The sequence below is a fragment of the Hippoglossus stenolepis genome, chromosome 19 (assembly GCF_022539355.2).
Source record: "Hippoglossus stenolepis isolate QCI-W04-F060 chromosome 19, HSTE1.2, whole genome shotgun sequence".
Lineage (NCBI taxonomy): Eukaryota > Metazoa > Chordata > Actinopteri > Pleuronectiformes > Pleuronectidae > Hippoglossus > Hippoglossus stenolepis.
This window is the reverse complement of record NC_061501.1, coordinates 13,894,169-14,010,565: the sequence shown is the minus strand read 5'-3', so window position 1 is coordinate 14,010,565 and position 116,397 is coordinate 13,894,169. Positions and strand designations below refer to the sequence as shown.

At 42.1% G+C, this 116,397-nt stretch overlaps 7 protein-coding genes and 3 long non-coding RNA genes across 22 annotated transcripts; 7 read left to right on the top strand and 3 right to left on the bottom strand.

Moving 5' to 3' along the window:
- Window positions 1-238: 238 nt before the first annotated feature.
- esyt2b (extended synaptotagmin-like protein 2b) lies at window positions 239-29,963 on the bottom strand. 9 transcript variants are annotated; one of them, XM_035142098.2, is made up of 23 exons: window positions 29,328-29,960; window positions 24,422-24,463; window positions 23,726-23,860; window positions 23,329-23,405; window positions 22,436-22,508; window positions 19,698-19,787; window positions 16,788-16,843; window positions 11,904-12,024; window positions 10,776-10,952; window positions 10,580-10,662; window positions 10,120-10,168; window positions 9,314-9,403; window positions 9,087-9,182; window positions 8,262-8,363; window positions 4,571-4,648; window positions 4,175-4,261; window positions 3,918-4,067; window positions 3,043-3,416; window positions 2,635-2,733; window positions 2,238-2,369; window positions 1,474-1,579; window positions 1,322-1,371; window positions 239-1,212 (listed from the first exon to the last, which is right to left on the bottom strand). In XM_035142098.2, exons 1-23 carry the CDS (start codon window positions 29,724-29,726, stop codon window positions 1,140-1,142), a joined length of 2,739 nt encoding a protein of 912 aa, XP_034997989.2. In that variant the 5' UTR covers window positions 29,727-29,960; the 3' UTR covers window positions 239-1,139. The 9 variants fall into 9 exon arrangements, 8 of the variants coding, with proteins under 8 accessions (XP_034997989.2, XP_034997991.2, XP_034997992.2 ...); XM_035142100.2 differs by lacking the exon at window positions 8,262-8,363 and adding an exon at window positions 7,504-7,566; XM_035142101.2 differs by lacking the exon at window positions 8,262-8,363 and adding an exon at window positions 7,504-7,566 and having other exon boundaries at window positions 4,571-4,645.
- A 211-nt stretch (window positions 29,964-30,174) lies between these two features.
- On the top strand, window positions 30,175-38,252 carry dync2i1 (dynein 2 intermediate chain 1). Of its 5 annotated transcripts, XM_035142092.2 has the most exons (24): window positions 30,175-30,613; window positions 30,778-30,831; window positions 30,926-31,619; window positions 31,704-31,771; window positions 31,857-32,102; window positions 32,207-32,263; window positions 32,701-32,751; window positions 32,913-32,918; window positions 33,021-33,255; window positions 33,438-33,540; window positions 33,706-33,835; window positions 33,913-34,024; window positions 34,108-34,202; window positions 34,312-34,441; window positions 34,618-34,790; window positions 35,069-35,231; window positions 35,641-35,754; window positions 35,890-35,951; window positions 36,251-36,302; window positions 36,408-36,468; window positions 36,796-36,895; window positions 37,003-37,134; window positions 37,353-37,576; window positions 37,741-38,252. In XM_035142092.2, exons 1-24 carry the CDS (start codon window positions 30,599-30,601, stop codon window positions 37,910-37,912), a joined length of 3,249 nt encoding a protein of 1,082 aa, XP_034997983.2. In that variant the 5' UTR covers window positions 30,175-30,598; the 3' UTR covers window positions 37,913-38,252. The 5 variants fall into 5 exon arrangements, with proteins under 5 accessions (XP_034997983.2, XP_034997985.2, XP_034997986.2 ...); XM_035142094.2 differs by lacking the exon at window positions 30,778-30,831; XM_035142095.2 differs by lacking the exon at window positions 32,207-32,263.
- A 529-nt stretch (window positions 38,253-38,781) lies between these two features.
- On the top strand, window positions 38,782-42,650 carry wdr97 (WD repeat domain 97). Its single transcript, XM_035143062.2, has 10 exons — window positions 38,782-38,897; window positions 39,714-40,258; window positions 40,341-40,428; window positions 40,512-40,670; window positions 40,937-41,080; window positions 41,236-41,331; window positions 41,412-41,633; window positions 41,726-41,920; window positions 41,993-42,114; window positions 42,452-42,650. The coding sequence occupies exons 2-10, from the start codon at window positions 40,071-40,073 to the stop codon at window positions 42,648-42,650; spliced, it is 1,413 nt and encodes a 470-aa protein (XP_034998953.2). The 5' UTR covers window positions 38,782-38,897; window positions 39,714-40,070.
- A 267-nt stretch (window positions 42,651-42,917) lies between these two features.
- LOC124851162 lies at window positions 42,918-43,518 on the top strand. The gene is made up of 3 exons (XR_007032253.1): window positions 42,918-43,056; window positions 43,139-43,203; window positions 43,286-43,518. It is a non-coding gene; the product is annotated as an uncharacterized LOC124851162 (long non-coding RNA).
- A 53-nt stretch (window positions 43,519-43,571) lies between these two features.
- Window positions 43,572-47,803, bottom strand: si:ch73-174h16.4 (leucine-rich repeat-containing protein 14). Its single transcript, XM_035143064.2, has 3 exons — window positions 47,163-47,803; window positions 45,497-46,330; window positions 43,572-44,866 (listed from the first exon to the last, which is right to left on the bottom strand). The coding sequence occupies exons 1-3, from the start codon at window positions 47,438-47,440 to the stop codon at window positions 44,299-44,301; spliced, it is 1,680 nt and encodes a 559-aa protein (XP_034998955.1). The 5' UTR covers window positions 47,441-47,803; the 3' UTR covers window positions 43,572-44,298.
- A 5,894-nt stretch (window positions 47,804-53,697) lies between these two features.
- malrd1 (MAM and LDL receptor class A domain containing 1) lies at window positions 53,698-93,945 on the top strand. Its single transcript, XM_047337908.1, has 33 exons — window positions 53,698-53,875; window positions 54,766-54,894; window positions 54,988-55,076; window positions 55,153-55,317; window positions 56,826-56,922; window positions 59,149-59,280; window positions 60,053-60,205; window positions 61,601-61,706; window positions 62,261-62,628; window positions 62,798-63,243; window positions 64,917-65,004; window positions 65,101-65,280; window positions 65,369-65,525; window positions 66,532-66,688; window positions 66,786-66,896; window positions 67,850-68,063; window positions 68,164-68,408; window positions 69,253-69,541; window positions 73,294-73,539; window positions 74,521-74,678; window positions 80,065-80,245; window positions 82,448-82,576; window positions 82,708-82,869; window positions 84,767-84,924; window positions 85,854-86,055; window positions 86,575-86,853; window positions 87,578-87,706; window positions 88,634-88,700; window positions 91,258-91,349; window positions 91,481-91,577; window positions 92,007-92,067; window positions 92,412-92,519; window positions 92,617-93,945. Exons 1-33 carry the CDS (start codon window positions 53,698-53,700, stop codon window positions 92,716-92,718), a joined length of 5,475 nt encoding a protein of 1,824 aa, XP_047193864.1. The 3' UTR covers window positions 92,719-93,945.
- Window positions 84,047-95,323, bottom strand: LOC124851160. Its single transcript, XR_007032249.1, has 4 exons — window positions 94,775-95,323; window positions 91,386-91,549; window positions 85,824-86,826; window positions 84,047-85,183 (listed from the first exon to the last, which is right to left on the bottom strand). It is a non-coding gene; the product is annotated as an uncharacterized LOC124851160 (long non-coding RNA).
- A 10,591-nt stretch (window positions 95,324-105,914) lies between these two features.
- LOC124851166 (MAM and LDL-receptor class A domain-containing protein 1-like) lies at window positions 105,915-108,586 on the top strand. The gene is made up of 2 exons (XM_047337933.1): window positions 105,915-106,038; window positions 108,186-108,586. The coding sequence occupies exons 1-2, from the start codon at window positions 105,915-105,917 to the stop codon at window positions 108,503-108,505; spliced, it is 444 nt and encodes a 147-aa protein (XP_047193889.1). The 3' UTR covers window positions 108,506-108,586.
- Window positions 108,587-109,622: 1,036 nt separating this feature from the next.
- Window positions 109,623-113,407, top strand: LOC124851165 (MAM and LDL-receptor class A domain-containing protein 1-like). Its single transcript, XM_047337932.1, has 5 exons — window positions 109,623-109,641; window positions 109,741-109,869; window positions 110,799-110,865; window positions 113,240-113,322; window positions 113,400-113,407. The coding sequence occupies exons 1-5, from the start codon at window positions 109,623-109,625 to the stop codon at window positions 113,405-113,407; spliced, it is 306 nt and encodes a 101-aa protein (XP_047193888.1).
- Window positions 113,408-115,048: 1,641 nt separating this feature from the next.
- Window positions 115,049-116,121, top strand: LOC124851156. The gene is made up of 3 exons (XR_007032240.1): window positions 115,049-115,133; window positions 115,225-115,332; window positions 115,430-116,121. It is a non-coding gene; the product is annotated as an uncharacterized LOC124851156 (long non-coding RNA).
- The last annotated feature ends 276 nt before the right edge of the window (window positions 116,122-116,397 follow it).

Below are 116,397 nucleotides of genomic sequence, written 5' to 3'. Positions count from 1 at the left end.
AGCGTACAGTTTATTAAATTCTGTTTTTAAGTTAAATTAGTAAAAAAATAACATTGAATTAACATCTGTTAGGTTTATCTGTTCACTGTTTATCTGTTTACTTCTTTTCACTCTCAAAAATCAATAAAATAGGTTATTTCACCAGAGGGACCCAAACTTCATTAAAGATCTAAAATGTTATTAACATCTCATGTGGAAATATTTCATTACACAACACACGTAAAAACAGGGGAGACGGTTTTCAGAAGAGAAACGGTTTATTCTTTAAAAGCCACGAGGCATCAGTCATTCAGAATATTGAAATTAAGAAGGCCAAAAAATTACATAGTGGGTTTTTAAGGCACAGGATAGATAACAAGAAAAGATTGAAAAGCTCCAACAAACAGTTACAACTGCGTGGCCAAACATTTACATCAGGCAGCCCTGCTCCGAAAAGGAAAATCGTTGCCTCAGTTTGCTCATTTGGTTTGAACAACAATCAAAGTATTATTCAAGTATCCTTCATTTATATTATACAGCACTTGTTCATAGCCCTAAGATGCCCCCAGCTCCTCAGTATCTCAAACAACCAGTATTGCACAAAGTCCTCTTAAAATACACAGAGCAATCTTTTTTTTTTTTTATTCTTTGCATATCTGCATTCCATGTTTGTCATCAAGCATAAAGACGGAGAAGAGTTAAACAATCAAATAACACTTCATGACAAAAAATATAGATATAAAAGTCAAAACTGCTACTTTTGTGATTGAGTCTGTTCCTTTGGAAAGAGTTTTCTCACACGACAAGTTTGTCCCATTTAAATAAAACTACGGACAAAAAGCCAAAAACAGTTTTGACGGATTTCCACATCATTTCCTTCAAGGAAACATAACGTTATGAAAACCCCCCCGCGAGTCCCGGTAAATGAATTAGCAACTTCATATTTACATAAAACACTGACAACAGAGACGTGTCAGTTCGTGAGTTTCAATACAATGTGTGAAAATATCTTCAAATCATCACTAATGAAATATTAATAATATGACAGGAAATGTTCATTAACAAACATGCTGAAATACTTCCTGTAAATGATATGAAAAATAAACATGGGAATAATGTGACCTTGGATTAACAAGGTCACTATATTACAGCAGATGGTTTCACAATGTGAGGAGCGAGTCTTGAATGCTTGTTAGACCTTGAGATGACGATCCATCTTCACTTAAACTATACCTGCAAGAGAAAACAAGAAAAACAAATATCTAAGTGATAGAACAGGCTGATTATTGGCTGAAGAAATTACTCAATAATATACAGGAGAAAGGATAAAATGCAAGTTTACCATTGCGTCCATCCTCTTGCTATATCCTCGCCACTTAAATCTACCAACACCTGCAATGTTTGATAAAAGGTAAGAGATAAATGAAGTTACTAGAGAAGTTGGGTCCGGCTCTGTTGCTAGAGAAGTTGTTTGGAAACAGAAGAAGAAGTTACCTTTCCTAAGAGCCCTTTGTGTTTGGACAGGATGCTTCCTCCGTTCTTCACCGCGACATCCAGAGTTCTCCTGTGCAGCTCCACCATAGATACACTAAACTCAAACCTGTAACAACACAAACATTTTATATGACACCATACTTACTCAAATTAAAATAGTTGATAAACATCAAACATAAATCGTAGGAGCTTTATTACTCATCTGCAAACCCATAACAAAACAAATTCTAATCACCCCTGAGTCAGAGTGAATGTTTGTGCCAGATGCAATGAAATCTCCGATGAGTGTCCCGGATAGAACGCGTTCAGGTTTTAAATTGAGGTCACCGTGACCAAATCTGCAGAATATCCTTTCAAGTGTTTCGGAAATAGGAGCTGGAATCCAATCTGCCTGCTTCTGATCCGAATGTATCTTTGCTCAAAGGGGCCGAAGCTTTGCTGCAAACATTTAACGCTGCGATCAAATATTTATTACTGAGAAAACAGTTGTCATACTAGAAAATATCCCATGACTGCAACTTCTAAGTGCTTGTAGTGTTAGTTTAGCTTGTGTTGGTGATGACTTAGGTCTTACATCCTTAAGATACCAAATTAGCTCCAAAGGTTTATTAAAACAGAGTTAGCTGTCGAATTTACTACTAAAACTAAAAATTCATAAAAATGCAGTATAAACCCAACAACCACACTCATCAAACCACTAATTCTTAAATTACAAATATGCAACTGACAGGATTTATTCAGGTAGTGTTAGTCTCTAAACCCACGTTTGATCGTAAACAGGGTTAAGGGTCCTCTTCATCGTGCTGGTCTTCCTCCTCCCCGTCCGGCTCTTGTCAGGCAGCAGATAGAGCCGGATGAAGGGATCGGAGCCGTCTTTGGTGAAGGCTATCAAGTTACTGAGGACACACAGGACAAAAATGTTTCACTCACATGTTGCCAGGCACTTGTTGCTCAGGTTAATGTTGTGTACTTGTTCTTAACTGTGCTGCATATTTCCACACTGAAGCAAGATGGTCGGCATATTGAAGAATCTGTACCCACAAATCAAAATGACTTGAGACTTGGGCCAAAAACCAAGGACAAAAATGAAAGAGTCCTCTGGCGACTTCACAGCAAAACACAATTTTACATTCAGTGGACGATGGCAGCTGTGGACCTCACCGGCAGGCGTGCACCACCACAATCAGCTTGTTCCTCTGGGAGCTGTGTCGAACGGTCAGCTGGACCTCACCCAGCGGGTGCTGGCCAACGGCCGAGCCGCTGCAACCACATCAGAGACAGTCAGGATCAAGTCAAGACACTGCAACTGAATTTATACAGCACACGTGCACGTCATTGGATGCAGAGATAGACAGATTGCTTGAAAGGTAGAAAAAGGATGAATACAGACACATATTTAAAGGAATCAAGGTGAAATTCTCTGAAAGGAAACTGCAAGATTTAAATAAATAATAAATATAAGTAATAATAAAGTTCTCTGAAATGTGGTCAGTAAAATACCAGAGAAATAAAAGAAGAAAGTTGGAGAACACGTGGGAAACCGATATAAAAATATTTTTTGCCATTTACTTCTGCAGCTGACGAAGCCGTTGCTGCAGCTCCAACGTGGCGAAGGGCAGAGAGATATCCGAGGCCAGGCTCGGCGTGGACTCCTTGTGAGGCAGGTGTTTCTGGGAACTGGACATGCAGGTGCTCAGGTTGGAGACGCTGCGACGAGGGCTGGCGGCGTACGGCTCGCCGTCCCTGTGCTGCAGGGTGAGGGTGGAGGCGTTGATAGGGGGTGGGGGAGGGGTGGGCGGAGGCAGCGGGGAGTCTGAGGCCGAGCGTCTTTTGATGGGGGCTGTGGTCGGCTGGGGCTGTGGCTGTGGCTGTGGCGCGCTGGATTTCCTCACCTGGACGAAGGAAGGCTGGTCGGAGGAAACCTGTTTCTCAAGGGACAAGATCTAATGGATGGCAAAAATGTTCAATGAGAACTAAAGCTGCAGAGTATTGGAATAACATGCTGCGTATGTTTTGTAATAATGTGATCATTTATAATAGTCATTTAATTTCCTGTCAAATGCTGAAGTTATCACCGATTATTCAGATAATTATCTATAGGTCTTGATCTGCTGAGTCGACAATCCAACCACCTCATTCAATACGATGTTGTAAAAGTGAGTATAAATGTTTTTCTCTTCTAACATCCAAAGTGAAGATGTACTGAGAGAAACTATGAACAAGAAAGTAATGTTAAAGTCAGGGTTCTTTTAGAATTAAAGATCTGATCTGAGATATTTGAATAATTGATTAATTATTATTTTCTTGATGAACATAAAATGATTCCCCACGTACTGCATAACTTGAATCAACAGAACTTGTGTCCTGGCGTCGTCCGTCTGAAATAACACTTCTCATCACTAACACACACAGAACCAGGTAGAAGGGAGACAGAGCATTTTTACCCTCAGAGCCATTTTCAGTTTGATGGTGGAGCTGGGCCCCGAGTTCTTGAGAGAAAAGCACTGAGTCAGCGTCATGTCCTCCTCCAGCAAGAGGCTGCTCAAAGGCACCGTCAAGTTACCCAGCGTGCATTTGTGCTTGTCATCCTTAACCTGTGAGTTGAGGAAGAAGAAAGATCAGCCCGTCAGCTCTTCCCACCCTTTCGGAAGCTTGTGCTTATGAAAAATACACGTTGTCATGAGTGGTTCTGCAGGATTACCTCCACCTCCAGCTCCTGCCTCCTGGGATTGTGGACGAGGAATGAGAAACAATCTTCCCAAAGAGGCTCCTTGGTCTTGTAGCGGATCTTTATGGACAGAGAGGTTTGTTAGCGGTTAATTAAAAGACACTTGGAGCAACTCATTAAAAAACACTATTCTGGAGAAATTGATCAATGGAGCTGTCGGTCATTAGAAAGAGCTGTATTGTCCGGCTGCGTTCATGTTCATGGTTTGGTCGTCCAAGTACTTTCTACAACTTAAAAGCATCCCCAAGACAAGTTCACTTTTTCTCCTTCTCTCATAACCTCAAATCACAGACTGATAAATCATTTCTGGAGCACAAAGCCAGGACGAAATTGCCCAATGTAATAACACTAATGGACTCTGTGACTCACCTTACTCTCCAGAGACTTGTGTCCGACGGTGAACTGGACGTACGGGCTGGGCTCGGCGCTGCTCTTCTTCCCAGACTGCTGGAGAAAACAGAGACATGGAGCTGACTCCCCTCAGTGTGACACACGATGTAGAAGCCATCAGCGACACGCAACATAATTACACCCAACCTCAAACATGAGCTTGCTGTGAGTCTTTATCAAGCACTCAGTGGTGAACACTCGACTACCCTCATGACAGGCAGGGCTGCAGGCGGAGAGGCTAACATGCCAAGTTGTGTCTCCTCTGCAGTCTAATTTTAGTGTGCCGAGCTCTGACAGCTAAGTATTATTCAGTATTCCTTGCAGAATAATAATACCCTACATATCTACAAGCCAGGGGCTGTGGGTCTTTACTTACTCGACAACCCATCCTTTCACTGGTGGATGGTGCTTAAATTTGTCATCTATGTCTCAACCAACCTTAGAATTAAGCTGCACGTTGTAGACGTGGGCTGCTAAATAGAACCCAACTATTTGATCTGCCGCAACTTGAAGTGCAGCACGTTGAATAGCATAAAAAATCTAAATGTACAGATTTTCACATTCATTTTCAAGGTCTGTATTTCTGCTACTGATGCAGGTTGCTGTTATCTGAGCACCTACTTTTATCTGAGTTGTTTGTTCACTTTATTAATTTAAATTTCTTATAAATTGCTATATTTACACTGGTAGGTACCTCAGACCATATTTGTACTGGAAAATGCCTCTTGATTTAATCTGAGTTGTTTGCTTTTATATTTCTGCTCTTTTATTTGATGTATCATCTTCCTTACTAGGAAGCACTTTGTAACTGTGTTTTGAAAAGTGCTACATAAATCAAATGTATTATTTTTTATTATTATACATGATTTTAATGTTCTTATATTCCATTAATGATAGATTTATTTATTATTGCGCTATGCGGGGCGGTTGTGTCTCAGTTAGAGAGCGTCATCCACTATTCAAAAGGTCGATGGTTCGATCCCTGGCATCTCAGTCTGCATTCCAATGTGTCCTCGGGCAAGATACTGGCCTATAAAATTGCCTCTGGCTGTGCTGACAGTGTGTGAACGGTGAGTGATACAAGAAGTGCTGCATTGATGCACTGTAGAAATGTATGAGCGAATGAGTGAAGGGATTCGAGCGGTCGATATGACTGGAAACCGCTGTATAAATACATTTATCTGTACATTTACCATGTTTTATTGTAAGTCTTCTTTCTTTTTTTTGCTATTTTACAGTCCTGCAGGAGTAATACTGCGTTCTGTGGCTGACGGAACATGGTGACGTCAATAGGAAAAGATCTTTGTAGTTAGGGGGCGGGTTCAGTTTTAGAGAAGCCAATTACATTTTTTCTCTAGAGGAAAAAAATTACTCATGACAGTTTGCGTAGCCCTGCAGGGGAAGGGCCACAGGTCAAATGCTGCCAATGCTTAATCTAGGGATGAACATGGAGGCTAATTAGACTCAAAGCTTTGAATGGGTTTCCCGGCAGCTTCTTACATACATAGATCAATTTGTATGGAGCCTGATCCCAAGTGTGTATCTATGTAATCAATTCAAATGTACAAAGGTTTTAACTGATTGTTCCTTAAGATTTATCTTTTCATCGTTGGGGTGAAGACTTTGATTGTGCACTGAAGCTCACCCTGGTGTGCACCTCATTGTGAATTCACTCTTAATGATAAGAGACGTGTTCATCCAGAATATTTGCCAATGTTCTCTGGGTCTCTGTTCTGATGTCAGGCCCGCAAGGAGACTTTGTCACATTTATGCAGCATTTTAGATTTCCGAACATGTCCTCGGCACAGACAGACTGAGGGGAAGGAAAGTGTTTGCACTTCATTTGCCCTATAACGCCAAATAAAACTGACACGCGATGCCGCGGCGGGTTTCACCCATTGCTGCACAGAGGGAGTGTCACCGAGTGTGTGACAATGGGATGCTGGACACTTCCTGGAAATGTTAACGGCAAGAAACGACTCACGCTACCTGGAACAATGCAGCAGTTAATTTCTGAGTAATGGTTTGTGTAACCTGAGGCTGTGCTTGGTTAAGAACAGCTGCATATTAGCCAGTAATGTTGTCACTAAACTAAACTAAACTAAACAAGGAAATCATGGTTGAAAAACCCACAGTGAGGCACATTTTTATTACTATGATTCTCGCCTCTGGCACAGCCTCCCTGAAACCTGAGGGCAACAGAGAATCTGGAAGTTTTTAAAAGGACAAACTCAAAGCCTACATTTTCATGGAGTTTTTAAATTGGATTATACTTATTTATCTGTCAAGTGTTGACAGTTTCACAGATGTATCATTGTATTCTATTTTATTTATTTATTAAATTATTTACTTACTTTTCTCACCCTGCTTTTTATCTCTGACATTACTTCCTCCTATTGCTTACTCTTCTATAATGCTACTATTATTTTTATATTTTATCTCTCTATCTTTCTTTGCTGTTTCCTCATTTGAAATTCATGAGATATACAGCAGCGCTTATTCAGTCCTAGTTAACATTGTTTTTCTCGGCGGTATTCTTTTTATCGATCTTATTCTGTAAAGCAACTGTGATAATGTTGTACTGTGGTAACGCAGCATGTGTTGTTCTCTATGTGTGAATGCTAAAGAATTGACAGTTACAAGCAACCATAAAAAGAATAAAGAGTGAAAACTGCCCTTTGTGTACAGTAATACTTGAGTGCAACATTAAACTCTCGCATGCACATCCACATGAAGCAAGAAAGAGGTGTACAGCACAAACAAGACACACACGACAGACGGTGCAACCATCCACCTTCATGCACGTAAGACAATCGGCTCTGCTTGTGTGACGTCAGATGGTGCTTGAGGGCCAACACAGGAGCGACACCGGGTGTACAATGTGCACATGCCGTCCAATTTTCCCACATTACCTTCAGGGCCTTAAAGACTGACACTTGCTTCAACCCGTCATAGGTGAAATCTGACAGGTTGCTCTTTAAGCCACAAGGAGATTTGGGGGAGAAAATCACACCCACAGTTAGTAGGACGGGACTGATTTGGCATGGTTGAGAAGAGGCATGAGACAGACCCAGATAATAACATGAGTTGAAACATGTATGATGTGGGTACAAAATAAAAAGAAGAGTGAGGGATGGTGTTGTAGCTGCTGCAGGGGGCCAACAATGAAAACACAGGTCTGAATAAAAAGAGTATGTCCAAACAACTAAATTTAGCAGTGTGATAATAACTACATACAATGACAGAGAGAAGCTTTCTGTAAAAATCTATTTGACTATTTAGTTTGGTCCCAACCACTTACATGGAGGAGGCGGAGTTTATGACATGTACTGCAAACATCCACCAGAGGGCGATCAAGATTATTTGGCTTCACTTTTGGGCAGCTGGCATGTCGTCCATCTTGATAAACAGTCTATGCCACTGTGCAACTTTTTTTAATGACAGAGATCATTATGAACTCTGTCACTTGGCTGAGTCTTCGGTTCTATTTTCTGCTCCTTGTTAATAGTTATTGGAAACTACGAGAAACTTTCATTAGACGTTTACAGTCGTGCAGCTAACACATGCTCCAAGATACACGTTTTAAAAAACACCTGTTACTGTTCAATCCACATCATTGCACACTGCTAATGCTAACACCGGCACGATGCAAACGCTCCGGCGGACTCACGAATATTGTTCTATACGCCGAAGTATTGCTCTCGCAAAAGACGAGGCCAGATGCTCTCCTCTCACTCAAGTTCCCACAGCCTAAGCTGCCTGTGAAGACACTCTTGGGTGAAGAGGCAAAGAGAATAAAGAGTTATGAGGACTGAGATTGGCAACAAGTGTCATATTGAAATTAGATATTAAACCGAAGGACTCCAGACACTTTATGACCTTCAATGCAATGACAGCATTTTAAACCTTACTGGAAGAACATAATAATCCTGAAAGATTCAGGTTATAAAGATTCACGGTTCTCATATTATTTTATACGAGACAAAATCTTTAAGAAGTAATGACTTGATCATTTAACTAAAGAGCCATGTGGTACAACAGGCTACAACCACAATGCACTTGTTCTTTTCTGACTAGGTTTGCTGTAGTTAGGATAGTGAAGATAACAATGTAAAAAATCAAGCCTGGTTGTGTGTTAAACTGTGAAAAACAAATATCAAAGAACATAAAAAGCAAATGCGATGAAGTGTCACAAAGCATGAAACAGTATGGTGACAGGAGAGTGGGGCATTGCTGCACATTGACAAATAATCCTTATTTAAACAAGAGTGCTACAACGGAATATCTTACTAAAATGGCTCAGGGTGGTGCTGAATGTGGTGTGTGTGTGTGTGTGTGTGTGTGTGTGTGTGTGTGTGTGTGTGTGTGTGTGTGTGTGTGTGTGTGTGATTTGGGAGGAGAATAAATATATTTCAGTGCTAGAAGAAGTGCATGAAGCTACAGTATCGGGACAATAGCATTGCCAATGTCAAAAATAAAGATTGCAGTCTCTTACTGGCAGGTTCTTTGCTGAGTCCAGATAGACCACCAGCAGTGCTGATGACAGCCCGTCATTGGCCAGGCTTCTGTCTGCCCGCACACTCCGCAACACCTGATTGGAGGAGAAGGACAGGACAGGCAGTAAGATAACCATGACTGACATGTATCAAATGCACAAGCGATGACACATGTCTTCTACTGTTCTGTTAAAGCAGGAGTCATCATAAAAAGTTATTATTTTACCTGGTCCAGCTTCTCAGTAGTGGAGAGCAGAGACAGCCACTCTAGTTTTAAGTGGAGCTTCCCCGTGGGAGCTTCTTCCAGGTCAAACCACTGGAATAATGTCAGAAAACATGAAGTCATTGACGGAATCAAACTATTCCATTTGTGGCTTGAAAAGTGTTTCAACAACCCGGAGGAGATTTTCTTAAAGGGAGAGTTCAACCTTTTGGGAAATTCATGCATTTGCTTTCATTTGAGTTTGTTGAGAAGATTGAGTGCTCGCTGACATTAAATAAACCTAAAGACTCTAGAAACAGGACTAGAAACTAGATGATTATATCCTGATTCTTTCATCCGTGGAAGAAAACTAACATGATTATTGAGCTGATGTTTTAGACATCAGTGATTAACTGACTCGTTGGGAATTGTCTGGACAATTTACCAGGGGGTGGTAGAAAAAGTTCTAAAAAAGTCCGGAACTGAATCGGACATTTGCATTCTCACATACAGCCCCCTTGGAAAATGTCAGGAAAAGATCTAGACTTCAGTGTATGTCTGGAAGCAGCTTGAGAGCAGCTGGTGGGCTGAGTTTGTTACCTGTGGACAGAGCCAGGATGTGTTTCACCCTTTCAGTCTTTATGCTAAGCTAAGGTAACTGGCTGTAGCTTTAGATTTATTTACATACGCACAAAAGGGAATCAATCTTCTCATACAACTCTGGGCAAGAAAGGTGAATAAGCATATTTCTACTTATTTCAAAGACTCTTTGTAATGTGTGAACTCTCAACAAATTCTAATCAAATGGACAATAAAAAAAAGTGTCTCACCTCATCAACCTTCTGTTCTTTGTGCAGCTCAGTCATATCGATCATGAGGCTGTGAATAACGGCACATTATTACTTAAATTTGAATGGCAAACATCCAAAAGACAAATGACACCTATTAATCCAAACAGAGTGAGTCCAGTTATTGATCGACTGCCTCGTGTGGCCGGAGCGGGGCGTAGTGTTACAGCCTTGGGGCAAAATAATCGGTTTTGCCCTTCAGCCTGCGGAACAACATCACTACTTCATTTTAATTGATGTAGGCAGAGATACCTTGGACACCTCGTCTCAAGGTTTCAACATTGATGTTAGTATTAAAGGTAACGGGACACCAGAGCCTTAGCTGGTAGACAACAAAGAAAGCTTGTTCGTCCTCATCAAATCACTGAGGAGCAACAGACCATGTTTCTTCTGATTTATGTGCGACAGGATCAGAGCAGAGCGTGAGATGAGAGAGACTCACCTTCCCAGGAAGTCGTCTTTGTCTGGATCTTCATCAAACAGCTCGATCTCAAGATGCTGACCCGAGTGCTCGTACACCAGTGCCTAATGAACACAACATTAAATAATCAAGCAATAGACGGATTATATATGTTAAATAAAGAATTAAAAGAACTTTTATTAGAACTACAATGTTGTTAATGTCTCATACTCGTCACCTCGTAAACTTCATTCCACTTGGGATGGAGGCACTCCTTGACCGTTTTGCTCTGGAACAGCTGGTTGCCAATCTGCACGACGCCGTACGGGTCCGACTTGCCCTTGATCAGCCCTCCCAGAAATTTATCCTTCCCTTCCAGATCCTGGGCCTCCAAGAAGTGGATCCTCAGGACTCCCTGCGGACACGTGCCGAGAGCACAGCGTTAACGGGGAGCGACTCTGAAATAGCAGCATGTGACACTTGGAGGCCACAGTGGAGTCAGAGTCGATAATATGTGACATTACCGACAGTGCTCGGAATGACTGTGTGAGGCAGAGTGGGAGGAAAAACTGTGGCTTGTTTCCAGAGTGAGATGTTTGTGATTAAAGTTAGATCAGCATCTAATTACATTACACTGTAACTTTCACGAAAAGCTAGACTGTGTGTGTGTACATGTACAAACATCGGACTAGGGCTGTTATAATAAATCATTTCAATTGTTAATAGATCTGTTAAACCATTTACTTCATTAAACAATTAAATGTTTAGTCTATAAAAACACGGTTTGTTTCGTTTTATGAACAGTCTGAAACTCACAGAAACATTACATTCAAATTCAATAAACTTCTATATGAAAACATGATATATAATAGAGAAGAAAAGCAAATGCTCATATTTTCGGTTTATATTGAACACTGTATATTATTTCCTTGCGTTCATCCTGTACATTTACCTATTTATTTAGACATTTTTCTATTGTTGCTTCAGAAAAAATTAATGTTTACAATTATTCCTCTTGGTGGCGGTCAAAGCAGCAGATATCTCGAGTAGAAATAGTTTAACCCCAATGAGGACACATGCTAATGTCTGTATCCTGTTGCCATGGATACAGACAGCAGCACTAAAGCCTTGACATGCTTTTTGTTGTTTGGGTTTCGTTCTGTTTTAAGGCTCAGAGGTACTTCAAATCTCTGAAAACAACTTTATGATTAAAAAGGAAAGACAGACAGAACCAATCAAGGCTTTGAGCCACTAACCATGAATTCCCTGGACGTTTTTACAGCTGAGTGTATGAACGTGGACCGTTAGAAGAGCCATTATAAACATACTGGATTTAATTGGAGGGATTTCAAAACTGCATTAGTACCTTTGGCATAGGGAAGCGCAGCTTGGCCAGTTCCACATCCCCGACCAGAGGGATGGTGACACGGTTGGGTAAAACTAAATAACTGTAGATTATATCTTGAATGAGACTGTCAGAGAGGCCACTGTGAAGAAAGAGGTGGAGGGTGGAGAGAAGTGGGGAAAGAGAGATAAACAGAATAAAGCAATTAATTATTTAAAAGACGGTAAGGGTGCCCTTGGGTTATAAATATTCTCCTTTAATCTCAGTTTAGTGCAGTACATTTCTGCTTTGCATGTGAGAAGATAGTCGGAAAACTGGAGGCGGTTCAAGCATGTTGCTGCTGCTCACCAAGAAACCCCTGAAAGTCTAAGTGATCCTCTAATGATTCAACACTGAGCGACAACAATGACAGTGAGGTCAGAGCAGGGTGTCCATTTATTCACCGGGCTGCCACGGCACCGCTGGAGAAGTAGAATAAACTGGATGTTGTGTTTACAGAACAACTCCTTCATTTATCTGTATCTGGATATCCTGATCTAAAGAGTTCACAAACTGCCCGGGACACCGACTGGAAGATTGAGATTGTCTTTAGAGTGATCACAGCTACTCCACCTCACACAGGCTAAATAAACACAAGGAGCTGCAGGAAACACATCAGTGCTGACACATGAAGTACAACAACATGCTCAGTTGACAAGTGGCCTAATAAATCAGACGTTTACGTACACAGAGCACCTGATGTACCAATCCCCTTTGCTTTCCAGCTTTACACCTGCGCAGAAACATAGAGTAGCTACGTGACGGCCTGTGTGTAATCGGTGTTAATAATTCAACTCCTGTCTGAGGTTTCTTATTGAATTAGGATTAAGGATTCTTTCAGACAGAGCTCATGTGTTCCAGTGAGGCTCTCCAAGCCAAGAACATCCACCTACAGTGGTTCAACTGGCAGCGCAGTTGTAGAAAATCAAAACACAGTTAAATATGTATTTGGCCAAAGCTGAGTTAAACCCATCTTAAATATTTAACTTAAAATAAAATGATTATGCTATAGAAATGGGTGGAAAAAAAACAACCAGAACTGGAAAATAGAAGTAAAAATAAACATAATGCTGAAACAGATTTCTGGCTACTTAAATCTAGCATATGGAATATTAACTAATACTACTTTTCTTGCAACGGAAACATATTTTTGATGTTCCGATCTTTTGTTACATCATATATCTTTATTGATTTTTAAAACTTTAAGAATGGATTGTTTGCATCTTTCAAGTCAAATCAATTAATCAATCCAAACATCTTCCCCCTCACACCATAGGTAAAAACAATAATGATCATTGACAAAGTGAAGAGAATAAATTAGTGTTACACATATTCCTGCATTCACAAATCCATCATCAATTCATCGGTTGATGTTAGAAATGTCAATTATTCGTTTCCAACAGTCCAAATGTAATGACACAGTGTTCCTATCTCTGATCTACATATTAGAACTTACATGCATGTTCTTACTTGATAACAGACCTTTTCCTGATTCTCCTCTGTACAATCTAGTATGAGGTTTCTAGACACATCATTTTCCTTGAGAGGTTTCCTTTAACAAAAGGGACTTATGTTTCTAGTTTGCCGATGGTGATTAAAGCAGGGAACTGATACGACTTAATCCTCCAGCGAATGAAAGCCCTTACTTAAAAATGGACTTGAAGGATCCTACGTTTTTTCAAAGTCTTCTCTAATCCCATCTGAGCCCAGAGCCTGAAACCATGATCTGATTTACCAGGTGTAAACAATGTGCTGCCTCAAATGGGAGATAAGGCTAAAGGCTACCTGGCGTAGTTTAGCAGAGTATAGTTGTAGAAGCCGCTCTGCCGCCTCAACCTCCAGTGGAATTCAAACGACTTCATGTGGTTAAACTACCTTTGAACCACACACATCAATTACTTGATTCTAAACTCATTTATTAACGTGATTAAAAAGGAAGTTGAAGAAGATGGATATTGTGGGGTTTGATTTTGTATTTATTGCCCTCAGCTCTGCAGCAGTGCATAAATATCCCTGTGATTACAAGGATCACAACCACTCCCCAACTCCCATTCATTTCCTCTTCGCTGTCAGTCAATTCATCACACACATCAGCAAACACAGGCTAAAGGGCAAAACTGACCAGTCAGACTGAAAATCCAAAGTCCACCAGCAAACACAGGGTTTCATTATGTAAAACATTCTGCTTACACAAGTAACACTGGAAACGCTAAAATGAGATTGATGAGATTTAAATGTCAAACCACCCGGATCGCCAGCGGGGGGATAATTTGACAGCAGCCGGGCCACAGTCAAGATTGTGAACGAGTTCCAGGATTTATGATTTATTTATGTATTTAATAGAAGTTCCAGCAGTCAATTTCAATCCTGGAATTGATTACTGTAATAAAGGTAAGGGGATTGTTTTTATCATAAATTGGTGAGAATACGGATAAGTTTCTGTGGCTCCTTCAGGACAAAACCAAACAAGCATTCCTCTAAAAACCGAAGCTTCCTTCAGCCTCTCTACGACGCGACACTGATACCATCTTCCCTCACAAACACTCCAATGAAACAAACTCAATTTAGCTGCCAGTGTTTGTCTGGAGTCAGGAGAAACATTCATTTGATCAATCATCAGCTTATCCTCCGATGAAACGCCGGGCTATGGCTCCTGTCTGTGAGCCGATTAGAGACACTATGACTAATCAGAGCCAAGGATTTTCTCCTGTCGAGAGCCGAAAGGTGTAAACCTGCTGCATCAGCTCTGGCTGCACCCCCGGTGTAAACATTGCAATAACAAAAGACAAATGTCTATCATCTTTTGACAGGCAATAACATTTTAGCTATCCTGGCGGCACAGCCCTGTGGATGGCGATGTCTGTGTGCTGGTCCACCTGACTTGAATATCTCCACAACTCTGAGGTGGAGGACCGGATAGCGAGGGTTCATTTTAGATTACTTTTGTGGTCTGCTAACTTTTCCTCTAGCGCCACCATCCATCACCGAAATTTTTTTTTAAATGAAATGTCAAGGCAAATATTGGATAAACTGCTGTGACACTTAGTATAAACGTCCATCTCCCCCTGAGGATAAATTGTGATCACTTTGGCAATCCCCAGAGTTTTCCTCTAGTGCTGTCATCGGATCAAATTTTTAATTATGGCCAATATTTTGTTCCATGACTAATAAACTGAACAATTAATGACATTATCATCAGCTCCAGATTCAGCCGTACAGATTTGTAGTGTGTAGATTGTACATAAAAATAGGTGCAGACTCCGGGTCCAGAAAGTGAAGCCAATGTGGAAGTGCCTGAAACTTGTATTCTCTCAAATGACCAGCAGAGCGCCCTCCACTGGTTTTAAAAGAAGTCAGTTTCTATATAAGTCGATGAGAAAATGACTTTACTACTTCTCACTTGGTTTATAAATACAGGAAACATTTTCCGAAGGAGTTTATCGTCTCAATCGCTAGTGGCGAGTCTTCTTCAATACAGCATTAAGCTCTTCCAAATATGGTTACATCTGGTTTCAAAAAACCAAGATGGCTCTTGAGAAAATGCCAAACACAAGGCTTCAAAAACTGCAGCTCACAAACCAGTGAGTGACATCACAGTGAGCAAGCTAACATGCTTACCTAAGATGGTGAGCAATATACGTGCTAAAACACTCAGTGTCACAGAGCTGCTAGCATGGTTGCAGACTCTTAATCTTGTTTTGATTTTTCATTCTAAACCCAACTCAGCAGCAATGTAAACACACTCTAACATGCAAATAAACAAGTGAGACATGTTGCGTAATGAAAACAGGGTTTAAGAAAGATACAGGGGGGCCAGACAGCAGCTGATGTTGTCTGTCAGCAGCCGGAAAACCTCCACAACCAACACGGCCACGCACACAAGCACATGTGTACACACAAACAGTCACATGCTGGATTGCACCAGCGCCGTGGATCCATTACACCCCCACGGAGCCCTGAAACAGAAGGGCTGAGGGGAGGCCGGTCACTGAGCCGTGCCTGTGTCAACGTGTCTGTCCTCACCAGCAGGGTATAAGACACACAGCCTTAGTCTCAGAAAAGCAGCACTGGCGCATGAGTCACATTATTCGGGGCCGTGAATGATGTATGAACCACTTGAGACAGCAGCGAGTAATTGTGTTGTGCTGTTGGCATCTCTTAATCAACTCTCATTTAATCGCCGCTCGCACAATACAACAACCCGCTGGGGGAGGACACTGAACACAAGCAAGACAAAGTAAACCGGTTATAACAACAACACATTTCTTGATCGGACCTGTTTTCGACCAATTAGATCGTGAAGCCATAATCTTAATGTGGTTATTTTGAGTAAAATAAATATATAAGTCACACATGTATAAAATAGATCGTGTTTTTGCAAAGAGCTTGACAGAAAAAACAGGTTTACCTAAATCAGCAGTCTGGTCAAGCTCTGAGACCAGGAACTGAGGCATCCATCACATCAGGAAACCCCACACCCCAAAAAACTATTTAGCAATTGGTGGAATTTATCTTCTCTGGTAACGGGCCAGCCAGTCTCAAGGGAAAACACACACTTCACTTTTTTAAAAGAGGTTAGAATAAGTGATTCCATCTATCCTACACCCTATACCTAAACCAAAATAGGCTTAAGGTATAATTCTTTGAAAGGTACAATGTGTTCAGAAAGACTTAAAAATCCACAGTACATGATCATGATTACACAACAATGCAAAAGTGATTAATGGCTTGAAAGAGAAGTAGGCATGAGTCCAGGTTCCTGAAACCAAACGCGACAAACCTCATACCAACACAAATCTTTTCCCCTTTAACAGACACAAAGGCACTTTGTTAGATAGCAGGAAAAGCCAGTTTTAATTTACTTACTTGAGCCCTGGAATATCCAGTAGATTACTGAGGCCGGTCCAGTTTATGTCCAGAAGCTAAAAGAGAACAAGAGTTTTTTTGTTTTTTTAATCATTGATATTAAGATCTCTTTTCCAACCTGAGACCTGACAACAAGACGCCACAGTTTCAATACAACGAGATGAGAACACACCGTTCGAAGGTGTGAATGATGTGAATGACAAAAATATATCCCAGCACTTACTCTTATTGTTTCCTGTGCTACGTTTATCACTTGGCTATTTGTTATCTGGCCAACAAACTCCACTGATTACCAGCAGAGTTCTACACAAGTTGCAGCAAAACAATACAAATCAACACAAACTTTGCGGGAAACTTTAACTCTACTTAAATGTATTGTTGCCGTGTTAATAATTTAAAAGGGAAAAGGTGCAACTTATTCTGGCTGGTTTGGCAGAAAAACAACAGTTTTCTGACTTCACATATTTAACAGGAGAGAAAGCACAAGATCCTCGAAGGGAAATGAACACAGAAGCACCTGCTTACTAAAATATTTATAAAAGCAGGTGCAGCCTGGTGGAGTCTCGGACTTTTCTATAATATCAGTGCTGATTTATTTTCGTCTTTTTTATTCAGGGGTGACAAATTGAAGAAATTGAACTTTGATTCACTTGTCGAATCTGGTGAAGAGAAGAGGTGTGTGAGACACTGGAATACACACACAGATCCTGCCTCTCTCTCAGGAAAGCTTTGATGTGCTCCTGCATGCTCCGAGCTGTAGGAGCAGTATTTTCTTAATGAGCCTCTCCCATCCTACTTTTCTGCCCACGTTGCTTCCACTGCAGCAGATGCACCGAGCGCTGCAGGGAAGAGGGCAGCACTGCAGCGCTGTGAGTGATGTCGGAGGAGGGGCGGCTGTGTGTGGGGGAATGCTGTAGAATGACACACCCTTGATTTGCCTTGTTGTATTTGGGTTATTGTGGTTACTAGTAACTCCCAAATATAGACCTAGTGGTAAATGAGTCAGGGAACCAAATAGTTGACCGGAACAATTTTTTAATTTAGATCCTCAAAAGTGACTCAATGTAACAGCTTCTCAATTTTGAGGACTTCCTGTTTTTTTCTGGTTGATATTATTATAAATGTAAAACCTTTGGGTGTACGTTGATATGATTGGTATCAAACTTCTCATTTCCCGTCAAGAGAGTGAATAAACAATGTAGAACAGTTCATTTAAAACCCAAATTTGATGTGATATCCAACAGAGAAAAGCAGGAAATCCTGAACTTTGAGAAACAAATATTGCAAATTTGGGTTTTTATTTTTTTAATTTTCTAAATGATTTCTCCACAAAATGTTTTGTCACAACAGAATTCCACTCTCCACTCTGCTTCATGAGTCATCACATAAAGTGTTTGTTCAACTGTGCTGGAGCGATACAATCTCTCTCTCGCCGTGTGTGTTACGTCTTTTTATTTACACTGCACTGAGTCGCATTAGTGCAACCCCTCAGGCAGACGAGGCTGAGACCTCTCATGGTCTGGAAATGTTTCCCTTGGCACTCAGGATCCGACCTTTTAAGGCCCCCTGAGGAAAGGACGCTGAGTTATTGGGGTTCCTCAGAACAGTGTTGCTATTTTTTCATTCAGTTTAATATTCCTCAACTGGAAGCAGGAGGAAGATTTAGATGCATTAGTGTGTGCGTGTGTACAGTATACATGTGGGACTGCACTGGCATTTATTAACTGCTGTTTTCACCCTGCAGCTTCCTACAGTTACATCTTCACCGCGAGCGTTAGCACTGTGCAGAGAAATCTGCCAAAGTAGGGCTGTGTTCATCTGCAGCTATTTAAAGCTCTGCCATAGTTCCACTGGGTCCTCCCATTTGGATTATCCTGGTCAAACATTTTGTAGCTGTGCAGCAGTGGCTCTGCACAGGGGTTTCCACAGGAATATTGATGGCATTCACACTGACAAATAGTGGATATGCAAGCAGCTGGTAATGGTAAAAACCAACTGGCAGTCGGGACTGTGAAATGTTAAAAAGTACATCCTACTGTGATTCAGCTGTGATTTGAATAATGAAATGATCATTCTGGGTCCAGTGTATGTTCATTATTCAGAGAAGCATAGTAGGAAACCAGCCAGCAATTAGTTTTATGAGGTGCAATAAAACACTAATGGGATAAAAGACATCCAGGACATTTTGGGATATTCACAGGAAAATGTTGAGTAAGCTCTTCTTTGCAAACATGTCAGATAAGATAATAACAAAGAATGGGTGTTACACTGCTGCACCATTTCATCTGCTGGAAAATATTCAAATACCTGGGTTTGTATTTTAATATCCAAATAATATTCAAATCTCAGTTTAATAGATTTCACTCAGGAGGTAGAGAGGGTCATCCACTAATGCCTGCTGCACACCACAGGATTTTCAAATGTTCTAAACACAAGTACGCAGCATCTGGTTGGTGACGTTTGCCGTTCAAGCTCGCTCTCATTGGCTGTTGTGGGTTTCTACTCATTCCCCCCATACACTGGTCTTTTCATATTAAACTAGCCTCCCTATGTCTGACCGTCGTGAGAACTGGATCAGATTCATAATCTGCCCGATTATCCTCTAGTGTGCAGCAGGTTGTTGATTTGATCCCCGGCTCCTCCACTGCGCACTGAAGAGTCCTTAGGCAAGAAGCTGAACCATATGTTTGCAGCTTTTCTGTCCGAGTGTGAATGTGTGAAAGAAAAACACAGGATATAGTCAGTGTGTGTGAATGGCTGGTGAGTGTGTCTCGAGTGCAAAGTGCTTTGAACGGCTGCTAAGACCAGGAAAGCGCTACATAAATCCATTTATTCTAATCATACTGCATTTCTTCAGGTGTCACTCTCACTGTGAACTGCAGTTTCCCAACCATGGACGTCTGTACTTACTGGCTTCTTGAGGAAGAACAGAGACAGAGCCCCGACGAGGGGCATGTCACCCAGCAACGGCTCCATCACCACTCTCAACACGCCGTGGATCTATGGAAACGAGAGGAACACACATGCACACACATATTTACAACGACAGATCTTAAAGGGGACCGACACCATCCTGGCCCCTTGACATTCCTCGGCGGTGGAGCCGTTAGCTGCGGCGCGTGACAGGTTGGAAACCCGATCGCAGCCTGTCTTCACACCTGCCCCGTGTCATCCTCCACCTTCTCCATAACATATTATGACAATTACAAGGATTACAGTGTTGGATGCGCTGGATGTGTTATGTGGACGCCGCACAGCTGCTCTAATCCTCAGCGGGGAACAAGAGGATCTTTGAATTCTGAATTTGAAAGATCATTGTTTAAAACCTGGATAACTCATCTGGCAATTTGTCAACTGTAAAATGGAAGAAAATCCCAAATCAGCAAAAATTCAAGGTGACCTCACCTTGAACTGAGACATAAACCTCACCTGGGTGTGAGAATTCACGCACTAATCTGAGATTTTAGTTTCCTCTTTATGCAGCAATGTCACATTTTACATCCCAGTGATACTTCGACGTTATGCTCGCTTCTAGCTTCAGGAAACGCTGGTATAAGTGTTTATTTATCATTGTATTGACAAAACTGTCTTAAGGAATAATGGCGTCTTTAAGTCAGGGTTATCTACACAAGCAATGGACCAGCAGGGAATCACAGAAGCAGATGGGTCTTCTATTTTTTTTTTCTATTTGGCCTTTATATTCCTTTCGGAACATAGGCCATTGATGAATCGTTTCCACCCTCGCCTGTCTTGAGCCATCCTCTCCAGCTGTTTCCACGTCAGCCCCTTCTTCTTGAATTCCTGCTCTGTGCTCCTTCTCCAGGTGTTTTTGGGTCGTCCTCTACCCCGTTTGCCTTGTGGGTTCCATGTCAGTGCCTGTTTTGTTATTGCTGTTGTGTTTCTTCGTAGTGTGTGTCCAATCCAGCTCCATTTTCTCCTTAACAGCTGTATATCTACTGTTTCTTGTTTTGTGCATTCCCACAGGTTGATGTTGCTAATTGTGTTTGGCCAGAAGACTCCAAGGATGCGTCTTAGGCAGTGGTTTATGACGGTTTGCAGTTTGTTCGTGATGTTAGTGGTGGTTCTCCAGGTTTCGGAGCCATTAGGCTAAATAAATAATTAAATATCCAACACCAGCCAGTGTTTGACCCCACTCTAATGTAAGCATTGTGAGCTCTGTGTAACGTAGACCTGCTCGATGGAGACCGATGCATCAGTGTTTGATAATGAGCTGCAGAGAAATGTAGGTCTCCCTGAGTAACATAATGAGGCCAGTGCGCAACAAATGTCTCCCAGGGACGAGACCTAAGAAGGAGACACCCTGATTGTTTTTTTCCTTACCGCTGAGTTTCACCGCATCAGAAACACACAAAAGAACAGGTTTTTAATGAGAGCTGAATTATCTGCTGAGTTCTCTTCCTAATGACAAACGAACCGGGTGAGTGAGACCAGTAAAAACACAGATAAAAGCATAAAAATCTGTGTTTCTCAGACGCTGCTCAGTCATTAGATTGTCGGGATTGCACTTCTTTACATTTAAGCATCTAATTGCTGAGTTTGAATGTTCTTATATTGCTCGATTTCATCTATTTTATAACCTCCCTCAAGGGATTATGTTCTAATCAGCGTTTGTTTCTCTGTTAGTTCGCAGCATTACACAATTACTATTACACATCTTTCCACAAAACTTGGTGGAAGGATGCAGTATGCATGGGTCTGGACCCAGGATTTAGTTTTCCACTTTTAACATTTTGAGATGGATGGATCTAGATGAAAGCATATTTATGGCACTGATATACGACTGTGTGCAACTTGGTGAAGCATGATTTGATTTAAGGGGACTGTTGGGCCGTTGCGGAGGTATGAGTGCTACTCCAGTTCCAATCTCTTTTTTTTTACCTGTAGTTATTCTCTACTTGGGCTGCTGCAATAACAAGGATCATTTTATCTTGTGATACGTGAAAATCCAGAATATGACGCCACTGAAATGAAACAGACCTTCACCTCGATTAAACCAACAGATTTCTCTCTGGTTTAAAAACTGCCGGAAACATCTGAGATTAAGTACACAACTCGACAAATTATAAGTCTAATGAATTTTACACAAGTGACACAGAAATGTTAAATTGAATCAATATGAGCAAAGAAAATCTAATTTTGAACTGCTCACAGCATTGAGACTCTAACAAAACAAGGAGACACTGTTTTCTATCATAAGGGATCAAGGCTAAATATTGTTAGGAACCAGAGCTGTAGAACATTTCATAACAGCTGTCCACAGACGCACTGCCTGATTATTTGTCTCCTTGAAGTTATTAGCTTTATTATTACATAACTGGCGAGAGCCTCATTAGTATGAATACACACATTCCTCCACCTGTGGGGGTCCAGAGTTGAATTTACTCTTTCAGACCAGAGAATGATTAAATAATACAATTAAACACTTACTAATTTTATAAAAGAATATTTAACGAAAAGGAAAAAAAGCTCCTGTCCAAATGAATTGAGCATCCTGTTATTACCTGCTGTAGGGAAGGACAGGCCTTTACCTGGAGTCACTTTTTGTACATTCAGCGCTTCTTGTTGTTTTAGGGAAATGAACCTGTGTGAGGATGTGAAACAAGTCAGACAAAAGCAAATGTCCTCACCTGGATGCTCTTGATTCCGGCTTTGCAGTAGTAACGTTTGACGTCCACATCAATCTCTGTGTTGCCAACAAAGCTGAGTGACGAAAACAAACAGAAAAATACCTCTAGTGACACTTTAGACATCATGGTGAGTTTATGTTTTATTCATTATCTTTATGGAGTTGTTCGAAAAGCTCCGGCTGAACAAACACTAGCATGCATCACAGCGTTTTCCTCCAGAGGCTCATTCAGTCACTGGCTTTTCTCACATCTTCATGCAAACAGTTGGGATATAAATGCTCAAAGCTGCCTCGAACAAGGCTTTAATCCTTTTCACCGTTTTTTTTAATTGCCTGTTACTGTTTGTACATTTGTGCAGGGAAGGATGAAAAATACATTTAATTGTCTTCTTTGTTTAAGTTTATTTGGCTGCTCTGTAAACGTTAGGTCTTCTGCTGAATTTCTGGTGAAGTAGCTGCTCAAGGAGTGTTTGCTAGAAACTGTGCAGTAGCCAGGATATTTTAAATTTATTAAAAATAGATTTAGGGATTTTCATTCTTTTGAATTAGCAATTCCCTTCTACTATCTGTAGAAGACAACACTTTTAAACCAGAATCAGAAAGATGCTACAGACAGCAAACTAGAAACCATCTTAAAATGGGATCACACCAGCCACAACGACACAAATGACAGATCAACACCTGCCAGTGTACCTCTGTGGCAGTTCTCAGAACAGTAGGTGTCTCCAGGACAACAGTTTGCATTATGACACACACACACACACACACACACACACACACACACACACACACACACACACACACACACACACACACACACACACACACACACACACACACACACACACACACACACACACACCAGAGATTTAAACATGGATCTGATTCGCTCACCTTATCTGTAGATCCATGATGATCTGTCGCTTATCCACATTCTCTGTGTAAACCTTGACCCCGTTGACCCTCACTGGCTACACCGCAACAGAAAGAAACCATTATGGCCACCGCAGTCCTCCAATCCATCAACACCACACCAATAACACCCCCCACCCCTCCATAACGCCCACGTGTTCAGCACAAGGTCGACCCCTCTCCTGACCCCACATGGAAACTATTTATGAAACAAGCACACGTGCCAGCATGTACGTATGTCCACATTCGGGCTCCCACACTCCCTCGCCAGCTGTCCCAACGGCACCTGCTGCTGGTAGTCTGTTTTTGCCACTGGGACAACATGTGATCAGTGGCAGTGCCCGCGAGCGCCGTGCAGGAAACGCTGAGGGGTGCTCACTTTTTCTCCCATGTCGATTTTGCTGAAGCAGAAGGTGCTGAGGTGGGCGTTGGACTCCTTCACCGCCGGCTCGATCGTCTCGCGGAACAGCTTCTCCACGAACTGGCAGATGTAGGGCCACATCTGTTTCACTGTCTGAGGGGAAGCAGGAAGAGACTCAACTTCAAAGATAAATTACTGTAGAGTTTTGATGTTGACAGACTAAAAGCAGGTCCTCTTTGCATAATGGAACTAAAAGGGCATGTACACGTATGTGCACTTTATAACATTGTGTGATGCTTTACGGCATATGAACATCACAACATCAACTTCACCCTCCTTAGGCTATTTCCATCACGTCATCTCTCACACCGTGAATGATATAGATACTTTCAAATATTAAGGGTACAAGCATTTACTCAAACGTGTCAAGCAGGGACAATAACTAATTCAATTTTGATGCCTGCACAGTGCGCACTCACGAGAGCTTTAAAATGAACATCCAGGTTGTTGCCATGGGGATTCGCAAGGGTTAATGCACTTTACGGTGCCGTAGAAATGGAGCTGCATGTTAAGTCGGATGTGCAGCGCTCGGTGTAGCAACACTCACAGCCCCAGTGGGAAGAGGAGAGAGAGCAGGAGGGCAGCAGACATCCCATTTTCCTCCAGGTTTCATTCAAGCAAACAAATGAAAGAGACAGCCGCTCAATTCTTTACCTTGTTCAGCCACTCCACTCGCTCCACGTCTGGGAAGTGCACCTGCGACGGAGAAACAGAGCAGATGTGTTGCTTTCAATAAGTCTGATAATGCAGCATTTTTCAAGGCAATTATCAGACATATAATCTATAATCTATCTATATTTATTAACCTGCATTGAAATGGGTGAAATTCTTTTTTTTCTTCCATTTTCAGTGAGGACAATTACCACTTCATATAAAATCATTGCCCTTAGATGCCAAGGTGCAGAACCGTCCTGCTGAAAACAAGAAGGTCGATATGCTATTAACTGTTTGCACTGGACTGACTGTGTAGTGTGTTCTTCTCTTTTGTCCCATTCTGTTTCAAATTGCTCTTGAATTACCCAAAGTGCAAAATCGTTCTTGTATTTTTGAATACATTTTAAAGCTGCTACTCGTGTTTGAATATGTAATATTTGGCGTTGGCATTCAAATTACCTTTCCAAATATGACATGATGTATTGTTACCTTGAGACAAGTCCTACAGATGAAGATAAATTGCAGCCACACCAGCAGCACTCTGAGGCTGTAATTTCACACACTGGTGCTTTGAGCTAATGCCAACATGCTTGCAGTGACAAGGCTAACATGTTAGTGCACCAACATGTTGCTAATGAGCACTGAACCCAAAGTATAGCTAAATAGAACATCATCAGTTATTAGTAAGTCATAAATCAAAGTATGTGTGGGACTGAGGTATTAAAGGTTCATCCAAAATTTTATAGCATCAAATAACTAATTACACTTAGAATTACCTAGAATGACAGAAACCATCCTTGAGAAAAATTGTATTTGCACTCTGACTTTTTAGTTTGGTCCATGTCTCATGGCCCAAGAAGGCCCAGCAGAGGATGTTCTTCCTGCGGCAACTGAAGAAATTCAACATGCCGCAGAAAGTGATGGTCGAGTTCTACACGGCCATCATTGAGTCCATCCTCACTGCATCAATCACCGTCTGGTTCGCTGCCTCCACTGCCAAGGACAAGGGCAGACTGCAGCGGATCATTCGGTCAGCTGAGAAGGTCATCGGCTGTGACATGCCGGCTCTCCTACACCTGTTCCACTCCAGGACCAGGAAGAGAGCAGGCAAGATCATTGCTGATCCTTCCCATCCCGGCCACCACCTATTCCAGAGACTCCCATCTGGAAAAAGGTTCCGGGCCATCAAGACCAAAACCTCGCGCCACCTGAACAGTTTTTTCCCCATGGCAGTGGGGCTCACAAACCCCCTAGCCCCCTGCATCACACTGACTCTGCCCCCGCACATAACTTATAACTTATATATTGTTGGCACTATCCGGAACCAATCACTGCACCTTAGCACCGTACGTGCCTATTGTTTTTTCTGTATATATTGTTGTTTTATGTCCGATTTGTTGTTATGTCCAAAGGCACCAACCACACCAAGGCAATTTCCTGTATATGTAAATATACTTGGCAATAAAAAGAATTCTGATTCTGATTCTGATTCTGATTCATCCACTAACACGGAGGAGGCAGTGTTTCTGACCTTTACTGCAGCCAGACACCAGGCACCACTTTTGTGGATCCATCAATACAAGAATTGTTCAAAGAGAAGAATACATTGATTATATGAGCTTTCTTTTACCATCTTTTTGTGTTAACTGATGTAAGATAACTGACACCAGATGAGTAAAAAGCTAAGAATTGAATTTATCTCCTCACATTGAGTGTGAACAAGGTGCACTCGTGTTATTTGTGTTATTAGGCCGACAATATTGGGCTGAAGGGGATTTTATTGAGTTGCACTTTGCCGAATCACTCTGAATGGCCAAAGTAAATCAGCCATTGATTTAACATGAGCAAAGGGAAATGCCCGGAATTAAGTCGATAACAAGCACAAAGGTGTCCAACCACGTACAAGCCCCCTTAATAAATAACAGATAAACAAAGCTGCCCCTCCGCCACAACGAAATTGGAGGCGTTTATTTCTTCATCTCAGCTGCAGGATGAAGTGATGCAGCCCGCTGGAGTGCTGGTGAGATATGACACTTGGTGCGACAGCTACACAGGACAGCACTACTCCTCATGGAGCAGCCCGCTAAAGTGCTTATCCAGCGTTTACGTCAAAGTGTGGATGAAGCACTGACGGGAGCAAGGAGAAAGGGGAACACAAAGTTCAAGATAATATGACAGAATCAGGCCCATGGTTCAGTTCTGAGGTGGAAATGATGCAGCTCACTGGACGAGACACTGGCAGGGCTTCTTTATCACACCTGACAAATTGACCCAATTCAGAAAATGTGGGTGAAGCGATGGAGGGTTTATCCAGCAGCACACGTGTTTTGTGTTAAGTGCTGCCAGAGAAAAGCTGTGAAGCAAAAAAGTGTGAGCGAAGCATCTTTCTTATTCAGCCATTGTTACTGTGTCGGTGTGACACGAGTTCAAACTCCCTATAATCAGCACAAAGAGTGTAGAAACAAATATTTAAATACTTAATTATGCTCCCTGAACAAATGGAGCAGAGACAGTTTGATTTAGCTGACATGGACACTAGTATCTCTTTTTAAGACACACAATGCTTACCTCTAAAACTTCTGCCTACATCTCATAAGTCACTCTGACAGAGGTGCATTGAGAGGCCGACTGCAATTCAGACAATCTGACTCCTCCAGACTAAATCAGCTTTCACTTAACTGAAATCCAGCCGAGGTTGAACAACAGCATATCGGCTTCCTTCTTAACCACTGTGCCACTAATGACACAGAAATAAAAAGTTCTATGGACAATTTAATTTTGTTTTTACTTTTTCAAATAAGTACGGTTTTAATTGAATATCTGAAAAGTACAAGAAGGCATCGCCGGCATCCAGGATATTACAATCTTACTCAAGATAATAATCTTGATCTTTTGATCGACTCTGTCAGAAGTGGACTGTATTAGTTTATCAGGAAGTTTTCTGGTGTCAGGCTCTTGCAGAAGTGCTGAACTGGACTGCATCATATTGTTGTTTCTCAGGTTTTTCCACCTCATTAACAAGGAGGCAGAATATTTCATTTCAGTGTTGTGTAGGTCAATGTAGCACCAGTAACCCCTGCCTCAGTATTAAACATATACTTGATTTAACATCTCTATGGCCATCGTCATCCTCATAGTATCTGTGGCACTACAATGTATTGGGAGTGTCAAATACAATGGCCATGGGAGTGCACTGTATATAGAACTGTTTTAATGATTGGTAAAGGTCAAGCAGACCACAGTGTTGTAAATGAAATGAAACAGCAGCTTGTGAGACTATGTGCATTGTTTTCATTTTTATTCCCATGTGACATTAAACTAAAACACAGGAAATTATTTAGTGTAAGTATCTGCTCCAGCAGGCGGCCAGAGACTCATTCTGTGTGAATACCGCTGAGGATTTGGCAGCAGACGTTCGGGGAAAGGGTCCAGGGCACTAAAAAAGGTTTCGTGAAAGCAATGCCATCTCTGTCGAGATTCATTTGCCTAGTGGGGAGAAACTTGCCTGAGCCAAGATTGAGGAGTTATGACTCTAACTGGTAAAAATCTCCCCCCGCGATGACAGGACTGGTACGTGCTCAGCTTGTCAGTCTGAAGCAAACTGATCCATCACTGCGACGCCCCCCTGGATGTTGTCATGTAATTTCCTGTGATGTGATGGATGCCCAGCTACAAACAGTATATGATATGTGATATGTAAAGTAGTGCTTGACTTATTTCTCTTATTAACCACAGACTCAGAGCAGGGGGTGGACTGAGGTCCCTGTAATGATGCCTCTTTCCTTTAAGTGGGATACATTTGTCCCCCCCCATCGAACTCCACCACTCCCCCATTTAATAGTCTCAATGCATCCTGCACGACCATGTGTCAGCAGAATAAGCTTTTAGCAGTTCTCAAAACATGAGACAGCACTCAGCATCCCACCCCAGTCGAGCTGTGACTCTGGGATGAGTCGGATATAAAAAAAAAAGTCTTGTATTTACAGTTTGATAAGTTGAGCAACTGAGACTTGGAGCTCGTTGAAATTTGCAGTTGTCAAGCTGTATTTTGCCCTTGGATGCTGTTCGATCAACTTCAGTCTTAACAAACTGGACCCCTGAGACGATATAACAAGGTTTTAGGAAGAATAAATCTTTCCATTTCACTCCGATCCCCCCCCCCCAAGGAAATACATTGCACTGGAAAATAAAATAGAGCACAGTCAGTTCATCGTTGACTTTTACACTTCAAGTATACTGAGGATGGATCGATTCATATAAAATTACTATTTTATAAATCATTGTTTAAACTCTCTTCGGGGGACTAGATGCATTTATTAATATATAACTATAATACAATTGTCTGGCTCTGCTCTAAAACACTGTATAGTTTCTGTTTGGGTACCACCTCATTAAATGCGACCTATGTTATCGCATTCATTTATATACAGGGGCTGCTGAGGGCCCAGGAGTGGGTCCAAGGCTAAATCCTAACCACTAAACTATTAACCCTGACAAGGAAAAGTCAAGAGCCCCAGTGTTATCCAACACTTTCTGCCAGGATGGTGTTGCAGTAATAATAATAGAGTGAGTGCACTACAAGGGAGATAGCAGTCTGCATCCCAAAATAACAGGGACCCTGTGGGCATGTTTCCTTTCCAGCGTGGTGTCTGGTTCACCATTGTACCCTGCTGTATTTAGACTGGGGCTCAGTGTAATGTCACTGCTGGGAGGCACAGCTGCTCCATCGTGGCTTTACAGCTCATCCCTGCTCCTCCTGCTCCTGACAGCTGATTGTTTTTTTTATTATTCCTGGACACTTAAAAAGTCTTGTTCAGAAAAACACTCAGAGATCAGCTCAGGTATAAGGTGTGTGTGTCCGTGTCTGTGTGTGTGGAGGTGATTTCCTGAGCTGTGCTCCACTCACCCATGGTGGTAAATCAGAGGTCGTCAGGCTCGGCTTGACACCTCTCTCCTCCTGATCGAAGAAAGCCAGAGCCCGGTTGAGTCGGCTGAGTTTCCCCCCCGTGTTCCTCCTCCACCAGAAAAACACAACAAGTCCAATCAGCAGCCAGCTGAAGCTAAACTCAAAATAGCCCAGGGCGTAAATGGGGAAGATCAGGACGAACGTCTTGGCGAAGTGGACCCAGGTCTGGGTCAGCTCGCCGGCGGAGGACAGCGGGGCGTCCTCGGGTGCGCTCCCCGCCGAGGGATGGGGAAAGTTGGCGCTGGGCTGCGCGGGGCTCGGCGCCGTGTGTCCGTTCTGTTTCGGCGAGACACCGGGTGAGTTGGCTCCTCGCACCGCGGTCATGCTGGCCCTTGGCATGCTTCGGTGTCCCGGAGTTCAAACTGTGAAAATGTAAAAAATGGGGGCACGGTCTTGCGACTCGGTTCCCATGTGCGGTCGCACCGGAGCTGGGGGGGCTGTTCTCACGTCAGCTCACCTGCACACCAGCCCATCGCATTCGGAGGAATCCCCCCGGTTTCGGTTAAAATCCAAGAGCCGCATTCCGTTAAAAGAATCAACTGGTCCGGTCCACAGTCTCCCTGCCTCCACACGGGGAATGAATGACCAGGCTCCCGCTGCTGTGTGAGCTCCCAGAGGTGCCTGCGTGTAGCCTAGCTTACAAACAGGAAAACACCGCCACCTGGTGTCCAGTGGCGGGAGCCGCTGTACAAACCAACACACTGGCAACGTCAGCGTGAATTAAACACTGCCATTCTTAAAACACACATAGGAAAATAAACATGCGTACATGTTAAACACGTGTTGATTAGCAGCTTGCTAGCTCCGGTTAGCTCGCTTTCAAATAACGTTACATTAGAAATGACGAGCACAGATAAATCGCTCGAAAGAGGTTTTTCGCATATTTACCACTTAAATTCACCTTAAAAACATCTGGCAGTAACAGACACGCGAACCTGATGTTACAGTCGATAGAAGAACACATTTTTAAAAGCTGTGGAAGATTAAATGGCTTAAAAAGTCACCGTGGAAACTGGGTGTTGATTCCATCGACTGCTCTGCTCTCCATTAACAAGCCTGTTGTCAGGCTGAAGTGACGCGGTCTCCTTGGTTTCCGAGCAGCTGCGCATGCGCGGTAGAGATCTCCCCATCATGGCGGCGTCGCTACAAACATATGAGCTAATTTCACGGTGGTTTTAAAAGCTCCAGCAATAAAAAACCCGGATGAGAACATGCACAGTGACAAGGTGAGTACTCTGTGTTTGTTAGGCTACAACCAGGAAGTGTGTTTGTCTGGTAGAAAGTGTCGTGTCCGCCGTGGTAACCTACTGACACTGTTATCTTACGTTGTCTCGCAGTTTCTGTTGTTGTTAATGAAATCCAGTCAATGCAAGATGATGTGTTTATTTAGAAACTGAGCAAGGAAGACACATGGAGACCAGAAGACCTGAGAAAATATGTCAGGGTAAGTGTGTGAGTGTTAAAAAGCCCTGCAGGAGGGATGAATGAGTTTCTAACACAGAGAAATATTAAAAAGTTAAATATTTTTCCTTTTCCAGGAGGGTGGACAAGGCGATGACCGAGTCAGGAGGCGAGACGACAGCGAGAGGAAGCACCGTGCTGGGGAATCCACAGAGAGACGCCACAGAGACCCAGAGAAGGAGTCCAGACGAGAGAGAGACAAACACAAGGAGAGGGAGAGTACGAGGGAGAGGGGAGAGGAAGACAGAAAAGACAGAAACGTTGAGCAAAGGAAAGAGGGCTCACGAGACAGGAGAGGTGATAAGGAAAGGGAGAGAAGAGATGAGAGGGACAACGAGAAGGAGAGAGGGAAGGAAAGAGACAGACTGGTGGATGGGAAAAGGCACAGTGATGATTATGGAGGGAATAAGGACAGGAAGAGGGATAGAGAGGACAAGCATGATCGGGAGAGAGACCAGGAAAGGCATAGAAACAAGGAGAAAGACAGGGTGAGGGATGGAGAGAGACGGAACAGGGGGGCCGGGGACAAAGGGAGGGAAGAGAGGGAAAAGGAAAGGAGGAGGGAGGAACGAGACAGAGAGCACAGGACTGAAAGAGAGAGGAGGAGACAAGAGGAAAGTGGAGACCCAGGAAGAGATCGGATAGAAAAGAACGACAGGGAAAAGAGAGAGCGACTCAAAGATGAACATGAGGAAAAAAGGACTGACAAAGAAAGGCGAGAAAGACATGGAGACAGGAAGCATTCAGAGCAGAAAGAGGAACGAGGCAAAGGTACAACTGCGTGTAAATTTTTTTCTCATCCTATTTAAATAGGATTTCGATAGGAGGTCATTATATCTGTCTTTCTGATTTTAGAGTACAAAGAAGAACCCAGACGGCATAAAGAGGAGAGAGAAAGAAGACACAAAGAAGGAGGACATGATGTAAGCATCTGTATTCATAATGATTGTCCATCAGTATTTTGCATTTTAACAAAAGGTAAACAAATCACAGAATGTTGCTCTCTAGGATCCAAAGCGGAAGCACGACAGTGAATCTAGCGAGGCGAAGAGGTCAGGTGAGGAGGAGAGGCATCGTCGTGGTGACAGAGAGCGAGGAGACAGGGACAAACAGAAAGAGAGGAGACACCGAGAGGATAAAGATCCAGAGAGACAGCACAGAGACAAAACGCACAGAGAAGAAGAAGAGAACCCAGAGAGAAACCACAGAGACAATAAATCAGTCTCTGACAAGACTAATACAGTGAAAACAGCGGTAAGTAGAACCATCAATTGCCTTTATAGCCTTCATAACATCAATCTATCACAGTGGATTCCCTGATGGCTTCTATGGCTTTCTTCTCCCACTTGTCCAATCAGGAAGTTGAGCACTGGACAACTAGTGATGTGAAAGATGTAGGAGACACAGAAGAGCCTGTAAGACTCTCAGCTTTGTTGCCCTGCTCACAACCTTCAAGGACAAAAAAATCCACTCTTGCATCTATGGGGACTAATTTTTAGTTTGGTGGCTTGTTTATTTATTTATTTCAACCATAGTCACTATAATTGAATGCCCAGTACAATTTAATTCAATCACCCAGCTATGCTTTGCTTTGCTCGCACGAGAACAAACCTTGCTTTAGCTCATACTGCAGCGTCTTGTACCAATTTAGGAGCTCTAATATAAAAACATCCTTCTTTCTGGTTGGGGAGTATTTGGTCTGTGAGCCACCTACTGTCCGGACTCATTACTGCAGTGTGCTCTTTCTTCTACTTCCAGCTTCATTAGAGTGAAACATCATCCTGAGGTGTATCTGCACGCTTTACTGCAGTATTTAAAATATCTCCTTCATGTACTTATATCACATCCACAGGTTGTTGATGCTGAAGATTTGGTTGACCAGGAATATGAAGATGATTTTGAGGTAAAAAGAAAAAATATATATGTTTATGAAATATGTTACATACTTTTAAATTATACAGTTTTGTTCTGGATCCTTCTCTTTGAGTTTTATTGTTGTTTTGTAACATTTATTTACTTATTTTTGTGTTACTTTTGCATGCTGTAATCGATTTACATTCTAAGAAAGTGGTGAGTATTGAGAGCTTTCACAAGTATATGTATTTTTATTCTCATAGCATCTTGGTTAGTTCTTCAAATTTTTCCTTACACATGTTTTTTCTCTGTTCGAAGGATTATGAGGAGGATTTTGAGGAGTTGGATCCGAGTGAAAATGAAGGCGAGGATGAGAAGGAGTCAGAGGAGCTTCAGCCAGTGGGGGAAGAAAGAGAGGAAGTTACAGATCAAAAGAGAAAAGAGATTGAAGCGATTCAGAGAGCAATGAATGAAGAGAACGAGAGAGTTGGAACAGATCATTCCACACAAAGTACGAGTAGAGAGGAGGAAGACGGAGCTAAGTTGTCCAGAGGTACGGTTCTACTTTATGTTTTATCTTCCTGAGAGACATTGTTTAACACTTGCACTTGGTGTTATCACATGTTAATGTCCATCCATATTTTTTCCTCATGTCTGATCAGAAGACACTTAATCCTGGGGAATTTTGTGCAAAATTACTTGAGATATGATGTTTTCTCACTGCTCTCTTAATAGGACATGAAAAGAACCACAGTCGAGCTTCTCAACGCGGGAAGTTTATCGACTTTGTGGCAGCAAAACAGCGAGAAGTCAGCAAGAAGGTTGCCACAAAACAGAAGTAAGTTCACTTAAGAACTCTTGTTCGTATTAAATGGGAAATGGATCATTGTAATGTGGCTGTATACCTCTGGAGGAATATCAATATCGTGCACATTTTTGTGCAGGATCGGTGGACTTGTTCTTTTACCTTCGATTTAAGTGTTTGGTTTTTTTCTGTTTCCAGGAAACGCAGCACAGAGCTGCTCAAATTAATTGATCTGGATTTCTCAATGACAGTTTCCCTTTTGGATCTCCCGCCTGTAAATGAATACGACATGTACATTAGAACCTTTGGAACCGCAAATACCAAACAGGTCAGTATTTACTCTTTATAGAAGAAAAGAAAAAAAGTTCATTTCTGAATAATACATGGTGTCTTCTTCCTTCGCAGGCTTATGTTCAGTGTAACGAGGATAACGCAGATCGAGACATTCAGACAGAGGAGATAGAAGTGTGTGAGAAGTGGACACAGCATCCTCCAGAGCACAGTGGAGCCTGTGGAGGTGAGGAAACACCAAGATAATTCTCTCATCAACTCACTGTTTGCACGTAGAGTTCAATAACCGTGTTTATTATGCTTTTACAGATTCAAACTTCTCTCAGGAAGCTCAAGGAAGAAACATGTACGAAATGAACTTTGATTCCCAGCGTCTGTCAGCGTTTCTGCGCTCAGCCTCCCAGGTGATCCTCTTACACTTACACACGCTACATAGTTCCTTACTCCCTACATGAAGACTTTCTGTTTCTGCTGCACTTCATAACTCCTGTTGGGTGTTGTGACTGAATCAAGGTCCTGGTCGTCCTGTTGGAAGAGAATCAAGCTGAGAGAAAATCCCTGAGCAAGTTGAGGACTCAAAAAGACACACTGTCGTTCAGCGATGGAAGTTTACAGCTCAACACCAAGTTGCCTTTTCTTTACGGTACATACCACAACCAGAGAAATCACGAAGCACTGTATCCATGACTCTATTTTATTAATTGTGACATGTTAATCATACCTCGTGGTTTTGTTTGGATGATAACAGTTGTTTAGAATACACGGTATAAGCCTGCACATGCACGCGAACCAGGTTGTCCTTACTGTTGTCAATCGCAGGTCGCCACATCAGCCTGGTGCACTTCTCTCAAGTCCAGAGGCACACCATGATGTCCGTCCACGCACCTACAACCAAACCCAGTGCTGTGCGCCTTGACAGCTGCACCCTCATCTGCATCTGGAACATCTGGGAACCATCCAGGCCTCAGAAGATCCTTGTGTATGAATCTGAGGTGATATTTTCTGCTTCTCTTTTCAGTTATAGCAACATTTGCTGTAGTAAATGCTAAAATTTTAAGTCACAATACAATTAAAAACCTACTTTTAGGGCAGCATATATAGATTCTAACACTTACTTGCTTATCACCTGTAAATTGTATTGACAGGATCTACATTTTGTTGTGTTACAAGAAAGTGCCCTGATGTTGCCTTCAAAATATAACAGATACAATCAAAGTAGTCTTACATGCACTGAAACCAATGTATCCCTGTTTTAACTTCACTGTTCCAGGTGCAGTGTTGCTGTTTCAGCCCTGGAAAGGCCATATTGGTGTTTGCAGGCACATCAGTTGGCTCTGTGGTATTGTGGGACCTGAGGGAGCAGACCAGTAACCACTACCGCCTGAAGATAGGGGAGGAGGAGTGGACCTTCAGACAGCCTACGTTCTCCACTAGTATGTCTCCAGTGGTAGTTGTTTATTTTCAGAGCAAGAATATGGACACTAATGATTGATAAAATAATAGAAAATGTACGTGTTCGTCTATGTTCCTCTATATTACAAATAGTGCCATTATATAAAGATGGAGCTGAAATTATAGCACACCATTGGCCATGCCAATTTCTGCAACTACCAACTTTTAAAAACATTCTCTCTGCCCTAATCTTTCTCTTAGTCATCTTTGTTGTTGCCACTGCAGTTCCAGCAAACTAAATGTCAGCAGGCAATATGAAGCAAACATCAGGACAGTCGCTCGGGACTGTATAAGCCCTTTCTCCAACTAAAGGTTCAGAGGCTGTTTTCTTATGTAACATTTGTGATGATTCACTGTGCGCTGATGTGCTCTCTTGCCTTGTCAACGCAGGCGCAGTGATGGCCGCCTCTGCCCATTTATCGTCTGTGTCGTCTGTAGAAGTTGTCCCCTCCACCGCAGCAGGGGGCCTGAGGCCGGAGGTCCCCCTGCTGGCATCTGAGGAAGGTATGGAATGTTATAGGAAAGGTTAACACATTAATTTCAGCTCTTGAGTATCATTTTCTATACATGCCATATGTTTTTGCCATTCACAGTTGGCTTTATATTTCATTGAGTGTTATTCTGTTTCTTGTAATCCAGAGTCTTCAGGATTGTCTTTCCAGTTGGCTTCTCTGGATGAAAGCGGGGTTTTGAATTTCTGGGTACGTTGAGCAACAAAGTGGATTCCAGGGTGAGACACATGTGACCAACATACAAGCAGGCAGAGATGAAAGGGAACTGGTGCAAAAACACAAGAAAGTGAATTATTGTAGTTTGGCCCCACACCAATTCTCTTAATGTGAACACACAGACTTCATTCCATCACACATCAAAAATCCCCTTAAAACCACAGAAATATCCTTATTATCACAGTAATATACGTTCTTACACAGATAGATCTACTTTAACAGAAAAGATGTGCCACGATGGACTGGCATGATGTTCTATCTCTGTCCTGCAGGTGGTGGTGGAGCTTCCAAAAGCCAACGAGGCCGGCTCTCCAACAGATCTAGGTAACACATGTAGTATTTTCTTTTTTCCATCGACATACTCATCTTTCTCTCTCCCGCACACACACATGTGGCGCCAGCTTCAACTTTGCTCTTTGTCTCCTGCAGGGCTCAGACCTGGGGGCAAAGTGAAGTTGCTTCACAGCTCCTCCCTGCTCACTGCTGAGAGGTGAGATTGATAAATAGCCGGCGATGCATCCGTCACTGCCAGGCACCGGGCTGAAAATACCCCACAATGTCTTTGCGCGGTGCAACACAGCTGCTCTGCCGTGGTCATGGGATCTTGTTTGTTATGTCCGGCGGGCTGTTGTTTTTGTCACCTCCACATTCGATAGGGACATGCTGTATGAGTGCTCATATAGGTGCAATGTGAATGTGATGCATGAGGTGTCATATTCCAGTGTTGCCCAGTTTGTTTTTGGCTGGGAACGTTTTGACCCTTGACCTCTGGTTTTGTCATTTATTTTCTCCCTCTCTCGCTCCGTCTGGCTTTCAGGGTGTCACCGAGAGACGCAGTGAAAACAGGCCCATTACAGACTCTTCATCTAAAGTTTCTCCCATCTGACTCCAATCATTTCTTTATTGGCACCAATATGGTGAGCATAACATTTTCAGCCAAAGAATTATGTATTTTCTAAATTAATTACCTAAAAATATTCAGTGGATCATGTTTAGCAATGTGACAATGTCCTTTCTGTCCAAGGGTCTTGTCAATCATGGAACCAGTCACAGTTTGAAGGCTACTCCAAAGTTTTACAGGTTTCAGGAGGCCGGAGTCCAACCGGTTGATGTCAACTCAATCCACTTTTCTCCCTTCAGGCAAAACATGTTCTTGGTGAGAGTGCAGTTTTTTCTAAATTAAAAGGAAAGTTTGATATTTTGGGAAAAAGGAATTTAAATCTAGCATATTTTATAACAGATAAGGCCAGAAGCCGGCCAGCTCAGTTTAGCATAAAAACTGGAAACGGGGGGAAAACAGCTGGCACCTCTAAAGCTTTAATTCAAACTCAAGTCTGAAAACTATATATATATTCTATTTGCTTTGACCTCCAGGTGGGTTGTGGGGACGGCAGCATCCGGCTGCACACAGTCAGCCACGAGCAGCCTGTGGCAGAGTGGAGGAGCAGTACAGCGGGTGAACCGGTGGTCTCGCTGCAGTGGGCCCACACCAGGCCGACGGTCTTCTGTGTGCTCGATGCAGCTTCTCACCTCCATGTATGGGACCTGCTGAAAAGCGACACAGAGCCTGTGCTCACAGAGAGGATTTCTGCGGACAGGTAGCACCACACACAGCACGCACGCACACACGCACACACGCACGCACGCACGCACGCACACACGCACACACACACGCACACACACACACACACACACACACACGATGAGTTTTATATTTGTCATATGATGTGTTGATAACAGATGTGTGCTTTCTGTTTTTCAGGGTGACAGCCATGGCCGTGTTCGGAGACTCAGGAAAACAAAACACATATTCAGGAGTAGCCCTGGTGCACGAATCAGGGAAAATCGAAATGCAGTATTTCACAAGAGATTTTACTGTGAGCGTCCCTGCAGAGGAGGAGAAGCTGGAGACAATGATGACCGAAGCCTTCTGAAGTGGCTGCGTTTAGATGATTATTACTTTTTCAAAATTTTGAAGAGCATAAAGATCAAATTATGAGTCTATTTTTGTCACTGTCACTTTTCATAGCACGTCACAATTCAATTTGATGTGTGTTGAATTTTCCTTAGAAACCGATGTCACATGGCTTCAAATTTGTACATAAACAGCAATGAGAGGAATGTGGCTAAATACCAAAGATCCTCCGGAATTCAATTCATATCCTCCATAAAAACCATAGTAGTAAATATATAATGTAGATGTTTGTTGATGTACATATTTATATTTTCTAACTAAAATTTGTAAGGTGGAATCATTTTTGTACAATAAACTGAGTATATATGTCGTTGTGTTGTTTAATGTTGAGATACATTTTTGTGCCGCGTAATTCTAATCACCCAGCTAATCCACGTTTAAAATGTTTAACTCGGGGCTAGAGCCAGGATTCTAAAAATACTAAAATCCTTAATACACTTCCTGCCTCAGAGATCTGACACAAAAACTATTATTTTAAAACAGATTTTTTTTACTTTTAAGAATAAGAGTCCTGATTTTTTGTAACAGTATATTATTCCAGATAATCTAATCGGCTGAGTCCAGTTGTTTTTGTCATAGTCATTATAAATGACATAAAATCAATAATAACAAAACATTCCTAAAAGTAAAAAACGAACTGATTTTAATTCTGGACACTGTTTTTTAACTGAATTTAGTGGCAGTGACATGATGAATCTGTGTTGTTTTTTTGTTAGTATTATTTATTTATAAGAGGAACTACTTTTTCTCCGAAGTCAAAGTTGGGACCTGCAGCCGTGAGTGTAACCTAGCGACTCGTTGCCTAGCAACAAACTCGGGGAGCTGAGAGAGGAAACGTAACTTTTATCGTGTTGTTTAATTCATCGTTTACAGATCAATTAGCATTAAACTATACAGATCACCTTCTACAGCTGCTTCCAGGATAAACGACCAGTTCATGGAAGGTAAACACAAACTAAGCTAACTAAGCTAATCCCGTTAATAACGTTGTAAATCTTCATCTTTTAGGAACCAACATTAATGTGAAAATGTAAGAATCAGGCTGAATATGTATTTAAAGAGAAGTGAGTGTTGTTTGTCTGTTCTGAGGTTGTTTTATAATGCGAAGTTAAATCAATGTGAAACTAACCATTGTTTTGCATATATTGAGATTTATTTTCTTACAGTTAGTCGATTAGTCGTAATTTTCTGAGGTCAGGGTGTTTTCAGACATTTTGTTTGGTCTAAAATCTAAAGATCCAGTTTACATTCATGGAGGAAACAGAAAACCAGCAGAAATGCAACCTTGTCCATCGTTTTCTGTCATTTATCTATGTGATTAAATGGCAAATTAATCTTGCTGTGCTAAATGCTAAAACCATGTTGTTTTCCTCATGTTAAATTATCTCAGAACACACAACTTGTTTTCAAGATACTTTATTGTTTGAGCTACAGTTCAGATTTTAAAGTAGCTCATAGAATGGATAAAATGGAATAAGATCAAATTGGCCTTTAAAACTAAACAGACAGATTGGTGCAGTTAAGTATTTCTCTAGCTTAACAAAGTAGAAACTCCAATTTGATGCTTATAGGTATAGACAGGATGTTTCCACTGGATAATAATCTGAGGAATCATGTTTTATATTACAGCTGATTCTTAATAAAGTGGTAATTGCAGGTGCTGAGATCATTGGGATTTTGTTTGAATACATTTAAAGACAATTTTAAAGCAGGCAAAAAAAATAACAATAAAACCCCATCATGCATTCATGTAATTTCAGCAGCAAAAGGAGAAATTACATGTCCAAAAGTCCTGTGTAGAAACTGGTGGAGATTGTCGCTCCAGGAGAGAGGAGCAGTACAACAACAACAACAACAACAACTCTTCCCCTGTCCCACCCTGAGGCTGCTGTCTCCAGAGAGTGAGACATCATGACACTTGGAAAGCAGAGTTTATTCAAGCAGAATGTGAAGCAAGCTACTGGCGAGGTAGTCTGTGTCTGTGACAGGTGGCTGATCTGCTGTGTAGACTTTTAGATGCTTCGTACACCGTGTTGATTTTCTGTCTCTTTAGTGCACTAAGTGAAAGCGGCACATGTTTACTCCGACAACATTTCTCCTGTGACATCCCACACTTCATGATGCATTCAGAGGCTTCTGCAGCATCCATTAGCCTCCTTCCAGACAACACAGCCTCCCTTTATAAACCTGACAGCCACAAGCAGACCTCCTCTGTACGCTGCCATTTCCCGGGCCTCACAGAAAGAGCGGACATGACACCAAAGTGTGGACACACTGAGGATAAAGAAAACTTCATCAAAAGAAAGTAAGAATTATTTATATTGTATAATAAAAAATAATCCAGACTCAATGACCTAATGAGTTTTGGACAATACTCATGTGAACAGGACGACTCGCACAGGGGACAACGTGGAGGAGGAATCAACAGCAGTTGCCAGCAATCAATTATTGACTGAAGGCATGTGGAGACAGAAGGTACGTGTGTGTGTGTGTGTTGGAGCAGAGACGATGTCGATAGCGCACTGAAGAAGTGTCTCAACAATTTATTCTTGTTCCAGGAGCACGAGAACTTATTGACCTCAAACATGGACCTAACTGCTCTCCTGCAAGGCAGAGTGAAGTGCAGCAAGGGGAAGCCTCCCAGTACCAAGCAAACCAGGAAAGAAGCTTTTGATCGCTACATGAATATAATATACGGCCTTCCTCCCAATTCTGAGGTTTATTCATCTCCTGAACTCACTTATTTTACCTTCTTATTCAGTACTTTTCTGGAGTATGCTGACGCCAATAAGAAAAAAACGTAACTTAAAGGTGTTACAGGACACTCATTTCACATCATAAGCAACAAAATTGTTTGTCAAAACCTCAGCATATTTCTTTAAGGTGATCTGCAAAACATATTTGTGTAATATGAATGTTTTGTTCATTTTTACTTGATACAGAGAACTCCTGTATATCATTAATGGTTCTGTGCTGTGTTCAGTTTGATTTTGAAGACACCCTTGATCCAGATACATTTTCATTTCATCATGAGCCAAATAACAACACGTCCTGTGACCCTCCTGCCCGACAAGAAGACGTCCACCCTGAATCTAGAATCATTCCTGTGACTGTGGAGGAGAACAAGGTATAAACTGTCATGCACTGCTGCTCACTGTAGTTTAATTGATATGAAGGAGTTAGGATTTTACAGAATCTACAGTTGTTATTTGCTTCCCCTCGTATATGTACATTCTTGTGTTATCCATAGTCAGGGAGCAAACTTTTGGTCTCCCTATGCAGGTACAGCAGAAAAAGCCTCCAGCCCAAAGCTTTAAACCAAGGACCCAGATGAAATTCAAGCCACTGCCTGAACGAGTCGTACCCAAGAAAGAAGAGGTAAAACCACTGCACAGGCGACAGAAGAATGCATGACTCAAGAAGGATCACTCTCATTTCTGTGTAACTTGTCCCTGCAGCCTCCAGAGATAATTTCTCCAATAGAACAACCCAAACCCCAAACTCCTCCTCCACCTTCTCCTCGTCCAAGGACCCCTCGTCCCCTAACCCCTTGTCTCCTAACCCCTCGTCCAAGGACCCCAACACCGCTCCCGCCTCGAGAACCCACTCCGGAGGTGCCGACGTTCCTCAAACAGTTTGCAGATACTAGCTGGTTCAGAGACGTATTCCCTGATAAAATGGTACAATGAGTATTACAGTGATATCTGTGATGCACAATGTTGATTTGGTCCAAGTTCCTGTCTTGATTGATTGAGTGTATGTCTGTGTGCAGAGTATCCCAAGCACCCTATCTCCAGAGGACTTCTCCTTGCAACTGCTGGGCTCCCTGACCACCTGCAGCACTCCATCCAAAATGAAGATTGTTGTAGCACTGCAGAGCCTCCACAGCCAGGGCCTCCTGCAGAACACCGACAAGCTTTACCAAGGCCTCGTGGACTTACTGCCTGCATTTGCCAAACCACATATGGTACCGCATGTCCAGGATCTACACCATCACTGCTTTTAAGGAGGTTGTGACCAAATCTTTTGTCCATTTCAGTCACACTTGGAACGGACTGTGCTGGAGGAAGTGTTGAATCTGTTGGTGCATCTGAAACCTGCCACTTGTGACCTTGTGAAAAAGCTCCTCACTCTTCTGGCCTTTAAAAGACTGGTTCTAGGGTGAGTCCAGGGATATTTAAATAATCAGTCTGTCATTTAAACTTTCTGCAATTATTTATTATGGGACATTTGTAGTCCAGACATCTGTATCCCCTTAAATGTCAGCTGGACTGAAGAGATGAAAAAAATGAATAGAATATAACAGAAAAAGTAACATAATATAATATAATAATATAAATGTAAAAGCAGGAAAACACAAAAATCTGCAGGGTCTCAATAATTCAATTCCTGTATCTGTATCCAGATGGATAAAACATAAACTAAGCCTTTTTTCAGAGAGTTAGGTCATTTAGGGTGGAGCCTGACATTCTGCTGTATCCTCTTGTTGTGTCAATAGGGAAACAGTGGTGCGCGTGCTGACGGCATTAGGCGTAGACGAGGCTACGTGGCTGTGGCCTGAGTTGGAGAGCTGGGACTTGGAGCTGCGGGACCAGTCCAACGTCTGGAAAAGCCTCCATGACAGAGCCGACTGGTGGCTGCAGTCATGGACCTCCAAATTCAAAGTAATAAAGACATGTTTTATACAGTTCCCCTGATCATTATCACCATCCATTAGAGTATTTTTGAGCGTGAAAGAAAGGAAAGAACAGGTGTTTGAAAACTGAGAAGCTCTCCCTCGGTGAAGCGGCTCTCCACTTGCTTCCTGTCCTTTACCGTGACCTCAACCCCTCTAAATAGGAATGCATGAGAGCTCGTCTCCGTGTTGTTGACTTGCACGCTGCTTTAAGTGATTAACTGCTTTCCCGTTCTCTTTCCACGCCGCCAGGAACACGACAGGTATCTAAACTTCAAGGGTTCGGCAAAGCAGCAGCCGTCATCCTTCAGCGTGGTGGATGTGCTGAACTATTTCTGCTCCATCCAAAAAGAGGAGGAGTACAGAAAGGCTCTATGCGTTGCACCTGCTGGTCACAACAACACTGTACTTCTGCCCTTACATGACTGGTAGGTCACGTGCTGTGTCGTAGTTTCCTGTTTGTTATTTTTCTGCACTTTTCTTTAACTTTTTCCGTGTCTGCTTGTGTAGCGGTTCTTCACCCATCTTTCGTCTGGGAGAGACTTACAGTATGTCCAGGATACGCAGGCCACCAGGTAACATTTCACAGACAACAATAACACAGTACGACGGTTCAAAATGAGTATTTTTAACACCCAATGGATTCTTGTCCCACAGGAGTTCCTCTGCCTCCGCTGCGAAACCGTCCCTTCCTCACGCACTTTCCCCATTTCATCTCTTTGCCGTTCTCTCGAGTCACTCTGCGCCCCTTTCACGTCTACTCAGACGCGGACTGGCTGAAGGCCTCCCCTCACCGCTACTTCATTCAACAGCAGTCCTTCGTGGAGTACTACAGATGATGCTTCATAGTCTGTAACGTCCCCATTAACTCATCACACATTATAGCAAATATTATTTTTGAAATGTGTCGTTCATTTTTTAATATTTAACTGACTCTTGAAAGTTTGCTTTGACTGATTTATTCAGTAACTAACAGCATGTAAATCCATTCATGTGGTACAAGGTCAATTAGGTACATTCACTCCCTGATAGAAGTGACGCTGTTTGACTCAATATACAAGTGAAACTATTACAAAAAGCACCGAACGTTTTTAAACAGATATTGAAGAAATTGTAGCACGGAATATATCGAACAGCACAAAATGAAAGAGTACACGACTTAGTGAATAAAGCAGATAAAAAGAATAAAATGTAAAATAATCCCAAATATCTTGTAGTTACATTAATTTACCATTTAAAGAAAATTATTTATACACACAATAATGTTGGCCACTTATGTAAAAGGCACAAGGGCAGATAACCTTTGACCAGGCAGGCAAGTTAAACTTATCATCCAAAATGATCACGGTAACCTGATCATAAATTAATTATTAGTTTTTTTTTTACACAACTGCATTGACTCATGTGAAACGTTCTGTTACCATCTCCATCTTTAAATCTGTCCGGTCCTCAATCCAAGAGGAAACAAACTTCAACTCTGCCACCAGGCCAATATTTACATTTTAAATAGTTGTCATCTATGGATCCATGTGATGATCACGACGCGAACAAGAACAAACCTGTTGATTTGGAGATTATTGGGCCTTGGAAAAGTTATGGAAATCTTGTCATTGTTATCTTATGTAAATTGCTCATGTATGTTGGTGAGTGAGCGTCCCCTGACTTCTGCTCTAGTCCACCAAGTCTTTATCATAATTGAGCAGGTCACAGGTCAGAGAGAGGTCAGTGCGTCCACTGTCTTTGACCACCCTATTGAGATGGCTGCTGGTCATACTGATGTCTGTCGTTTCATCCAGTGGCCAGTCTAAGAGCTGAGCACTGGAGGGCAGGTCGGGGAGGCCCGGCTGGTAGTCCTCCAGGGGGTTAGGGTACAGTAGCTGACGGAGGGACGGCATTCGCACAGCCATCCTCACCAGGTCCGTGAGACCAGATACGGAGAGCGGGTTCAGGGCCAAAGCTAAGCTCTTGAGGGCCCTGCAGCCTCCCAGTGAGGGCAGTAGGAGCCCCAGCAGGCCGTCAGTCAGGCCACAGCCGCTTAAAGAAAGGTGCTGCAGGCTGCCAGAGGTCTGAGAGAGGAGGCGGCGAATAGAGGGCAGGGTGGTCTCATCCAGACGGTTCTCACTCAGATCCAGCTGCTGCAGTGTGGCGGCATGGTGGCTGCAGGACAGATAGGCCAGGTCAGATGGGGTCAGGCTCAAATAGGGAAGCTCCAGGATCGTCAGAGGCTGAGGCAGCGAGCTGTAACGAAAGAAAAATATTTAGTATAGTAGTACAGGGGGAGAGATTATGGGGAAAGTGAAAAACAAAACCAATTTGGTTTTTGACTAGGAAAACATATGCATTGTAACCCACACAGCTTTAGAAAAGGTATTTTTTATTTCAAGGACTAGAATATAAATATGAAATATGTTTAGTTTTTGTTGTTATCATTGGTTATTTTCTTGATTCACTGATTAACTGTTTAGACTGTAAAATGTCAGAAATCGCTTGTGTTGTTTGGACCAACAGTCCAAATGTTCAGTTTACTGTCACATAGGACAAATAAAAGTTGCGAATGCTCACCTGCGATATCTTGGCTTTTCTGTTCCAGAATAACATCAGTGACTAATCACTGACCCATTAATTACTCATTGTGTTATAGCTCCAGCTCCATTTTGAGATAATTATGTTGCATTTTAATTTCCTGTATCTAAGGCTGAACAGAAGATACTGTATAATAACATTAGTCTAAGAATCTGTCAAATCTTATCAGACACTATAATCTGATATGTCTATAAAACTTTGACAATGTGACATTAGGTTGGGCCAAGATGTAGATACAAAAGGTAATAAAGCAGTGTTCATGTTAAACAGAATTCAATTCCAAACCTGAGCAGCACACGAAGTTGTCCTGGCAGGCGCAGTGCTGTGAGGCTGAGGCGCCGCAGCTCTTGCAGTTGTGCCAAACCCCGCGACAAGTCCCTCAGGGCCTCGTCTTGGCCAGGGTGGTCCCGACGAAAGTCCAAGTTGCAGTAGTGCAGCCGAAGGGAGTGCAGCGCTGGGAAGGTGGAGAGCAGAGGCAGGAGCTCAGCCAAACCAGCCACGCCGAGGCTGCTGTAGCGAACATCCACACCCAGGAGACCCTGGTGAGGCAGGAGGTCGAGCAGAGTCCTGATACTTGACACAGTGATTTCCTCCACGCGAAGGTAGCGGCACTGGAGCTTCAGGGGTCCTGATGAGTTGAGGGCCCCGCGAACACGCTCCCACGATCGTGCATTGACAAAGAGATCAGCTCTCACATGCACCAACACGTTACTTCCCAGTTCTTTTTCCTCATTTTCCTTTCTGCTGTCTCCTAACCCTGCCAATGGGCCGTCTCTTTGCCTCTCTAGCTCCATCCTCCTCCTGACTCCCTTAATCTCCTCATCACCTACACTTCCCGACAATGTCATCCTCTCTGTGTCACTGCTTTCCTCATCTCCATCAGGTTCTTGCTCCTTCTTATACTGTCCCCTCTCTCTTTTTATATCCTCTTCTCTCTCCAGGGCTGAGAACCGTTTTCTCTCCCGTTCTCCTTCTCTCCTCTTTTGCTTCCGCGCTCCAGCTCTGGCCTGAACGACCATGGTGCAGAGAGCCACAGTCAGGGACCAGCCCCCCATCGGGTCTCCCATCCCTCCTTCATCTCCTTGGAGCCCACAGAGGTCCAGTATCTGCATAGCACATCTAGGAAGCAGGAAGAAGACTGATGTATTATTGATTAATCTAGAGACAATATTGATAAGTACTGAAGTCTTAGAGGAGCTAAATCAGTGCATGCATTTAAAAAGCATTAAAAAAAAGTAAAATGAGTCAATATCAATCATAAACATGATAATTCTCACATCATTGCTTCCTACAAGTTTAAAGACATTTGTTTTGCTCCTGAAAGTCAAGAAATCAGAAACTCTTTAACAGCGAAACAACAAATCTGAGGTTGAACATTTAAAATAACTGGACATGTTCACAATGCTTCAATCAAACACTACATCTCTTTAACTTTTGTTATATTGCAATTGAAGGAAATTATTATTATTATCGTATTATCTCCCAGCTCTACTTTCTCTGCAACTCTAAAAGAACACGATGCAAATTTTGCTTTTTCCTTGGCCAGAACAACTGCGATTTTGGAGATAAATGCCGATTTCTAATGACTTCTAAATGTTTTTTAACTGATCTACAGAACAGCAATACTCTTAAAACTGTCTGTGCCGTATTCTGGCAGAAATTGTACCCACTCGCCTAAAGTTACACAGAGAGAAAACAGGTGTTCAGGGTGAGAAGTGGGAGTGAAAGCAGCCCAGTTCTCTCCATCTCAATTCAGTGAACCATCAAAATCATTGGGTAGCTGGTATTTTAAGGTTAAACAAAACTTATTTCTAATCGTCATAGATAATGCATTTAATGTCAATCTTCTTGTTTCCATTGTTTTGAACTGTTCCATGAAAATAAGCTGCTGGTTACAGATTGCTCCAGGAGGGGAGATCCAGATCCAGACCCTGTGGAGAGTGGAACCCACCTTCGGTCCGAGAGTCCTCTGACAACCGCGAGCAGCAGCGCCTGGATGCAGAGTCGGTTGGGGCCGGCCTGCCCTTGTCTCCTGCGCCCGCCGACCCGCAGGCTCCTCTCGGGCCACCTCTGCACCAGCTCCCCCACGGCCAGCGGTCTGCAGCTGGAGAAGGCGGCCTCCAGCAGCGGCGCGAACAGCTCGCTGGGCACCCACCGCAACCAGCCGGGCGACGAGCTGTGGTCGCTCACCACCTCCCGGGCACAGAGGCGCACCAGGGTGAGAACCATGTCGGCAGCAGCGGAGCGGGACGAGCTTTCAAAAACACGAAGAACCCAGAACACCGCAGAGACTCATCCCCTGGAGATGAGGCGACTCGCTGCCACTAGCCTCCGCGCTAAGATTAGCTTTATGACAGCAATTCGACGCGGGCTCGTGAAGTCCCCAAAAAAAGATTTAATAAGATCACCCGATAGCTTCTGAAACTAAAAACTGTAATAAACTGTGCAGCGACGTCTGGAAAGTGTTTACGAGTGAAATATGCGGCGTTAGCACTTCCTGTTAGCTAACGAGACAAAGTAGAAGTGAGGAAGCTGCAGCTGGAGCGACTGTGTTTACAGTCTGGACTGACGCACGCCTATGACGCAGCACGTAACGGTGAAACGTCATGACGCGGAGGCTCGTGGAGTTTGAACCACGAGTTGCTGTTTGTGCACTTTTTTATTTATATTTCTGCTTTTTAATCTTAATTTCGTGCAGAATTTTGCATATCTTTGTAAATCAATACTCAATATATATGGTTTGATTATATTAAACACCAGGCTCTATATCTGTGTCTGGAGATGATACTGGGGAATGTTTTGGACTCATGTAATGTAATGTATGCTTTACTGGGACCATCAATCAGGCTGACAAAAGTGCTGCCAAGTTTAGCCCCTGACCTTTCCCCCTCATGTGTGCTTCAGAGTTCCTGCTCGATCAGCAGAAAATCAGACGCTGCATTGACATCTGTATTACCTCCTCCTGAACATCTGGTTTGGGGGAACGACCTCACATCGGATTGACCAGCTTTTATAATCCATATTCATCTGAAGTGTATTACTCTAAAGCATTGCCTCATATAATTAAATCATATATGAGATTTTAAACAATTTTATATTTTGTTGTTGCACACACATACGTTACATTTTCCACACCTGTTAAACATTTATTTAAAAGTGCTTTATTAAAAAGAAGATATTCTGTTCATCTAAAAAAAATATGGCATTAATCAACATTATCATTTTGAAGCCCGCAAATTGTTCACGCACTGAGGGAGGGGCCCTTTCCTGTGTCACATACATCCGCATTGGATCAAACAAACTTGATGATCCTTACTTGTGGCCCAATCATCCGTGTGAGGAATGTACCTTAAACATGACTTATACCAATAATACTCTCTAGTGAGATCGTCTAATGGTGAACCACTAGATGGAGATAAAGGATCATGCAGTCAGAATAAGTATCTGAGCATGAACATTCCCCATCCATCCTTGTATTTTTATTTTTTTTAAACTAACAGACAGCATAGAGCTTTGTCATTACATAATAGGAGTTAGGTTTTACAGTTCTCTGTTGTTTTTATGGGCGGCTGTGGCTCAGGGGTTAGAGCGGTTGTCCTCTAACAGGAAGGTTCAATCCCAGTCTTCCACTTGTACTGTAAAGTGCTTTGAGTCTTCACCAGGACTAGAAAAGTGCTATATAAATACAGACCATTAAAAAATGTTCTGGTCCAGATGTTGAAACTCATGTTATAAAAGAATGTCTTTCCTCTTAAAAGTTTCTACCTTCATCTGGTTTGACGTTATGTAAATCATTTGCAATTTGTCTGTTTATTACAGCATCCCTCATGTCTTCGGCTGTAGCTGATATTAATACACTTATGTTATTCATTTATTTTACGCACCTGTTCGTTGGCAACAAATTGTGACATGGTCATATTTCATCCTTGATCGCAGTCGAAATGAGAAGAGCTGTTGTTTGAGACTGTGGAATATGATTATGACGATGGTGATAAATAATATGGTAATAAGTGGATTCGTATCACAGGAGGAACTCAGGCTTTAAATTTATGTCTCGGCTATAATTGATACTTTGTTTGTATCAGTTTTTCTAAAGGTGAAGGACACACACACACACACATACACACACACACACTATAATTTACTGCTGCAGTCCTTTCAGGTGACCTACAGGGATCAAACAGGAACAGAGAATCCTCCTGTTTTAATTATGTCAGGGTTTAAATCACTGGTCGAACTGAAAATGAATTCATGTGTATGCTAACAATGTATAGATGTATTTCTATGTGATTAATGGATTGTTGTGTGTTGTTGTCGGATGTTTCTTCTGCACAGTGCAATCGCTCACATCTATCTATCATTGAGTTTAGCAATTTATGTATAGTCTTGTTTGTGAGTCACTGTCCAAACACCGAGAATTAAACCTAAGGAGATATTTGGATCCATTATCGTAGGCAGTGTTTTCCTTATAGCTGTGACAGCCCGGCAGCGTGCACAACACCAAGACCCTGAAACTAATCCCTCCCATGAAAAAAATCTATTTAGATTTATTCTATGTCCATTGCTGTGTGTTCATTCCCTAGATTCCTTTGTACAGTTTATTCCTTTCCATTTAAAATACATTATGTGCATATGTCTCTTTATTTTCCAATGTGTGGACTGTTTACTGGGCAGCTTATTAAACAAGATGAGCTTATGGTATTGCTTTTCCCTTCATTTTCGGGGCGGATCTGTCAGAATTTGATACGTCTTGAATCGAGACCAAACCGATTTGTTCTACTAGAATTGGTGAAATAAACACCATATGCTCGACAGACGGGCTGAATGGAAGCCTCGGGGCAGTTGTACAATAAAGGAGTGAAGAGAGAAACACCTCTGTTTTTCTTTTTTTTTGTCATTTTTACATTGTTTCACACAGGGGGGGAAAAAAGAACAATTGTCTTGTTTGCTGTCCAAAAATCACTCACAGAAACTTTCAAATACACTGAAATAGACTAAAAACACTCCATGCATGGTATCTCACTGCAATAACTATTCAGTTGTATGTTCCTCCAGACAGAGTTTGTATTTCACCTTATTCATATTCTTTTATGAGGATGACTGAACATATTTTGAGCCTCGCAGCTTTGGTCACTAATCTTCTTTAATTGAATTTGACACCCAGCTCTCCTCCTGCAGTCTTCAAGTCCTCAAATGGAAATATCCACACACACGCAGGGATCCAGTATCTTCCTGATTTCCCCACCAGTCAGTCAGACACAGAATTATACATTCCCCATTATTGCTCAGAGATAATTACGGCGCCTGGGCCACTGATTAATTCATGCAAAAATTCAATTTCATAGACGTGCTGTGCCGCCGCCGCTCTCATGACATTCTGCCTGTCACATGAAGTGTCATTTTAAGCCTGTCTCCCTGTGCATTCAGCGGTTTCATTTGCATTTGACAAGAATGCTTCACCGCCGGACCATTGGACCGTAACCTACCCAACCCCCTACACTTCCATCACACATATACCCTACAGCATATATGATGTTTGTGTCACATATGAAGTGGGACATACAAGATATCACCTTTATGTTAAGTCTCCCTGCCTTGACACAGAGCACTTGACCAAACCGATATCCACTACATCCTGTGCATGTACAGTTCTCTTCTGCAGCTGCTGATCAGTTGTAGTGCTGGAGCTGCTGTTCTGCTTGCCCCAAATGACTTTTTGCTGTCGAAGCCCAATTTCCCATCTGCTCACCTTTTGTTTTCTGGTTTTATCTATGAAATATTTCACTGACAGTCCAGGAACAATGCCAGACATTTTCCATTTTGTCCCTCCCCCGAAATAACACAGCTAATGGTGCTGGGAAGCAAACATTTAACCTTTCAGTTTCTAAACATAATTAATGCATCGTAAAAAAAACTGTAAGGTTTTTATGTGGTGTATGAATTCCTTTAATTCAACATGAATGGATGACGGCTAATTTATGATGGATTACATATTACACATCAAATTATCCTCATTTGGCTGTAATGAAATGTCAAATCACATATCTCACAGAAAGCAGCACCAATGTCACCTTCTTTACCTTCTGCTTCTTAGTTTGTTCTTATAAGCCCAGAAAATGACACACACTGAAATAACATCTTCCAAGTTTTATTTCTAATCTCTTGCAGCCACTTAGACTGTTACAAGAATACAAAAAAAATGTTTCTGCCATTTTGCACAGGCTTAAGTACGGCACTGAATAGGAGTGCTAAATTATGGCCTATTGCATATAGTGGCTGTAGATATCACAGTAAATGTCATCATCTCAACCAGTAATGGGCTCCCTGCTTCCAAGTTCCATTGATTTTCTTCTATAATTGTGAAGGGAAAAGAATAAAGGGGAAACAGAAGAATCACTAACAGTATATTTATCTCAAAAGGAACTGAGACTAAAGAAAGGGGGAGTGGTCATGGTGAAACTGATCCTTTCTTTGCATTTACCATTTATTAGTCAGTGTCAGTATTTGGGTTTTGCTTGTCAGTGATAAACAATATGATGCATAGTCCGGCCATGACGGGATCACGTGGAAGTGAAGCATGTGTTTCTGTCGCTGTTTGGTTTGCAAGGTTTGCCCAAAATCAAGTCTCGCAATGTAAAATGAACAATCCTCCAACCTCATGTTAGAAAAGTCAATTTGTTTCAGCTTGTTGAGCACTGCCCTTGAGATGAGTAAGAAAGCAAAGTGATATATTGGTTTTGACAAGTTAGAAGCAGCTTCCCCTGGTTGGGCACAGTGAGGCTATTCTTTAGAGGACAAACTGTCTCTGTCAGAATCTGTCGGAAACCGCTTGAACTTGTCCTAGTGAACATAAAACGCAACAGGAAATCAAAAGCCCTGCTCTTTGTCCACTTCAGAGTTTTCCCCTGCTTACCCCCAATCTATTGAAGCGAAGTTCATCTTCTACTGATGCCACATTTTCTCTGTGGTTACAGCGGTAAAAACATAACTTATTAGATATTCAGCTGTAGTAAGAAAAACGCTGTAAACTTTAGATGAACTGCTTTTATAAAGCATATAAATGTAAAGTGCAGGAAATTACAAGAACACAATTATAGTAGCAGGCCTGCTTACAAAGCTGACTGTTGATTCCGTGAATTCTGTAACAGCAAACAATATGGACCAATATTGGACTCTAATTCACCAAGACTAGCAAAAATTTGCACCATGTTTCCAACTGCATTTCATTGTTTTCCTCATTGGATGAAATTTACTCTGTGATGTGTGTGCAACAAGCTCTGAGAAACAACTTTTCAACACAAAGAGTAAAGAATTGAAGGGTCAAGAATCTCCCCTCATACTGGTACTTCAGGCCAGGTCAGGGCATTATCCTGCTAATCTGTGTGAGACTGTTGAGAAGTGATTAAAAAAAAATGAGGCCCAATGCCACCCATGAATGGACATACTTAACTTGAGCTGAAGAGCAGTTTGCTATTAACCTGAACCACAGGCACGGTTCAATGCTTTATATGTCTGTAGCTGTTGCCATTAAACGAAATAGCTTGTGTTGAGCTGGATACAACTGTCTGTGTGCTGATCCATAAATGTTTATAACTACACAGACTCCCAGCCTCTTCGACGTGATGAGTGAATTAAATGCCCTGATGACAGCCGATAATTCATACACACACACACACACACACACACACACACACACACACACACACACACACACACACAAACACAAGCCTTACGGTAACCATAACTTAATCCTAGCCTAAAACGTCTTCACCCTCAAAAAACCCTTTGAATGTGTGTCAGAATGAGAGCAACAGGTACAATGTCCTCACTACATAAGGTTTAATAGTCAAACTGGTCCTCACAAAGACAGCAGTACACAGACACACACACACAGGGCTGTCATGGTCAAGGTTTCGGCAGATATCTCCTCATGATTCATTCGTCGCAGCACTTGAATATCAAAAGGTTAGAACAGTCATATTCATATTTATTACTCAGAAACGTACTCAAGTGCTGTATCATCGGTCCAATATTTTGTGAAGTCTGTTTAAAGCTGAAATTTACTGTGAAGGAAACACCTGTTAATTCAGGTCAGATTTTCATCTTTGGGATCATTTTGGATCATCATTATAAAACCTGTCGTCTCCTCCTGCCTAATGAACTACTCCTGTCTTAGTCATTAATCAAGCTGTAATTATTCAGGTGATTTACCCTCAGATTTGCACCATTGTTCCATGGTAAATACAAGAACACACAACAAGCAAAGTGACCTTATTGTGCAACGGCCATAAAAGACCTTTATTACCCTTTACAACGTGCCACCGGCATGAACACGCAGACAGGATCATATCAAGATCCAAGAAAACTGTACACGACGGAGTAACACTGGGCCTCGACAGGACATTTTCCCCATGCCGTGACAAAATGATTTTTCTGGAGGTGGAAATAAAGTGTTCTTAGTGAAAGGACACACAACTAGCAGGCTGATGTCGTCGCTGCCGGGCTCGGTGTGGCCGCTGTTGGCCTTCTGTCTGGTGTTTATCCCTGGGTGTGTCCGAGGCTGTTCTAAGCAGGAGTTTGCCTGCACTCTGGGGTCGTGTGTGCCTGAGGATCGTGTGTGTGACTTCACGGACAACTGTGGAGATGGCAGCGATGAGGAAAACTGTGAGTAAAGTAATATAAGAAAATACCCACAACTGTAATTTCAAAGAAACCATGCAATGCCTGTAGCTGTGACTGGGTAATGGAGGCCTGTTGTAAAGACGTCTGTTTTGTGTTATTAGCTTTTAACGATTAGGAAATTAGGTCATTTAGTCTTTCTTATCCCACTTTTATATTTAATGCCTTCGTAGGAATGGTGTTATAACATGTGACTGAGAATAACAGTTGAAATAATACAGTATTTTAGCTTCCTGTTTATTCATTCAAGGTAAAAGTATTGAACATTATTTCAACACAAATTGCTTCCAAATAAACTAAATTAATTAGATACAACGTATTAATAATTCATTGATATTGTTTGATTGACTCACACTTGGGCCCCTACAAGTACCCCTGGTATGATACTATACTTCTCTTTCAAAGTCCCCATAGGAACTTTGTAGCTTTGAAGGTGCACTGCTCTATATTACAAGTTGCTTTCTACTTTAATTTAAAAATATGAATGTATCCTCATCTTACCCATACAGGAATGCACATCTTTTAAAACAGGGACTTCCTCTTAATAATTGTTACGTTTGAAGCTATAAGCCAGTGGTAGAGGATGTGTAATATATGTAACATATGTAAATCTGATTCCTGACTCGCATATCTCTGAAAATATGTGTTGTATATATTGTGTGTTGTATGTTTTACATACCCTTGTTGCACATTTAGCTATTAAATCAACAGGAATCCTTTTTTGGTTTCTAAGCTCTGCTGAATGAATCTTTACTGTGCAAGGAATCCAAAGCACAAATAATGGTGAAATACTGTAAATTTGAAACACAGTGAAAGCAGCTGTACAGTTCTGAGTTCTAACCCTAACTACAGTTCTAACCCTAACCCTATTGAAGGTTCCACATATAAGAGGTATAACTTTGAGAAGGGGTTCTGTGACCTGAATCAAAGCTCAGAGACTTTTTCTGAATGGGCGAGAACAACTGAAGCCTCCGGACTCAAACACGACCACAGCAACACATCAGGTTAGAGCGTCTCACATTTGCCACATGGGACATTTTGAATGCACAAGCTCCAGCTTATTGGCTTTATTCATCGTCTCTCGTTTACTCCTGCAGCATATTTCCTGTCCTTGTCGCCCGATGGAGCAAACAGAACCACAGCAGATCTGATCAGTCCGGTTTTCAGACCCACTCAGACTTGTCAGGTAACTTTAGCATTAAGACAAAGCCATGATACACATAATATCAGCCGATGAGCCTCTGTTCACTCTTATCCATCAGATGAGTTTCTACTATTATGTCGGGGCGAAACATGGAGATCTTCAGGTCCTGGTCCAGACTCATCCTCTGGGTCAGAGCACAGTGACGTGGAAGAACTCAGTGCAACAGCAGATGGGAACATGGCTGCAGACAGTGATTCAGTTCTCCAGTAATTACAGTTTTCAGGTCTGTAATATTCAGAATTTACCATTATGACGTTTTATATTGTTTTGTATGGTGGTGCAGTGGTTAGTGGCCTCACAGCAAGAAGGGATTTGAACCTGGGCTTGCATGTTATCCTGGTGCCTGCCTTATCTCTGGGTAACTTCCTCCCACAATCCACAGACATACAGCTTAATTTAGATAGAGACGCTAAATTGCCCTCAGGGCCGAATGTGAATGGTTGTTTGTTGACGCTGGCGACCTGTCCAGGATGTAGCCCACCTCTCGCTCAGTGTTGGGTGGGATTGGCTCCAGTCCCCCTTGACTCTCAAAGGAAAGTCAGTACATATAATAGATGGGTGGACATTTTATATTGCTGTTTCTTAGTTTAGATTAGATTACAGTAATTAAAATGATGGATTACAAGATATTGAATATGATAATTAAATAAAAGGCAGGCCAACAGTGGGCAAAAGCACCAGAAACAAGGACCAATAAATGAAGTGATTAATACAAAATTTATTTATTGGCAAAAAATACTAAGACAGATTGGTTGACATGGTAAATCGTGATTTTATACAGTATTTATTATATTTCATACATTTCCTTAGAAATAAAGTCATCACAGCAGAAAATTGGCTGAACACCAGGAGCCGTTTATGTGTAGTGAGGGGGTACTGACCCAGTCGGACCCTTCAGACGCCATCTGGAGTTCGATGACACCTTCTGTTTGTGTCCTTCTCACATCCTCAGTGTCGGCATCAACCTTCACCATCAGCGTTCATCCACTTCCTGTTTCAAAGACATTTTAACTAAGTGGATTTATTCACCGCTGTGAGTTTGGATGAGTTTAATTTCAGTCGTTTAACATAATGATCTGCAGTTTTTTCACCTATTAACTTTAAGATTTTCTTTATAACTTTGAACATCTTTATTAAGATTAATGGAAATAAAAAATAAGATGCATTTTATTAACACAAAAACAGAAAATGTAATCTATGTAGCGCTGTTAATTTCTAAATGACTCCAGCTTTGTCTCTGAAGGCAACAGTGACTGGATCAGATAGAGAAACATGCTAGTTTAGCTAAAGTCCTAAATAAACACTGATGTAATGTACACTCATGTGCACATTATTGATTGTGTTACATTTATGGCCTCAAAGTCCAGTTTTGGGTGGAAAAAGAAATACTAGCTGAGTCCATTTTTCCATCACACATGATGACATAGATCAGTCATAAATGACGGATTGTAAAACTCCACTTGTACAGATAAAGCTGTTGTGTGGACTTTGATATTATATTTATTTATCTTTTGTGTTATCTTAAGTACTAGTTTCTATATTTTGAACTGTATTCCTGCATTTTAGTTTGTATTGTTTGTTTTGTGGAAAAACACTTAGTTGTCAGAACTGCTGTACAAGAAAACTTTTCAAATATAGAAAAACAAAATTGTGTAGACAAATTGTGTAGAAAAATAATAAAAAGGTGACTGACTGAATGATATGATGAAGGTTGTCTCTGCACCCATACAGGTGGTTATTCGAGGGGAACTTTCAGCTGAAGGCGAAGCCTCCGAGGTCCTCGCCATCGACGACTTATCCTTCAGTCCCGGCTGCCTGACTGCGCCCGGTACTGCCACCATTAATAACATCTCACTACACAGACGGGGCGAGTTCAGCCCTTGACATTTTGAAATATCGCCACACATAAACAGACTGCCACACACTTGTTTTGAATACTGATAACAGAGGGGCGACACTAAAGCACCCAGGACGGGATTCATAACAGAATAACTGAATCATTAAAATAGTGCTTACCACTCTGAATATGGAGCCGCGATCTATGGGTTTATTTATGTGCACTGTAGTGCGCTGCCTGCAGCTCAGAGATGAATATGATCTACTTGAGCATATTGGCTGGGAGTGTTTGATAAAGCACAGTCCACTTGGCATTTTGAACAGAGTTTCAACATGTTGCCTTGGTGATATATAGCTTTTTTACCTGCAGGCACAAACTATAGCATCTTTGCAACTGCTTTTATTCATCTGGTAAAGGACCATGTGCCTGTTCTCTCATACAGGTGATGAAGCCTCTTCATGGATTGGCTCATTTGGGATACAGTCTGTTGACATTAGCTTATTTTAGGTCTCTTTTCCAGATGGGGCGTCAAAGTTACTCTGATTGCAGATCGGCTCCAGAGGCAGAACGAACGTCAGTGGAATCAGTTCGATGTCAATAGTTGGAACCGAAGCATCAAAGTTTGTTATGGATTTTTGCTGAATGATGAGCTTGAACTCCAAAGTCTTTTTTAGTGAATATATAGTTTTGAATATTCAAATAGTTCCCACACGCTCATTTGTTTATGAATGACAATGGAAGGGCTGCAGGGAGAGCTCGCTAACAATGAGGTATTATGTCAAAGTTCCTGCCCAGCACCAAAAAGGATACAGACAAAGTTAGCGGCTAACTGTTAAATACAGTGGGGCCTTTAGGAGATAGATATTTCCCTCTGGAGGTGGTGGAGACCAAAACAGAGCTAAAAGAAGATAGACAAATTGGACTGGTGATGTTGTATTTGTATTTTTCCATTTTTGTGATAAGAGCTCTCAGGTGTAAAGTAGGTAAAATGAGAACACTGTGATATGTGAAGCAGGCTTAGTCTATCATGTCTATGTGGACGTCACAGGTCAGGACGACACTTTGTCCCTTCGCCTCCATCTGTCTTTTGCTCCCCAGAAATATCCCTGGCCTGTTAGAAAATCTGGTCAATCATATCGAAAACATTAAACCCAAAAACTGAACAAAGGTTTATGGGAGTCTTTCCGCCGGCAGCTCCATATGACTACATCATCTTTTATTGTCAAACGCCAATCCTGGAGAATTCACCAATGGGTTCCACATTAAAATACCAATAACGCTTTACTGCACAGGGCCGGGTTTAATACGTATGGCACATCGATACAGCCCAGCCTGTACCTGTGGAGGGAGACACTGATAGTGCTTGATATGTGGCCCACATCTAATATTGCTAACTACATGCCATAATGGTCACTTACAGAGAATTCTTTATGTCCTTTATTGTTCACCCCATCACCCACATGGCACATAAATTTGTTGAACTGAAATATTGGGTTCACAGCATCGATGAATGTAGACTTAATTGCACTGTCGCAGATAATGACAATGTAAAAATGAAATACTGAACTATAATTAAATGGATGCAGGGTAAAAATAAGTCAACGACATGTTATTGTAAATTATATTTCCAGCCAAAGTTTTACGCCTCTTCGACACCTTTCATCATAATTCACACTCTTTGCATGTGTGAGTTTCTCCGAGGGTGTTTGCATGTCTGCGTATGGGCGTTCTTTTATGTGCCTGACTTATATTCCCAGTGGACTCTGCCAGGCCAGGTCTTGTCTGATTCATTTCTCACTAATGGATTGAATATCTGTAAATAATGTGAAATACTGCTTTCATTTCTGTTTTCAGTCTTATATTCGACGCAACTTCAATCTGATCAGACGTCTCCACAGACATTTTTACTGAAAATACCTCTTTTGGTTGTGTTTGATGCTTGTTTCACTGTCATTGGAAAACGTATTTTCAATTGGCCGATAGAAAGCCATTTAAAATCCATTTCTCCATGTAAGCAAAATGAAATTGAGTTTGTTTAAGAGTCTTAGATGCACTATTGATCAAACTATCTGAACTCGTAATGACAAAAACTTTCAGGAGTCATTGTTTGAACACTGTAAGGTTTCTATCTGTTGGATCTACATTTGATTTAATATCTATCATTTCATCTGAATACTGAATACTGTAAGACCAATACTCTTTATTTTTCATTGATAGAGAGCAGTGTGGCCCCACCGCCGGTCTGCCCCCTCTCGTGGTTTGACTGTGGTGGTGGGACGTGCATCATGGGAAGCAAAGTGTGTGATTTCACCCCAGATTGTCCCCACGGAGAGGATGAAGCCAGCTGCCGTAAGACAGAAACCTCGTTGCCAAGTAACACATTCAAATAATCCACATTCCATTAGTGCTCTTGGCTGTGAGCAGTGTGGTGACTTATAATCATCTGTCTGGAGGTCGACAACGGTTGAAGACACATGCAGAGATTTTTATTACCAGTATGAACCCAGAGTTCAGAGAAATTTAAAAGGAGAATGTGAAAACTTTATCTAAATGGTAGATACAACTTTCCACTCAAGGTCTTGTGTTTAATTTCCACCTAATATATTTCTTTATATCGCATCCTCATTAATATTCATCATAGAGACATAGAAACGCTTCCAGATATTGTGACAATCATTTAGTTTTTATGTTATGACCCCCAATTTAAATTATTTAAATTTAGTTTTTTGTCTGTTTGGCATAGTAGAAAGGCCCAAATGCTACAATACCCATGAGCATTGGCCTCCATTATTGAAAAGTGTTTTGTCACTGGATTTGTAAACTAAACAGTGCCATAGCTGCAAATATTAATGCAATATTGACCCTGAATTCACAACACTGCTTCTGCCTGAGGTTGGCAGAATATGTGACATATTTTTTGATATTGTGATTGGAACTTTTATGCCTTAAAAGTCAAAATTAGTAATACTAATCAGAAATAATAACCTAATCTGCTGAAGTGGATAATGACGTGATTGAAATCTCCACAACAACCACTTTTAAACACTGTTGTGTGGTTGTAGATCTAACTGCTGCTTCAAAGGTCACAAATGAAACTGGTTTCTTTCCTCTACCCTTTCAGCCTCTGAGTGTGACTTTGAGGACGGGCCTGGCGGCTGGTACGAGCTCACCCTCGGCGACGGCTTTGACTGGGTCAGGGGCTCCTCTGAGGAGGTGCCCACCGAGGACCACGGCCACCCACCACCTCTGGACCACTCCACAAACAGCACCAAGGGTGAGGAAGCCACACACGTAGAGGGAGCGACGCCAAAATGTGCCGCATGACGTTTATCTGTCAGTGGAATAATAAGAACGAAATGTGATGAGCCGATAAAAAGGATTTGCGTCCAGGGTGTTTGGTCCGAAATAACTGACAAAATATTATCTGCAGATTAAATCAAGGTTTAGTGGAAGGAAAGAAAATCCCTTTTTCTGTGTGTTTTCTGAGATAAGCCGTTGATGGGGGGAAATGCTTTCCCAGCGTTCTGCACAATGGAAAAGGATTCAACATATACTGTACCCGGTCTGCTTATAAAACCATTCACTGAAATATATTCAATATACTCAATCTGAAACACCATTATTCTTTTCTAGATTTATGCACCACAGCATGTTACTGTATTTTATGCCTCATGACATCTCGATACTTTCCCTCCAGAATAGTCTTAACTCTTCCATGCTTGGGTTTTAACAGGAATTCTGTTGCAGGCGGACTCGGTGCAATCGTTTCAGCGGCACCACCATCTGTTGTTTTTGTTCTGTATGTTATATGAACATACTGTGAGACGATGCTCTGTTAGGTTCAGATCTGGAGAGCATCCCAGGCAGTAAAAAAAAGAAGTGAATTTTTTACTGCTCTCCTTTGGGTTCTGGGAGCATCGTGATGTGCTTCAAGCTTTGTGAAATGACACATATCCTGGAGGGAGGATTGTGTTTGGAGATTTAGAAAATCTTACTGCGACCAGCCAAGGACTTATCTGCTCTGCCTCCGTGCGCAGGTATGTGCTGGTGATCAAACAGGGCTCATTTGGCAGATATGCACCGGATATCAGCCAAGGAAATATTCAAACTCTTTCACACCATTACCTCATACTGTGCAGCTTTGGGCAGAATGGATCCATGCTGTTTTCACCCTGCCTGCCATAAAACCAGGTGTCATCTTTTTTCTTTATAAAAAAAGTTTTAATGAGTTCTGATGAAGGCATGCTGCAAAGCCAAAAATACAGTAACTGTGCTTCTTCTTGTGGTTTGACGTGTTGTGTGGAATGAAAGCTTTTGACACCTTTGCAGTTAATAAACAAGCCTTGCCCCTGTCCTCTCACACGTCTCATTGCCATGGCGACCACAGACAACTGGATATGTTTTCTTTGTCCCACAATTCTTAATACACATTACATGTTGTAAAGTATAAAAAGTCCCAGAGGGTGAGAGGTTTCTGAGTAGATGAATTTGAACCATGTGGCAACAACAGTGCACAGAGGCATTTAGCTGAATAGTAAATGAACCTGCCGACTGTCAGCTTCCATAACAGTCCTGATGTTTTTTTTAAAAGGTGACTCTCTGGCTGTCTCAGATTTGCGTCAGACCTTGAATATGGTTTAAATATTTATTCTCGTCTTACTCACTGCAGGCCACTTCATGTTCATACTGAAGAACAGCAGCAGCCTGCATCCGAGAGCTGTTCTCAGAGGACCCTTGTTCCAGCAATCCGCCTCTGGATGCACCATGACCTTCTGGTGAGAGTCACTCTGCAGCCGGGCCTCTTCCCCCAACGTTTTGTAAAAAAAAGTTCTTCGACATGACTCCTCGTCTTATCCAGAATCATCCTATCCATAGATCACCCTGCAATTTTAGACCTTTTTCCATTTGCAGACTCTCCGCTTCAATGTTTTTCTTGATCTTTCTCCGGCTCTTTCACACATAACTTCACCTGTCTCAGCTCTGCTCCCTCAGCAGCTCTCTTACCTCGCACTCACACACGATCAGAAGATATGTATCCGAATCCATCACGTTTTGACAGTTTAATGGCCTCTAAAGTTTATGTCAAATGACAGATTAAATCCCCCCCCGGGTGTTTGCAGGGGTAACTCCTGGCAGAAAAGTGCCAGAGGTTTATAAATTTCCAGAAAGCATATGCATTATCCCAAGAGCAATATGTCTTTGATTTACAGTTTCTGATCTAAGGAAGACCTCTCAGAAGCATAATTCCACAAAATGCTCACGTCGCTATGCTGGAATATTATTGTCAGTGAATTTGTTTTGCTTCCATTCTCTCCCTCATCTCCTTCAGGCATTACAACTCAGGCATTTCTGTGGGGGCCGCCGACATGTACCTTCGAATCAACGGAAGCCACGACAACACAGTTATATGGAGATCCCTGTACGACCAGGGAACCCAATGGAACCAGGTGACGGTGCAGCTGGGACGCATCACCCAGCCCTTCCAGATCTCTCTGGCGAAGATCAGCCTCGGCGGGTTCGATGGCGTCACCGCCTTGGACGATATCACCTTCAAAAACTGTTCGATGCCCCAGGCGGTGGCGGAGTGTCCCCCGCACACACATTTCCACTGCGTGCGCACTGAAGTGTGTGTGGAGCACCTGCAGCTGTGTGACCTCGTGGATGACTGTGGGGATGGATCAGATGAGGAGGGATGTTGTGAGTGTCTCGTTTATTCCACTGAGAGTTATGATATACCACAAACTGAAAAAAATATGAGTAATAATACTTATTACATTCAAATTTTGTATGAAACTTGAGTAAATCAGTTACTTTCTTCCACACTTCTCTGATTCTAGTAAAATTCCTTTTCTGTCATGTCTCCCAGCCCCAAAGCTTCAGTGTAACTTTGAGCACGGCCTGTGCAGCTGGAAGCAGGAGCAGAATGGAGGGGATGTGTTTGACTGGACTCACACCCAAGGCCCCACACCGTCCTTCAACACGGGGCCCTGGAAGGACCACACGCTGGGCACCAGCGACGGCCACTACCTCTACATCGAGTCATCCGCCCCCCAGGAGTTCAAGGACACGGCGGTGTTGCTGAGTCAGGTCTTCCAACCCATCCTCCAGCGCGACAAGGACCCCTCCAAGTCCCGCCACCACTGCGTTTTTCGTTTTCATTACCACATGTATGGATCCCACGTGCTCTGCCTGGGAGTGTACATGAGGACCACCTCCACAGGCCGAGGTCACATGCTGTGGGTACGATATGGAGACCAAGGAAACCTGTGGCACAGGAAGTCTCTCTACCTCAACAGTGCTCGGCCTTTCCAGGTAACTAATCCCAGGATAAATGTGATGCTCCAGGAACTGATGCAAAAGAGGAAATTTTATCTTTTTTAGTGTGTGTTTAGGCCTCCGATTTTTTTAACAGAACAATTTTATATACTTCCACATTGTGTTCTGTTTTGAGTCTTATCCTGGTCTTGTTCAAACATTGACATGGATAGAGATACCTCTTTTTTTCATGTGCCCGTTAATATGATACTGATATTAATATTTTGTACTGACCATCATCCAGTCCTATTTTAAAAGCTGACCATGCTTTGAAACTACTAGAATTGTATCTGTTAAAATAATGCAGTTGATTCTGAAACGCAATGGAATGTAATGCAGGCAAAAATATGTAATCTTTACTTTTGACACTACAATATTATTTGTAGTCATATGACACCCCTCTGAAGGATTTCCATGAAGTCACCTTGAATGTAGACAGACATGGAGACATGAGCTTCAGATAAACATAGTTTCCTGCCGGGCAACAATAATAAGAATCTGTATTTTACTCCAGCAATGTGTGATGAAGCTCCGTTTAATAGCTTCACTGCTCAAAACCGATGCCTCGAGATATATGTTCTGTCATCACTCATAAGTGAGTGTGGCTTGACAAGCAGTTAAAGACTTTTCCTCCATTGTGGCTTTTGAAGACAAGAGCTCGATTTGTCAAAAATAATTGACTGCAGAAGTGCTAATAGTGAAGGAGTTGAATTAAATACAGTCTCAGGCTGATCCATTTGCTTGCACACTGGAAATGACACAGCAGAGTGATTTAACATCAAGATCGTCAGTTGCACCAACATACTCCCTTTGAATTTGCACTGAGATTTAATGGAACCACAACTAAGCATGTTCAGAGCCACTAAAGAATCAAAAGGCAACAATAAGCTGCAAAGCATTAGAGTTAATTCAATTCCTTCCAAGACGGTAACGGTTGATTAATGGCACAGTATTCAAAACCCTGTCTGCTTTGTTCTGCAGTCTACATGTGCAGCAGACTTCTCTGCAGTAGCAATATCAGCAGAAAACATTATCTCACACCACTTTGAAGGATTTTTCTTGGAAGCTAATATCAGACTTTATTCGTTCAATATCTCCAAATAACGTCCTCCTTGGCAATGACGCAGAGCAAACAAGCCAAGTGACTGCTGACACAACTCATCCGATGCAATAGCCTTTTAGTCAATGATGTGTTGCTTTGGAAAGCTGTTATCAAACTTAAAATTCAGGAACCGTACCGATGCTTACTGGCAAAGCAGTGAGAACATATTGTGATATTTTTAAGGTGATTAATGCGATGTATAGAAAATCCATTCAGACACCCAGGGGACTTTGTGAGGAGGATATAATCGTGTATTGTGGCATTTGAGAAACCTTAATATCAAACTTAATGATGTTATAAAAAAAAAAAAAGATTAAATTGTCAGTTGGCTTAATATTTTATCCCGGAATCCAAATACAAGATCACAATGTATTCTAGTGAAATGACAGAGGTTCTATAGATGTTTAGAGACCAATCAGTTTGAAGAAATGAAGCTTGCCCCCGTACACATTGGAGATTATTGTAATTATGTGAAATCGAATTTAAAACAACAAATAATCGGTGGACTTTAATCTTGCTCAGTCTAAATTTACGTCACCGTGTTCCTTTTCACTTTCCTTGTCGTCAGATTTTGATTGAAGGTACAGTTGGGGATGATTTCACTGGAGACATTGCTATCGATGACCTTTCCTTCCTGGACTGTGACGTGTATGAAGGTAAACGGGAGAAGAAAAATGGACAAGATTAGGACTTTAGGACAATTTTCACACCACTGTTTGTGTTTCCACCTCCACTGTTGATTTGTGTTTTAGGGGAGCTCCCCATGCAGAATACCACAACCCCCGCAGTGACCACTCCGGCCCCCACAGTCCGGCCCCACAGCTGCCCCGATGGAGAGTTTGTGTGCGGGGCTGATGGGGAGTGTGTTCCCCAGAGCAAAGAGTGCGACTTCAGGCCCGACTGCTCCGACAGCTCCGATGAATTAAACTGCGGTAAAATGCCTTTTTCTGTACTTTTTCAAACCATAATAATTCAGTGGGTTTTGGTCGTATCTACTGATTTATCTCTATCTTACTCCAGTGAAGGAACTGTGCGATTTTGAAGGAGGTGACACGTGTGGTTGGACGATTGTCGACCCCCCCCTGGTCCCAGTCCATGCATTTCGCTGGTCACCTGATCAAGGGGAGAGCATTCATGACGGAGAGCAGTACGATCGTCCCATCATTGATCACACCCTGTGAGCACCAACAAAACTGATGATGGTGATATGGAGCTGAATCAAAGGGTCAATTAATCAAGTGGCTGATTGAGAAAAAACTAAATTGCACTTACTTTCACTTTTCACACAAGAATGCCAAATATTTGCAGGTTCCAGCTTCTCAGAAAATGTTAAATTGATGCAAGTAAACTGAATGTCTTAGGGTTTGACTCTAAAATACAATGTTAGTGTTCCAGATATCGTAAAGGCAAAGTGATTCATGTGATGTGTAGGAAGTAAGAAAGAAAGAAAGAAAGAAAGAAAGAAAGAAAGAGAGAAAGAAAGAAGTGTCCACAGTCTAGACGATTGGGTCGTTCATAAATTCAAATTGGATAATCTTAAAACATAGCACGTATTCCTCTTTCCCTAAATTGATCACAAATAAAGAAGCTAAATAACAGCTAAGGAGAAAGAGTAGAAAGTAGAAAAATGTGCATTATCTCTTTTTCATTTCACTAAAAGCAAAGACATTTTCAAAAACTTGAACTGTGAGGCTAAAAGAGAGTAAGGCCCATTTATATAGACGGACAGTGATCTGATTGTCCTTATCTATGTTTTATTGACTGGACAGTGAGAGCAGAAGACGGCGGTGAACTTTGACCACTGCGTTTCACTCATCCCCCCCCCCCAGCATGAATTGCAGACGCTATCTTCTTTCATAACCTGGCTGCAACTCCTCCTTCCTCAATCCTTCCGCCCACCCTTGATTGGCTCGCAATCGATAAGCCCATGGGTGAAAAGGCAGGGGGGGGGGCTGTGTCTTATTTAACCCAAGCAGCGCTAGACCTGTGAATTTAATAAAGTGACCTAAAAAAGGGGTTGAGGCAGACATACTATATACATTTAAAAAAAAAACAATCAACCTGACCTGTTTTGACAAAGCTGTACAACACACTACAATCTAAATCTAAAATCCCCTGCCGCACTCACAGTTTGAGGACATAATCAAGATATGGTCCTTTATTTCCTGTCGTTCCTGTGATAGAGGCACCCCTGATGGTTGGTATATGTATGCAGACAGTTCAAACGGCTGCTATGGCCAAACCACTGACCTTCTGACCCCCGTCATCTCCTCCACCGGGCCTTACTGCACCCTCGTCTTCTGGTACCACATGAGCGGATTCACTGTGGGGTCACTGCAGGTGAGCAGGGCACTCGTTTCAGGTGTCGAGCATCGGGGTCAGAATTGAATTGCAGACATGTACATATTCATTTCTATTGTTCTCACAATATCTGCAGGTGCTGCTGAAATACAAAAACGTCAGTCATGAGGTCTGGTCTCAGACAGGTAACCAAAGCAACAGATGGAAACGAGGAGAAGTGTTTTTGGGCTTATCTAACAACTTTCAGGTCTGTAAATCCTTTGTGTTGCTTCGAATTAATCACAGGAGGTTTAATGATCTTGTTCACACTATGATTTCCTCAATCAGTGATATTGTATAAAATATCTTTATCTTGGTTGTTCAGTATGAGTTCATTAGAGGACATAAGGTGTCACCGTTAATAACTCCAGAAAAGATTGACCACCATTTACACAAAAGAATATTTTGTAAAATATAATTTCTATTGTCTAAAATCTCAAAAATTGTGATAATGAAATTACTCAGGATGTTCAAGTCAAGAAGAAAAATGTAAAAGAATGATGATGGTGGGTCATGGAAACCAAATTCATGCTTTTTCTGGCAGAAGACTCACTCAGAAATATATGAGTGTTAAATTAAAAAAGGAAGGGGCAGCTTGATTAACATCAAATACTCATTATGGAGGCTGGGAAATAATATCTATCCATCGGACAGTAGCAGACTTTGATTAGACCCTCTTTACCTCATGAACGGCCTCATTACTCATCTGTTGGACCTTTTTCAGCGTATTTATTTCATCCCAACATACAGAGATTAACACATTATAGGGCCGGACTTTATATATAATGTGAAAAGCGTCTTTGTCACACTACGTATTCCAAGGGCAGTTTCTTAGACGACTGTGTACATCAGTGTAATTGGCTTAATTTCAATCACGCCAGGCTAAATTGGACAGGCAGACTTGATGATCAATGATGAATTGATTGAGTCTAATTCAGTCTAATGAGTCTTAACTTGTGTGTGACAGTAATCAGATTTGCGATCCCCTCACGGTGTCGGTCTGCCGAGGTTACTCCAGGTCGCTGTGACCACACACACTCAGAGGCTCTTGTTTCAGTGTCGTGTCTGATCGCATTAATCCTCGACTCTGGAGTCAAAAAAAATGTGATTATGCTCACGTGACTGACAGGAGTTGAACTTGGGTTTGTTGTCCTTTGCCAGGTGGTGTTCAGGGCCCAGCGAGGGATCAGCTACATGGGCGATGTGGTGATAGACGATGTCGGCTTCCTGAACTGCTCCCCTCCGCTTCCTCCAAATCAACCGTGTGCACCCGAGCAGTTCGCCTGTGCCAACGGCTTCTGCATCCCTCAGGACAACCTGTGTGACTTCATCAACCACTGCGGAGACAGCTCTGACGAGAACCCCTACATCTGCAGTGAGGCCTCCTCTAATGGCCGACTGACGATACAGCAGAAAGATTAAATTCCAGATAACTAGACTGAATTGATTGTTTTTTTCATCGCTGTCTTTTTTAGAGGTCTTCAGTGGACGCTGCAGTTTTGAGTTTGACCTCTGCTCCTGGCGCCGGTGCCGACAGGGTGACTTTGATTGGCTCATCAAAGCGGGCAGACGTCCGACGATTGGCACCGGGCCGTCCAGCGACCACACCATGAGGGACCCCTCGGGACACTACCTCTACCTCGAGAGCTCCTTCCTCTCAGTTGGAGATGTCGCTGTTATATCAGGACCTCTGCTCAGCCGCAGGAGCTCAGAGTGCAAGGTGAGATCAAGGTCAAAGGGCAGAAGGCAGGGGTAGATATGAATTAGAGATTGGGAAGTGAAAGGATTCGATCAGTGCATCGAGATTCAGTGTTCAAACACTATTTGACTTCTGAGCAAGGTTGTAAATCATCAGCAAATGTTCACAGGGGTGTGTTCAACACAGGCAGTAAATTATACCTACTAGAAGTCAAGTAGGTCTTTGAAAAGACAAATTTATGTTGGAATATTTATCCATACACGTATTTCAATGGTTTGAACCTGTGTGTTGTACTAGAAGGTATTTTCAAATTTCACTTATGGCCAATTTAGTGTGTGTGTGTGTGTGTGTGTGTGTGTGTGTGTGTGTGTGTGTGTGTGTGTGTGTGTGTGTGTGTGTGTGTGTGTGTGTGCGCGCGCCCGTGTGTGTCCTCCATGCCTGTCAGCCTGATGCTCCACTGGGAAAGATCTCTTGATTGACTGCCCGCTTTGCTCTGCGCCTCATATCTGTCTAATCCCACTCCCGACCTGTCAATCATTCATGCAGTCGGCAAAAGGCTCCAATTAAAGTGGAGGAAGATCTGAGGGGTGGGGGTGGGGGAGGGGGAAGGACTGGCTGTCTCCACGCTGAGATGAAGGGGGTCGTCGGGCTGTTGTAGCTCATGAACACGCTTCTATTTGAAGAGGAAACCTACAAGAGATAACGCTGCCAGACCAAAAACATTTCTCAAAGTCAGGGGCAGAGGGGAAAAGTGCATCAATCAAGTCACACGATTAACACTGAGTCGATGAATCTCGGTATTCTTCATTACAGCAGAGGTAAAAAAGGGGTATTTTTTTCAGGTACTTCTCATTTTGTGTCCCAGATGCGTTTCTACGTCCACATGTCGGGGGACGGCATCGGGACCCTCAGCCTGTTCAGGAAAAGCGAAGGAAAGCTTCATCCTCTGCTCAACCTGACGGGAGACCAGGGCAACTACTGGCAGATGAGGGAGATCCTGCTGAACCACACCAAAGACTTCCAGGTCGTGTTCGAGGGGAAAGTGGGCCGGAGCTGGAAGGGCGACATCTGCCTGGATGACATCACTTTCTCTCCGGGGTGTCTGCTCACCTCCTCAGATCGATTAGAGGACAACCCTCCTGCGCCTCCTGCAGGTATAAACTCAACTGCTGTATTTAATTCAAGCTGAGCCCATGAAGGTGTTTTTGTGTTTTTTGTTTACTCTGCTTCATTTGTGCTCCTCTAACTATCCACACATTACCCAAAATGGATTTGCTTTAATCTTAGTGTCATCAGGTCAAAATGTTAATTTGTCCACTTTGTGATACGTCCCCATTCATCCAAGTAGGAGAGCAAACTTTTCTTTCTTTTTGCCTCTCCCAATTTTTACTTGATTTCTTTTCACAGCAGTTTCTCCTTGTTTTCTCAGGGAGCTTTGACGGGGTCAGAAACCATTTGTACAAGATCATCGGCCTGTGAAGCCCGACGAGACGCTGAAGTACGTGTGCGCTGCTGCTGAGTAACAGCAGTGACCTTTAACGGCTCCAGTGCAAACTTTCACAGCGGCAGTTCAGTGACACAAAGACTTTAGGGCACTTTGCCTTTGCCAAACAAGAACTATGGTAAACTGGCCTGGCTGGTTTGCACAGGAGTGATAATGACAAGTCAGTACATTTCTGCTAAAGACTTCAGTGAAGACCAGAGCGTCGCTGGATCAGATTAGCTTGCCAGGAAATAACGGCTTTTTAATTCTATTGTGACAAGGAGGGTGCCTGGGCTGCAGTCTTCCTCTTACCTTTATTTAATAACCATCTCTTTTCCTTTAGAACCAATTTCACACAAAGCTTTGAATTGTTGAGTGTGTTAAATAAACATAACTTTAGAGCCCAAAGTGCCAAATCTATGAATTTATAAAAGCTATTAAGTTACTTGGTCGTAGTTGATAAATACAGTTTGGATGACTTTCACTGAAACAATATACTCATATTGGCAATTAGAGGATTATTTACTGCTCCTCTTAATTTGAAATATGGCCATTTCATTACATTTTTATGATGCAAATGAAAAAGAAATCTCAACAAGTGTAATCACAAAGGACATTTGTCAGATTGTCTAGAAATTGGGAACATCTCACAACTTTAAACTTGAAAACAGTCTTGAATGATTGACTCTGAAAAACCTCTGAAGGATTTGTGTTTGTAAAAGGTGAAAATATATTTTAAAAAAAAGATATTTGGTAACATACTCACTTCTGACCAGCATCCAGTTTCAACCAGGATTATGCTGCCATAAGAAAGAAAGGTGCTTTGAAAAATCATTGCCACATCATTGTCTGCATCTCAGACTATTCAACGATTACACATTTCTCTGCACCACTCACATTCTTTTACGAGGTGAATTAAAACAACGTCGTCTGATTTATTATCATTGTCATTGCAGATATTACTGCCCTATTAAAAGCATTGACTTTCTCTCGTATTGGATGCTGGAGAGAACACGGAGTTCCCTGAGCTGAAAGGGACGAGAAGCTGTGTGTCTCCTTCAAGAGTCTCCCTGTCGTTTAGAGCCGGACGAGCTGATCTTAAACAGCAGTGTGATGTGTTTTAATTTTCCTCACAGCCGTCTCTTCCCCTCAACTTGGTTCACTGACTCACTGTCTCCCTGCATTTGTCTGTATTCGTGCTTTCTGTGGAGAGCTTCCCTCCTGGAGAGCCGGAGTATTAATGGGTCTCCAGAGAGCGTTGCAGTTGGGCGGTCTTGCTGAGATCTAAAGGCAGGTCTGCATGTTAATGATGCCGCCATGTAAGCGCTGTAAATTAGGTTTACAGTTTATCATCGTACCCTCCTGCTCATCGGTTGCCTGGTGGCCACTGAAGTTCAAGTTGATGTTAAAGTTGAATGTGAATATGAAAATCTCCCACACGGGTGGAGTTTATTTCACCCCCCGGTTTTGGGGGTAATGCTCATGTTCAGCCAGTAGCGGATCTCTTCAGGTCCTAGTGCTGTTCTGCTTTTCCTGCCTGAGACTCGTTGTTGGATGTCTGCCTTTGTGATGTCGGCTGTTTCTTGCTCTGTAGTCTGTGTAGTCCACCAATCCCGTGTCAGTGTTGCTGTGTGATGCCTCTTCCTCCCATGTATCTGAATGGGTCCGTAGAGAACAGGGCTTCTCTAGTATATATTTTCAGCGTAAAGGCCGGATGAAGAGTCATGGATGACGTGGAAACCTGCTTTCATTGATTTCGTTTTAGCAGCAGAACGTGTACAGTACAGTACAGTACAGTACAGTACAGTACAGTGCACTACAATACAGTACAGTGCAGTACAGTGCAGTACAGTGCAGTAATACTAATCAGACCAAAGACAGCAGGAACTGTAATTATACACTGAAGCTCCACTGGGGCATCTCCCTCCACTGCTCCTCCACTTTGCATTATAGTGTGTGGGCGGTGAGCCCCAGTTCACACTTAATGATTTCGCAAGCTCAGCATGTATAAATGTGTTGTGGTATATGCAGATTCCTCTATGCATGTAGACTAACTCCACGGGCAAATAAAAGAATATGGAGGCTTTACATTCAGCATGCATGGCAAGAAATGAATGAAGATACAGTTTAATTTATGAGTCGATAAAAGAAAATGAGTGTAAGCCAGATAAAATATGTACTCAGGGTTTAAGATTACATTTCAGATACCATAGGGAAAAAGAGAGCTCTACTTTGTTTTGCATCTTTCAATGTAAAAGTTGGATGACTTAGTTTCGTAGTTTAATGTGAGTCGATCACCAGAGGGCAGTGTGACACTCTGGGTGACTGACCGACATACTGTATATCATTAGGGGGGAGGTGAGAAGGTCACACTGCTCACTGGAATATAAGCCATTCATTTATCCATATAATAAGATATACACTTCAAACAAGTCTTAGTTCACATAGTCACAGGTGAAGAACTGCATACGTAATGAGACCTGTTCTGAGAGAGGTGAAATAGTATCATCTTCAAACGTTCACTTCCGTTCTTCTTGAATCCACCTGCAGCTTCAGCCGGGCTCCTCAGTCGGCGGTGAGGCGCCTTGGCTTCGCGGTCGGGAGCTGTGGCTTCCTGGCTTTTCTCTGTGCCTTTGTTGGGGCACATTGCTTCTGGTCCTGTGCATCTGAAGAGGAACAAAGGATTAGAAGGGACTTATAGCCCTTTCTCTGCTTTAATTACAGGGACCACCCCTCTTCATCACGCCTCATGTACCTCTCTAACGCTTCTCAAAGCCGGGCACTGGCCCTGCTGGAATGCTTGGCACCAACATAAGCAGATTCCATCCCCTTCCAGCACCACTACCCGATGATACACTGATTTGGGCTCAGAGCCCAATGCTCTTTTGTCCTCTTAAGCCTCTTAAAGAGACCCTGATGCTACATGGAGATGGACTATGCCCACTCCTGAGTTTACTTCTGTTGCTCTGAAGTTCATACAGAGCTCTAGTGTTCCCCTGTTTAATCTGGAGCACACAGGAGTTGTTTTACGGGAAGAAAAATAGTGTTAACAAAATGTTTTATGAGAAAAGTTTGACAGTATGGGATGTAGGCTTGTGCGCTTTCATCAGATCAATGCCACTCTCATGTCTTTTATGTGAATATGACGCTGCAACTGGTGTGGTTAGCTGACACGTGTACATAAAACAAAAGTGTAAATCGACAGGAAGTTTCTTGTTGTAAGACTTTGGTTATGGTGCAAATTAAACAACTTGTTCATTTGTGAGCTTTAGAAGTGAGCGGCTAGCAAAAGTTCCATATTTAACAGATATGATTTGCCTTTCTGTTCAATAAAATGTTGTCAAAATGTGTCCGCAACATCAATCGACCATGTCCATAACAGGTGGTCTAAAAGATATTCCATGCGTGTGTCTTATTTTCCAGGCTCCTGTCCCTCTGGCTTCTTGCTGTGCGACAACGGCCGCTGTTTTCCATCGGGGCAGAGCTGTGACTTCATAGACGACTGTGGTGACGGCACAGATGAGAAGGATTGTGGGACTTCCTGCTCCTTCGAGAATGGCCGCTGTGGATGGAAGAGCTCCCTGGCCGATAATTTTGATTGGACGCTCGGCAAGGGGTCGGTCCAGGGCATACGGCCCCCGTACGACCACACGCAGATGGATGAAAAAGGTATGTGTTCGCGATTGTCCCTTAAACCATCAAGTAATTAAACATAATCAATTTAAAAAATAAGCTGCTTACTGACTCAGTGTCCATTACTGAATCCCCATTATATTACTGAAGAAGTGCACTTTCCCTTTTGGGTGGTTTTGTGTAATCAGAATAAATGAAACTGAGCTGACTTTAAAAATCCCACGTGCTAAAGCCAAACTGCTGTGGTAGATCTCCACCATGTTTAATTCATGCACTGTTTCAGCCACTTCAGGGACAAAATCAATGAGCTACTTCCCAGCATGTGAGTGTGCAGCAGGTGAGCCTTCTAGTGATTGATGCACGGTAGTTAGGGCAGTAACTGTTTTCCAATGTGCATGCTAAAAAGCACATACACACACACACACACATGGAAACAGCTGCTATGGAGGTGCTTCCTCTAAATGTCTTGAAATTATCATTCTACGGTTACCATAGTAACATTAAGAATTATTTAATGCTTCGGCAAACACACTTTGAGAGCTACTTTGTCAAAATTACAACAGAAGATCAACTAGTTTGTCTGTTTTGAGTGCAGCCAAACAACTACATAAATACTAAACCTGTGTGGAGATTGCATGTTCTCCCTGTGTCTGTGGGTTTTTCTCCAGCCACTCCCACTTCCTCCCACAGTCCAACGACATGTAGATTGGTGTTAGGTGGATTTGAGACTCTGGGGTTTGTATTCAGCCTTCGTCCTGACCCTTCTCCTCCCTTTACGAGCTTGTCTGGACCGAAAAACCCTGCACACTGGTTCCTGTGTCAAACGGCAGCGGACATTAGGAGACGAGTCAGAGATTACTCTGTGACCCCTGACCCTCACCCCCCCACCACACTGCTCTTGACCTTGCTATAATTTGTCGCTTGCTGCAAGAGCTGCCCACATAGAGGAACATACCAATCCCTCTCTCCCCCGCTGTTGCTATTCTCATCCATCACTTCTTGTCTGTCTCTCTCCAGGTTATTTTGTCTATCTGGAAGCTACACCGATGGGACTGAAAGGTGATAAAGCTCATATCAGAAGTTGTGTTTGGAAAGAGTCAAGTGCCAATTGTAAGCTCTCCTTCTGGTACTACATTTCCCACAAGGCCTTGGGAACCATCCGGGTGCTGATCAAGGTAAACAGTCTGCAGGAGTGTGTTTAAATTCAGATATGCGTTGTCCCTGTTTGCACAGGGTCATGATGAAGAGTGATGAATCCCACTGACGCCACTATACTTTATGAAAAGAGCTTCGCGGACCTGCAGCCATCCATCTACCATGGTTACCATGGTTACACTCAGTCAGAAATATCTATTAGATTGACTGATAATGATAAATCATTCTAACGTCGACAGTAATCGCTTCATAATCGCTGTGCTGTCTACAAGATTTAGTAATCTGGTTAAAAAAAAAAGAGTGGAGTGGCTGTCGATCTTTCTGCCACAGTTTGATCTACAAGGCATCTGTTAGGGATGAAGTGATGAGAGGTGAGTGACGGGGACCATGGTTACCCCTCCGCCCAGAGCAGCCCCACCCCACCATCTGGGAATACAGCGATCAGCCACAACAGAGAACTGGGTTTGATGCCGTGGCCGAGCGGTGTACACTGGTGTCAGTCCTGCTTGTCAGCTGGCTTCTTGCTTGTTAGCCGTTCTGCCTCTATCTATTTAATACACAGCCGACTTTCAGGGATTACGATTTCTGCATGAAGCTTTCTACCATTGACATCCTGCTGGGATTGACTGCACCTCCTGCCTGTGGTCTGTGTGCTCTCAAAATCATTTAGCTTTATGAGTACACCTCAAAGTGCAGGAGAGCTGTGCACGAGCAGATTCGTTCGGTGGTGTGAGCGTGTCGTAAAAAATGTGCGCGTCCCATTCTCACGTATGCGCAGCACGTGCAAGACCGCTAGTGTGTCCTTGTGTGTTTGGTTCAGTTTGCAAAACAGATCAGCAAGTTATGTAAATGTTATGCCCCCGTCGAGCAAGAATCTGCATGTTGTTACACTGAAGCTGTGTCGTGCTGCAGGCAACCGACTCCATGTTGTTACAGCTTCAGGAGAGAACGTCCAACATGGATTAAAGGTCCGATAGAGCCTCAAAGCAAAATGCATTGTTCTCCAAATACTTAAGTGAACCACAGCATTGTACTTTGTAGTACACATCTACATTTACTGTGTATCTTTATTACATATTATATTTATGGGTGCGCTATGGTTGTAAATACTTGCCAACTTTAAAGCTGAAAATAGTCTTGTTTGACTAAAGCCTACAATGTGCATGGTTTTATTTTATCCTAAACTACAAAGACTATTTATTCTTTATTATGTATTATTCATCTCGGCCTATGAGGTTATGTTGTCATTACCGTCTGTCAGCAGTATTATTAAAAAATGACTTGCCCTTGATTTTTTCTCACTTTCTTTGAGTTTGTGTTATCTAGTTGCAACTTTAATGAATTAATATCTTAAATCACAACCTATGGGCTTCACTGATAAATGCACTATGCTGTTAGTTTTATTCTCCTTTTGCAATCGTGACGAAGACAGAAATATAGAGCATTGCCAGCTCTGTGTTTTCAAGGTTCTGTCTTTGCAGAAACTCAGACGTAGCTCATATACTTACTTACCTGTGCATGAGGATTATGTATTTATTGATGTTGTTTTGAAGTTAATTATTGTACAAATACTCAAATACTATTATAATGATTGCACATCACAGCCTTGTGCAGACTGAATAACAATTTGCACCACATTCGAGCCCGGCTGCTTGATTGATTATGTGACTGTCTGCGAGGGAGGAGATGATGAATGCCCGTGGACCATTTTACGTGTTCACACATGAGTGGAAAATGGAAAATGTGGCCTTTTGAAGAAGGTCAGCTCTTCACATGAAAATGAGGCAATGGAATCAGTTACACAGACGGCGGGTGGTGAGTGGAGAGGGCGTCCTGTTAGATTTTTAGACATTGACTGAAGAGTGCCTGAGACAGAAAGACACAGAAAACCAATATCGTGTTCCACCATCATGTCCCTATACAGTCTCACATGACACATAGGTGATGTTAAGTGCACGTTTGACCTAGAAGGTTCAAAGACATGAGCACTTACAGATTATTGCTTTGTGCGACATTCTGGAATTTTCATAACCTCCACGTTTGCTTTGGGTTAAAAAACGGCGACATAAACAAACACACATGTTCACCATCACGACAAGATCTTCTGCAAGCAAATACGATACGAGCCACGTTTAAAGGTTGATTGAAGAACAAAGGGATTCGTGGTAATGATGCTAACAGTCCGAGGGGGTCTTGTGTTTTCTTTCCCCCCCCTGTGAAGTTCACAAAGGGCTCGACAGACCTGTCCGTTCGGATCACAGTGTCTGTGAACTGCTCTGAAGACTCATCACTCTGATAAGTGCCCTCAGCAGCAGAGTCATCTGGGTTTACAGACTCTCAGAGTGAATGTGGAACAGTGCAGAAGTCAGATATCAAATTTCCAGAACTGTTGCACGTGATGCGCCTGCATGCAAGTCGTGTTGATATATGCACATATCCAGTATTGTATTTGCCTCTGTCAGTTTATTCACATTAGATCTGAGGCAGTTTGCATTACTTGCTGTCAGATGTATTTTAAATCAGAATATTCTTACGGTGGTTGAGATAAATTACTTTACCATGAAGCTATATAACCTTCCATTAGCTCCCTGATACAGTTATATTTGGTGTAGTGGGTTCAACTGTGGCCATTATGGTGAGTCAAGCATCTGCCTGTCAAGCCAAAGAGGAGAGGTTCTACCCAAGGAAAACACGAGCATGACAAGACTGATCATTTAACGTAGACTTGATTTGAAGCGCAGTCCTGTCTGGGAACAATATCCTGATGTGCCCCTTAATGTTGTAACGTTATTTAAATGAGTAGGAACAAGCAGTTGCACCACGAGTTGAAGGTGAGACGACAGGAAAACAGCTGCCAGCGGTTCCATAAAATGAAAAAGCTATGAATACAAATTGGATTTCAGCTTAGCGGAACATTCAGTGTACGGGCTGAGACATTAGGGATTTTCAAACTTTCAATGGAGTACGCATTTTATTGTGATTACAACTTTCTTTGTTCTGGTTTTGGCCTCTTGACTGTCACCCGCAGGGATAATACAATTAAATTATGCAAATGCACATCCACTTTTCACTCTGAGCAAACTGAATTTGTGGTCGCATTTGCCCTGACTGCGAGTTCAGGAAGCTGCAAATTGACGGAATAAATGCTTGGACTGATACGACCACACACACATCAAGCAAGAGCGATGCATGCTCGTATCATACACCTGTCAGTCGCTTGCTTTTATGGATGGAGCCTTTACTCCATGACATAAATCTGGATAAGTCGTGCTGTAACGCTGCCTATTAATCTATGCTCGTCTCCAGCAGTAACAAGATTATTCCAAGCCAGGGCTCCATTGGCGTAAAGTGGAGGAGACAGCTTGTGCATGCCTCACCCAAGGGTGCACGTTAATAGGCTTTCAAACTGCAGAGTCGAAAGTGACATTGCTCGTCCTCTGGTTTTCAAGTAGATCTCTTTCACTACAGTGAGTCCTTGCAACCTCGAGTACCGCAGGTTTGATATCTTACTTATTGTGCAGCCACGTGCACCTCGGAATGTCCCGAGTTGTGAAATGATTATTTCGACTTGCGGTCATGTGCTTTGAAGTTGGAATAAACAACACCTCGACACCTCTTTCAGATTATTGCATCATATCGAATAGCAAAGGAAAAGATGAGGTTTGACAGGCATATCAATAATGTAAAACATACACATTTTTAATCATAAAACAGTCTCTATTAGATATAAATTCTGGTGTTAGGTGCTTGTGAGAGATGGACATGTAGTTTGCAAGTGTAACCTTTGACAAGTCCACATAAAACTTTATTTTTCCCAGCCGGGAACAATTTTTTCGGATTATTCCAACACCACATGGTCGCTTGTTCACCCTAAAAAAAGTTTAATCATGTGGAGAATAATTCATGTCACTGCCCTAAAACTGAATTATTGATGCAATGTGATAGAAGTGCTGCCATTCTGTCACTTTTAAAAAAAGACCAGAGGACGAGGATGCTTTTCACAGCAAACACTTTGAAACGTTCATAGTGGGAGAGGCACATGTAAATAATGAAACAGTGGCATGTGTTAACGTCAGCACTATTACCAGTGCTTATCTAGTGTGACATTTCAAAATGTCCGCCCTGATAAAAGCCAGTGTTCAAGTCCAGAACTTCTGCAGGATGGGTAGTAAAATCTATACTTTCCTCCATTAAACACTCAGTGGTTTAACTAGGCAGCGCTTTTCCCGTATTGACCTTCAGATAAAGTGGACTTTAATCTGTGCAATCACCTCGAGGGAGGAACAAGATCGAAAATGTGTTTCCGCCGAATAGATGTAACTTAGAGAGAGGGAATCGCAATAAGGCTCCTCCGATCCATATTACCTGGTCTCAGTTGGCCGAAGTTTAGCCCCCGGGTTGCTTACAGGAGCGCGAGATGAATCACGCTTGGTTTGGCTTCACACTTAAAGAATATGACCACAAGTCTTTTTTTCCATGAAAAGAAAGAAACCAACAAGTCAGTCACGACTTCTTGTGAGGTTTGTAGAAAGCGGAATCCAAATGCAGGCAGATGGGAGCAGTGAAGAAACGTAATTGAATTTGAAGATTTCGAGTCTTTCATGGCAGGTTGGCAGGCACAAGGCAATCTGAACTGAAATAAGTCAAAACACAGGAATGTGTCCTAAACTGAAACTTAAGAAAACTCCCGCTTTGAACACATTGAACGACAAAGAGGACAAGGGAACACAAAGAGAAAACCAGAGAAAACAAACGTAGACACGAGGAGAACATGTTGACTCCACACTAAAATACCCTCGGCTGAAGGGGGGTTCGAACTGTTGCTGTAAGGCGACTGTGCTAACCACTGGTCTACCGTGCCACCCTTTAAACCAAATCCAAAGATCCAAATCCAAAGATCCAAATCCAAAGTACAGAGAACTGAAATGCAAATTCAAAGACCATAAAAATGCACAAACTAGGCAAAACTGTGGGACCCAAAGCTCAGGTTCCTGTTGAAGATGGAAAAACTATGCTCGCTGTGTGGTTGTTACTGGAACAGCAGTACAGTTAACTGGGATGTTATTAGTTTTATAAAGTAGTTACTGGGCAAGAAATTTGACCTGATGCGGCATGAGATAAATCCATTGCCATAACTCAAGGAGAGCAGTGCTCAGTGTGATTATCAGCTCTCAAGGTAGGGAACTTATTACTGTGGTGTTATGCTAATGAGACTTTAATGACTCCTCAGCAGCGGCAGTCTGTCCAGGAGTTCATTCCAGCTCATTTAAACTTAAAGTTCTTCACTCTAATGAAACTCAAAGTTTCTGTTTGACTCTGCTGCAGCTTTTGAATCCCCTTTGACAGTGGTGTAACCCGAGTGAAATACCCACAGTGTGATGGTGTCATTGCTGCTCTTCTCCACAGAAAGACAACGACTTGTTGGAAGTGTGGAATAAAACGGGGCATCAGGGGAACGAGTGGATCCGAGCTGAGGTCCCCCTGAGGAGGCTGAGGAACTTTGAGGTGATATTTGAGGGGATTCGCTCGAGGGATGTGAGCGGAGGAGCTGCCCTGGATGACTTGGAGTTCATAGACTGTGCCCCAAGTAGGTGATATACACACAACACTGCTTTGTTACACCACTTGACTTTCTCCGACAAACCAAATTCAAATGAAATATAAAGAACAGTTCTAAAAGATAAAGTAAGTAACTATGCAGATTGAACTGCACCAATCCCTGGAATTTACATGAAGTGAAACTATACTAATGACAATACTAATGATTCCTATAAATACTAGGTACTGTCCTTGTTGTAATTTAATCTTGTTCTTTTACCCACAGTTCTTTGGAAATTACTGTGCATTAATATGGTGTCGGAATAATTGATAAAAATAGTTCCTGAGTGGGAAAACGCCAACTCCAGTAGGAACAACAACTCGGAACTGCTGACGTCATACTTTATAAACAATTTAACGTAATAAAACAATCAGCTTTAATGTGGACTTGTCACATGTTAAACTTTACGTCCATCCCTCTCAAACAATACAGATGTTTTTATGATTAACGTGCGTACGTTTTAAATTATTTATGTCACACCTGAAAACTTTTGTTACATCCCGACTTTCATCTAAACTCGACACTACACTGAGCTGATTTTTACCGAGACCTCAAAGTTCAAACATTATATTTAGTATTGTGTATAAATGATTATTTAATTCAAAGAGCACAACAACAAGGTGTTCATTGGGTGTTGACTACAAGGCCGTGTGCCAGAAAAAATAATAAAAGCTTTGTTTGCAGCGTTTCTAAGTAAAAGTTATTGGTTTCTGTTCCTTTATTGCACTGTCATCTTTGATTTAGGTGTTTAAAACCTGTTCTAATGAAAAGTGTCTCAAAATCTCATTGTTCCCAAATGAAGCAGTGGAGTGGAAAGTCTTTCAAAGCTAGAGATTTCATCACGTGGCAAAGTAATCAGTCAGCGGGTGAAGGGTTCAGCACATCACCTCTGCCTGAAGTCTTTCTTATTGCCTCTTTCATTTAAAAGTAGCTGTAATTTGACTTAGATACTAAGAGAAACTCATTTACTGTTGGCCAGTTTTTCAGACCAGCTCATATCTGTCGTCTTGGAAATAAAACCTTAACCTTGCAGCTCTCTGAAGCAATGCAATTTGATGTAAGTTAAAAATTCGAGGTTATTCAAAGCACTTAAGGAAACTGAACATAGCTGTAAACGTGGCCTAGAAAACTCCAAACTAGTGGATCTCAGTCTATATTATTTTTAAATTAAACTTCTCTCTCGCTTCTCTCCGTTCCTCTTTTATCTAACTTTATTTCCAACGTATCTTCAAAAGCGAGATCTAATTATGCTGTGAGATGACTTTACGATCGTCCCGGCCGATAGTTTGCTGGTTTATCCACGGAGAGAGAGAGAGAGAGAGAGAGAGAGAGAGAGAGAGAGAGAGAGAGAGAGAGAGAGAGAGCATGTCTTAGAGGGAGAGCGTTCGCCTCTTCTGCGTGATGACAGTCGCTGTCAGTGGCCGTTTGATGTTTATGGACGAGACAGATGTTCCACATTACACGGGACCTGGCACAAGGCTGGACACTGTGCGGGGCCCCTTCCCCGGCTCTGCCAAGGCTCTTCCCTGCGACACACACTTATAAACACACTTACACGGAGAGACGTAAACACTGACCCGCAGACGTAAATCAAAACAGACTGAGAGGCGTGCATGCGAGGACTGACAAGTAGGCAAACTGTCTGTCCCAAAAGCTAATTGGCACTCACACACAACTTCCATCAAATTTTTAAACGTGTGCCAAATGTGTTTTCAGCTCATCCCGTGATGGAAATAACCTCCTGCAATGCAGTCCAACAACTTTTTCCTCATTTCAGTCATCATTTAATGTCTTTTGAAGTAGAGGAGTACACACACGCATCTACACACATGCAAAAAAATTGAGCTCTTTCCTCTGATCCACCTGATCCCCTTTCGTCCTGTCTGCACCGCCGAGGCAGAGCCGGAGGAAAGAGGCTGTGATTTCCCTCACAGGCCTTTTGTCTGCCTGTGTTTTAGCGTCTCCTCCGCTCCTCGTGCCCTTTGGTCCGGAGCAAAGCGAGGAGGCCGCGTTTTTAATTGGATACAGTTGTGCGTTGTTGCATTTCCCCCTGGCGCAAAGATTTAGTCGATCTGAACGGTAAATGCTTCACAGGCTCCTGTCTCTAGATAGAAGGAGAAGAAAACAAACACGAGCTGTAATTGCTTCCCCTCCAGACGTGGTTTCTTTGTTCCTCTGTTTGTCTCCTAGATGCCGTGGAGCCGGTCAGCTGTCCTGCACTCACAGACTTTGTGTGCCACAACGGCGACTGCATCGAATCTCACCTGGTGTGCGACAACAAGGCCGACTGTGCCGACGAATCAGACGAGATGGACTGCGGTGAGCAAGAAATGGGAAATAGATTTCGTTCCCCACAGGGACTGGACTGTTTTTGATTTCAGAGCAGAACAACCACTTTTAACCGACACACCTCCCAATTTTCTTCCATCTCTCTCTACGTCATCGAGCAGACCACATAGTTGGCTCACCAGGTGCCTGTGATTTCAACATGGATGAAACCCAGTGGGAGGAAAAGTGCCAGCTTTCTCAGGACCCTGATGATAACTTTGATTGGAGAATAGGTCACAAGACTGAGACACCAGGAGCTGGGCCTCACTCTGACCACAGTCCAGGTCAGTACTCTCTCTCCTTGTCTCCCAGAGATTACATGTCTATACAAACACTCAGATTTGAACCCAACATGTTGTTTGTCCCTGCTCTCTATAAGGAACATGTAAGTACGTTCTGATCTGACACCTTCTCCTTGTTTCCTGCTCTCAGGAAGCTCAGCGTTTTTGTATTTATAAATTGACAGCTGGTAAAAAAGGAGCTTCCGACAAGTACGTGACAGCAGAGTTAATAATACATCGTGATCAATGTCACGCTGAGTCGCACTGAGCTGAACAGCGACGGACTTGTTGTTTATCTTGCTGCTGCATCAAAACATGATTTTCTTTTGCTGCTGATTTAATTTGAAATGAATCTTAGAGTATAAATAACTGGAGCAGAGATTATAATTGGCCTCATCCATACAAGGCAACGTAAACCTTCATTTTTCTATGTGACTTTGCGTTTAATTTTCAATCTCATCTGCTACATAAAATATAGGAGGACGAAAATAGTAAAAAAAAAAAAAGAAGCAATTACAGTTTTGTAAAGCACGAGTGCATTTGAGGGGGAGCCATTTAGCAGTGTACAGTTTGCTTCACGTCAAACAGAGAAGTGAAGCGAAGGACAGCGAGTTACACTGAGGTGTGAGTCGCCTCAGTTTATTAACAGGGTTTTGATTCACGGCTCGATGGAAAAGAAAATTAACTGTCAACAATTCTGATAAACTATTAATCATTTGTTGATGAAAACTCAGTCTCGTTTTGTGCTTCTCAGAATATCACAATAGTTTCTTTCTGTTTCGATATTTTGCTGTGATATAAATTAGATGTCAAACTGGTAAACATTTGCCAATGTTTTGACAATTTCCTGACAAATGTCAGACTAAAGATATTCATCTATGTAAACAAATAAATGGCGGATTAATCAATTTCTGTGTGTAAACCATCTTAAGTAGTAGTTTGATTGTTTTTTGAAAGGTGAATAAAACGTGATTCTTGAATGTACTAGTAGATGTACTATACAGTTTACTACACAGGCAGAGGTCTTCGTAGACACTGCACACAGACCTACACCTGCGACCTGCACCGATTGGGCGACACAAGCTTTATCATCTATTTGACTCCAAATGGAACCATAACTTACTAGATGGACCTCATGCTGTATTGAAGAAGACTTGAAACCAGAGATTGAGACGTTAAATTCCTTTAGAAAATGTTTACTGACGTTATAAATCAAGTTTTTGTATCTCATAGACTTCAATAGAAACCGCCTATTGCCGGTCATTCGAAAGAAAACATTCAAAAATACTCAACAGAAAGCATTGGGTTATATTTCCAGAACCAGAATCTACGTCCATTTTAAATACAGTGTATGTTCTATACTTTGAATTGTTTGCAAAAAGTACACACGCATACATGAGAGCTGAAAAAGGACAAGACATGACCCTGCAGACATCACGCATAAGCCTTATCAGGAAAATAACATTTTCCAATGTGAATTTTTGGGGTATTTTTCCTTTTCATTTGGATTATTCATCTCTTTGAGTCAGAGGAAGAATCCAGTGTTATGGGTGCGAGCACAGTTTGCTGCGTGCTCGGAATTGTGCTCAAATCCCCTTTAACTCATGTGGAAAACTTGCACTTTGTTCTGGCGTGGCTCACATGCCGTCTCATCCTCCAGCCCCAGCCGCGCCGAAGATCTGTGGAGCTTCTGGCTTCTGGCTGCAACGTTTCACAACAGCACAAACGCTTTCTTCTGTCAAAATATTGTGTATTGGAATCAACACAAGAAAGTTATTGGATTTCTTTTCCAGCAGCAAAGCAGAAATTGCTTGGTTGAGCAGGATTTAGCTGTGGGTATTTTCTTTTCCCTGCATGTAACGCAGATGTGAAGCGTCTTTATCTGTGTTTATCTCCAAAGGTGGTGGAGGGAACTTCCTGTATGTGAACTCAGCCACTCAGAGGGAGGGTGACATTGCCAAGCTGACGACGAGGCGTCCGTTTCCGGGCAGCGTCGGCCTGTGTCACCTGCGCTTCTGGTTCTTCATGCACGGCTCAGACAAGATGGGAACGCTGAAGGTGATCTCGTCTCTGCTGCATTTCCATAAACTATTCAAAGTTGGGGTTTTTTTTCGTTTTTTTTTCCTCGGGCATCAAGCTTCCAAACATGTTTGTCTTTCTTTGTCATTCGCTGCCAGACGATCCATCAAAGTCAACCTGAAGGCTTAATTTTGTCTTCGTCAGAAATGTCTGTCCTGTTTTTCTCCAAGCCTCTCGCTATGTTCCACGTCGCCCACCGTCAATCACCTGATACCCACAGGAAGGAATGAAAGTGTCCCTGCCAGGAAATAATCCATCAAAGCACATCAGCCTTACAACTTTTATTAAGATATCCATCACTTCCTGTCTTTGTTAGGTGTCTTTGTCTGCTGGGTTAATTTCAAAACAACAAATAAGCAAATGTTAAAAAAAATAACTAATTAGAAAGAATGTGTGCTATAAAAAAACTACATGCAGCCAAAGATGAGATACTTTCTCCTCTTTCTTAAATTATTATTGTTAAAGAAGTCAGGGAATTGCAATGCTGCATAAAACTAAAGATTTGTTTGTCTTTCGCTTTTGTTAAACACTTCTGTGACTATGAATACATACAAGAGCCATAATGATTTAATTGAAACTCTCATGAGATGTTGACACTGATGTGAGGAGGATGTGTTTGTTTTAAAACAAGTTGAGGAACAGTGATAGGATGTAGTTAAGTACATTTACCCAAGGACCTTGTGAAAGTATAGTACTATACACATAAAAAATATGATTGTGAAGCGCACAAAACATATTGTGTTCTGTTGCATATTATACAATATTTACATATATTCATATATTATAAAATATCTACCTGTATGTTTTTACTGTTTCCTTTCAGGCTGAAATACATTTCTACTTCACTGCCAGTTTGAATCATTTCATTGGATTCTGACCTCAAGTTGATGTTCCCTCTGCACCTCTAGGTCTTCACTGTGGGACCCAGCGGTATCAGTCTGTTGATGTGGGCGACCACTGGAAACCATGGCGGCCAGTGGACATACGCCAACGTCCTCCTGTCCAACTCGGCACCTTTCAGAGTGACCTTCCAGGCAGAGGTGGGTGGAGACAAGTGGACGGACATCGCCCTGGATGACGTCTCCTTCACTCCAGAGTGTGGGTTTGTAGGTAAAGCTATTATTTAATATTTCTCTCTTCCTCCCTGGGGTCGTTGTGCCCTTATACACTTCCAATTACTTTTTTTGTTTTTCCTCATGTTCGGCCGTGCCAGCACATTTTTCATGCTTGTTTTTCTCCAATTTTCTGTTCTCCATCATCCACGCTCTTTGTTTCCATATAAATTGTGGGGACCTTCCTGAAGTGTGTAGTGAGTTAATGGAGCCTGTTGCCCTGCAGGTCCATATACAGTATATAATGGAGCCTGGATCGGCATTGAGGGACATGATGGAGGGCAGTATGGGGGGAAAGCAGTTACATTTACTATGTGTTTTTTACTGTGTTTCCTCCCTCCACCCCTGATCTCCCTCTCTGAACTGTAGCCATTAGCAAACCTCTCTGTTTTCAACACTGTCTCAAAACATTCCTCTGAGATTCCTCACTCCAGGATTCTCGCTGCGTGTGAGCTAAACTCAATAAGAACAGATTGCTCATCTCACTGTGTTTATCTGTATTTATGTGTCCCAACAGGACCAGTGACTCCCCAGCCTCCGACCTGCAGAACGGACCAGTTCCAGTGTGCCTACTCCTTCCAGTGCATCCCACAGAGCTGGAGGTGTGACAAAGAGCCCGACTGTGCTGATCAGTCCGATGAAGAGCACTGTCCGGCCTTGGTACCTGGGACTATTCCTCCTCAGCTCCTCTGTCCCATTGGGTTTTATCAGTGTTCAGACTTTCAGTGCCTCCCGTCCATACTGCGCTGCGACGGTGTCCCCGACTGTCCTGACGGAGAAGATGAGAACAGCTGCCGTAAGTATCTGTGTGTCTTTATAAAGCAGGAATTACTTTGACAGGTGCCAGCACAGAGATGGGGACAGACAGAATATTTTAGTAGTCTGCCGATGTGATAAACAATAGAAACAAATATATGGCACAACAACAACTTAAGTGCATCACATTCTTTGTCTAGAGGTGTAAATTATGAGTTTTTTTTAATGCTTTTTTCACCATGATAAACTCCATGGTTAATATTTAATCCACCTCCTTTGCATTGGGATGAAGACAGAAGATCTAGATACTTTAAAGGGAGCTCAGTTGCCTTGCTGTTCATTCTTTTTATTTGAAACAGTGAGACAAACTTTACCTTTTTGTCTAAAACTGGGAAGAATAATTTGTGTTGTCCCTGTCGACTTTATTCCATATTTAACCTATTAATGATCTGCGTTGTAGTTTAGTGAACGGTGTGAGTTGATTGTTTGAATTTTCATGCGAGAACTGAAAGAATGTCTTGAAATCCCCTTCTTGTGAGACTGGTAACGCTCATATCGTTATCCACTGAGGGGAAATTAGGAAAGCACACACACACATTATCCCACAGATTAGGATCAAAGTGTCAAAGCAGCTTTACAATCTCTAATCCCTTTTATAGTATGCTGCTCATAGTGATCTGTGAATGCACGCTGCCCTCCCTCGACATATTTTACCAATTTTCTCTGCTTCTTCTTCTTCTTTTTCTTTTTTTTTTGTGCAACAGCTCTGCTGCAGTGTGAGCTGGGAGAACTGGTGTGTGAAGCAGGTCCACCTGCTTGTATCCCACTTCAGAAGCGCTGCGACCGCTCGGCCGACTGTCTGCCGTTCCACTCCGACGAGTCCAGCTGCCATGGTAACATATCCTCACTAACCCGGCCCCTTTTAGAGTTTTTGTTGTAATACATTGTCCATGACAGGACACAGGGTTCATTCTGTGCCTTTCACTTCTCAGTATATCAATATATGTAGTTTCAGTAAAGATATTTTTCCTGCTATGATGTAAACCATTTGTGACATTCAATTTAAATATGGCTTTTCAGCGGCAAGACAGTTCTTTTATGTTTGTATACATAAAAGAAGATTTCTTTTTAAAATACATGGATTTTGCTACTTAACGGCTACATATAGTTGTTGTTGCCACTGTATAGTGCTCTGATGAGTCACTTCTGACTGAAGTGCTGCCAAATCCCTATTCGTGGTGGCTCATTTCCACCCAGAGCACTGGCTCTCGGGACATTCTCGAGTCGGACTGTTTAGTCTTCAAAACACACCTCGCAGGTTACTGCACGCTGCCAAAATCCATTAAATCCTCCGCTTTCCTGCATTTTCAGGACAAACGCCGAACCTCTCGTTCAATCTGAAAACCACTGCTGAGCCAAAGTAACTTTATCAGGAGCTGAGCAGAACTTCAGGGCTTCAAACTTGAAGATTATTCCACAGTCAGTCCTCACACAACTTAAAGAGGGGAGAATATTTGACGGCAGATGTGCAGGGAGAAAATGGATGTATGTTTGTGGTTTATTGTACAAGCTCACGGTGTCTGAGGTTAATGGATGAGACTGAACAGAGCACACAGCACAGTTTCCCTTGGCAACAATCACTGATTTCATTTTCTTGTGTTAGAGCAACTTTTTTTGAGTGTTTTTCTGTCTCCTCTCGGGTAAAGAGAGAAATGGAAAATGACAGTGAAACAGAGTGGAGGCAAAACTTTGGAAGTTTTTCTTTTCTGTGTATTTGTTTGCACAAGATTCAGCCGTGACGGTCAATTTCTTTTTTGCAGATTGTCCTCCGATGTTCTGCCTGGATCGGGGCTCGTGCCTCGTGCACAAACACGGGCCCGTTTGCACGTGAGTTCAACTTCACCGGGACACACACACACACAAACACGCATTCATAAACAGACAAACGCACACACCTCACACACTCAGTCACATTCATGAACATCCACAAACAAAGATAAGTATCATGTCTCCTCTTCCCACTCCCCCTCCCATCCTTTATCTTTCTTTGTGAGACTTAAAACATGGAAATCCCATCAGCCTCGTTTCTTTCCTTGGAAAAGACACGCTCCATGAAGCATGTGGGAATCTGCGTATCCCCCACAGCTTAACCAGGGTGGTTCTGCCTTCATTTATCCACCAGCACAGAGTTTCCTGGGAAACTCTGATGGATTCTCCTGGTAAATATTTAAACACGGCCCCTGCTACCAATGGTCTCAGTGTGTAGACCACAAAAAAATGAGATTAATATGCTGAGCGGCTATAGGTTGTCATAGGAATCTCGGTCTGCCTTTCAAAAACACATTGGAGACAAACTCTATGCTCGCTCTGTTGGAGGTTTTCTAGAGATTGTGAATTTAGCTTCTGCATCAGCAGCCTGGAATATCTGCGATGTGATATTTCATTATAAAAAGTAAGAATGCAATAATGGGACTTGCTGCTGCATCTGCTAACATCATTATGCGCCAGTGAATCCTGTCTGAGTGATTCACATTTCTCCATTCTCGTTTCCGAAGGTTTTCATTCCCCCCCCAAAATTGATGTGAGTTGTGCAGCAGGAGAAACGGGAGGACTATGCCTGCATTCTTAGGGCACGAGGGGGTCACTGATTGGTCAGAAACTGAAATGGAGATTCTCACCTTCAGCCTGATGCCTCACGGTCTTAATGCAAGTCACTGTCAGGGACAACTTCCTCCCTTACACCTGTCAGTTTTATATTAGCGGATATTTTCACTTTGGGTATCTGTCAGAAACCACTTTTTATAGCATTTAACCTCGTAACAGATCTTTGTTTTCTTCTGGTGATTTCTGATATCCTGACTTAAAGGTTCAGCGTGTAGAATTTAGTGACATCTAGTGGTGAAGTTGCATGTTGCAGCTGAATGTCCCTCATCTCACCCTCCTCTTCAAAACATGAAAAAGAACCTGTGGCAGCCTTCAGTTGTCATAAAAACTCAAAAGGTGTTTAGTTTGTCCAGGCTGGGCTACTGTAAAAAACATGGCGGCCTCCGTAGAGAGGACCCGCTCCAGATGTAAATATGAAGTATTTAAATATAAAGGGGACATTCTAGGGTAAAGAAAACAACAATTTGTACAATTAGACAAAACATACTAGTGAAAACATCACTAGGATTAATAATATTCAAATTCCGCCAATAGATCCCTTTGGACCTTTAAAACTCTGCAGCATGTAAGATTTCTATGACCGGAACCTGCCCACAGAGGCAGCATTTATCATATTGGAAAAAAGAAAATTATAAGTTTGTGCAAGTTAAAATCACTCATACCAGCATCTTAGAATGCAAAATTATTCTTGCATGTGGCCCAGTGTCACATTGTGTCACGTAATGGCAAATTCCATCCCACTGAAATGCTGGAACAGGAAAACTCTTTGGGAGTATGAGATTTTAAGCTATTTTACGGCTGTTTCTTCCTCATTATGTAACTTCACTGCCGTCATTCTGTGCGGTGGGGAACTGTGTCCGTTCCAGCGTTGATAACAGCCCTGCTGCAGCAGAGCCCGAGAAACGGAGGCTTCCTCTGGCTCAGTATCTGCGTCACGTCTCTCCACTCTGCCGAGCAGGATCCACCGGGGGAAGCAGGCCAGGGACGGCCCACTGCCATGGCCAGGCCGTCACACAATATGTGCCCTGACCCCCTCTGAATGATAATGACACCGCGTGGCTTTGCAGAGGGCTTGTGTTTCGCATTAGAAGGTCAATGTTGCTCAGAAATCAAGCTGATACCGAACAGATGTTGACTTGGAGCACAATCCTTGTTTGGGAATAGAGGAAGTTGCTTTTCTTTTCCAGAGATGCAGCAAACCAGACCGTCCAAACTATTTGCAATTAGTCTGTGTTCAGGTCCAGGATGTCCCGCAGGAAAATCCTACACCATTTGTCAAGATAGTTTTTTTGTAAAATATGGTGTGAGAGAATATGTGTGCTTAAGATTCATGTATAGTCTCTTCTCTTTATCTATTTTAGTGTTTTATTTGTTCTGTTTTACTTTTATAATTTTTTTGTTCTCTTTTTAAAGGATAACGCTGAAGTTATTGTGTCTTATATTGTCAATAAATACCATGAAAAGATTAAAAACAACACAATATTCTCTCAAAACTTTCCAGCCTCTACCCTGTTACAATCAGTCCCCAGCACATTCATTCCTCCTGAAGTTTTACATCTTTAATAAAAAGATCAGTGTTTTGCTTTGTTTTTTTGTGGGATTTATTGACAATAATAAGAAATACAGAATATCACCAGATGTTTAATCGCTACATTTCTGCAAATCACCTGCAATAACTTTGAACGATGAAAAGTGCTAAACAAATAAAGTTTGAACAATTGATTGTTCCCCCCAAAGTCTTTGTATCAATCATGGATCTGTTTTCCGTGTCTGTTCACAGATGTTCTCCAGGATGGACGGGGAACCGTTGCCACGTGAGGGCGAAGCCGTCTCTCTCCACCCCGACACCTGAACCAGAGGACACGCAGATGGGTAATAAAGAAACACACCTCCATCAAGCCGTCTCACCTCAATCTGTTTTCTGTATCCTTGCATCAATGTCTCTGCAGTTCATTGAAGCCCCTCGTCTTTGCAAGAATTACATCCACCTCCCTTCTGTTTAGATGCTGTGTACACTGGCATCGCCATTGGACTGCTGCTGCTCGTAGCCGGAGTCGCCGTCTGCGTCCTGGCTGCATGCAGGAGAAAATGCCACTTATTGTGAGTTGTGGGTACGACCATAAGCTGTGTGTAAAGATGGATGACATGTCTCCACTTTCTCCAAAAATGAAGCCGAGATATCTGGTCATTTAGAGCCAGAGTCGGTCTCACCTGTCAATCATGACCTTTCAATAGATTAACTAATTAAAACCAAACTAACCACAGAGATGAACATACATCAGCGTGATAAGAATTGACAGAAAACATCTTTGACTTCTTGGTTTGGTCTGTGCCCCATCCACTTACATGGAGGAGGCGGGTTCATGACCTGTGCTACAACCAGACACCAGGGGGCGATCAAGCTGTTTTTTCGGAGCTGTTATGTCATTCATCTTGACAAACAGTCTATGGTTACAACAATGACACTGATGCTGATGATGATGCTGTTAATGATGAAGGTGATGATTGGTGCATTTGCTGACTCTGCAGAAAACCTGACCAGATGAACTACGAGGAGATGCATGACTCAGCCTTTGACCGGAGAGCAGAGGTCAGTGCACGGAGACGACCAATCAATCGTCAGCGAATTCTGTTTGAGCGACACCAGGTCTCTCACCTACACAAATAGAATTATTTTTTTTGTACATGTTCTCTTTCATGTGACTGCCAGTTAGGGCGCAGTTAAAAATAGAGAAGCGTGAACTGGTATCTCCACAACGCAGCACTTGCCCCAGCACTCGTTAAAGCGAGCGGTGGAAAGAGTCAGTGAAACATGATGAAGGGTTTTATGAACGTTAAAAAATGTAATTATGGACACATAATGGAACGATTAGATTTTCATTGTGCGATCTCATGTCATTTTCTAATTGCCGCACATGATTCTCCTCCTCTCAGCTCCCGTCCCCTCGTGAAAGACCATGCATTTGTCCCACGCTTAACCCCAGGAAGAGTGATGGTCGGGGGCTTTCCATCAGCGTCTACCCCTGGAAGCGAGAGGTGGAGGTGAGGTGTCTCGGCTCAGCCTTTCAGCCTTCACTCTAATTATGTGTGCAGAGGTCGGTGACATGATGTTCGTCTCTTTGTGTCTATTACTCCGCAGCAGGCTTCGACCTGGAGAGACGCCAAACTGTCCTTCACCAACCCGCTGTACAATTCCCCCCCTGATGCTAATGGCACCGAGCACACAAGCTCTGAAGCATAAAAAACAGTGGACTTTACATATCGACGCTGCAGTAGATCCGTGTCGGACTGTTTGGGCAAATACTTGATGAGTGTGTCTTGACTTGCTGAGGTGCCAAGTCAGGAGAAACTAGTCAAAGAGAGGAGGGGAGTTCAGATATTCTGACAAGAAGTATCGGAAAGCCAATTCGGATCTACGGCTGTCGTTTACAGCTAAATTATTTTTAATCTTATGTGATTACATCTTAAATAAAAACTTTGGACAGGAGGATTGCTGAATTCAAAAGTTTAATACATTTTGTCAATGTAAATACCAGTGAATCAACATTTACTTACAGGAGCGCCACTGCTAAACTAACCTTTAAAGCAATGGTAAAACATTTGGGGAAATAACCTTATTCTTGTTCTTGTGGAACTTTCAATAAGATGATTGTCGTGTCTGGACATTAAATATGTACAAAATCCACCTCTGAATATTTCTAAAAAATTTCTTACAGTTTAAGATTCAAATTTTGCATCTGGATTATCATGCAAAATAGTCAAATGTCAATATTTAACAGTAGATAACAGAAGGTTTAACGTTAACCCTAATTCATTTTAGTCATTGTGTACTTAATGCTGCCAGAGTAGCAGTTTATTAACATTGCCACCGAACTTTCACTCGCAGAAATAGTTGCGGTTCGTTTGTGCGTCGCGATTAAAAGTTTTCTTCGTTGTTGGCAAAAGCAGAAAACATCTGGTTCACTGAACTGAAAAGCTCCACTGATCACGCAGAGCTTCCAGAAAGAGTCCCGACTTCATTAGTGATCTGTTTTAATCCCCACAAGTGCAAATAAAATAGTTATGACCTGGTTTTATTTGAAAATTACAAGTCAGCCTCCTGCAGCTGCAGCGTGAGCTGAATCTCTAACTCCCTGTGACGACCAGTGCAGAGTGGATGGGTCATAAACATCCCAGTTAAAACCAGTCATTCATGTTCAGTCGTGTCTCATCACGCATGTCGACATAAGTGTCCATACGCGCTTACATGTTGATTTGCATGACCAGGCCGTGTACTGCAGCTTCCTATGAGCCTCACTGTCATCACATATAAGAGCTGATGAAATCCCTGCTTCAGTTGCACCAATGTGATAAATTACAAGAAGAGTGTGATTATTCCACAGGCCTTTATTAAACATGTGACATTGTTTCATGACCCAGACATGACGTCCTGATGTTGTAGACTGTAAATAAAGATGGTCGACATGTCTCCACTTCCTTCCACTATCCAGACGTAAAGCTGTCAATCATGATGTTTCACACCATTCTTATGATATCAAAAAAGTTCTTAAAACCAAACTTAGAGACAGAGTAGAGTAAGAACATACATTGCTGTGATAAATGACAGAAACCATCTTTGAGAAAAATCTTTTATACTTTGTATTTTGACTTTTTAATTTGGTCCATGTCCCATCCGACAACATGGAGGAGGCAGTGTTTATGACTGTAGCCAACCACCAGGGGTCAACCGTAGTGCTTTGGCTTCACTGTCGGGGAGCTGTCGTCTCTTCCATCTACGTCTACGGTCATAACATAGGAACTGATACAATTAATCTTCAATTAAAACAAAAGTTTAGTCTTAATTCGCCCACAGTTCTTTATCAAACAAGACATTATGATGTGACACAGTAGAAAAACAACGTGTTAACAGTCAGACCAGTCATGGCTTGAGTTCCCCAATGAACTCAAGATTTTAATTGGAGGGAAAATATGATAATTGGAAAACAAAGTCTTTCATCTAGATGGAAAAAAGGAAGTTAGTAGGAAACGAAAGGTCTAATGACTCCTAATGAAAGTACAACAGCCTTGAGCCTCTGCCTCCTCTTTCTGCTGAACACACACACACAACCTCTGCTTTCATTTCAAGCACATGGACAGAAGACCTCTCGTTTCTTTCTCCTTCAGATCAAATCAAAGCATGAAACAAACTCATCCTGATGCACAAGAGAAAACCTGTTCTCCTGCACGTTCTGCTCTGCAGGGACTAAACTCAGTGTGGCCCAGCTTCATGCTTTCATGGTGTGGCTGCAGGTTCTTACCTGTGATCTCGGCTCGGACGTTCCCCACGCACTGCAAAACTACAACAACTCCAAGGAGAAGGTCGATCGCCTTCACACCCGCCATATCCAAGTGTTCGTCCCGGTATCCCGGTGGGGTGTTTTTTTATTCACAGAAGAAGGCGTCGGTCCCCCTGGTGCAGCCGACACTTGCACCGCTTCCCCCGCGCGCACTCCGAAACTCTCCTGCCTCCCGTGCTGCTTTTAAAACGGAAAGCTGCCTGCGCTGCACTGAGCTGCGTCTCTCTGTTTTGTTCCAGCCTGTGCCAATGTGCGCGCTCCTGGGGAGGCGACGCGCTCGTCCTGACGGGTCTCCACCTCCGAAGCGATGCAAAAAAAAAACAATACGAAAAGAGGAGAAAGAAGTTAAGACATTTGAAGGCTCAACACACAAGTCTCACCCCGATGGAGGGAGGTGCATCGGGGTGAGATCCCCGAACTCTCTGGACTCACTGACTGTCGTCCCGCCGCAGATCAGCTGTGTGTCGGTTGTCTGTTGTGTGTCCGCTGCTGGCGTCTGAGCTGCTGGTTTATCTCCTGCATTTCCTTCAATACAAGTCGGATTATGTACGAGACTAGATGTCAGGACTCTACGGTATGAAGATGCGCATCTTTCGGTCTGTCGATAACAACCAAAGCCCCGTTGGAACAAATGAGTGGATTCAGAAAGTGAAACGCTGGAGTGCTTTTACTTTGAAACGGGTTCGGAAAGTGTTGTAAATACATTTGTGTCATAGACAGATACACATTTTGGTCCACAGCAGAATAAACAGAGAAAATGATCTTTCACCTGAGTTTTAATGTTTATCTGATGAATTTATGTCACAAACAAATGGTTGCAACACTTTCTGTAAGCCTTTTCAAAATAAAAGCACTCCAGAGTTTGTTAATGATATCCATTCCCTTGTTTAAAAAGTTTTTTTTATTGTGAAATATTTGCAGGAGTGGAAAGATGCATGGCTTCATACTGTGTAGTACCGGTATTTATTTGAGTACAAGGGACGTCTTTCATACAATAAGGCAATAATCATATTTGTGGCCATATTCAAATGAAAGCCTATATGTAAAAACATTGTGCTGCATTAGCAGCTCCTCTGCAGAACATGATGTGGAACTGAGAAGCTACATATTTTGCATTGTAAATATGAATTGATATTAATTTGAATATTGTCATTGAATAGAGAAAGTTGCACAACTGCCTCTCTTTGTGTATATTTATTTCTTGTACATTCAGCCTTTAACAGAAATTGCAGAAAATTATAAATATGACCCTCCTAAGTGGGTTTTTTGGAAGATATCAGGGTGGTAGCTCTCAGCTTACGTTTGGAATTAAAAAGTGCTCTTGGGCTCGAAAAGGTTGGTGACCACTGCCCTACAGCATATATGATGTTGTGTTACATATGTAGTGGGACATACAAGATATCACCTTTATGTTAAGTCTCCCTGCCTTGACACAGAGCACTTGACCAAACCGATATCCATACATCCTGTACATGTACAGTTCTCTTCTGCAGCTGCTGATCAGTTGTAGTGCTGGAGCTGCTGTTCTGTCCAAATTTCCCATCTGCTCGACTTTTGTTTTCTGGTTGTATCTATTTATGATGGATTACATATTACACATCAAATTATCCTCATTTGGCTGTAATGAAATGTCAAATCACATATCTCACAGAAAGCAGCACCAATGTCACCTTCTTTACCTTCTGCTTCTTAGTTTGTATAAGCCCAGAAAATGACACACACTGAAATAACATCTTCCAAGTTTTATTTCTAATCTCTTGCAGCCACTTAGACTGTAGAATAGAATTAGAATACAAAAAAAAATGTTTCTGCCATTTTGCACAGGCTTAAGTACGGCACTGAATAGGAGTGCTAAATTATGGCCTATTGCATATAGTGGCTGTAGATATCACAGTAAATGTCATCATCTCAACCAGTAATGGGCTCCCTGCTTCCAAGTTCCATTGATTTTCTTCTATAATTGTGAAGGGAAAAGAGTAAAGGGGAAACAGAAGAATCACTAACAGTATATTTATCTCAAAAGGAACTGAGACTAAAGAAAGGGGGAGTGGTCATGGTGAAACTGATCCTTTCTTTGCATTTACCATTTATTAGTCAGTGTCAGTATTTGGGTTTTGCTTGTCAGTGATAAACAATATGATGCATAGTCCGGCCATGACGGGATCATGTGGACGTGAAGCATGTGTTTCTGTCGCTGTTTGGTTTGCAAGAGGACCAGATTAACATTTTAGGAATTTGCTGTGAGACCCCTGGTGATCCTCCCACCTACCATCCATGGTGCATATATTTATCTCCCATCCCAGAACAAGTACTGCAATAACACTGAATCTAAAGTAAATGAGGGTGAATTGCAAAAACGATTTTGCATTTGACATGCAGTGAATCGGAGGCTTTTGGGGCCCTAGACCATTTTGCTCATTTGGTAATCCAGCCTTGTGAGTTCGGCAGGAAAGTAGGCACAACCTCAGAATAATATGTAGGTTGGTATTCTGCCTCAGGATTATCTCTAATTTTGAAGCAAAATGAAAGTAATATATTAACTCGAAGCAGGTTTTCCATTCTTTTCCAAGTGAAGATATTAACAGGCTTATAAAGTCTACTAAGTGGTTATTTTATTTTATATGTATAATTAATTTGGGATTTTGTAAAACTATAAGAACATCCGTTATCTTTAACCAAAACCATGTCCAATGTAAAATGAACAATCCTCCAACCTCATGTTAGAAAAGTCAATTTGTCACATTTTCTCTGTGGTTACAGCGGTAAAAACACAAGTTATTAGATATTCAGCTGTAGTAAAAAAAACGCTGTAAACTTTAGATGAACTGCTTTTATAAAGCATATAAATGTAAAGTGCAGGGAATTAAAAGAACACAATTATAGTAGCAGGCCTGCTTACAAAGCTGACTGTTGATTCAGTGAATTCTGTAACAGTCAGTGAATCTAATTTACTCTGTTAATTAATTATTCTAGCACTTTTACTTTTAAGCTGTGAAAATCAACTCTAAAGTAGGCTATAGAAAACTCTGACAGATTTTGTGTAGGTGGAAGGTAAAATCTCTAAATGGATTTGAAAAGTAACTGGACTATAGTGAATGTATAATGCATTGAAGTTTAGCTCAAGTCTAATTTTTGCAGTCCATTCTGTTTGAACTAAAACAGCTTGAAATTTAGATCAGAATTTTTATTTTTAAAGCATGAACTGTGAACTGTGTCAACTTTTGTGATGTAGTAATTGAGTTAAAATAGAGATATACTTTATGTGTATCATTATCAACGATATGGTCTCAAAATTACTTGTATTGTAAAGGTGAGCCACATACACAGAGAACAGGACGGTACCAAGAATTGATCCTTGTGGCACACCATACATTAAAATTGCTGACAAGAAAGCAAACAATATGGACCAATATTGGACTCTAATTCACCAAGACTAGCAAAAATTTGCACCATGTTTTCAACTGCATTTCATTGTTTTCCTCAATGGATGAAATTTACTCTGTGATGTGTGTGCAACAAGCTCTGAGAAACAACTTTTCAACACAAAGAGTAAAGAATTGAAGGGTCAAGAATCTCCCCTCATACTGGTACTTCAGACCAGGCCAGCACATTATCCTGCTAATCTGAGACTGTTGATAAGAAGTGATCAAAAAAAAGGAGGCCCAATGCCACCCATGAATGGACATACTTAACTTGAGCTGAAGAGCAGTTTGCTATTAACCTGAACCACAGGCACGGTTCAATGCTTTATATGTCTGTAGCTGTTGCCATTAAACGAAATAGCTTGTGTTGAGCTGGATACAACTGTCTGTGTGCTGATCCATAAATGTTTATAACTACACAGACTCCCAGCCTCTTCGACGTGATGAGTGAATTAAATGCCCTGATGACAGCCTATAATTCATACACACACACACACACACACACACACACACACACACACACACACACACACACACACACACACACACACACACACACACACACACACACAAAACAAGCCTTGACGTAACCATAACTTAATCCTAGCCTAAAACGTCTTCACCCTCAAAAAACCCTTTGAATGTGTGTCAGAATGAGAGCAACGGGTACAATGTCCTCACTACATAAGGTTTAATAGTCAAACTGGTCCTCACAAAGACAGCAGTACACAGACACACACACACAGGGCTGTCATGGTCAAGGTTTCGGCAGATATCTCCTCATGATTCATTCGTCGCAGCACTTGAATATCAAAAGGTCATATTCATATTTATTACTCGGAAACGTACTCAAGTGCTGTATCATCGGTCCAATATTTTGTGAAAAGCTGAAATTTACTGTGAAGGAAACACCTGTTAATTCAGGTCAGATTTTCATCTTTGGGATCATTTTGGATCATCATTATAAAACCTGTCATCTCCTCCTGCCTAATGAACTACTCCTGTCTTAGTCATTAATCAAGCTGTAATTATTCAGGTGATTTACCCTCAGGGCCAACGACCCAAAGAACTGAGAGATTTCAAATAATCCGACCTCCATTCAATGCATGGCAACATTACACTAAATAAATGTGAACGTTGCAACATAGCTGCAGGATGTGTAAATAAGCAACTTATTGCTAATAAGTTTGAGTTTTAAAATGTGCCAATATGACGGTAATGTTTTTGCAACTTTTATTGCATATTTAAATATGGTTGGGATCAGAAAGTTCTTTTCATTTCTGCTAGTTTGATGTGGAGGAACCCTTTTAAAAAGAAAATGGAACCCGCAGGGGCTTCAGATGTTAATTGTCTTCCTGTACTTTGTGTAGCACATGTTGGCGAAGTGGCTCTTAAATACTGTCAGGAGGTCGGACAAAGATCCGACAAACGCGATGCGTGAGACTCAAGTTTTAAATGCAGACTAATTTTCCTTTGTCATCACTTGGTCGGCTGCTTTGTGTCACACGCCACACAGCACTGCAGGAGCTTCCCCCGCTCGCTCTGTTGATTGGAGGTGCAGAGCGAAGCGTCTCCTCCAGGTACGCAGTTCAAATTAAACCCCAGCTGCTGCGATCACTTCCCTCGGCAGCGAATCACTTGATTCACGTTGGAGGAAAATTAGCAAGTGCTGCACACAGGGCCACGGCTTGGATAGTGAAAGCAGATTGGCTGCATTCGAAGTGCGATGCAAATGTTCCTCGCTGTCAATATGTTCTAATTACCGACGTGTCGAAAGGTGCCAATTTAGGAAAAAAACTATTATGGAAACGATGAGGCCACTTAACCATTTATTTTTCTCTGATGCACAGACACATTTCCTATAAAACCCTCTTTTATCCCCTATGTGTCTTGCGTGTCTGCAACCTGCCGGGTCACGATCACATTTCTTTTAGGAGTTGATATACTTTTTAACAAAAAATCTCTATTTCAGGTTAATTAGTGGTGTGTGGAAGTAACCTCCCTCTTTCCATCACTCAGGTGAGACCTCAGCTGAGGGGGAGAGATTTGAGGTCACAGACAATCAGTGCGGTTACAAACAGGAACAGGATTTAATCACAGCATCTTTTTTTTTTGTATAAACAAGACTGTGTGTGAAACAGATTAGTCAACTGCTTGACAAATAGTTGCAGTGATACCACCAGCCCCTGGAGCCTCAGTGATAAATGTGTCTTATTAAACTCACTTAAAGTGCTGCTTTGCTTTGACCTCAGCTTTGTCCACGAAGGTGAACTGGATCGCAAGAGTTTATAAGAATTCATTAGCTGTAAGGAATAGAACAGACTCAAGTTAACAAGGTGAGCTGAGCTGTGAAAGGGGGAAGCTGTATTGAACATTTGCATTTTAAGCTGTGCAGGAGGCATGAATCTAGAAATAGCAATGCTGTTCTGTTGGTCTATTGTTTTGGTCCAGACTTGAAATATCACAAACATTAGATGAAACTGTGGCAATTTCATTACTGCTCCTCTCGCACAGAGGAAAATAAGAGACCCATCGAATCACCTCTTATTTCAAGCTAGCGATGTTTAAGCTTTGTGGGCCTTTGGTTAAATATTGATTCTCTGTTTTTAGTGTTGGTAAGCACATGGTAACTTACTAAACATATAGACTGTTTATAAAGATGGACGAGATAAAGGTGTCTCCACTTCCCCACTCTGTCCAGAGATGAAGCCAAGATCTTGGGCTGACGAGGTCATTTGGAGAGAGTCTGCGCGGTCGTGATCTTGTTGTCAAGCTGTAGTATTGAGTTCGCTCCAACACATAGTCGACAGAATTAAACACTAGAACAAACATCTACCTAAAATGACAGAAAACATCTTTGAGAAAATTGTATTTGACTTGAACTTTCACTTTTTACTTTGGCCTTTGATTATTGATATTTCAAAACAACTGAAAGTATGTTTTTGCCGATGTAGGGATCAAACCTTCGCCACTATATGCAGCACTGTCTCAACATGGTGCTGCTTGTTCTCTTCTCACTACCACTGCCAATAGCGATCAATACATTTGGCGACCTTTTCCTTGTTCCACTGGCTCCTCCCTTATAGAGCCGTCAAGCTTTCCTCGTCTCTCAAGGTTAATTTCATTTGAGCCACCAACAACAACTACTCTCGTGTACTGGCTGTTTTAAGGTCCTGTCTTATTGATTGCAGTGAAATTAAGTTATGCCTCAGTGTAAAGTGTGGCTGTGCCCTGTTGGACACGGTTAAAGATTCTGTTATAGTAGTTCATATTCCCAACCTCAGTTCTTCCCTCCCTTGTTACATATTCAGACCTTTCATTTGTAATTAGTTAGATCTAATGTGCTTTATTTTGCTGAAAACCTTTGGCTCTCTGCAGGGTCATAAGAGGACCAACCTCCGGAGAAGTAGTTTTAAATATAAGTATAACGTTTAATAAAAACAGCTCATTTATATAACTTCACAGATAAGCAGAGGGGATTTAACAGTTCGCAAGGATAGGAATATTAATATGAGCATGCTGTTTTAGTTACAGTGCAGAAAACCACATGTGCAGACCCCCAACTCAATGGATTCATTACCATGAAATCTGGTGGAGATGTTCATAAGTCCAAAACTTGGCTTTGTTGAGCTCCTGACCTTTTCTCTAGCGCCACCATGAGGTTGAAATTAGCTTTTTAAGTGGAATGTCACAACAACAAGCAAACAAGCACCACACCAGCTGAACATAAGAAGGTTTGAATTGTCACTGTGAGGATATTAGCATCATTGTGCCTGTAACTACAGGCCCACAGAGCTGCTAGCATGACCACATGACCATAACCACGCTCTTGTACTTGTTTGTTTTATTTGCTCATTGCAATATTGCAAATACTGACATAAACCAAGTCTGTAGCCAGAAGGAAGAAGATGGCAATTCTTTCAACAGTTTTTCAACTAGTAACTTGTATTAAACTTGAATTAACAAGAGATGAAACTGAAACTAAGATTAAACTCAAGGTGACAAACAAACTGAAAAGAAACCTAAACTATGATTTCACTGAAAGTAACAAAAAAAAACAAAGTTACATGAGCTAATTGTAATTAAACCAGGTATTTAAACTTGAAACCTACAATAACTGAAACGAATAAGAGGAATAAACTTGAGCCAACTACTTTGTCAGTTTTAAGATATGGTCTATATGTAAATATATCCAAATTTTGTTCATATCATTGTTCCATGGTAAATACAGGAACACACAACAAGCAAAGTGACCTTATTGTGCAACGGCCATAAAAGACCTTTATTAACCTTTACAACGTGTCACCGGCATGAACACGCAGACAGGATCATATCAAGATCCAAGAAAACTGTACACAACGGAGTAACGCTGGGCCTCGACAGGACATTTTCCCCATGCCGTGACAAATTATTTTCCTAGAGGTGGAAATAAAGTGTTCTTAGTGAAAGGACACACAACTGTCAGGATGATGTCGTCGCTGCCGGGCTCGGTGTGGCCGCTGTTGGCCTTCTGTCTGGTGTTTATCCCTGGGTGTGTCCGAGGCTGTTCTAAGCAGGAGTTTGCCTGCACTCTGGAGTCGTGTGTGCCTGAGGATCGTGTGTGTGACTTCACGGACAACTGTGGAGATGGCAGCGATGAGAAAAACTGTGAGTAAAATATACAGTATAATGGTAAAAGACAATAAGAAAATACAAACAGTGTGGACTAGAACAGAAAGTAAGAGTCAACAGATATATAGAGTATTTAATATGCTGCTCACTGGTGTAAATGCAAGTGAAAACTAATTTTTTTCCCAGGATTGTAACCATGGAGAGAGAATTACCTCTCTGATGAGGGTTGAAATAGGTGAATATATATAGATATCCTCAATGTGAAATTATATATCTTTCAAAACCATTCAGCCTATTTCCAGCTGAAAAAAGAAATGTCTTTCGCCCACAACTGTAATTTCAAAGAAACCATGCAATGCCTGTAGCTGTGACTGGGTAATGGAGGCCTGTTGTAAATACGTCTGTTTTGTGTTATTAGCTTTTAACGATTAGGAAATTAGGTCATTTAGTCTTTCTTATCCCACTTTTATATTTAATGCCTTCGTAGGAACGGTGTTATAACATGTGACTGAGAATAACAGTTGAAATAATACAGTATTTTAGCTTCCTGTTTATTCATTCATGGTAAAAGTATTGAACATTATTTCAACACAAATTGCTTCCAAATAAACTAAATTAATTAGATACAATGTATTAATAATTCATTGATATTGTTTGATTGACTCACACTTGGGCCCCTACAAGTACCCCTGGTATGATACTATACTTCTCTTTCAAAGTCCCCATAGGAACTTTGTAGCTTTGAAGATTCACTGCTCTATATTACGTTAAGTTGTTTTCTACTTTAAAAATATGAATGTATCCTCATCTTACCCATACAGGAATGCACATCTTTTAAAACAGGGACTTCCTCTTAATAATTGTTACGTTTGAAGCTATAAGCCAGTGGTAGAGGATGTGTAATATATGTAACATATGTAAATCTGATTCCTGACTCGCATATCTCTGAAAATATGTGTTGTATATATTGTGTGTTGTATGTTTTACATACCCTTGTTGCACATTTAGCTATTAAATCAACAGGAATCCTTTTTTGGTTTCTAAGCTCTGCTGAATGAATCTTTACTGTGCAAGGAATCCAAAGCACAAATAATGGTGAAATACTGTATATTTGAAACACAGTGAAAGCAGCTGTACAGTTCTGAGTGTTATTATTTTCTATTGAAGGTTCCACATATAATAGGTATAACTTTGAGAAGGGGTTCTGTGACCTGAATCAAAGCTCAGAGACTTTTTCTGAATGGGCGAGAACAACTGAAGCCTCCGGACTCAAAAACGACCACAGCAACACATCAGGTTAGAGCGTCTCACATTTGCCACATGGGACATTTTGAATGCACAAGCTCCAGCTTATCGTCTCTCATTTACTCCTGCAGCATATTTCCTGTCCTTGTCGCCCGATGGAGCAAACAGAACCACATCAGATCTGATCAGTCCGGTTTTCAGACCCACTCAGACTTGTCAGGTAACTTTAGCATTAAGACAAAGCCATGATACACATAATATCAGCCGATGAGCCTCTGTTCACTCTTATCCATCAGATGAGTTTCTACTGTTATGTCGCGGCGACACATGGAGATCTTCAGGTCCTGGTCCAGACTCATCCTCTGGGTCAGAGCACAGTGACGTGGAAGAACTCAGTGCAACAGCAGATGGGAACATGGCTGCAGACAGTGATTCAGTTCTCCAGTAATTACAGTTTTCAGGTCTGTAATATTCAGAATTTACCATTATGACTTTTTATAATGTTTTGTATGGCGGTGCAGTGGTTAGTGGCCTCACAGCAAGAAGGGATTTGAACCTGGGCTTGCATGTTATCCTGGTGCCTGCCTTATCTCTGGGTAACTTCCTCCCACAATCCACAGACATACAGCTTAGTTTAGATAGAGACGCTAAATTGCCCTCAGGGCCGAATGTGAATGGTTGTTTGTTGACGCTGGCGACCTGTCCAGGATGTAGCCCACCTCTCGCTCAGTGTTGGGTGGGATTGGCTCCAGTCCCCCTTGACTCTCAAAGGAAAGTCAGTACATATAATAGATGGGTGGACATTTTATATTGCTGTTTCTTAGTTTAGATTAGATTACAGTAATTAAAATGATGGATTACAAGATATTGAATATGATAATTAAATAAAAGGCAGGCCAACAGTGGGCAAAAGCACCAGAAACAAGGACCAATAAATTAAGTGATTAATACAAAATGTATATATTGGCAAAAGATACAAAGACAGATTGGTTGACATGGTAAATCGTGATTTTATACAGTATTTATTATATTTCATACATTTCCTTAGAAATAAAGTCATCACAGCAGAAAATTGGCTGAACACCAGGAGCCGTTTATGTGTAGTGAGGGGGTACTGACCCAGTCGGACCCTTCAGACGCCATCTGGAGTTCGATGACACCTTCTGTTTGTGTCCTTCTCACATCCTCAGTGTCGGCATCAACCTTCACCATCAGCGTTCATCCACTTCCTGTTTCAAAGACATTTTAACTAAGTGGATTTATTCACCGCTGTGAGTTTGGATGAGTTTAATTTCAGTCGTTTAACATAATGATCTGCAGGTTTTTCACCTATTAACTTTTATTTTCTTTCAGATTTTCTTTATAACTTTGAGCATCTTTATTAAGATTAATGGAAATAAAAAATAAGATCCATTTTATTAACACAAAAACAGAAAATGAAATCTATTATAGCGCTGTTAATTTCTAAGTGACTCCAGCTTTGTCTCTGAAGGCAACAGTGACTGGATCAGATAGAGAAACATGCTGGTTTGGCTAAAGTCCTAAATAAACACTGATGTAATGTACACTCATGTGCACATTATTGATTGTGTTACATTTATGACCTCAAAGTCCAGTTTTGGGTGGAAAAAGAAATACTAGCTGAGTCCATTTTTCCATCACACATGATGACATAGATCATGAAAACTTAATGATTTTTTTAATTATATTTAATATTATAGACTACATATGCAGATGTATGTCAGAGGGAAATATAGAAAAACAAAATTGTGTAGACAAATTGTGTAGAAAAATAATAAAAAGGTGACTGACTGAATGATATGATGAAGGTTGTCTCTGCACCCATACAGGTGGTTATTCGAGGGGAATTTTCAGCTGAAGGCGAAGCCTCCGAGGTCCTCGCCATCGACGACTTATCCTTCAGTCCCGGCTGCCTGACTGCGCCCGGTACTGCCACCATTAATAACATCTCACTACACAGACGGGGCGAGTTCAGCCCTTGACATTTTGAAATATCGCCGCACATAAACAGACTGCCACACACTTGTTTTGAATACTGATAACAGAGGGTCGACACTAAAGCACCCAGGACGGGATTCATAACAGAATAACTGAATCATTAAAATAGTGCTTACCACTCTGAATATGGAGCCGCGATCTATGGGTTTATTTATGTGCACTGTAGTGCGCTGCCTGCAGCTCAGTGATGAATATGATCTACTTGAGCATATTGGCTGGGAGTGTTTGATAAAGCACAGTCCACTTGGCATTTTGAACAGAGTTTCAACATGTTGCCTTGGTGATATATAGCTTTTTTACCTGCAGGCACAAACTATAGCATCTTTGCAACTGCTTTTATTCATCTGGTAAAGGACCATGTGCCTGTTCTCTCATACAGGTGATGAAGCCTCTTCATGGATTGGCTCATTTGGGATACAGTCTGTTGACATTAGCTTATTTTAGGTCTCTTTTCCAGATGGGGCGTCAAAGTTACTCTGATTGCAGATCGGCTCCAGAGGCAGAACGAACGTCAGTGGAATCAGTTCGATGTCAATAGTTGGAACCGAAGCAACAAAGTTTGTTATGGATTTTTGCTGAATGATGAGCTTGAACTCCAAAGTCTTTTTTAGTGAATATATAGTTTTGAATATTCAAATAGTTCCCACATGCTCATTTGTTTATGAATGACAATGGAAGGGCTGCAGGGAGAGCTCGCTAACAATGAGGTATTATGTCAAAGTTCCTGCCCAGCACCAAAAATGATACAGACAAAGTTAGCAGCTAACTGTTAAATACAGTGGGGCCTTTAGGAGATAGATATTTCCCTCTGGAGGTGGTGGAGACCAAAACAGAGCTAAAAGAAGATAGACAAATTGGACTGGTGATGTATTTGTATTTTTCCATGCATACATATGCAGCTGTTGGTACCATGTTTGCCATATTTATCTCATTTTTGTGATAAGAGCTCTCAGGTGTAAAGTAGGTAAAATGAGAACACTGTGATATGTGAAGCAGGCTTAGTCTATCATGTCTATGTGGACGTCACAGGTCAGGACGACACTTTGTCCCTTCGCCTCCATCTGTCTTTTGCTCCCCAGAAATATCCCTGGCCTGTTAGAAAATCTGGTCAATCATATCGAAAACATTAAACCCAAAAACTGAACAAAGGTTTATGGGAGTCTTTCCGCCGGCAGCTCCATATGACCACATCATCTTTTATTGTCAAACGCCAATCCTGGAGAATTCACCAATGGGTTCCACATTAAAATACCAATAACGCTTCACTGCACAGGGCCGGGTTTAATACGTATGGCACATCGATACAGCCCAGCCTGTACCTGTGGAGGGAGACACTGATAGTGCTTGATATGTGGCCCACATCTAATATTGCTAACTACATGCCATAATGGTCACTTACAGAGAATTCTTTATGTCCTTTATTGTTCACCCCATCACCCACATGGCACATCAATTTGTTGAACTGAAATATTGGGTTCACAGCATCGATGAATGTAGACTTAATTGCACTGTCGCAGATAATGACAATGTAAAAATTAAATACTGAACTATAATTAAATGGATGCAGGGTAAAAATAAGTCAACGACATGTTATTGTAAATTATATTTCCAGCCAAAGTTTTACGCCTCTTCGACACCTTTCATCATAATTCACACTCTTTGCATGTGTGAGTTTCTCCGAGGGTGTTTGCATGTCTGCGTATGGGCGTTCTTTTATGTACCTGACTTATATTCCCAGTGGACTCTGCCAGTCCAGGTCTTGTCTGATTCATTTCTCACTAATGGATTGAATATCTGTAAATAATGTGAAATACTGCTAACCCTAACCCTAACCCTAACCCAGTATGGGGGGAAAGCAATTACATTTACTGTGTGTTTTTTACTGTGTTTCCTCCCTCCACCCCTGATCTCCCTCTCTGAACTGTAGCCATTAGCAAACCTCTCTGTTTTCCACACTGTCTCAAAACATTCCTGTGAGATTCCTCACTCCAGGATTCTCGCTGCGTGTGAGCTAAACTCAATAAGAACAGATCACTCATCTCGCTGTGTTTATCTGTATTTATGTGTCCCAACAGGACCAGTGACTCCCCAGCCTCTGACCTGCAGTACGGACCAGTTCCAGTGTGCCTACTCCTTCCAGTGCATCCCAAAGAACTTCTGGTGTGACAAAGAGCCCAACTGTGCTGATCAGTCCGATGAAGAGCACTGTCCGGCCTTTGTACCTGGGACTATTCCTCCTCAGCTCCTCTGTCTCATTGGGTTTTATCAGTGTTCAGACTCTCTGTGCCTCCCGTCCATACTGCGCTGCGACGGTGTCCCCGACTGCCCTGACGGAGACGATGAGTACAGCTGCCGTAAGTATCTGTGTGTCTTTATAAAGCAGGAATTACTTTGACTAGACAGGTGCCAGCACAGAGATGGGGACAGACAGAATATTTTAGTAGTCTGCCGATGTTATGAACAATAGAAACAAATATATGGCACAACAACAACTTAAGTGTATCACATTCTTTGTCTAGAGGTGTAAATTATGAGTCACTTTACTGATTCATATTATTACCTTCAGTTCAGTTTAAAGCTTCCTAGTCCCTGACATGCAGTTGGTTCATTTTCATCTTAGCAGTCACATCTCTATTCAGCTGTATTTCAGTTTCTACACGAGTAAGTGGACACATCACTGTTCACATGTCCGGAACATTCAGTGCTGATCATATTGTGTAACCTGTTACATATAAAACTGATCTACACAGATACACTTACAAGGCTAAAGCCTCAGCAATCTATTGTCTGCTGCAGTTACAACATCATGATGGTTCCCTGTGGTCATGGCCGCCTTTTTTCAAAATGCTTTTAATGAGGATGTAATTCACTGTGCGGCACAGCTGCACTGACAGAGGTGCTCTCCATCCCCAGTGGAGAGAGCTGCATCGTGACCCATGTAAAAACTTGTTGGCACATGCACTCAACACCCCTGTTGCAAGAAAGTGTCAGAAAGCCACTAAAGTGATCCACAGTAACAGCATCGTCATCTCTGGAAAGAATTTGCTGTTGATTTTTTTTAATGCTTTTTTCACCATGATAAACTCCATGGTTAATATTTAATCCACCTCCTTTGCATTGGGATGAAGACAGAAGATCTAGATACTTTAAAGGGAGCTCAGTTGCCTTGCTGTTCATTCTTTTTATTTGAAACAGTGAGACAAACTTTACCTTTTTGTCTAAAACTGGGAAGAATAATTTGTGTTGTCCCTGTCGACTTTATTCCATATTTAACCTATTAATGATCTGCGTTGTAGTTTAGTGAACGGTGTGAGCTGTTGCTCTCCTCCCTTGATTGTTTGAATTTTCATGCGAGAACTGAAAGAATGTCTTGAAATCCCCTTCTTGTGAGACTGGTAACGCTCATATCGTTATCCACTGAGGGGAAATTAGGAAAGCACACACACACATTATCCCACAGATTAGGATCAAAGTGTCAAAGCAGCTTTACAATCTCTAATCCCTTTTATAGTATGCTGCTCATAGTGATCTGTGAATGCACGCTGCCCCCTCCCCCTCCCCCCTCCCTCGACATATTTTACCAATTTTCTCTGCTTCTTCTTCTTCTTCTTACTTTTTTTTGTGCAACAGCTCTGCTGCAGTGCGAGCTGGGAGAACTGGTGTGTGAAGCAGGTCCACCTGCTTGTATCCCACTTCAGAAGCGCTGCGACGACTTGTTCGACTGTCTGCCGTTCCACTCCGACGAGTCCAGCTGCCAGAGTAACATATCCTCACTAACCCGGCCCCTTTTAGAGTTTTTGTTGTAATACATTGTCCATGACAGGACACAGGGTTCATTCTGTGCCTTTCACTTCTCAGTATATCAATATATGTAGTTCCAGTTTAAAGATCATTTTCCTGCTATGATGTAAACCATTTGTGACATTTAATTTAAATATGGCTTTTCAGCGGCAAGACAGTTCTTTTATGTTTGTATACATAAAAGAAGATTTCTTTTTAAAATACATGGATTTTGCTATTTAACGGCTACATATAGTTGTTGTTGCCACTGTATAGTGCTCTGATGAGTCACTTCTGACTGAAGTGCTGCCAAATCCCTATTCGTGGTGGCTCATTTCCACCCAGAGCACTGGCTCTCGGGACCTTCTCGAGTCGGACTGTTTGGTCTTCAAAACACACCTCGCAGGTTACTGCACGCTGCCAAAATCCATTAAATCCTCCGCTTTCCTGCATTTTCAGGACAAACACCGAACCTCTCGTTCAATCCGAAAACCACTGCTGAGCCAAAGTAACTTTATCAGGAGCTGAGCAGAACTTCAGGGCTTCAAACTTGAAGATTATTCCACAGTCAGTCCTCACACAACTTAAAGAGGGGAGAATATTTGACGGCAGATGTGCAGGGAGAAAATGGATGTATGTTTGTGGTTTATTGTACAAGCTCACGGTGTCTGAGGTTAATGGATGAGACTGAACAGAGCACACAGCACAGTTTCCCTTGGCAACAATCACTGATTTCATTTTCTTGTGTTAGAGCAACTTTTTTTGAGTGTTTTTCTGTCTCCTCTCGGGTAAAGAGAGAAATGGAAAATGACAGTGAAACAGAGTGGAGGCAAAACTTTGGAAGTTTTTCTTTTCTGTGTATTTGTTTGCACAAGATTCAGCCGTGACGGTCAATTTCTTTTTTGCAGATTGTCCTCCGATGTTCTGCCTGGATCGGGGCTCGTGCCACATGCACAAACACGGGCCCGTTTGCATGTGAGTTCAACTTCACCGGGACACACACACAAACACACATTCATAAACAGACAAACGCACACACCTCACACATTCATGAACATCCACAAACAAAGATAAGTATCATGTCTCCTCTTCCCACTCCCCCTCCCATCCTTTATCTTTCTTTGTGAGACTTAAAACATGGAAATCCCATCAGCCTCGTTTCTTTCCTTGGAAAAGACACGCTCCATGAAGCTTGTGGGAATCTGCGTATCCCCCACAGCTTAACCAGGGTGGTTCTGCCTTCATTTATCCACCAGCACAGAGTTTCCTGGGAATCTCTGATGGATTCTCCTGGTAAATATTTAAACACGGCCCCTGCTACCAATGGTCTCAGTGTGTAGACCACAAAAAAATGAGATTAATATGCTGAGCGGCTATAGGTTGTCATAGGAATCTCGGTCTGCCTTTCAAAAACACATTGGAGACAAACTCTATGCTCGCTCTGTTGGAGGTTTTCTAGAGATTGTGAATTTAGCTTCTGCATCAGCAGCCTGGAATATCTGCGATGTGATATTTCATTATAAAAGTAAGAATGCAATAATGGGACTTGCTGCTGCATCTGCTGACATCATTATGCGCCAGTGAATCCTCTCTGAGCGATTCACATTTCTCCATTCTCGTTTGCAAAGGTTCTCATTCTCCCCCCAAAATTGATGTGAGTTGTGCAGCAGGAGAAACGGGAGGACTATGCCTGCATTCTTAGGGCACGAGGGGGTCACTGATTGGTCAGAAACTGAAATGGAGATTCTCACCTTCAGCCAGATGCCTCACGGTCTTAATGCAAGTCACTGTCGGGGACAACATCTCACCCTCCTCTTCAAAACATGAAAAAGAACCTGTGGCAGCCTTCAGTTGTCATAAAAACTCAAAAGGTGTTTAGTTTGTCCAGGCTGGGCTACTGTAAAAAACATGGCGGCCTCCGTAGAGAGGACCCACTCCAGATGTAAATATGAAGTATTTAAATATAAAGGGGACATTCTAGGGTAAAGAAAAAGAAATGTGTACAATTTAGACGAAACATACTAGTGAAAACTTCGCTAGAATGAATACTATTCAAATTCCGCCAATAGATCCCTTAGGACCTTTACAACTCTGCAGCATGTAAGATATATATGACAGGAACCTGCCCACAGAGGCAACATTTATCATATTGGAAAAAAGAAAAATAATAAGTTTGTGCAAGTTACCAGCATCTTGGAATGCAAAATTATTCTTGCATGTGGCCCAGTGTCACATTGTGTCACGTAATGGCAAATTCCATCCCACTGAAATGCTGGAACAGGAAAACTCTTTGGGAGTATGAGATTTTAAGCTATTTTACGGCTGTTGGTCGCAGAAATGCTCCGCTGCTTCCTCATTATGTAACTTCACCGCCGTCATTCTGTGCGGTGGGGAACTGTGTCCGTTCCAGCGTTGATAACAGCCCTGCTGCAGCAGAGCCCGAGAAACGGAGGCTTCCTCTGGCTCAGTATCTGCGTCACGTCTCTCCACTCTGCCGAGCAGGATCCACCGGGGGAAGCAGGCCAGGGACGGCCCACTGCCATGGCCAGGCCGTCACACAATATGTGCCCTGACCCCCTCTGAATGATAATGACACCGCGTGGCTTTGCAGAGGGCTTGTGTTTCGCATTAGAAGGTCAATGTTGCTCAGAAATCAAGCTGATACCGAACAGATGTTGACTTGGAGCACAATCCTTGTTTGGGAATAGAGGAAGTTGCTTTTCTTTTCCAGAGATGCAGCAAACCAGACCGTCCAAACTATTTGCAATTAGTCTGTGTTCGGGTCCAGGATGTCCCGCAGGAAAATCCTACACCATTTGTCAAGATAGTGCTTTTGTAAAATATGGTGTGAGAGAATATGTGTGCTTAAGATTCATGTATAGTCTCTTCTCTTTATCTATTTTAATGTTTTATTTGTTCTGTTTTACTTCATTATCATTTTTTTGTTCTCTTTTTAAAGGATAACGCTGAAGTTATTGTGTCTTATATTGTCAATAAATACCATGAAAAGATTAAAAACAACACATTATTCTCTCAAAACTTTCCAGCCTCTACCCTGTTACAATCAGTCCCCAGCACATTCATTCCTCCTGAAGTTTTACATCTTTAATAAAAAAGATCAGTGTTTTCGTTTTTGTTTTTTTTGTGGGATTTATTGACAATAATAAGAAATACAGAATATCACCAGATTTTTAATCGCTACATTTTTACAGTTTATATCTGAACTGTCTTTCTGGTTTTACCACCTGCAAATCACCTGCACTAACTTTGAACTGTGAAAAGTGCTATAGTTTGAACGATTGATTTTCTTTGTATCAATCATGGATCTGTTTTCCATGTCTGATCACAGATGTTCTCGGGAATGGACGGGGAACCGTTGCCACATGAAGGCGAAGCCGTCTCCCACCCTGACACCTGAACCAGAGGACATGGGTAATAAAGAAACACACCTCCATCCAACTGTCTCACCTCAATCTGTTTTCTGTATCCTTGCATCAATGTCTCTGCAGTTCATTGAAGCCCCTCGTCTTTGCAAGAATTACATCCACTCTTCTGTTTAGATGATGTGTACACTGGCATCACCATTGGACTGCTGCTGCTCGTAGCCGGAGTCGCCGTCTGCGTCCTGGCTACATGCAGGAGAAAATACTACTTATTGTGAGTTGTGGGTACGACCATAAGCTGTGTGTAAAGATGGATGACATGTCTCCACTTTCTCCAAAAATGAAGCCGAGATATCTGGTCATTTAGAGCCAGAGTCGGTCTCACCTGTCAATCATGACCTTTCAATAGATTAACTAATTAAAACCAAACTAACCACAGATATGAACATACATCAGCGTGATGAGAATTGACAGAAAACATCTTTGACTTCTTGGTTTGGTCTGTGCCCCATCCACTTACATGGAGGAGGCGGGTTCATGACCTGTGCTGCAACCAGACACCAGGGGGCGATCAAGCTGTTTTTTCGGAGCTGTAGTGTCATTCATCTTGACAAACAGTCTATGGTTACAACAATGAAACTGATGCTGATGATGATGCTGTTAATGATGAAGGCGATGATTGGTGCATTTGCTGACTCTGCAGAAAACCTGACCAGATGAACTACGAGGAGATGCATGACTCAGCCTTTGACCACAGAGCAGAGGTCAGTGCACGGAGACGACCAATCAATCGTCAGCGAATTCTGTTTGAGCGACACCAGGTCTCTCATCTACACAAATCACTTTTTTGTGGATTTATTATTATAGGTCAAACATGTCTGGGTTATTGATTTTGACGTATAGGATTATTGATTTCGTGGTCTGTGGATGTTTTTGTGCTTATGTCGTAGTATTCACCCAAGGAAAAATTGTGCTCATGGAACGTACTGTACTCGAGTAGATCTACACATTTTTACCTCCACCCACTGTTAACCTTATGCCCCACAACTACTCATATCACTGCCATCCCACAGAAAGATGCAGCCACATCCTTTCATTTGGATAATGGCTCCTCTGTGCGTGTGTGCGTGTGTGCGTGTGTGTGTGTGTGTGTGTGTGTGCGTGTGTGTGGTGTGGTGTGTGTGTGTGTGAAAATGCACACATATGTCAGTGTCATTAAGTAATAACAGTAAGGTGAGTGATGTTGAGAGCCACAGACGTCATGACTGTTGATGGAGCTCATAATGGTTTTACTGGTGTTGCTTTAGTGTGTGTGTGTGTGTGTGTGTGTGTGTGTGTGTGTGTGTGTGTGTGTGTGTGTGTGTGTGTGTGTGTGTGTGTGTGTGTGTGTGTGTGTGATACAGCTTGATGAAATGCAGGCTCATGATACTCCACATTTACTTTACACACTGATAATTGGATTAAAAGTTTAAAAGTTTTCTTAACTATCAATACATGTGCTAATGCTAACAAGTGGAAGCAGATTATGTTCCAGTGTCACACATACACACACACACACACACACACACACACACACACACACACACACACACACACACACACACACACACACACACACACACACACACACACACACACACACATGACACATGTAAATATGTGTGTGTATGTATTTTCTATATCTGTATTGGCATGTCTGTACATGTTCTCTTTCATGTGACTGCCAGTTAGGGCGCAGTTATAAATAGAGACACTTGAACTGGTATCTCCACAACGCAGCACTTGCCCCAGCACTCGTTAAAGCGAGCGGTGGAAAGAGTCGGTGAAACATGATGAAGGGTTTTATGAACGTTAAAAAATGTAATTATGGACACATAATGGAACGATTAGATTTTCATTGTGCGATCTCATGTCATTTTCTAATTGCCGCACATGATTCTCCTCCTCTCAGCTCCCGTCCCCTCGTGAAAGACCATGCATTTGTCCCACGCTTAACCCCAGGAAGAGTGATGGTCGGGGGCTTTCCATCAGCGTCTACCCCTGGAAGCGAGAGGTGGAGGTGAGGTGTCTCGGCTCAGCCTTTCAGCCTTCACTCTAATTATGTGTGCAGAGGTCGGTGACATGATGTTCGTCTCTTTGTGTCTATTACTCCGCAGCAGGCTTCGACCTGGAGAGACGCCAAACTGTACAATTCCCCCCCTGATGCTAATGGCACCTAGCACAGAAGCTCTGAAGCATAAAAAACAGTGGACTTTACATATCGACGCTGCAGTAGATCCGTGTCGGACTGTGTGGGCAAATACTTGATGAGTGTGTCTTGACTTGCTGAGGTGCCAAGTCAGGAGAAACTAGTCAAAGAGAGGAGGGGAGTTCAGATATTCTGACAAGAAGTATCGGAAAGCCAATTCGGATCTACGGCTGTCGTTTACAGCTAAATTATTTTTAATCTTATGTGATTACATCTTAAATAAAAACTTTGGACAGGAGGATTGCTGAATTCAAAAGTTTAATACATTTTGTCAATGTAAATACCAGTGAATCAACATTTACTTACAGGAGCGCCACTGCTAAACTAACCTTTAAAGCAATGGTAAAACATTTGGGGAAATAACCTTATTCTTGTTCTTGTGGAACTTTCAATAAGAGGATTGTCGTGTCTGGACGTTAAATATGTATGTAATATCACATATAAGAGCTGATGAAATCCCTGCTTCAGTTGCACCAATATGTGTGATTATTCCACAGGCCTTTATTAAACATGTGACATTGTATCATGACCCAGACATAACGTCCTGATGTTGTAGACTGTAAATAAAGATGGTCGACATGTCTCCACTTCCTTCCACTATCCAGATGTAAAGCTGTCAATCATGATGTTTCACACCATTCTTATGATATCAAAAAAGTTCTTAAAACCAAACTTAGAGACAGAGTAGAGTAAGAACATACATTGCTGTGATAAATGACAGAAACCATCTTTGAGAAAAATCTATTTGACTTTGTATTTTGACTTTTTAATTTGGTCCGTGTCCCATCCACCAACATGGAGGAGGCAGTGTTTATGACTGTAGCCAACCACCAGGGGGCAATCCTAGTGCTTTGGCTTCACTGTCGGGGAGCTGTC

Bases quoted from the DNA above. Each gene is read 5' to 3' on its own strand.
- si:ch73-174h16.4 (XM_035143064.2), bottom strand. From the start codon at position 47,440: ATGGTTCTCACCCTGGTGCGCCTCTGTGCCCGGGAGGTGGTGAGCGAC. The intron at 46,331-47,162 runs GTGGGTTCCACT...CCTGCTTCCTAG, and splicing joins AGAGGACTCTCGGACCGAAG to ATGTGCTATGCAGATACTGG. The intron at 44,867-45,496 runs GTTTGGAATTGA...CTTTCGTTACAG, and splicing joins CAACTTCGTGTGCTGCTCAG to CTCGCTGCCTCAGCCTCTGA.
- malrd1 (XM_047337908.1), top strand. From the start codon at position 53,698: ATGTCGTCGCTGCCGGGCTCGGTGTGGCCGCTGTTGGCCTTCTGTCTG. The intron at 66,897-67,849 runs GTCTGTAAATCC...GTCCTTTGCCAG, and splicing joins GCTTATCTAACAACTTTCAG to GTGGTGTTCAGGGCCCAGCG. The intron at 92,068-92,411 runs GTCAGTGCACGG...TCCTCCTCTCAG, and splicing joins CCTTTGACCGGAGAGCAGAG to CTCCCGTCCCCTCGTGAAAG.
- wdr97 (XM_035143062.2), top strand. From the start codon at position 40,071: ATGATGCATTCAGAGGCTTCTGCAGCATCCATTAGCCTCCTTCCAGAC. The intron at 40,259-40,340 runs GTAAGAATTATT...TCATGTGAACAG, and splicing joins GAAAACTTCATCAAAAGAAA to GACGACTCGCACAGGGGACA. The intron at 41,081-41,235 runs GTATAAACTGTC...CTCCCTATGCAG, and splicing joins TGACTGTGGAGGAGAACAAG to GTACAGCAGAAAAAGCCTCC.
- dync2i1 (XM_035142092.2), top strand. The intron at 32,264-32,700 runs GTAAGACTCTCA...TCACATCCACAG, and splicing joins TAGGAGACACAGAAGAGCCT to GTTGTTGATGCTGAAGATTT. The intron at 34,025-34,107 runs GTGAGGAAACAC...ATGCTTTTACAG, and splicing joins GCACAGTGGAGCCTGTGGAG to ATTCAAACTTCTCTCAGGAA.
- esyt2b (XM_035142098.2), bottom strand. From the start codon at position 29,726: ATGCCAAGGGCCAGCATGACCGCGGTGCGAGGAGCCAACTCACCCGGT. The intron at 24,464-29,327 runs GTGAGTGGAGCA...TCTCCGTCGCAG, and splicing joins CCTCTGATTTACCACCATGG to GTGCACTTCCCAGACGTGGA. The intron at 1,580-2,237 runs GTGGGTTTAGAG...GTGTTGTTACAG, and splicing joins AACCCTGTTTACGATCAAAC to GTTTGAGTTTAGTGTATCTA.
- LOC124851166 (XM_047337933.1), top strand. From the start codon at position 105,915: ATGAAGGTTGTCTCTGCACCCATACAGGTGGTTATTCGAGGGGAATTT. The intron at 106,039-108,185 runs GTACTGCCACCA...GTGTCCCAACAG, and splicing joins CGGCTGCCTGACTGCGCCCG to GACCAGTGACTCCCCAGCCT.
- LOC124851165 (XM_047337932.1), top strand. The intron at 109,870-110,798 runs GTAACATATCCT...TCTTTTTTGCAG, and splicing joins CGACGAGTCCAGCTGCCAGA to ATTGTCCTCCGATGTTCTGC. The intron at 110,866-113,239 runs GTGAGTTCAACT...GTCTGATCACAG, and splicing joins AAACACGGGCCCGTTTGCAT to ATGTTCTCGGGAATGGACGG.